The sequence below is a fragment of the Nelumbo nucifera genome, chromosome 1, assembly GCF_055504915.1.
Source record: "Nelumbo nucifera cultivar China Antique chromosome 1, China Antique-T2T, whole genome shotgun sequence".
NCBI classification, from domain to species: domain Eukaryota; kingdom Viridiplantae; phylum Streptophyta; class Magnoliopsida; order Proteales; family Nelumbonaceae; genus Nelumbo; species Nelumbo nucifera.
Window position 1 is genome coordinate 165,661,065 of NC_142649.1, and position 132,028 is coordinate 165,793,092.

Here is a 132,028-nt window from a genome sequence, read left to right on the forward strand (position 1 = left end):
AATACCTGCCATTAACTAGCTGTTAATCAGTCGTTAAGTGAAATTTGAAAAAGACACAAATGCCCTTCAAGTGTTATTTAATTTTCTTTATCAACCATCTAAACATTGTCAAAAATTAATAATCCCAAATCTTTGTTTTTTCCGTTCAAGAAAGTTGGGGTCATGTTTGAGTGGGCATTCTGGTGACCCAACTTTCTTGAATAGAAGGCAAGGCTTTGAAACCGTTAATAATTTGCCAATGTTTTGATGGTTGATAAAGAAAATTAGATGACATTCTAAAGACATTTTTGTTTTTTTCAAATGCCACTTGATGATCGATTAACAACTAGTTATTATTGTCATGTTTTGAAAGTTAGATATTGAATTGTTGCATTTTAAAATTAAGGGACAAAAAGTGACACTAGGCCCAAAATACACTAATAGGGATGGTCGAGAGATATTTTCTCGATAATCAATTTGAGAATATCGTTCTTCCGTGAGCCTATACAGGTGAGCCCCGCTTCTTTTCTGTCTTAGATTTCCTTCTCTTTCATTCCTTTTTGTTTATTTTTTCGTTCTTTTTTACGTTCGCTTGTTATAGAGAAACCATTTTACTTGAACTTATGCAATGTTTTACTGGCAAATACAACTCTGTTCTCTGTAAAAGAAAAAGAAGGGGGAAATCTGTTATAAACGCCTTGAACTTTCACCCTATAGCGTAGCTATCGAGTCTTTTGGGGGTTTGAAGAGCTGGAGTGGATAATCCGGGAGAGTCAACTCAGGCCCATTTGGATGCATCGGTTGAGCTCCCTTTATTTTTAGTAATCTTGTAGGGTTTTGGGGCGGATATTTTAGAAAAATTGTTGCGGATACATATGCAAGAATGTTTGGGAAGTTCCAGCTGTTGAATACCAGCTGTTTTCACACTCTGGGTTCCACAAGGTCTACTACCAATTTTGGAGTTCCAGTAGAGCCATTCGATAGAGTTAAACCTGTTAAGAAGCGGAGAGAACCGACATTGCTTGTAGGTCGAAATGTAGTTCACAAGGAAACCAGTATAATTTATAGAAAAGACCAGAATGATAGAAGAGATGATGCACTTAGTCCCAGTCCAGGGCATAGCAGTTCTGTAGACAAAAATAGAGGGAAGAGTAAGAATAATGGGGTACCTGAAAGGAAGAACGATGGTGCGGTTAAATTCAGTTCTGGGTGGAGGAATTCTTCAGTTGGGAAGATGGAGACAAAGCCTTCAGCAAAATGGACTTCTTATGGAGGACGCATCCCGGCAATCTTGCAAGCACTGGAAGCAGTTGACAATCTGGATGAGGCTTTGAAGCCGTGGGAGGACAGCCTCAACAACAAAGAGAGAAGCATAATTCTCAAGGAGCAGTCAAGTTGGGAAAGAGCTCTTGAAATCTTTGAATGGCTCAAGAGGAAGGGTTGCTATGAACTGAATGTGATTCACTACAATATCATGCTCCGGATTCTTGGAAAAGCACAGAGATGGAACCACTTGGAGAGCCTCTGGGGTGAGATGGAGGACAAACGAATAATGCCCACAAATTCTACTTATGGTACCTTAATTGATGTTTATGCTAAAGGTGGCCTTAGGGAAGAGGCTCTTCTTTGGCTGGAACGGATGAAGCAGCAAGGTATGGAACCTGATGAGGTAACAATGGGTATTGTCGTTCACACTTACAAGAAGGGAGGGGAATTTGAAAAGGCTGAACAATTCTTTAAGGAGTGGTCATCAGGTAAATTGGGTAAGAATGGAGGAAGAGTTACTTCTACCATAAATGGTACTTCTCACCCTCACATGCCTTTCAGTTCATACACATATAATACCTTGATTGACACATATGGGAAGGCTGGCCAACTTCAGGAAGCATCAGAAACATTCGCTCAGATGCTGAAAGAAGGGATTCTCCCCAACACCGTAACTTTTAATACAATGATTCACATTTATGGGAACAATGGACAACTGCAAGAGGTGGCTTCCTTGATGCAAAAGATGGAAGAACTTCGGTGCCTGCCTGATACGAGAACATATAACATCCTTATTTCTCTCTATGCAAAAAATGATGACATTAACACGGCAGTCAGCTATTTTACAAAGATGAAGGAGGCTTTCCTTGAACCAGACTTTGTGAGTTACCGCACCCTCCTATATGCATTCTCAATAAGGCATATGGTTGGAGAAGCTGAAGCTCTTGTCTCAGAGATGGACAAGCAGGGTCTTGATATAGATGAGTTTACTCAATCATCTCTAACTAGAATGTACATAGAGGCTGGGATGCTCAACAAGTCTTGGTCTTGGTTTGAGAGGTTTCATTTCACAGGGAAGATGAGTTCTGAGTGCTATTCTGCCCACATTGATGCCTATGGAGAGAGGGGCTACATTTTGGAAGCTGAAAATGTTTTTCTATGTTGCCAAAATGAGAAGAAATTAACTACTCTTGAGTTCAATGTGATGATCAAGGCTTATGGGATAAGCAAGCAATATGATAAAGCATGCCATCTCTTTGATAGTATGGAGAATCATGGTGTTTTACCTGACAAATGCAGTTATAATTGTTTAATACAAATCTTATCCAGTGCTGATCTTCCACACATAGCAAAACCTTATGTCAGGAAGATGCAAGAGAAGGGATTAGTAAGTGTCTGTGTTCCATACTGTGCAATAATTTCAAGCTTTGTCAAGATTGGTCAGTTGGAAATGGCAGAGGGACTATTTAAAGAGATGCTTGCCTTTGGTATTCAACCTGATATTGTTGTTTTTGGTATCCTGATAAATGCCTTTGCTGATGCTGGATGTGTTAAAGAAGCCATGAGATATGTCAATGCAATGAGAAGTGCTGGCTTCCCTGGCAATCCCATTATCTATAATTCCATGATTAAGCTCTATTCCAAGGTTGGATATTTGCAAGAAGCGGAGGAAACATACAAGCTACTTCAATCATTTGAGGCAGGTCCTGAGTCTCCTGATGTGTACCCATCAAATTGTATGATCTATCTCTACAGTGAACGTTTGATGGTTAAACAGGCTGAAGAAATATTTGAAGACTTGAAGCAGAGAGGAGTTGCAAATGAGTTCTCATTTGCAATGATTTTGTGTATGTACAAAAGACTAGGAAGATTTGAGGAAGCAATTCAGATTGCACGCAAGATGCAACATCTAGGACTGCTAACCAATGTTTTGAGTTATAACCATATAATTGGTTTATTTGCATCAGTTGGAAGATTGAAGGAAGCAGTAGAAACTTTTCAGGAGATGATGAAATCAGGCATCCAGCCTGATGATTATACCTTCAAATTACTCGGTAGTGTTTTGGTCAAATGTGGGGTGTCAAAGGGAGCTATTAGTAAGCTGGAAGAGACAAGGGTGACGGATGGCCACCATGGTTTGCGTGCATGGATGACAACTCTCTACTCTATGGTACTGATAGATGAAGGAAGCAATAGAAACTTTTCAAAAGATGATTAAATGAGGCTGATTCTACTTTCAATTTACTTGGTCATGTTTTGGTCAAATGTGGGGTGTCAAAGGAAACTCGTAGTAATCTTGAAAGACCAGGGTGAAGGATGGACAGAATGGTTTGCATGCATGGATGTTTACTCGCTGCTCTATGGTACTGATGGATGACAATGTCTGCAGGTCATGCAGTGAAACTAAATGTGCTCTGAATTCCCTTTCTGAGGAATTGTTTTGATATGGTGTTGGTTAAATAGAGCTCAGACAGTAGTCTCATGGATGAAGTTTTGGTTAACTGATTGAACTTTTAACTGCCTATTCCAGACTGCAAGTTTCTAATAGGTTGCAGAGAGGCTCAGTATTATGGCAGACTATGTAAACTTCATTCTGGTCTGTCCATAAGAGAAAGGTACTTGTATTTTGTAATTCCCTTTGCGTGGGAAGTGTATATAGTATAAATAATTTAACTATGTCTAAACGTATTGATTTTCTCTAGTTAATTGTCAATAGCATTATTTCTCTACCAATAAAAAAGCATTTACTTTGCTAATTTTGTTACATTTCATGGGTAATGGATGTTCATGGCATTGATAGAACATATGATGAGGATTTATGGCACATGGATACAACTACATAATTAGCATACCTTTCTGACATTATCTTGCCGGACACAGCACCTGCCACTGTATAAATGTATTAAATTACCTGTATCTGTGTTAACATCCTTATCCATATTTGGGTAACTTAGATGAGAATGGTGGGTGCTGTAAACTAGAGAGCTAGGTTGGTGCAACCCAATTTGAGACAGCTGTTATTTAATGTTTTTTCAATTATGCTTGTGAATTAATATATTAATAGAGATATGATGGAACATGCATATGTATGAAGCAACCTCAATATGCTACCCAAATAGAGAGACTGCTATACTGCTTGTTGTAAGCATAATATTGATACAAGGTTGATGGGGCTTGATATTTAGTGGGTCCTGACCTCCTATATATCTTTTTTTTTTTTCTTGATAGATAAAAAAACAACATCAAGCTCCCCCAAGAAACAGCAAAAATCTGTTTACAACTGAGCCCAGAACAGGTTTTCCCTATTAACCCCTTGCTTAGCTAAAAAGTCTGACAAACCATTGGTTGATCTCCTTTGAAATCTCAATGCCATGTTACAAGTAAGCCATTTAAATCTATTTATTTATTTATTGATCAGAAAAGAAGAATTTTATTAATCATTAAGTGAACAGGTTACAGTATTACAGAGAAATACAGAAATACAGTCATTGCCCAACATAGTGTTACAATAAATCCCATAAAAGCTGCTGCCTGTAGAATGCCTTTTTGGCTAATGAGTTGGCGATCCTGTTGGCAGTCGTCCTGATCCATGTAAAAGAGGCATTGAGTTCCCTTGCTAGGCTTTCAATCTCCCTTAGGGAACGCCTGTAAATCCAAGGAGCATTACTCCTGGTGTTAGTCCAAGATATCACCAGTTTTGAATCTTCTTTGACCTCAAAAGTTTTTCAATCTGCTTGCTTAGCAAGTTTTAGACCCTGTAGCAAATGCTAACAGCTCAGCCTTTGGTGAGTCACCTATCCCTAAAGGTCCTGAGTACATTAATTTGATGGGAGCTCTAGAGGTAATCTGGGTCCTGGGGAGTATTCAGAGATGGAAATGGCAGAATCGTGGCTATGTTTTCAGGGCCAATAAGAGTGGGGGACTCATTGAGAGTGGAGATGATGGCTCTGCTTCAAGGTGTAAGATATGCCAAACAATTGGGGTTACGCCAAATTGAGATAGAGGGAGACTCTAAATTGTTAATTGATTGGCTGCAATCAGGCAAGTTGGGAGCCTGGATTTATAGGCACATCCCATAAGGGAAATCCTCAATATAACAAGGAAGATTGGTGCTTGCTTCAAATGGACAAGGAGATCAACTAATGGTTTAACTGATGCATTGGCTAAACAAGGGACTGTGAGGGAGAGTATGTTCTGGGCTGTTTTGTAATCAAGATTACTTGGGGCCCAACACCCTTTTTAGGGGTTGACAGCTGTACTCAAAATTGTATTAATGAAGTTACTGTTTCCAATAACAAAAATGGTCCTGAATACATTGCCAACACTTCGATTGAGGAATCTCTAAACATACCACCAATGCCAGCCAATCCCGGGTTTCCTATAGAGTTCCCATCAAAGTTCAGCTTGATTTTATTAAAAGCTCCATTCCATCACATTTCTTTCTTTCTTCTTTCTTTCTTCCTAGAAGAGTGTGCCACTTCATTCCACACCCTTATTATATCAGTCATTGAGAAACTTTGGAAGAGATCAAGTGTTTTTACCCAATGTGCAACTCTTATCTTTATAATTTCCACGATTTCTTCCTTCGACCTGTACTTCTCATTGAAGATCCTTGCATTTCTTTCCTCCCATACAGTCCACACCATCGCTGCCCTAACTGATTTCCACATAAACCTTTTTATTTCCTCCCTATAATTCCAAATTACTACCTCTGGTTGTTGTAATCATCCTATTACCACCTTGGAATCACCTTCAATAACCAGTTTGGCAAAGCTTAATTGTCTTGCTAAATGTACCCCTTGAAGGACAGCAAGGATTTTGGCTCTTAAAGAGTCCTCCACACCTGCAGGGCCCAAAAAAAGTGCCATAATAGTACCCTTTTCGTTTATGAAAACCCCCATATACCTGAAGGGCCTGAATTTCCTTGGCTGCTCCCATCGAAGTTTGGTTTAATAAAATCATTTTCAGGTGGTAACCAATGGGAAGAAGCCTTCTCCCTCTTTGAAGAGATTTTTTGCCACCAAAAACCAATTCCTCCAAATATCATCAAAGGAAAATTGTGAGATGTTCAAGGTTTTTACCCAATGAATCACCCTTGTTAGTATGCAAACTGTCACCTCTTCTTCACTTCTCTCTTTCTCAAGGAAGATTCTAGTGTTTCTTTCTTCCTAAATAGTCCAAACCAAAGATGCCCTTGCACATTTCCAAAGAATTCTGCCCCTTCTCTTTGACTACTTGAATGTGGAAGGATCAAATAACCTGTGTATCTCCAAGGCAAAGTCCACCTACACCCAAATAAAGGGAATAACCTTTCCCAAATATCTGCCATAAATGAACTGGAGATTAATAAGTGATAACAACTCTCCCCATTGGCTTTATAGAGGAAACACCAGTTTGGAGATAAACAAAGAAGGGGCCTTCTCTTTTGTAGATTGTCCTAAGTATTGATCTTCCCATAAAACACTTCCCAACACAGAGCCCCGACTTTAGGGGGGATAAGTTTACACCAAATTTCTTTGGTATGAAAAGTCTGAAGGGATGGAGAGGAAGATAAAGAAGAGAAGAAAGAAGCACAAGTAAAGGATTCAGAGGGGTGAGGAGACTAAATATGCCTATCAGACCTGCAAGGGTCCAGCCACACATTATCAAGGACTTGAACAAGACTAGCCAAAGAGTCATCCTCACATTCTGAAGCTCCTTCTAGACCTCCTATTGTCAAAATTCATATGATAGATGATGAAATCCATCACCCGTGGAAGGCATTAAAAGGCATATCTTAGCTATAGTGATCTCGTGGATTCTTAAGAGTAAACTCTTTGTGGGATTCAGATATGGTGATCTTGACAAAAATCCTTTTGAGATCTTGAACTCTTCTCCTTTTGTGCCTCATCCCATTCATACCCATCCCCACAGGCCATCTACAGCCTATATCTATATCTTACAATTTGATGGTAGTTTGAGAACTTCAACTGAGGTCCAAGCAGGAACTTGGGGGGGGGGGGGGGTATTCTAAATGCTAATGGAAATCTGATGTGGGCTTTTAGTTGACCTGTAGCTACAAGAGATGCCTCAGAAGCTGAAATAAAAGCCCTCCTTGCAGGCCTCAGAATAGCTTAGACCTTGCAGGTTCTTGGTCACTAGCTCACCTCCTTGAATTAAGAGAGCTTATCTCTTTTCTTGGCTGCAGCTTCAGATGGATTCTAGAGAGCTTAATCAAATAGCAGACTCATTAGCTAAATCAGGTGTAGAGAGGAATTTTTTGTATGGGCTTTTTCACTTTTTTTTTTTCTTGCAAAGCCCTACCTCTTGTACATCCTCTCATGTTCATCTCTCTTTTTGGTTTAATGAAATAGTTACTTTTTTCTCAAAAAAAAAAGAAAAAAAAAAGATGATGAAGCATTATAGATTTAGGGTTGATGGGACCTGATATTTAGCAACAACCTTCTATATTGAAACCTGGATGAAAGATGAGGAGATAGAATCTAAATATGAGGCTTTACAGAAATGGCTGGTGGTACTATCTTGAGGCTTTGAAATTGCTCTTTAATACACCTTTTCCAGGGCCACCCTTTAGGTGTCCTAATGTTACATTTTCCAGATAATCTAAATGCAACCTCAGTTGAATTTTACCCATTTAATTGGAATATCAGCCGATGCTTTTGATGAGGAGTGAGCATAGTTTTGAAGGCGCCAAGGCAAGCCTTGTTGTCTAGTGGCCTAGGTGGTGGGTTTTTTATAATAGAAAATTATAATTCCCAAGGTAATTCCCTAGGTTTTATAGTAATCAGCAGTAATCTTTGACTAATAATTACCATATTCCTTATGGTAAGTATAAACCTCATAAAAACATATAAAATCAACATATTTAAGAGAAGAAAAAGAAGAAAGAAAAAGAAAATATAGGGACTAGTCCTTGTTTTAATTATTATTACTATTATTAATATAATAGTAATGATAATAATAATTCCTTGGTTACCTTTGTGTGCTGATTGGATAAAATCCTCCAAGTTTTTCTTTATTTATCAGTTCAGGTTTTGAAATCTTTTAGAGTTCAAGATTATATCACTGACTTGTATGTCAATTGAACCCAAACAAATAAGAAAATAATAAAATGTAACTAGTATAAGAATTATAAAAATATTATAAATCCTTAAAATGAATAATTTAGTGTAATAACATCTTTTGTAACAACAACAATTTCAAAAGAATAATAACCTAGAAGGGGGGGGGGGATGTAAAAGCCTTACCCCTTGAGTAGTTACACATAAAACCAGATGATCTCTAAAATAAACAAAAAGGATCCTAACTAAGCTGCAAAAAAGGGATACCAAGACCATCATTCTTCAGCAATCTCTGAGTTGTAAATTAAGTTGTTAGAAGAACCGCTACCCATCTTGGAAAGATTGTCTGTGACTTGATTTACTTCTCTGTAAATACGTACAATGTGCAAGTCCATAACCGCATGGTAGTTCTCCATGAGATCCATCCAATACCAAAGTTGCCAAGGAGTTCTACAATGTTTCATCAATATATCATGAAGAGTTTTTGAATCAGTCTCGATTAACAATTTTGTTATACCCATTGTTCGAGCCAATTCAACAGTTTCTATCAAAGCTGCAGCCTCTGCTTACAGATTAGTATTTGTTCCATACCAACTATTGCATGCAACCACAAACCTGTTACCACCGTCTCAGATTATTCCCCCTCCACTGGGACCAGGGTTTTCTCTTGAGGAGCCATCAACGTTAAGTTTATAGAAGTTCACTGGAACAGGCAGAAGATGTATCACTTTCAGCTTGGAACTTTTCAGAGGTGGTACTCTATTACCCAATCTCAATAAAGCTTGCCTCTGTACAGAGATAAAAAAAGATGTCTCCTTACTCAAACCAGCTATCTCCTGAATCCATCTTTCTATTCTCCAAATCACCTGTTGGGAACAATTAAAACCTCCTTCCATCCTTCTTTGACACTGTTCTTTCCAAATCTCCCATGGAATAAAACAGGCTAAAGCCTTCACTGTTCTAGCCCATTGATTTTGAGCATTCTCAGCTCCCAATATCCATCTATTTAAAACCACGTAAATGGGTTCATGATGATAGAAATCTATTCTCAACAACAAACTGAAGTAAGACCAGATTTTCTTTGCCAAGCAACTATGTACAAATAAGTGGTCCATCTCTTCAATTTGAGGTTCTTTACGGAAGCAACGTTTCGACACCAGGGGAATTTCAATTGACTGATAATCTGAATCAAACCCAACTTTAGCTCTCAACAACTGCCAGATGAAGAAACTAATTTTCGTGGGTGTCAACTGATTCCAAATAGCCTTCCCCCACACTACCTCCTCATGGCGATGTCTGACCCAATTCCAAGCTGATTTGGTAGTGAACAGTCCATTACTATTAGCTGTCCATATCACTTTATCTTGTCGGTTGGATAACCGAATCTTTGAGCTTTTAATCAACCTTACAATTTCTTCATTCAACCTGAGATTTTGTAATTGCCATTCTTCATTGTCATCTTAAACATCCTGGACTTTGAGCTTGTTAGAGTCGATAATACAAGGGTATTTTGGTCATTTGTCTATCCAGTTGAGAGTGAATAGTCTGTTTTGTTTAAGTTTAAGTTATGTGGCCCATACTTAATGAGGGACAATACATCTTTTGTAATTCAACTTATATACAATATAAATACAAGTGGGTCGGCTAGGAGAGAGTAACTTTTCTTCTCTAGACTGAACCCTTTCTTCTTCTTCTTCTTACCTAGAACTAATCTAGGGCTAATTGATCTATTCACATGGTATTAGAGCAAATATAACAAGTTCAGATCTGCTCGTTTTCTTTCAGATTTGCCCAGTTTTTTTATCGCCAGTTTCTATAGGGTTTCGCAGATTTCTCAAGAATACCTTGGAGATTAAGTGAAAGGCTGCAAAGGAGTGATTGTTTTTCTCTTTAGGAGGCCTTCATGCCTCTGTTTGTGGTGCGGTGGCTGTTTGTGGTGATTGGCAGGAAGCTCACTATTTGATGGTACAAAGAGCAGGTTCGGGTGGTGCAGTGTTCAGTCGAGTACAGGTTAGTTCTGTAGTGTGCAGTACAGGTGTTCGGTTTAATGACTGATTGATTACAGCTCTAGTGTTAAGTGTGTGATGTGTATTTGAAGAGGTCGGTGGTGCTGAAAGTGGGGGATAACAAAGTGAGTTAGGGTTTTGTGGTGTGTTATACAAGTGAGTGAAGAAAAAAAAATCAGATATGGGAGATAGTAGTGAACACAAATCTAGTGTTATGGTTCCCCCTGATTACCTAAATGTTCAGATGACCTCTATCAAATTAAATGGTGAGAACTATGTTATGGCTAAATCTGTAGAAGTGTTTTTGAGAGCCAAGAAAAAGGTGACACATGTGAGAGAGGAGAACCCTTCTTCTGATTCTCTAGGGTTTAGTGATTGGGAACAGGAGGATGCTTAGATTATGACCTGGCTGTGGAATATCATGGAATCTAAAAATAGTGTAAATTTTATGTTCCTTGATACTGCTAAGGAAATCTGGGACCATGCGAAGAAACTCTATTCTGGCCAAGATAATACCACTAGAGTGTATCAACTTTACCAAGAGTACTTTAAGCTGAAACAAAATAATAAAAACCTAGAAGAATATTATGCAAGCATGAGGAGCCTTCGTAATGAGCTTAATGTGTACCATCCTTTGACTCTGGATGTTCAAGTTCAGCAACAACAACGAGAGCATCTTGATGTGGCAAGGTTTCTAGTGGGTTTAAAAGCTGAATATGAACCTATTTGAGCACAAATATTGGGTGGTTTTGCTCTCCCTTCTCTTGAGGAAGTGTTTGCCCTTCGGAGGATTTCTATTGATCCTATAGAGTCCTCCTCACTCTCGGACAGATCTGGTTTTGTGGTGACAAGAGGTAGAGGTCGTGGAAATAGAGGTGGTGGAGGTGGTCGTGGATTTCCAGGGAACCGGGGTGGCCCTATGTTTAACCGTACTGGTGGCCATAGTGGAGGTCGAGAGTTAGGAGGAGGTCGTGGCAGAGGAAGAAGTACTGAACCCAGGAAGTGCACATACTGTGGATTAGGACATAATATTAGTTACTGTTATGATTTACATGGTCCACCCAACAGTTGGGCTAGGACGGCTAGGAGAGAGTAACTTTTCTTCTCTAGACCAAACCCTTTCTTCTTCTTCTTCTTCTTCTTACCTAGAACTAATCTTGGGCTAATCGATCTAGTCACAGAGCTGAATATCAATCCCCTCCATGCTAGATACCATGTCAATTAAGGGGCCTGAGTTCAACCACTTATCCAACCAGAAATTAACAGAGCCGGTGCCTATACGCCATTGTGAACCCTTCACCAAATCCTCAATGAGGAAACAATTAATTCTCCAAGTTCATGTTGCCCACAAGGGACACGAGGAAATGTAGAAGTGTTGGTGTTTCAAGTACTTGCCTTTAAAGAATGAAGCCCATAGAAAATTCTGCTATAAGCCTCTCCACAATGCTTTTATCTGAAGGGAGTAGTGAATATCTGCTAGTTTAGGGAGCTGTAGACCCCCTTCCTAAAATGGGCCTGAAAGTTTCTGCCATATTACCCAAACATGCTGCTTGTTTTGTTTCCCATCCGACCAAAGAAACTCTGAGAAAATCTTCTCTATGTGCCTGAGAACTCCCGTTGGTGCCGTCAATACATGGATAGGAATGCTAGAGAGCACATGTCAGATGAGAACTAGTTTCCCTCCGGCTGAAAGAAATTTGCTCTTCCACCCTGCCAGTTTAGCATTTTTCTTTGAAATTAGCTCCTCAAAATGAATGGATTTAATTCTCCCCTTGGTGATTGGAACTCCCAAGTATGTAAAGGGGAGTTTCTTGTAGGTGAACCGATAGCTCTTTCAATTATCTGAATTTTAGCTGGTGAGGCTTTCGCTGATGTGAAGAAGCAACTTTTTCTTTTGTTGATAAGTTGTCCAGAGCATTTTTCATACCTTTGTAACACCTCCATTATTTTCTCCAAGGCCTGTTTTGTGTCTCTAGTAAACACTATGGTGTCATCCACATACAAATAGTGGGTGATTAAAGGACATCCTCTAGAAGAAACATAGCCATTCTCTGCCATTTCGTTCCCACATCTCAGTGGAACTCAACTCAAAACTTCCTCTGCTAATATGGAGAGATACGGGGAGGGGGGTCTCCTTTCCGCACCCTTCTAGTAGATCTAAAGAACCTTGGTCATAGCACCGTTTTAGATTATCGAGAACCAGCAGTTATGGGCTGTTTTCATTATGAGGTCTACCTATCTTGTATTGAAACCAAATCTGAGAAGAACTTGCTGAAGAAATGACCAGTTTAACCGATCATAAGCCTTTGCAATGTCAAGTTTGATAACCACATTTCCCCCATGAACTTTCCTGTCAGTATCAGTCTTAAGCTCCTGAACTACAGAGATATTATGTACAATATTTCTCCCTTTAATAAAAGAACCCTATTCCAAAGAAACCAACTTATCCAGAATATTTGAAAGCCAATTAGTGCAAATTTTGGCAATTATTTTATAACAGAAATTGCCAAGACTAATGAGATTAAAATCTGAAAATTTTTTAGGATTTAAGCATTTGGGAATTAAAGAAACAAAGGAGGCAGTATAGCTTACCAGCAGGTTTCCCTCTTCGAAGAAGAAATGAATTGCATCAGCATTAATAATATTCCAACAAGCTCTGTAGAAATGACTTATAAAGCCATATGGGCCTGGTGAACTTTCTTTGTCTAATGACCACACAGCTACTTGAATTTCTTTAGGGGTCGGTTCTGCTTCTAGCATTCTATTATCTTCATTTGTCACCAAGCTAGGAATTACTGAGAGAAGATCTTCATCTGTAACTACCGGTTCCTCAAACAAAACATTTTTAAAATAATCCTCCACCTGTCTTTTCAGCATGTATTCCTCTGCGATTCAGTCACCATTCTGAATTTTAATACGGCTGATTCTATTCCGAAACATTTGCATTTTGACTGTGGCATGAAAAAACTTTGTGTTTCTATCCCCTTCAGCTAACCACTCCCAAGACTTCTGTCTCCAAAAATTTTCTTCCATCTTCAATAGCTCATGCAATTTTTTTCTTCTTCCTGCCAATACATCTTTAGTGTTTGGATTATTAAGTTGCAAATGTTGAAATTCAGCCTCCTGGACTAAGTCCTCTCCTTCTTTCACTCTTTGATGGATATTTCCAAATACCTCCATATTCCATTGTTTAAGGGAAGCTCATAGTTTATGGATCTTCCGAAAAAGTCATCAGAGGATCGGCTGCCACCGGTTCCTTCCAAACAGTGTACTTGGATGGATATTCTTGAAGCCAAGCACCATTGACAAGGATGCGGTCAAGCTGCGCCCACACACAGTCCAGACCATCCCGATTGTTACACTAAGTATATTTGTTTCCGGTGTATCCAACAGACCCATCTCATTAATTAGGTCCGCAAAGTCATTCATAACACCCAGGTTTGGATCCCTGCCTCCTATCTTTTCATCCAGAGAGGTAATAGTGTTGAAGTCACTTGCTAACAACCAAGGTTCATTCAAGTATCACTCCACATTTGCAATCCTTTCCCATAGAGGTCTGCAATCCTGCCTACCACACTTTGCATAAATAATAATAGACAACAGAAAAGGATTTATACCAGACATTCTCACTCTGGACAGTCAACATTTTATTAAAATTATCAACACAATCAACAGAAAAATTATCATGCCAGAATAACCAAATTTTGTTGGATTCATTATTCATCCAATTGTGCAAATGTATCCTTCTACCAATTATATCAGCATTACTATCTTCAGTCATGGACTCAACAATTTCTACTAAACCAACAAGATGAAGTTGAATAATTTTCTTCAAACGACGGATTGAGGGTGGGTTATTCATCCTTCTAATATTCCAAAAAATACCATTATGAGGAATCAGTTAAGATTTTCTTACCAAGGTCGACTTGTGACCTAGTGAAGGGCCTCTTACCATCAATTGGATAAATTTTCCGACTTCTCTTCCTTTTTCTAGTGGCCTGTGTCCAAAATTCCCATCGGATTGCATGTCATCATCTGAGAGACTCAAGAAGCTCCTACCTGTTCTTTAGTATGTGTAGTATCAAAAGTTTTCTTTTCTAGTCTTCTATCCAGCAGAGTCTTGGATTGCTTCAGCTCTTCCACTGTAGCTAACCATTCTGGTTTCCAAGAGGAATCAACAATCTTTTTCGCATGCCAATGACCCATATTGTCTACACTTGGGGCTAAAGAGTACGCCAATCTCCTAGGGATTGGTATGGGAATCTCGGTCTCCATCCTTTCTGGTTGGATTTCCTCTATTTCTTGGTCGTGTTTTGAATGAGTTTCTTCGGGCGGTAGAGAGACTGGGCCGAATGGGCCCTAGTATCTTTTCTTGTAGTATGTTATTTATTTATTTGTTAGCTAATGGGCCTATCTTTATGGGCCTGCTATTTCTTTTTTGTTAGTTCTCTTTATGTTACTGCCTAGCTGGCCACCCACTTAAAGGCATACTTGTAGTTTACCTAAGAATGAAGTTTAAGAAAAGGATTAGAGAAGGGAGGGAAGAGATATTCGAACTCTTCTTCTTCTTCCTCTTCTTTTCTCCATCTTCTTCCTTTGTGCTGCTGTTCTCTATTTTTCTTTCTTCTTCCTTTCTAAATTTTACCAAGTTAGTTTATATCAGTTTTACAGGACTGATTTACATCTTGGTATCAGAGCAGGTTTCTTCTTCCTTCTTTTTTTTTTCTTTTTTTCCCATACACCCTTCGATTAAGAGTGTATGGAGAGATAGGTTCTATATAGTTCAGAGGACATTTTTCCTAGTTGGTAGAGGGTTTGGAGAGTTGTATTCTGGCTGGAAACTGCCACGAAGTGATGCTGTACTGTTTTTGCCCAAAACCCTAGCTGATTAGAGATATTCGAAGTTATAGATAAAAGTGAAGCATTGGGTGTGGCGCTTTGTGCCTGGGGGGTTCTTTTTGACTTCTAAAAGAGGGCGGTTCAGTTTTGGAGGAGATTGGGAAGCTCTGGTAGGAGCGACTGCATCTTCTCTCTTTCTCCCTAACAACCGAACACAGTGAAACCCTAGTTTTCAAGCATCTGGGTACTTGTTTGACTTCAAGTAAGTTTATAAAGATCATATTTCTGGTTTTTTGATTTTCGTTTGATTAATGGAGCAATACGGAAGTGAGTTCAAGCAGGTGCCTATTTTCGGGCTTGGCTCGATAGATTCTGTTTTGACTGGTGTGACCACAATTAAGCTAGATGAAACCAGTTATCTTGCTTGGGCATAGTCTATAAGGATTTATGTTTGTAGTAGAGGAAAATTAGGGTGTCTCACAGGCACTAAGGTGAAACCTGAAGAGACAGACTCTGAATTTGAGAAATGGATGCAAGAGAACTATACAGTCATTGGATGATTGGTCAACTCTATGTAGCATCATATCAGTCAACACTATCTCTGGATGTCCTCGGCCAAGGAGATCTGGGACAGTATTACTGAAACCTATTCACAGAAGTTGAATGTGGCTAGAGTCTACAAGCCGAAAAGTGATGTGAAGAACTTAAGACGGGGAGAAGAGTGTGGCAATCTACTATTTTATGCTGAAATCCCTATGGTAGAAAATTGTTGTTATGGAAACAGTTGTATGGGAGAGTACGGAGGATGTAGAAACTTTTAGGAAGTTGGTGGAACGAAACAGGGTCTTTGAGTTTCTTACAGGACTCAACCTTGAGTTTGATATCATTAGGCAGAATATTTTGGCCAAAGATGAGGTTTCTCTTGCCTAGGTATATGCTATGGTAAGCAGTGAGGAGAGTAGGCGACAAGTTTAGTTACAAAGTCCACTTACGGAACACTTTGCACATGCTGGAATAAAGCCGAAGGGTCCAATTGAGAAGGAGTAGGTATGTGAATATTGCAAGAAACTGAGGCATACTAAGGACGCTTGCTGGAAGCTTCATCCTGATCTTCTACCTGGCGGTTTAAGAATAACAACAATTTTAAGAAGACCAGTCAGACAGGAAAGCCTAAGTCAGCTAATGTTGCCATAGTATCTGAAGGAGGAAGTAAGGAGAGTGAAGAAAAGTCAACCATGGAACAGCTGGCAGCAATGAAGGCATATTTTGAAAAGTATGGAAGGTTGTTAAATCACTTGGAAGCTACTGTCTCTACATCTCACTCTTCAGGCAACACATCATCATCATCAGCATTTGCTTACTCAGGTATTTGTGCTTCTGCAAACCATGCTTCAGTTTCAGGTAATCATAAAATCCCTTGGATCATTGATTTTGGTGCATCAGACCATATGACTAGCTTGTCTAATCTTTTTTGTTCATACCACCTCCTCTCTGGTAGAGAGAAAATCTCCCTTGCTGATGGGTCTCTTGCTCCCATTGCTGATGGTAGAGAGAAGTTGTTATTATCTTTGCATGACTCGGCCGGACATTTCCTATGCAGTGAGTGTTATTAGTCAATTTATGTATTCTCCTAGAGATACTCATTTAGCTGCTGCAGAAAGAGTTCTGTGTTATTTGAAAGTGTTAGACAGTCTTTGTATGCCCTTAGCTTCAATCGGAATGATGTACTTTTGACGTTTATTGTAAATAAATAAAGTGCATATTTGATTCATGTTCTTGTGGTTTGTTTCTGCGTTATACCCTTAAACTAGACACTTAATGAGACTCGTGTTAGTTTAGAATGTTCACAGCCGGTGGGTCGGTCTGGGGAGACCTATCCTGATAAGGTTGACACTGATGTGCCACCAAGTCGGTTGGGGTGGCCGGTCTCAGCCGCCAGGGTGAGACCCAAGGCACATGCAGTGTAGGATTAATTGAATCTTTGAACCGGACCAGATTTCCAGTGTTGCCCTGGACCTTGGAGATTAATGGGCAAAACTGGAAAGTTACACCCGACCCCTAGACTCGATTATGATACTGCACTAGGTGTCGGATTGGGCTGTCTTTGATGTACCAATCAATCCTTAGCGGGGGTCAAAACTTGGGTATGTTGGGACAATCTGAGAATTCATCTGAGTGGGTGATCATAGTGACAGGATCAGCCCCTTTTTCGGACGAAGGTAATGATCGGGGATGCACTCTCTCTGATGGAAACCAAGACTGCCGGCAGCCGATTTCAATCGTTGAGATTTGTTTTGCAAAATATATTTTATATGAGATATAAAAGTATATATGTTACGGTTTCTAAAATGTTTGCAAAAGGTTTTAATTCCCAGGATCCATATAAGCAGAGAGTGCAACACTGTTCCTTGCAGCCGAGGGAGAGGTCCTCTCTTGTCGGGCAGTGTTTGATCATTATGGGCTGAGAGGTTAAGTGTAAGGCCATTGAGGGTAATGCCTAATGGGCTAATCTTGCATCTACCCACAGTCCCTGGGTTTTTATAAGGTGGCTTGGCCCAGAGACCACTTAATGTAAGTGTTGAGCCCAATAGAAGCCCATGTGATGGGTTTCAGGGGGTGCACTGTCCACAACAGTGTATTCGGCCAGGCCTTGTAACAAAGGCTGGGCCGAACCCATGTGGCTGATGTGTAGATCAATGCTTGGGTTCCACGCCATACAAAGAAGCCCAACTGGGCAGTAGTTTGGAAGCAGTTTTGAGTACATAGACTTATTGGGCCTGAAGCCCATTTCGAACTGGCCTAATTTGATTAGTTAAATAGATGGGGCGGATCTGGGATTAAATCAGCAGATAGGATAGAGTCCTACCCTATCCACTCAGAGAGATCAGATCTGAATTCAGATCTGGAAACCTCCTGATAAGATCAGGAGAAGGCTGATCTAATTTGCAGATAAGATAAGGTTCTTATCCTTATCACTTAAAGAGAGTCCAAATTCAGATAATGATCTGAATTGGGAAACTCCTGATAAGATCAGGAGCTGATCTCTTTAAGCCTATAAAAGCAGGAGGGGGCGAACCATCCAAACCATCCCAGAAGTTCCAGAGATACTAGATCTCGAATTACAGTGAGAAGAATACACAGTGTGACTGCACCTTCTCCCTATAATCCCTTCCTGCCGCCACCATACTGCCAGTTCGTTCTCCAACATTGTAGGAGTAGTCAAGATTGGATCTTGATATCAATCTTTGCTGAATGGCTGATAGGAAGTTGTGCTCATTGCCTCCATTAGATTCTTGCTGAAGAATTCGGTTCGTGGGACGGACCCTGCTGATTCTGCTCCTCCATCCACTGTGTCATCTTCAGTGGGAGCAGTTTTTGGTGATCTTCTTTGGGCGTGAACACCTCCATTGAGAGATACTATTTCTCTGTATCAGGTATATCCCTCTCCCACTGTTTCGTTTCAAATCTGGTTCGGTTTATGGTTCAGGATTGATCCTTGAAAAATATGATTTTTCTAAAATAGGGAATACGATTCCCAGTTGAAGGGAGAGAAATTTTTGAAATTCGCCCACCCTATTCCGCACCTTTTGGGCGTCCATGTGATTTATCTCTCATCCCTTCAGAAAGGTACTCCGGGGAAAGGCATTCTATTTGCCAAACATGGACACATGAAGCTGGAAGCATACATTGATGCTGATTGGGCAAGATATATTGATGATAGGAGATCCACCTCGGGTTATTGTGCTTTGGTGGCAGGGAACATTGTTTCATGGAGGAATAAGAAACAATCAGTGGTTGCCAGATCCTCTGCTGAAGTAGAATACATGGCAATGGCACATGGTGTGTCAGAATTACTGTGGCTACAATCACTTTTAGAAGAATTGGGGGTTGACTATGAGAAGCCAATGATGCTCTATTGTGACAACTAAGCAGCTATCAATATTGCACATAATCCTGTTCAACATGACAGAACTAAACACATTGAGGTTGATAGACATTTTATACGGGAAAGAGTTTCCTCAGGAGAAGTTTGCTTGCCATTCATCACCTCAGAAGAACAGTTGGCTGATATTTTGGCCAAGGGAGTTCCAAGAGGGAAGATGACACACTATATATGCAAGTTGGGCATGATTGGCATCTATGCTCAGTTTGAGGGGGAGTGTAGAGAGACTGGGCCGAATGGGCCCTACTATCTTTTCTTGTAGTATGTTATTTATTTATTTGTTAACTAATGGGTCTATCTTTATGGGCCTGTTATTTCTTTTTTGTTAGTTCTCTTTATGTTGCTGCCTATCTGGTCGCCCACTTAAGGGCATACTTGCCTAATAACCCCCGTGGGTTGATACACCTGAGTAAACCTAGCCAGTTTAGAAGGTCGTTTGGGCATTTCTTTCTCAACTCGCTTTGGAGCTTCATTCTGCACAGGACTCAATTCCTTCGAAGTTTTCTTCATTTTTTTTTTCTTTTGAAAAAGGTAAAGTATTGTATTGCAAAAGGAAACCGGATACACCAGCCCACGCTTGTAAGTTGAGTATTTTTTTTATCAATAACACTTTCATTAATTCATCATAAGGAAAGTTACAAAAGGAAGACAAACACACTTATCTTTCAAGTACAACAAAGGACCTCAAGAAAAGGAAAAATAATAGAAAAGACACTAAAGTTACAACTTAGCCCAAAATATTGAATCCCTTTTTGCCCCTTGTTTGGCTAAACCAGCAGCTAGAGAATTGGCTGATCTTTTAACCCATCACATCTTAACTTCCATCTCCCGCACCATCCACTTAAATTCCCTTCTCTCATTGCTGTAATTCCATTAGCCATTGTTGTCTTTATTCAGCCACCCTATCACCACCTCCGAGTCCCCTTCAATTAGGAGCTTCCTGATGTTCATCTCCTTGGCCTTTTGGACTCCTTCCATAACTGCAAAGATCTCAGCTCTAAGGGACTCACCCACTCCAATTGGGCCTGAGAACATGGCAAAAATGACCCCATTCTCATCCCTAAAAACACCCCTAATCCTTGACTGTCCCGGATTCCCCTTGCTACTCCCATCAAAGTTTAGTTTCATGAATCCAGCAGGTGGAGGGGTCCAAGACACACTCATTACTGACTTGGTATGTGTGCAATTTGCTATTTCACCCCACTTCTTCAATATGTCATTCACTGTGTAATCTGTGAATAACTCCAAAGATTTCAGCCACTGTACAACCCTAATATGTATGATAGCCCTCAGTTCTGCCACTCCTCTCTCAGCTTCTGAGAATATCCTGGAATTTATTTCTTTCCATAGTGTCCAGCATACTGTAGCCCTCGGTCCTCTCCACATAGTCCTTCCCCAAGTGGGGTCTAAGGAAACGTTATCAAGAAGTGCAATAAGGTTCGAAATACTGTTGAAGTCTGAGTCCCTCAAGGCCCTTCTTAAACCCAAGTTCTACCCAATCCCAGAAATGGAAGAGGACGGGGTGATGAATGATGAAATTGTTAGACAATTATGCCCTTAGCTCTAATCAGATTGATGTATCTTTTCACATTTATTGTAAATGAATAAACTACATAATTGGTTCATGTCATTGTGGTGTGTTTCTGTGTAATACCTTTAAACTGGACACTTATGAGACTCGTGTTAGTTTAGAATTTTCACAGCCGTTGGATAGATCTGGGGAGATTTATCATGCCAAGGCTGACACTGATGTGCCGCCAATTTGGTTGGGGTGGTTTGTCTCAACTGCTAGGGTGAGACCTGAGGTACATGCAATGTGGGTTTTCTTGAAACCCTAAACTGGACCAAATTCCAGTATAGCCCTAGACCTTGGAGATAAATGGGCAAAACTGGAATGTTAAATCTGACCCCTAAACTCGATTATGGTACTGCACTAGGTGTCGGATTGGGTTGTCTTAGATATGCCAATCAGTGAGATCCTTAGAGGGGGCCAAAACCTGGGTATGTTGGGACAGTTCGAGAATTCACCTGAGTGGGTGATCATAGTGACAGGATCAACTCATTTGTCAGACAAAGTGAATGATTGAGGAATGCACTATCTCTGATGGAAACCTAAACTGCCGGCGGTTGATTTCAAACGTTGAAATTTGGTTTTGCAAAATATATTTATATACATATATATATTATGGTTTCGAAATGTTTGCAAAAGGTTTTGATTCCTGGGATCCATGTGACTAGAGAGTGCAGCACTGTACCTTGCAGCCGAGGGAGAGGTCCTTTCTTGTCGGGTAGTGTTTGATCATTATGGGCTAAGAGGTTAAGTGTAAGACCATTGAGGGTAATTCCTAATGGACTAATCTTGCATCTGCCCACATTTCTTGGGTTTTCATAAAGTGGCTGGATCCAAGAACAATTTAGTGTAAATGTTGGGCGCATTAAGAGCCCATGGTGATGGACTCAGGGGTTCACTGTCTCCTATTAGTGAATTTGGCCAGGCCTTGTAACAAAGGCTGGGCTGAACCCATGTAGCTGATGTGTAGATCAATGTTAGGGTCCCACGCTATACAAAGAGAGCCAATTGGGCAGCAGGTTAAAGAGTAAGTGAGCACATAAGCTTAATGGGCCTAAGGCCCATTTCGAACTAGGCTTAAGTTAATTAAAAAGGGAGGCGAATTCAGTTTCAAACTGATTAGGATTAGCTAAAGGATAAGATAAGTCTTATCCATTTAAGAATCCAGATCCAAATATAAGATTTGGATTAGGAAACTCTCTCCTAAATAGATTAGGAGGCTGATCTAGAGAAGGCTATAAATAGGGGGTGAATTCTTCAAATTAAACACACAACAATAAACTGCAGAATTCTTCCCAGTTATTGTCGCCCCTACCTAGTTCGATCTCCACTTGTGGATCTGATCAAGAAGTGTTCTTGATATTGTTTCTTGGTAGAAGAAACAATCTAAAGTCGTGCTCACCAGCCCTTACCCAATTCTTGCTGAAGAACTATCCTGCTAATCCTGCTTCACTACACACTGTGTCATCTTCAGTGGAGGCGGGTTTTGGTCTTCTCTTTGGGCGTGAACACCTGCGTTGGGAGTTACTGCTATTTCGTATCAGGTATATCCCTCACTTCTCCGGATTGGAGTGAAAGAAATTTTTGAAATTTTGCCCAACCTTCCTGCAAGGTTCGACCATCCATATGATGGATCTCCCATCCCTTTAGAGGTATTAGAGCCAGGTTCAAGTCTTGAACCAAATTAGATCAGATCTGAAAATGCGCAAATGAGCATAAGGCGTTCTACCTGATTTGCGCAGTTAGCGTTTTTTCTGGGAATAGGTTCCCAGTTTTGGGCGAGTGATCTGAAAATTAAATCTTTATTAATCTGATATATATTTAGAACTGTTCTATTTATATTTCTTGGATTCTGGGCTGTTTATATGGTGGAGATCGAAATCTTTTATTGGCACAATGAATCTGCGCAACTGTTGTATTCTATTCATTCTTGGTCTGTAAATATTTTTTTTTTTATTTTTTAAAATTTTTAGACGGAATGTATCGGATTTGATTATGATGTAATTTAATAGAAAAATTAGGTTTTTTCTATTTTATTTCATTGAAGAAGAAGCTGGTTCGCGTGGAGGAGAAGACTTGCACAGATAAGAAATCTACGATCTGCGATTTGCAGAAATCGAATCTTCAAGCTGCGATTGACTTTTTTCTTGCAGGTTTGGATCCACACGAACAACCCACTGATGTGTTTATTTGCTAATTTTGATTGTCATTTATCAACCATATCTAATTTTCAGATCATTTTCTTGAATTGAATCTTGAGTTAAACACCAAACCCTAGACCCATTCGAACCAGATTGGACCAAACTGGTTGGATTGAATCTATGGTTCGATGGGGGTGTTAGACAGTTTTGTATGCCCTTAGCTTCAATCAGAATGATGTACTTTATGAGTTTATTGTAAATGAATAAAAGTACATATTTGATTCTTGTTCCCTTGGTATGTTTCTGTGTAATACCCTTAAACTGGACACTTAATGAGACTCGTATTAGTTTAAATGTTTACAGCCAGTGGGTCGGTCTGGGGAGACCTATCCTGATAAGGCTGACACTGTTGTGCCACCAAGTCGGTTGGGGTGGCCTGTCTCAGCTGCCAGGGTGAGACCCTAGGTGCATACAGTGTAGGCTTAATTGAATCTTTGAACTTGACCAGATTTCCAGTACTGCCCTAGACCTTGGAGATTGATGGGAAAAACTGGAAAGTTACACCCGACCCTTAGACTCGATTATGATACTGCACTAGGTGTCGGATTGGACTGTCTTTGATGTACCAATCAGTGAGATCCTTAGCGGGGGTCAAAACCTGGGTATGTTGGGACAGTCTGAGAATTCATCTGAGTGGGTGATCATAGTGACAGGATCAGCCCCTTTGTCCGACAAAGGTAGTGATCGGGGATGCACTCTCACTGATGGAAACCAAGACTGCCGGTAGCCGATTTCAATTGTTGAGATTTGTTTTGCAAAGTATATTTTATATGAGATATAAAAGTATATATATTATGGTTTCTAAAAGGTTTGCAAAAATGTTTTAATTCCCGGGATCCATATAAGTAGAGAGTGCAACACTGTTCCTTGCAGCCGAGGGAGAGGTCTTCTCTTGTCGGGCAGTGTATGATCATTATGGGCCGAGAGGTTAAGTGTAAGAGCACTGAGGATAATATCTGATGGGTTAATCTTGCATCTGCCCACAGTCCCTGGGTGTTACAAGGTGGCTTGGCCCAGGGACCACTTAGGGTAAGTGTTGGACCCATAGAGCCCATTTGATGGGTTTCAGGGGGTGCACTGTCCATAACAGTGTATTCGGCCAGGCCTTGTAACAAAGGCTGGGCCGAACCCATGTGGCTGATGTGTAGATCAATGCTTGGGTCCCACGCCATACAAGGAAGCCCAACTGGGCAGCAGTTAGGAAGGTTAAGTGAGCATATAAGCTTAATGGGCCTAAAGCCCATTTCGAATTGGGCTATTTAATTAGTTAAATATGGGGTGAATTCTGAGATGGATTAGCAGATTGGATAGGGTCTTGACCCTATCCACTCAGAGAGTCCAGATCTGAATGTGATTCAGATCTAGAGACTTCCTAATGAGATTAGGAGAAAGCTAATCTAATCTGCAGATAAGATAGGGGTTAATCCTTGTCACCTAAAGAGATGTTTTGATCCAAATAAGATTTGGATCAGCAACTCCTAATTGGATTAGGAGCTGATCCTTTGGGGTTAAAACAAATAAGGAGGGGGCGGCAGCTTTTAGAATAGACATACTCACATTCTCTTGAGTGCTGAAATACACAGAAGAAAGAATTAAGCAACCCTGCAGAATTCTTTCTTGCCGCCTCCTTGTTCTTGTCGCCCTGTTTGCCAGTTCGATCTCTAGTGGTGGGAGAAGTTAAGATTCGATCTTGACATCAATTCTTTGAGAAAGAATAGATAGGAAGTTGTGCTCACGTGCCATCCTGCTGTTTCTTGCGAATGACAGAATTGTAGGAGAAGAATACTGCTGATTCTGCTCCATCCTGCACTGCGCCATCTTCAGTGGGAGCAGTCTTTGGATCCTTCCTTGTGTGTGAACTTTCATTGGGAGATATTACTTATCCGTATCAGGTATAATCTTCTCCTACTACTTTTGGTTCAGATTTGGTTCAGTTTATGGTTCAAGATTGATCATTGAAAATATGTTTTTCTAAAGAGGGAATGCGATTCCTAGTTGAAAGGGAGAGAAAAATTTTTGAAATTCGCCCCTTTATTCCGCAAGATTTGGGCGTCCATACGATGGATCTCTCATCCCTTCAGGGGGCTGTTCTCAACCCTAATATTCCACATATGGGCCGAGGGTTTGATGGCTAATTGCAAGATGCAATTCGGCCCACCTCTATAAAACCCTATTTTAATTTGTTAAAACTACTTTAGCCCAATTCGGCATCTTGGCAATAAATCTGATTGAAATATGAGGAAGTAGAGAAGAGAAGGGAAGAAGAGAGAAAGGGAGAAGAAAGAAAGGAAGAAGAAAAGGTTTGGAGCAATAGAACAGTGCTTGCGGCGCCAGCTTCTATTATATTTAGGGCGGCAGAAATAAGAAGGGAAAAGACCCTTGTGCCCCTGCTATAAGTGAGTACAATAACAAAAATAAAAGAAAATAAAAAACGCTTTAACTAGCCAAACAGAACCTAACACAAATAACTAAATTATTTTAACACTCCCCCTCAAGTTGGAGTATAGATGTCAATCATGCCCAACTTGTCACACAAATCATTGTGCTGCACATGATGAAGACCTTTGGTGAAGATATCTGCAAGTTGTTCTTCTGAGCTGACATATCGAGTACACAATTCTCCATTTACAAGTTTCTCTCTAATAAAATGCTTGTCCACTTCAATGTGTTTCGTTCTATCATGCAGGATTGGATTAGCAACAATATTGATGACAACTTTATTATCACAGTAGAGTGACATAGGATTGCTTACTGCAAAACCCAGTTCACCTAACAGATTTCTTATCCACATGATTTCAGCAACCCCATGAGACATCGCTCTATATTCTGCTTCAGCACTAGATCTAGCCACCACACTTTGTTTTTTACTTATCCATGTGACCAGGTTTCCTCCTACAAAGGCACAATACCCACTGGTAGACTTTCGGTCATCAACTGCTCCTGCCCAATCAACATCAGTATATACTTCCTGAAGGGATGGGATATCCATCACATGGACGCCCAAGTCTTATAGAATGGATAGCGAATTTCAAAAATTTCTCCCATCTTTGCAGGGAATCAAATTCCCTATATTTAGAAAAACATGTTTTTCAAAGATCAATCTTGAATCAAGAACCAAACTAGATCTGAACCAAAAGGAGTAGGAGGGAGGATGTACCTGATACGGAGAAACAATATCTCCCAATGGAGGTGTTCACGCCCAAGGAAGGATCCACAATCTGCTCCCACTGAAGATGGCGTAGTGCAGGATGAAGCAGAATCAGCAATGTTCTTCCAAAAGAACTTGACCCTTCGCAAGAATCAACTGAATGGCTTGTGAGTACAGCTCCAACCAATCTTTTCCCAAAAGATTGGAATCAAGATCAGATCTTTATTTCTCCCAAGAACTGGAGATCGAACTGAAGGTGATGGCGGCGGCAGGAAGGAGGCGGCAAGAGAGAATTCGCAGGGTGCAGAAATCTCTCTTCTTGTGATTTTCAGCTCTGAAGAGAATTGAACATCAATCACTAATAGTTGCCGCCCCTTTCTCCTTTCATAATCTTAAAGGGATCAGCTCCTAATCCCATAAGTGATAAGGGATAACCCTTATCTTATCTGCAGATCAGATCAGCCATCTCCTAATGTAATTAGGAGGCTTCCAAATCTAAATCTCATTTAGATCTTGGACTCTCTAAGTGGATAGGGTCTAGGCCCAATCCTATCAGCTGATCCATATCAGAATTCACCCCTTTTAATTGACTGATCAAATCAGCCCAGTTCGAAATGGGCTTAAGGCCCATTTAAGGTTATGTACTCACTTAGCCTTCCAAACTGCTGCCCAGTTGGGCTTCCTTGTATGGCGTGGGACCCAAACATTGATCTACACATCAGCCACATGGGTTCAGCCCAGCCTTTGTTACAAGGCCTGGCCGAATACATTGTTATGGACAGTGCACCCCCTGAAACCCATCTTATGGGCTCTATGGGCCCAAGAGTTACCCTAAGTGGTCCTTGGGCCAAACCACCTTGTAACACCCAGGGACTATGGGTAGATGCAAGATTAGCCCATCAAGTATTATCCTCAATGGTCTTACACTTAACCTCTCAACCCATAATGATCAAACACTGCCCGACAAGGGAGGACCTCTCCCTCAACTGCAAGGAACAGTGTTGCACTCTCCGCTTACATGGATCCCGGGAATTAAAACCTTTTGCAAATCATTTCGAAACCATGACATATATATATATATATATCTTTATATAAATATATTTTGCAAAACAAAATCTCAACAATTGAAATCGGCTGCCGGCAGTCTTGGTTTCCATCAGAGAGAGTGCATCCCCGATCATTACCTTTGTCCGACAAAGGGGTTGATCCTGTCACTATGATCACCCACTCAGATGAATTCTCGGACTGTCCCAACATACCCAGGTTTTGACCCCCACTAAGGATCTCACTGATTGGTACATCAAAGACAGCCCAATCCGACACTTAGTGTAGTATCATAAACGAGTCTAGGAGTTAGGTGTAATTTTCCAGTTTTGCCCATCTATCTCCAAGGTCCAGGGCAATACTGGAAATCTGGTCCGGTTCAAAGGTTCTATTAATCCTATACTGCATGTGCTTCGGGTCTCACCCTGGTAGCTGAGACAAGCCACCCCAACAGTTGGCCGCACACCAGTGTCAGCCTTGGCAGGATAAATCTCCCCAGACTTACCCAATGGCTGTGAACATTCTAAACTAACACAAGTCTCATTAAGTGTCCAGTTTAAGGGTATTAAACAGAAACACACCACAGGAACATGAATCAAATGTGTACTTTATTCATTTACAATAAATTCATAATGTACATAATTCTGATTGAAGCTAAGGGCATACAACTGCCTAACACTTCCACCTTTAAGTGACCATGTTTCTGGAACAACAAACCAGCTCCGGGAAACTTCTTGAGGCATCTAAGGATCCTCTCTGCAGATTCAAAGTGAGTTGTCCTAGGATTGTGCATGAACTGACTAAGGACACCCACTACATAAGCAATATCAGGCCTGGTCATAGACAAATACAAGAGTCTCCCTACGAGTCTCTTGAACTTCTTCACATCTTTCAAAAACTCTCCTTGACTGTCTCCCAGCTGATGATTAGATTCAATTGGTGAGTCAATTGGTTTTACCCCCAACTTGCCTGTATCTTCTAGTAAGTCTAGTACATATTTCCGTTGGGAAATAAAGATGCCCTTGTGAGAGCGGGCAACTTCAATTCCAAGGAAATAATGTAAGGGGCCTAGATCTTTCACCTCCAATTGAGTGGCTAAGAATTTTTTTAGTCTTCGTATTTCAGCCTCCCAATCTCCTGTGATCACTATGTCATCCACATACACAATTAGAGCTGCAATTTTCCCTTCACCTCTTTTCACAAATAGAGTGTGATCTGACTGGCATTGTTTGTGTTAGAATGTTAGAATGAAGTATCTTTGTATGAGTGTTCGGCTGATAAGAGTCTTATTAGCCTATACTTAAGTTAAATCATCCTGTAACTGGGCCTGGGTTAATGGGCCTAAGCCTGTTTAATGTTTTAAGTTAACTGGGTGTCCCATCACTAATCAGGGGCATTCTAGTAAACTCTTGTACCATTGTACTTCATTCTAATATAAATCATTGCTGGTCGACTGAACAGTACAGTTTGACATTTCCAGCATACCAGTGGTTTTCTTCTTCACTTCTCTACTTTGAATACAGCATTCAGGACACATGGTATCAGAGCTGATTCGAACCTAGGGTTTCAGCCGGCACACCAGCTTCTACTCTCTCTTCTTTTGCTGCTGTTTTCTCATTTCTTCTTCTCCTCTGGGTTGCTGAAAAAAACAGGGTTGTAAGAGAACAAGGTAGATTCGAACCTAGGGTTTCCCTTGGTTGTAGGGCTCATGGGAGGTAAGGCCCAGAAGTGGATGTCCTACTAGCTTCTTCTTCAGCAAGATAGTAGCTATTTGGCTACTAAGTGAGGTCTGTATAGGACAGACCTAGTTGAGGACTGATTTCTGCAGTCCTAGCCCTAGCCGAAAGGGGGAGAGCTTCCCTACAACAGCAGCTTCGAAGCCCCAGCAAAACCAGCACATCAAAGTGGTAAACAGCTCCAAGTTCAGGTTGGTTATCAGTCCGAAACCCTCACCACTGCTGTACCCGAGCTCCTTCAGCTTAAGTGAAGTTACCTAGGGGGCTGTCAGCTCTAGTTTGCCCAGCATTGAACTCTTTGACCAGTTAAGACTGAAGTCAGCATGTCTTCACTATCCGGAGAAGTTTCCTCCAGGGATATCAGACCTGCCGCAAGGTCACCCAACCTGGAAAACCCTAATCTGCACAGTTTGCAAATCACTAACGTATTGTTGGATGAATATAACTTCAGAGAGTGGTCTGTCTCAGCAAGGCTGTTCATTACCTCTCGTGAACTCACTGGCTATTTGGATGGAGACAAGAAAGAACCAGATGTTGGCAGTCCTGAATACACTGTGTGGCGCAAGGAAAATGCCACAGTCATGTCTTGGTTGCTGGCCTCCATGACTCCTCGGGTGGCCATAACTGTTCATCATTTCCCTACAGCTGCTAAGATTTGGGAGAAAGTATCCAAGACATACGGCCAAAAAAAGAACAATGTTAGAATCTACAGGCTGAACCAGGACATTGCAGCCCTAAGGCAAGGAGACATGTCCGTAGCAACATACTTTGCAACACTGGAAGGCCTCTGGGAAGAGCTTGACCATCACTTGATTTTGGACTGGGAAAATGCCAGGGATAAGGAGAGACATGACAAGCAGATTGAGGAGAGTAGGGCCTTCAAGTTTCTGGCTGGACTAGACCCAGTATATGAAGGTATAAGGTCACAGATTCTAGGGAGAGATGAATTACCCGAGATCCACCATGTCTACTACCTGGTGAGGAATGAAGAAGTAAGGAGAAAGGAGATGCAAGTTGACTCCCAGACACAATCAACAGAACTATCTGGAGAACATTCAGCCCTAGTCTCCACTAAGGGAAATAGACTTCCAGACAGGAAGTTCCTCAAGTGTACTCATTGTGGTGGTGAGAAACACACAAAGGAAAAATGTTGGGTCTTGTATCCTCATCTGAAGCCAGCTGCTTTGAAAAAGGACAAAAGACAACATAGGGGGCATACAGCAAGTGGGAGTCTTGCCACCAACAACAGTAGTGACAAGTCACAGAATACTCCAACTGTGTCCTCTTCCATCACAGGGTAGGCCACCGACTCCTCTGGACCAAGTACCTTGGGCTTCTCAGCTAGTGAGGTAGAGATTCTCAACCGGGCATTAGCCGGTCTGAAGAATAACCCTTAAGCTTCCACCTCTCTTGCCAAATCAGGTACAGTCTCTGCCTTCAGTGCAACTAGTTCCATTGATTCCTCCTCATGGGTGATTGATTCCGGAGCAACTGACCATATGACACATATGTCCTCTTTATTCTCTTCATACCATTTGTTGTCTGGGCAGGATAAGTTGAGAGTGGCTGATGGGTCTCTCTCCACCATCTCTGGAAAGGGGGTGGTTGACCTAAGCAAGGGCCTCTCTCTTAAATCTGTCCTACATGTTCCTACTCTTACCTCAAATCTTTTGTCTGTTTGAAAACTTACAAAAAATTTGAACCGCAGTATAACCTTTTTTCCTTCTCATTGTGTCTTTCAGGACAGATTGACGAGGAGAACGATTGGGAGTGGTCGTGAGTATGGGGGCCTCTACTATTTTGATGCAGGCATCAGCTTAGCCTTACAAGCTTTTGCTACTACTAGTCCAGAAAGTGTGGAGTCATAGCTAGGCTGCACCTGTGGCATGCTAGGCTAGGTCATGTGTCTTTTTCTTCTTTAGCAATGTTGTTACCCGAATTGTTTAAGGGAATTCCAAGTCAGAATCTAATTTGTGATGTGTGTCAGATGTCAAAACAATGTAGAAGTGTGTATCCAACTTCTAGTAATGAAATTCGAGCTCTTTTTGATTTAGTGCATTCTGATGTTTGGGGTCCTTCACCCATTGTCTCCATTGATGGCTTCCGTTACTTTATCAGTTTTATTGATCATTGTTTTCGGTGTACATGGATTTATCTGTTAAAAGGACGAGATGAAGTGCCATGGATAATGTTATGGGCCCGCAAATAGCATCTCGTCACGAGTCGGTCCACGGGGGAAACCCTCTGTTTTCTCTTGTTCCTCCCTGCTCTTGATGAACCTATCTAGGTGCCCTAATGGTGATTTGTTCAAGAGATCACCTAACTCTCCTTTATTCTCTTTCTTGACTGAATATTCGATATCCTCATTCAGTAATGGTGTCTCCTTAAATAGGAGATTACAAGAGTCCTAATCTTAGGGAGTCTCCATGTTGAATAGGGAGACTTCCAATTCTATCTTGCTAAGGATAAGATAAGCTAATCCTAATCTGATAATAAGATAAACTAATCCTAATATGATAACAAGATAAACTAATCCTAATCTGATAACAAGATAAACTAATCCTAATCTGATAACTTACTAACAAGATAAGATAAGAGCAATAGAATAAGATAAGAACAAGCAAGATGATCTAATCTAATCTGGCGGTGGGTCAGGTTCCTGTTGCTGTCGGCGGCGATGGTACGTCTTTCCGAGGAATGCGTCCATAACAGATAACTATGGCCTTTTGCAAGATGATTGAAACACAATTTGACAAGAAGATTAAGCAATTCCGGTCAGACAATGCGGCTGAATACTTTGAAAGATCTGTTGAGCAGGAGACCAAGAAGAAGAAGAAAAGAAGAAGAAAGAAGAAGAAGGAGAAGAAGAAGAGCAAGAGGCAACTAAGTTAAGGCCTCAACAAAACTTAGCTTCAGTCGAGTGAAGCATTATATTCATACTATTCTGGCCGTACATAACAATATGTCTATAGAATTACAAAAATACCCCTGTGGGTACTAAGCCTTTGTACAGTACATATAATACACTTGTTAACACTCCCCCTCATGTTGGGGCATAGATATCAATCATGCCCAACTTGTCACAGAGATCTTGATGTCTGGAATGGTTTAGCCCTTTTGTAAATAAGTCTGCTAGTTGGTCTTCAGAGCTGATGTATGGAGTGCATACTTCGCCTGTGATGATTTTCTCTCTGATAAAATGCTTGTCAACTTCAATGTGCTTTGTTCTATCATGTAGTATCGGGTTGGCAGTGATACTGATAGTTGCCTTGTTGTCACAGAGTAGAGTTATGGGTTTTCCAACTCTCCCAATAGATTCTTTATCCACATACCTTCGGCTACTCCGTGTGCCGTTGCACGGTACTCAGCTTCAGCACTGGATCTAGCTACCACGGTTTGCTTCTTACTCCTCCAAGTAACAAGGTTCCCTCCTACAAAGGTGTAGTAACCACTAGTAGACCTTCTGTCACTTTGAGATCCAGCCCAATCCGCATCTGTGTAAATTTCAACCCTCAAATGTCCATGTTTCTGGAATAATAAACCAGCACCCGGGAACTTCTTAAGATACCGTAGTACTCTCTCCGCTGCTTCAAGATGGGTGGACCTAGGTGCATGCATGAACTGACTGAGGACACCAACAACATATGCTATGTCTGGACGAGTCATAAAGAGATACAACAATCTCCCTACAAGCCTCTGAAATTGCTTCACATCCTTAAGTGGTTCACCTTGACTGTCACTTAACTTATGGTTGGGATCAATGGGAGAGTCAGTTGGTTTAACCCCAATCTTTCCAGTGTCCTTAAGCAAATCTAGGACATATTTCCTTTGAGAGATGAAGATACCCCTTTTTGATCGGGCAACCTCAATCCCAAGGAAGTATTTGGCGGGACCTAGATCTTTCACCTCGAACTGAGTGGCAAGGAAGCCCTTCGAACTTTGAATTTCATCATTCTAGTCACCAGTAACAATTATGTCATCCACGTATACTATTAGGGCAGCCATTTTACCTTCTACTCTTTTTACAAACAGTGTGTGATCTGACTGACATTGCTTGTATCCCCTCTTCTGGACTGCAGTATGAAATCTGCTGAACCAAGCCCTTGGTGATTGCTTCAGCCCATATAAAGACTTCTCCAACTTGCACACCTTTTGTTCACTTCCTTGAGCCAAAAAACCGGGGGGTTGAACCATATAAACTTCCTCTTCAAGGTCACCATTCAAGAAGGCATTCTTGATGTTGAGCTAATTTAGATCCCAATTCAGATTGGCAGCAAGAGATAAAATGACTCTAATAGAGTTCATTTTGGCAACAGGTGCAAAGGTTTCTGCATAATCAACCTCATATACTTGAGTGAAACCCTTTGCCACTAAACGAGCTTTATACCTCTCCACGGTTCCATCAACCCCATGCTTAACAGTGAACACTCATTTACATCCAACTGGATCCTTTCCCTTAGGGAGATCAACAAGTTCCCATGTGCCATTCTTATGAAGAGCATCAATTTCTTCCTTCATGGCCTTCATCCATTCTGGTACTGAGAGAGCTTCTGCCACATTCTTGGGAATAGGGATACTGTTAATGGAGGTAAGAAAAGCACGAAATGAAGGTGAGATGTTCTCATAGGAAACAAAGTTGGAAATGGGGTGTTTGGTGGTGCACGACCTAACACCTTTCCTGTGGGCAATGGGAAGGTCAAGATCATTAGCAACAGGGAGGTTGGGAGTCAAGTTACCTGAGTGAGTATGATCTTCCCCCAAGGAATCTGATGGCATTTGAGGTACGACTTATGGATTCTCCTCAGCTCTTGAACCTGATTGGCCTTTACGACGACGAGAAAAAACATGGAAAGGTGGAGGATCAGAAGGAGGAAGGGGAGAAGGAGAAGGAGTAGGAAGAGGAGGAAGTTGAACCAGTTTCTCCTCATACCTACACTCCCCCTGAGGAGAAACAGGAAAGAAGGGCTCATCCTCAAAGAAGGTAACATCCATGGAGACATAGAATTTCCGTGAAACATGATCAAAGCAACGATACCCTTTCTGAGAGAATGAGTAGCCAAGAAATATGCACGGGATAGCACGAGAGTCCAATTTTCCCCGGGTGGGGGATAGGTTTTGGACAAAACACCGACAACCAAAAACACGAGGAGGAATAGAAAGAAGAGGGGCCTTAGGAAAGAGAAGCTGATGTGGAGCTTTATACTCTAACCAACGAGAGGGCATTCGGTTAATGAGGTATGTAGAACAAAGGATGACCTCAAGCCAAAAACGTTTGGGAACATTCATGTGGAGTAGTAAACCTCGTGCCATTTCAAGAAGGTGACGGTTCTTCCGTTCAGCCACACCATTTTGTTGTGGCGTGCGGGCACAAGAGCTCTGGTGAAGTGAGCCATGTGAAGCGAAGAACTCCGTGAGGTCACTATGAAAAAATTCTTTTGCATTGTCTGATTGAAATATTTGAATTTCGGTATGAAATTGGGTGAAGACCATCCGCTGAAAATCTTGGATAATTTTTGGTACTTCCGCACGGGTTCGCATTGGATATACCCAAGTGTATCTGGAATAATCGTCAATCTAGGTAATGAAGTACTTGTAGCCACTCTCAGAAGGTAAAGTAACAGGGCCCCACACATCAGAATGCACAATGTGAAAAGGAAACTCAGATTTACTATTTCTTTGAGGAAATTGAATTCTACAATGCTTGCTTAATTGACACGTTTGACAAGAAAAATTAGAAACAGACGCAGACTTACACAGATTTGGGAAAACAACTTTCAAGGACTCAAAAAACAAGTGACCCAAACGACAATGCCATAAATACATTTTACTCTTTCTGAACTGACTAACAGACTCTATAACAAGAAGGCCAGCCGTATTCTCCAGCATATAGAGTCCATCAACCATACGACCCCTACCAATCGTCCTCCCCGAGGCCAGATCCTGAATCACACAATAGGAAGGAAAAAAAGTCACGGAACAGTTTAAGGAATTTGTAACACTACTGACTGAAAACAAATTCATAGGAAATTTTGGAACATGAAGAACATTAGAAAGATTAAGGCCAAGGGGAAGAGAGAGAGTTCCTTGACCAGCTATGGGAGAGTATGATCCATCAGCTAGTCTCACTTTATCTCTTCCAGAAAGAGGGTGATAAGTTTGAAAGAAAGAGGACATACCAGTCATGTGTTTTGACGCTCCAGAATCAATGATCCATGGAGAGTCAAGGTCGTGAGAAGCAACATGGAAAGTTGTGGCAGGATTACCTGATGTGGATGCAAAAGAGGTGGTGGGAGGAGCATCCATCTGGTGAATTGTTCTACCATAAAGCTCCAAATGGTCACGGAAGGAGTTTACAATATCCTCCCTTGGGTCGGATCCAGAGTAGTTATGTTGGCCATGTGGTGGTTGAGGCACAGTGGAGGTGGAGGGCTGATTCTCCCGAGTAACCATATGGGCCATGTGGTGTTTCTTGGTACCTTGCTGCCCGGGTCTTCTAATAACATCTGAGCCTTACTTCTTACGTAAATCCTGAGCCCACTTCGGTTTCCCATGGTGATCCCAACAAGTATCTTTGGTGTGCCGGGGCTTCTGACTATTAGTGCACCACAATTTTTCCTCATCTTCTGCTTTCTTCTAGAGATCCCCTCTCTTGGAAGAAGGTCCACCACTAGTAGAGGAACCCCCCTTTGCCGCTAACACAATTGCATCCCCTTCGGTGCTGTTCATCAAGTTCCTTCTGCTCTCTTCAGACTGGACAAGAGCATAGACCTCCTGAATTGAAGGAAGATCCTTAGAACTTAGAATTTGTACCCTGATGGGTTCATAGGTAGGATTGAGACCATGTAAAAAGGCAAACACCCTTTGCTGTGAGACAAGTTTCTTATACAATTTTGCATCTTCCTCACACTTCCACTAAATATTCTGGTAATGGTCCAACTCCTTCCAAACAGTTGTCAAGTCAGAGTAATAAACTGATAAATTCCTCTCCCCCTGTTTACAAATAGATGAAGCTGCTTGCAGTTGATAAATCTTGGCATAGTGTCGAAGTTCAGAATATGTGGACTTTGCCTGATCCCAGATCTCATTTGCAGTTTCAGTCCACATGAAGTTCTTCCTTATTTGCGGTTGCATGGAGATCAAAAGCCATGACATAACCATACTGTTCTCCTGATCCCATCTATCATGTTCTGCATTTCCAGAAGGTGGTTCTTTGATTCTTCCATTTATGTAGCCTATTTTTCCCCTTGCAGTTATGTATAGCTTGATCCCCCTTGACCACTCTAGGTAGTTTAACCCGTCAAGAGGAACAACAGCCATAGGGAAGGATAGGTCATTGTTCCCACTCATTCCATTCAGCATTGTGGAGATTCCGGATGTAGCTGAATCTTCACTACTCATGATTCTAAGTTTAGAAGTACACAAAACCAAAGCACGGTCTTACAGAGCTGCAACAGTCCACAACTAGACACTTGCTGATTTTCGGGTTCACAGAGAACAAAGCACAAACACTGCAGCTGCAGTACTAGGGTTTATGACCTACACTGTGTAGGAGTCCACAGAATAATATACGAACTGCACATGCAGTGTAACCAGGTCTGAATGACCTACAGTTTCGCAACTTGATCAGCTTCTCAGCCCCCAAAAAAAAAACACAGTAGGAACAGTAATACGAGTGATGATTCACCACACCTAATCGGCTGATATCCACGTTCCAGGGCAGCCGAACAGTCACTCAAGTTCTAGGGTTCATCAACAGCCCCTTAGAGAGCTGACTAGGGCAACATACAATCGGAGGAAGGGGAATAGTCCCTACTCAGATTTTGGGGCATAAACAGTCGTGCAAGAAGAGAACCATAAACAAAAAACAAATCAGTTCAATACCTAGGTCACCCGAACTGTGAATAGGCAATATAGTCATGGACTCGAACTTCCCTTCAGGTTAGAGCTTTCCTTCGAACATCTGGGATGGTTTTCTACAGTCCTCTTAGCCGAAGCAACCCCAGTTACCAGTTACCAGCAAAAATACATGTAGCCGAACCCTTTTTTTGCGCTAGGAAGTTGAACAGTCAGCTTACTTTTAGCAGAGCCCTACTCGGCAGTGGAGACTGACCGCAGCACTAGAAAAGCTTCCTCTTCCTTGTCTTCAAGCATCAGGACTATAGCTCCTACACAGCAGTGGAGAGAGACCTCAGCTAGTTGTTTTCTAGGCCTGGATAGTCCTGCTCTGATACCATGATGAGCAGGAGACCAAGAAGAAGAAAGAAGAAGAAAGAAGAAGGAGAAGAAGAAGAACAAGAGGCAACTAAGTTAAAGCCTCAACAAAACTTAGCTTTAGTCGAGTGAAGCATTATATTTATACTATTCCGGCCGTACATAACAATATGTCTATGGAATTACAAAAATACCCCTGCGGGTACTAAGCCTGTGTACAGTACATATAATACACCTGTTAACAAGATCTTTGAACTCATTCATGTAAGATGCAGGCATATTACACCAATCTTCTTGTGCTAACACCCCTTAGCAAAATGGGGTTGCTGAGCGCAAGAACAGGCCTTGGAGACAGCTCGAGCTCTACTCTTCCAGCACAAAGTGCCCAAGCAATATTGGTCTCAAGCTATACTCATTGCACCATACCTGATAAATCGGATGCCATCTAAGGTATTGGGTATGAAGACCCCTTTCTCTGTTTTGTGTCGCACTCTTCCCGAATTTCCTCTCCCCCCACGGGATTTTGGCTGTACATGCTTCATACATGTGAAGGATCCAAGGAAAACCAAACTGGATCCCAAGGCTACAAAGGGAATATTTCTGGGGTACTCTCCTACACAAAAGGGGTACAAGTGTTATGATCCTGTCACCAAGAGAAAGTATGTCACTAGAGATGTTTTTATTCCCCTTTCATCACCTTCCACTATTCCTAGCTGTGACATTTCGGGTCAATCTAGTGAGACTCCCACTGTGCCAGTTACATCCCTTGATACAATAGATGCTCCTGAAGGCTCCCGCAAGCAAGAGAAAGAGATACTTACATACAACAGAAGAAAGAAGGGCCCTCAATCTCATGATTACAACCAATTGAACTCAGATCAATCTGTCTCTGCAATCCAAGGTAATTCTGACCCTCACACTTCAGATTTCGATCTTCCTATTGCTCTCCGTAAGCCTGTTCGTTCTTGTACTACCCGGCATCCCATAGATGATTTTGTTTCTTACTCACACTTATCTCCTGCCTATCACTCCTTTGTGTCTGCTCTTTCCTCTGTTCGTGTCCCTTCCACATACTCAGAGGCAGCATCTGATCCAAGGTGGAAAGAAGCCATGAATGAAGAGATGAAAGCCCTAATGAAAGCAAGAACGTGGGAGTTGGTTGACCTGCCAGAGGGGAAAGGCACTGTTGGGTGCAAGTGGGTATTCACAGTAAAGCACAGGGAAGATGGGTCAATCAAAAGGTATAAGGCTAGACTTTGGCAAAGGGATTTACACAAAAGGAAGGAGTTGACTACGAAGAAACCTTTGCCCCAGTAGCAAAGCTCAACACAATCTGGGTCCTACTATCACTAGCAGCAAATTTATCTTGGGAACTTCATCAGCTAGATGTGAAGAATGCCTTCCTAAATGGTGATCTTCGTGAAGAGGTATTCATGGAACCCCCACCAGGCTATGATGTTGGAAAGAAAGTATATAAACTAAGGAAAGCATTATATGGTTTGAAGCAGTCTCCCCGGGCATGGTTCGAGAGACTTTGTATGGCTATGAAGAAAGTGGAGTACACTCAAAGTAGTGCAGATCACACATTGTTTACAAGGAGACGGGATGACAAACTTACAGCACTCATTGTTTATGTGGATGACATGGTGATCACCGGAAATGACTTGGAAGAGATGAAGAGGCTGAAAGAGTTCTTAGCTTCTGAATTTGAGATCAAAGATCTAGGAAATCTGAGATATTTTCTTGGGATTGAAGTTGCTAGATCAAGAAAAGTGTGATAGAACAAGAATTAGAAGAAATTGATGTCTTTCTATTGAGAAAGTAGTACATATATATACAACCTTGTAGATACTAAAAAGGAAGAAAATCATACAGCCTTGCAGATACAAAAAAGGAAGAAATCATACAGCCTTGCAGATACAAAAAAGGAAGAAAATCATACAACCTTGTAGATACTAAATAGGAAGAAAATCAAAGAAAGAATAATTCCTATAATCAAGCTATTCCTAATTGGGTTAATACTACATATTTACAGCCTATAATTTCGTAACACTCCCCCTCAAGATGGAGCATAGATGTCAATCATGCCCAGCTTGTTACAAATATAAGAAATCCGAGCTCCATTAAGAGCTTTTGTAAAGATATCTCCTAACTGCTCTCCAGTCTTTACATATGCTGTAGAGATCAAGTTTTGTTAATTTTTCTCACGAACGAAATGACAGTCTATCTTGATATGTTTAGTTCGTTCATGAAAAACTGGATTCGAAGCAATATGAATCGCAGCTTGATTATCGCACCATAGCTTCGCTGGAACTAAGACTTTAAGACCGACCTCAGTTAAGAGTTGAGAAACCCACATAACCTCACACGAAGCTTGTGCCATTGCTCTATACTCAGATTCTGCACTAGATCGCGACACCACATTTTGCTTCTTACTCTTCCACGAAACCAGATTACCACCAACGAAAACACAATAGCCAGTAGTGGACCTTCGATCAATCTTGGAACTTGCCCAGTCCGCATCAGAAAAACACTCAATGTTACTGTGACCATGATTCCGATACAGTATCCCCCGTCCAGGATCTCCTTTCAAGTAACACAAGATTTGTTCTAAGGTTGCCCAATGATGCTCTGTAGGAGAGGACATAAATTGACTTACAATACTAACTGAGTAAGCAATGTCTGGACGAGTCACTGTGAGATAGTTCAACTTTCCAACTAATCTTCTATATCATTCAGGATCATCAAAAGCATCTCCATCCTTTGTGAGTTGCTGGTTAGGAAGCATTGGAGTACTGCATGGTTTGACTCCCAGTTTCCCAGTTTCTGTTAACAGGTCCAAAACATACTTCCTCTGAGACAGGAAAATGCCTCTCTTACTCCTTGCCACCTCAATCCCTGTAGAGAAGATGGGCCGAATGGCCCATAGGTTGTTTATTCTTTCTTGTTATTTATGTTTCTTTTCTGTAATGGGCCTTATTCTGGGCCCATCCTGTCTATATTAAGTTCTTTGTAAATTCTTGCCCACCTAAGGGCCTCCTTGTAATTATTCAAATATATTTTAATAAAAGAATGTTAGGGTGCTGAGAGAGAGTAGGTTCGAAATTCTCATTCTCAGACCCTCATTGCTGAACTCTCAAGCTCTCCTCTCTTCAGTTTTCTTCATGGTATCAGAGCATATCTAAACCTGAATATCATAGGGCTGGAAGCTTAGTCACATACTGCCTGATTCTTGGAGGTCAGTGGACGAGCCCAAGACTAGAATCTCTTGGGGAAGGGGTTCGGTGGCCAGGAAGAATCAGAGAAAAAAAAAAGGGGGAAGGAGAAGGGGAACAGCTCGGTTATGTTTTTGAAGCTCGACTGTGTTTGGACTGTTGAAGCTCGAACTGTAAGTTGTGCTCAATTTTCTGCTCTGAAGTTCGACTGTGTTTGGACTATTGAAGCTCGATTGTGTTTGGACTGATTGTTCTATTTTTGAAGCTCGACTGTGTTTGGACTGTTGAAGCTCGAACTGTAAGTTGTGGTCAGTTTCTGGTTGTTCTGTATTATCTTCGATTGTGTTTGGACTGTTGAAGTGTCCGAAAACCCTAGCTGTTTTGTACTACCTTTGACTGCATTAAATCTGGTTTAACCCAGAAATTTCTGGGCTGTTTTTTCTCTTCTTCTTGGACTGTTAAAACCTGCCGAAACATCCTTGTAACAAGGCTGTGTATTGTTACTCATATTTTGGCTGTTTTAAGGGGCTGTACGAACTGTTTTTTGGGGTCTTTTCTCTTCCTTGACAGTGGGGCTGTCTCTATTGCCCACACTGTGTTTGTGAAAAGGCCTGTTCAGCAATACCGATTGGTATTTACTCTTCTTGGCTGAGTGCACAATTTTGAAAAGGTACTTCGGTTGATTGCACAGTGCCTAGGAGTTTCTGATTACTTCTTGAAGGCTGAACTCAGTATATTGTCTTCTTGTGGTCGGCTGAACTCTGTTTAGAGTGTTTACATGATGTACTCCTCAGAGTTTGAAAACAAAAGTGGTGCCGAATATGGACTGGTTCAGGGAACTCCAAATGATTCCTTATTGACTGTGACCACAGTTAAACTAGATGGAACTAATTATCTGGCATGGTCACAATCAGTAAAGATTCATGTTTGTAGTAGAGGAAAGTGGGGATTCATTTCCGGGAGTAAGAAGGCTCCCCCAGAAGATGATCCATCCTACGAGAAGTGGATGCAAGAAAATTACACCGTCATTGGGTGGCTTGTGAACTCAATGCAGTCGCAAATCAGCCAACACTACCTATGGATGAATTCAGCAAAAGAAATTTGGGACAGTGTTGCGGAAACCTATTCACAAAAACTCAATGTGGCCCAGGCATATAAATCGAGAAGTGATGTAAAGAATTTAAGACAAGGGGAGAAACCTCTTGCTGTATATTTCTCAACCCTAAAGTCCTTATGGCAAGAGATTGACCTAATAGAAGTTGTACCTTGGGACACCACCAATGATGCAAAGACCTACAGAAAATTGGTTGAAAGGAACAGGGTATTTGAGTTCTTAACTGGACTAAACCCAGAATATGATATCACAAAACAGAATATTCTTTCCAAGTAGTGTGTCTCTTTGTCACAAGCTTATGCATTGGTGAGTAGTGAAGAGAGCAGAAGGTCTGTTCAGGTTCAAGGGGCTGATATGAATGATCACTTTGCCAATATGGGGATTAAACCCAAAGGGAATGCTGGAACTTCTGGTGGCATAGGAAAGAAAGAAGTTATATGTGAGTACTGCAAGAAGTCAAAGCACACCAAAGATAAGTGCTGGAAATTACATCCTAATCTTGTTCCCAGTCGGTTTCAGAAAAAGTATGATAGTAAAAGATCAGGAAGTGCAAATGTAGCTGCCGGGCTAGATAGTGAAGAAATGTCTGCTTCTGCACAGTTGGCAGCTATGAGAGCAGAATATGAAAAGTTTGGGAAGATGATCAGTCAGCTGAGTGATGTGACCTCTTCTTCCAACCCTTCAGGCAATTCTTCTGCTGCTTCAGCATTTGCTCATTCAGGTATAAGGGCTTCTGCCAATCATGCTACCACTTCAGGTAATCTCAAGATCCCTTGGATTATTGACTCAGGTGCTTCTGACCATATGACTAATCTTTCTACCCTATTTGTTTCATATGACTTGCTCCCTGGACGTGATAAAATCACTTTAGCTGATGGTTCACTTGCCCCTATCTCTGGTAAGGGAACCATCAAGGCCACGGATTCCTTGTTCCTACCTTCTGCCCTTCATGTACCTAAACTAAATACAAATTTGTTGTCTATAAGCAGTTTAACCAAATCACTAAACTGTTGTGTAACCTTCTTTCCTTCCTACTGTGTTTTTCAGGATCTGGAGTCTCAGAAGGTGATTGGGAGTGGCCATGAGGCGAACGGAATATACATGCTTGATACCCCGGAACAATGCACTGATCATCTTGGGAATGCTGCTCTTGGATCTGTTTCTTCAGAGTCTGTTAGTCGGATTATATTGTATCATCATCGTTTTGGTCATCTGTCTTTTTCTGCCTTGAGTCATCTTTTCCCTGAACTGTTTAAGGGAATTAGTTTGTCTAGTCTTCATTGTGAGTCTTGTGAATTGTCAAAGCATTGTAGAAACAATTATCCTTTGAGTAATAAAAGATCTTTTCCTTTTAATATTGTGCACTCTGATGTGTGGGAGCCTTACCACTTACCTTCCATGGGTGGCTATAAATATTTTATCCTGTTTATTGATGATTTTTCTTGGTTCACTTGGATATTCCTGATGAAATCTCGTGATGAAGTTCCAAGACTTGTAAGACAATTCCATAAATTTGTTTTAACCCAATTTGATACCAGGATTAAAATCTTCAGATCTGACAATGCAAAAGAATAGTTTGAGAAAAACCTATCCTGCTATCTCTCTGACATGGGGGTTATTCATCAAAGCTCATGTGCTAGGACCCCAGAACAGAATGGGGTTGCTGAGAGGAAAAATAGGCATATTGTTGAAGTTGCAAGAAGTATCTTATTTGCCTCACATGTTCCTACCAGGTTTTGGGGTGATGCTGTTCTTATTGCTACCTATCTTATAAACCGTATGCCATCTAGGGTTTTGGGGTTTAAGTCTCCCTTCAATCTTCTTCATCCAGACAAGGACCTTTTTCTTGTTCCTATTCGTGTCTTTGGCTGCACCTGTTATGTACATGTCCCAAGTGTCCAAAGGCATAAATTTGAACCCAAAGCTCAAAAGTGTATCTTCCTTGGTTATTCCCCCACACAGAAGGGTTATTATTGTTTTGATCCAAAGTCTGGCAATCGGTATGTCTCAATGGATGTCACCTTTGATGAGCTTTCCCCCTTTTATGGTTCCTCTCCAGAAGGACATTGTCCATAGGGGGAGGATTTGTCACAGGTGTTTGCTCTTCTTCTTCCTGTCCCTGTTGAGTCTCTTGATGTGTCTGCTTTTCCTTCAAATGCATCAAGGGTGGATCAGTCGTTCCTTTCCCCTTGTCCCAGTACTCTACCTCCTCGTCCTATCCTCAATCCCAAGGTGTATCAAAGGCAAAGATCCAGAAATGTGCAGGTTGTTTCTCCTACAACACATGGGCCTCATACACTTCCAGTCACAGAAGAGACAACAGGTACTGTTTTAGCATCTTTGGATTCATCCTTCCCTGACCTTGATATCCCCATTGTTGTTAGGAAAGGAAAACGGAAGTGCACTGCACACTGCATTTCCAAGCACCTTTCTTACAGTTTGCTTTCACCTCCATACTTTGCCTATCTCTCTTCTGTTGCTTCACATCCTATTCCCAGGTCTGTGTCAGAAGCTCTTAAGATTCTAGAGTGGAGAGATGCTATGAGATCTGAAATCGATGCCTTATACAAGAATGACACATGGGAAGTGGTGGATTTTCCTGAAGGGAAGGATCCAGCCGGTTGCAAGTGGGTCTTTACTATCAAATACCAAGCTGATGGCACTATTGAAAGGTACAAGGCCAGACTGGTTGCAAAAGGCTATACACAGGCATATGGGATTGATTATTTAGAGACCTTTGCACCTGTTGCCAAGATGACATCTATGAGGGTTCTTCTATCTTTAGCTGCTCACTTTGACTGGCCCCTTTATCAATTGGATGTGAAGAATGCATTTCTGAATGGTGAATTACATGAGGAGGTTTATATGTCTCTTCCTCCAGGGATGTATGGAACTGATATGAAAGGGAAGGTATGCAGGCTGAAGAAATCTCTTTATGGACTAAAACAGTTCCCTAGAGCATGGTTTGAGAGATTTAGAACAACACTTGTTAACTTTGGTTATGTGCAGACACTGTCCGATCATACTCTTTTTGTGAAGAGGAGTGGACCTCTGGCAGTATACCTCATTGTGTATGTAGATGATATTGTAGTGACTGGTAATGATGTTTTAGGAATTCATGATCTAAAATCTTTTCTCCATACAGAGTTTGAGATTAAAGATTTGGGGGACTTGAGATACTTTCTTGGTATAGAAGTGGCTCGATCCAAGGATGGGATTCTTATCTCCCAAAGGAAGTATGTTCTTGACTTGCTCTCCGAGACTTGAAAGATGGGTGCTAGACCAGTTGCTACTCCTATTGATATGAGTCATAAACTCTCAGCCTCAGAAGGGACATTGTTAGAAGACAAAGGAATCTTTCAGAGACTTCTTGGGAAACTTTTGTATCTATGCATGACTCGGCCAGATATTGCATATGCAGTCAGTTGCATTAGCCAATTCATGCATGCTCCCCGAGACACTGGGCCGGAAACATTGATGACAGAAGATCTACTTCTAGGTATTGCAGCTTGGTGGCTGGTAATGTTGTTTCTTGGAGAAGCAAGAAACAATCGGTTGTTGCTCAGTCTTCAGCTGAAGCAGAATACAGGGCCATGGCACATGGAGTTTCTGAATTATTATGGCTAAAATCATTGATGGAAGAACTTGGGGTTGAATATGACAAGCCAATGATGTTGTACTGTGATAATCAGGCTGCCATCAACATTGCTCACAACCCAGTGCAACATGATAGAACCAAGCATATTGAAGTTGATCGACACTTCATTAGGGAAAGGATTTCTTCGGGTGAAGTGTCTTCCTTTCATCACATTTGAAGGACAGTTGGCAGATTTTCTCACCAAAGGCATTCCCAAGGCAAAATTTCAGCATGATACCAGCAAGCTTGGCATGATTGACATCTATGCTCAGCTTGAGGGGGAGTGTAGAGAAGATGGGCCGAATGGCCCATAGATTGTTTATTCTTTCTTGTTATTTATGTTTCTTTTCTGTAATGGGCCTTATTCTGGGCCCATCCTGTCTATATTAAGTTCTTTGTAAATTCTTGCCCACCTAAGGGCCTCCTTGTAATTATTCAAATATATCTTAATAAAAGAATGTTAGGGTGCTGAGAGAGAGTAGGTTCGAAACTCTCATTCTCAGACCCTCATTGCTGAACTCTCAAGCTCTCCTCTCTTCAGTTTTCTTCAATCCCCAAGAAGTATTTTAGGTGCCCCAAATCTTTAGTATTGAACTGGCTCTGCAAGAAGGATTTCAAGGATGAGATTCCCTTCGTGTCACTCCCAGTGATAACAATATCGTCTACCTATACAACAAGTAGAATGATGCCAAATGTGGACTGCTTATAGAAAGCAGTATGGTCAGATTTGCACTTCCTCATCCCAAACCTCTCTACTGCCTGACTGAATTTTCCAAACCAAGCTCGAGGACTCTGTTTTAGTCCATACAGCGATTTTTGAAGACGACAAACTTTCCCAGACTCTCCCTGAGCAACAAACCCAGGTGGTTGGTCCATATAAACTTCCTCCTGAAGAACTCCATGCAGGAAAGCATTTTTAATATCAAGTTGGTAAAGTAGCCATTCATATGTAGCTGGCAGAGAAATAAATAATCGAACTGAAGTCAATTTTTCCACAAGGGAGAAAGTATCAGAATAGTCCACTCCATATGTCTGTGCATAGCCTTTGGCCACCAGGCGAGTCTTTAGGCGAGCCACTGATCCATCAGAATTAAATTTGACTGCAAAGACCCACTTGCATCCAACCGCTTTCTTACCAGCAGGTAAATCGACCAGATCCCAAGTACCATTCTTAGTCAAGGCATTCATTTCCTCAAGCATGGCATCACGCCACCCAGGATGGGATAAAGCCTGGTGAACAGTTTTGGGAATCCCTACAGAATCAAGAGAGGCAACAAACGAACAAGAAGTAGAGGACAAACGATCATAGGTAACATAAGAGGAAATTGGATAAGTACATTGACGTTTACCTTTCCGAAGAGCAATAGGTAGATCAATATCACTGGGCATTGGACCTGATGACGAAGAAGAGACCGGTGCCGGACTTGTCACAGGAGGATTAGGTCGTCGAGAATAGACTTGAGTAATAGGTAGTTTTGGTTGAGAAGGTGGTGGTGGGGGTATTGGAACAACACTAGCGTCTGGACCGGTGACATGATACACTAGTAGATCATCATCCTCTTGTGGACACACAGGTGTAGATGGAGCAGTAAAGAAAGGAAGATGTTCATGGAATGTAACATCAGCTGACACAAGATACCCTGTTCAAGAGAGTAGAAAAACACTTGTACCCTTTTTGGAGATGAGAGTATCCCAGGAAGACACATTTTAATGACTTGGGGTCCAATTTGGAAACCTGCGGACGAACATCACGAACAAAACAAGAACATCCAAAGATACGAGGTTCAACAGGAAACACAGATTTATTAGGAAACAAAATCTTATATGGGATCTGATCATTTAGAACAGTGGAAGGCATGCGATTAATCAAAAAACACGCTGTAGAAACAACATCAGCCCAAAACTGTTTAGGAACATGTGTTTGAAATAAAAGAGCCCTGGCAGTTTCAAGAAGATGTCTATTTTTTCTCTTAGCCACTCCATTTTGAGATGGAGTATCAACACAAGATGATTGATGGAGAATTCCATTCTGAGTCATGTAAGTCTGGAAGGAATCAGAGAAATATTCTTTGGCATTATCACTTCGCAATGTTTGTACAGACACATCAAACTGGGTTTTTATTTCAGCACAAAAGGTTTTAAAATGTGAAAGCAACTCAGAACGAGATTTCATTAAATAAAGCCAAGTCATACGAGAAAAATCATCCACAAAGGTAACAAAATATCGAAATCCAGTCTTAGACATAATAAGACAAGGTCCCCAAACATCTGAATGTACTAACTCAAAAGCATGACTAGCCCTTTTATTAACTCGAGAAACAAACGATAGACGATGATGTTTTGCAAACTGACAAGACTCACAATCTAAAGAAGATACATCATGAAACTGAGGAGATAACTTCTTTAACAAAGGTAAAGATGGATGCCCCAACTGAAAATGAGCTTCAAAAGGAGATAAAGTACTGGAACAGGCAATGGTCTGAGGTTCCTGGGTATCCAAAATGTACAGACCTCCTGATTCTCGTCCTTTACCAATAATCCTCTTCGTCATAAGATCCTGAAACAGACAATGATTAGGAAAGAATGAGATACAACAGTTAAGAGTATGAGTGAGTTTGCTAACAGATACCAAATTAAAAGAAAATTTCGGTAAACTCAATACAGATGATAAAGAAAGTGTTGGTGTGGGATTGATAGTGCCAGAACCAAGGACAGAAGAATTAGAACCAACTGCTAAGGTGACTGAAGAAGGAAAAGTGTGTGATTGGAAAGTGAAAAAGAGACTAGGATTACCTGTCATATGATCTGTTGCACCAGAATCAATGACCCACTGAGAGGAAGAAGAAAGAAGACATGTATTGGTTTTACCTGACTTAGCAAGGGCAGTGATGGACTGAGAGGAGTTCTTTAATGCCTCTTGATACTGGGTAAATTTCGCATACTCATCTGCAGAAATCGTAATGGTCTGATTTGACGATGGATGAGGATTATCACTTGTAGTTACAACATGAGCTGACTGAGACCCAGAAGACTTTTGGTTTTTCTTTAGCAATTTCTGGCAAGTCCTTTTAGTGTGTCCTGGTTCATGACAGTAGTAGCAAACTACTCCCCCTGTGGCCTGAGTTCCAGCATTCCAACCACTATTACTGCCACCTCTGCTACTATTCTGAGAACGAAACCGGCCAGTTGATCCACTATTCTGACTGACAAGTGCACTAGGTTGTTGTACAGGTGAGGTATGGGAACCAGTATCTGTACGAAGGACCCTAGTAAAGACCTCTTTTAAAGAGGTAATCTCAGGATTAGACAAAATCTGTGACTTAGCACCATCAAATTGAGGATTAAGGCCAGCTAGAAAACTCATAATAGCCATCTGTTCACATTGAGTCTGCTGAACTTTGATATCAGTACTGAAGGGTAACAAGGCGTTCAATTCTTCATAAGTGCGCTTGAAATTCATGAAATAGGTCTGAAGAGACTGATCCTGTTGTTCAGCCCGATAAAATGTCTTGCAAACATCAAAAATATGGGAAATATTTTCTTTACCAGAGAACAGAAAAGCCAAATATTCCATTAGTTCTTTTACAAACTCACAGTGAGACATGACCGACGTACTTATTCTCAATAGAATTGCAGATTTGCAAAAACAATTGAGCGTCAATCCTTAGCCATTCAGTGCGAGTCTCATCAGTAGGAGGGTCCTTAGTCAGATGGTTGTCCTTAGAGATACTCCGTAAATACAAATGAACAGTCTTACTCCAGTCTAAGTAATTAGTTCCGTTTAGTTTTTGTTCAGTGATCTTAGACAGAATGGGGATAACACTAGGCATAGCCAAGTTCTTTTGTTCAACCGCCATCATAAACACAGGAAAATAAACTTTTAACAACCAGCAAAGCTATTAAAACAGAATTGGCAGCAGATGCGACACCCAATAGGCAGAAACCACAACTGGCAGCACGGAAATATCAACTGTATAAAAAGAACAGAGAAGAAAGACTTTCCTGATGGGCAAACAAACACCACAGGAGTAACACCGAGGCTGCTGTGCTACTCTCCGACTTGTTGCAGACTTGAAAGCCCTCTCCCGATCGAAGTGAAGAAGAGATGGGTGAAGGTGGGTTGGCCGATCTGGGATTCCGCTTCCACTGGTAGGGGCGGTGAGATGCAGATGTCACTCGGAATGGGTGACCTAGAGATCGCAGCTGCTGCTCACTTAGGCAACGTAAGGAATTCAAAGCTGCTCACTTGGGCAGTAGAGGGAAGAAAACCGGAAATTAGTTTCAGACTGGAATTGGTGTCTCCAGCTCTGATACCATGTGATAGAACAAGAATTAGAAGAAATTGATGTCTTTCTATTGAGAAAGTAGTACATATATATACAACCTTGTAGATACAAAAAAAGGAAGAAAATCATACAACCTTGCAGATACAAAAAAGGAAGAAAATCATACAGCCTTGTAGATACTAAATAGGAAGAAAATCAAAGAAAGAATAATTCCTATAATCAAGCTATTCCTAATTGGGCTAATACTACATATTTACAACTTATAATTTCGTAACAAGAAGGAATCTACATATGTTAGCAAAAATATGTGTTAGATCTCCTATAGGAAACAGGCATGATGGGATGCAGGCCAACAGACACTCCAATAGAACCAAACCACGGACTACAAGAATCAATGGGTGAGGAATATTGTGATAAAGAGAGGTACCAAAAATTGGTAGGAAAGCTGATATACTTATCCCTTACTCGGCCAGACATTGCTTATGCAGTGCATGTTGTCAATCAATTCATGCACTCGCCGAAGACCCCTCATATGAGAGCAGTGGAAAGAATTCTCAGGTACTTAAAGACTTGCCCAGGGAAAGGAATCCTATTCAGGAAAAACAACAAACTTGAAATTGAAGCATACACTGATGTAGATTGGGTAGGTTCTATTGGAGACAGGAAATCAACCTTAGGTTATTGTACATTCTTAGGAGGGAACCTGGTCACATGGCGTAGTAAGAAGCAGAATGTGGTGGCTAGATCAAGTGCAGAAGCAGAATACCGAGCTATGGCACACGGGGTTGCTGAACTCTTATGGCTCAGAACTCTTCTTAACGAGCTTGGTATTAAGGCTGAGGGCCCTCTCAGGCTGTATTGTGATAATAAAGCAGTTATCAACATAGCCAACAATCCCGTGCATCATGACCGGACAAAGCATATTGAAATTGATCGACACTTTGTCAGAGAGAGAATTGTTTCAGGAGAACTCTGTGTACCCTATACACCATCTGAGATGCAAATTGCAGATGTATTGACTAAAGGACTGATAGCAACAAAGTTCAGAGACCTACTTGGCAAGCTAAACGTGATTGATATCCATGCTTAGCTTGAGGGGGAGTGTTAGAATGTTAGAATGAAGTCTCTTTGTATGAGTGTTCAGCTGATAAGAGTCTTATTAGCCCATACTTAAGTTAAATCATCCTGTAACTGGGCCTGGGTTAATGGGCCTAAGCATGTTTAATGTTTTAAGTTAACTGGGTGTCCCATCACTAATCAGGGGCATTCCAGTAAACTCTTGTACCATTGTACTTCATTCTAATATAAATCATTGCTGGTCGACTGAACAGTACAGTTCGACATTTCCAGCATACCAGTGGTTTTCTTCTTCACTTATCTACTTTGAATACAACATTCAGCACACAGTTTGAACCCCATTTGTTGAACTACTAAGTGGAACTTACTAAACCAAGCCCGAGGTGATTGTTTCAACCCATTTAAAGATTTTTTTTAACCTACAGACCTTTGGTTCACTACCTTTGGTTCAGGGGGTGCACTGTCCATAACAGTGTATTCGGCCAGGCCTTGTAACAAAGGCTGGGCCGAACCCATGTGGCTGATGTGTAGATCAATGTTTGGGTCCCACGCCATACAAGGAAGCTCAACTGGGCAGCAGTTTGGAAGGCTAAGTGGGCACATAACCTTAATGAGCCTAAAGCCCATTTCGAACTGGGCTGATTTGATCAGTTAAATAAGGGGCGAATTCTGGGATTGGATTAGTAGATAAGATAGGGTCTTAACCCTATCCACTCAGAGAGTCCAGATCTGAATCACATTCAGATCTGGAAACCTCCTAATGAGATTAGAAGAAGACTGATCTATTCTGCAGATAAGATAAGGGTTTTCCCTTGTCACTTTAAAGGGAAGTCTGATTTGGATCAGCAACTCCTAATGGGATTAGGAGCTGATCCCTTTAGTAAAGATATATTCACATCATCTTCAGAGCTGAAATCACAGAAGGAAGAATTAAGCAACCCTGCCAAATTCTTTCTTGCCGCCTCCTTCCTGTTGCCGTCTCACCTGCCAGTTCGATCTCATCTTCAGTGGGAGAAATCAAGATTCGATCTTGACATCAGTTCCTTGTGAAGGGACTGATAGAATGCCGTGCTCACATGCCATCCTGCTATTTCTTGCGAAGGCTTAGGTTCTTGGAGAGAACACTGCTGATTCTGCTCCATCCTACACTGCGCCATCTTCAATGGGAGCAGTCTTTGGATCCTTTTTTGGGCGTGAACACTTTCGTTGGGAGATATTATTTCTCCGTATCAGGTATAATCCTCTCCTACTGCTTTTCAGATCTGGTTCGATTCATGGTTCAAGATTGATCATTGAAAAATATGATTTTTCTAAAATTAGGGAATGCGATTCCTAATTGAGGTGAGAGATATTTTTTGAAATTCGCCCACCTTATTCCGCAAGATTTGGGTGTCCATACGATGGATCTCTCATCCCTTCATGAACACCCACTCGCAATCCACTGGTTCCTTCCCTTCAGGAAGATCCACCAACTCCTAAGTGCCATTTTTGTGTAATGCATCAATCTTTTCCTTCATTGCATCTGTCCATTCAGGTTTAGATAAAACTTCTGCCACATTATTAGGAACGGGGACACTGTCCACAGAAGAGAGGAATGCATGAAATGAAGGTAAAATGTGATCATAGGACACAAAATTAGAGATAGGATGATTAGTGGTACAAGATCTAACACCCTTTCTCTTAGCAATAGGAACATCAAGATCATTGATGACTGGGGAATCAACATTGAGAGGAACAGGCATATCAATAGAAGCAAGTGTACCTGGTTGATGAGACGGATCTGCCTCTGGCGAATCCGATGATGCTGGTTGCATAGTGTCAGGTTCCACGGCTCTTGAACTCTACTGGCTTTTATGGCGACGATGAAAGACCCAGAATGGAGGAGGATCGAGTAAATGAGGTAGTTGAGTTTTAGCCGCCTGTTTCTCCTCAGCCCTACTCTCCCCTTGAGGATAAACCAAGAAGAAAGGTTGATTCTCAAAGAAGGATACATCAATGGAGACATAGTACTTGCGGGAGGTAGGATCATAGCAACGATACCCCTTTTGAGATAAAGGGTAACCAAGGAAAATACAAGGAATAGCCTGAGGATCAAGCTTACCTCGAGTAGGGGACAAGTTATGGACAAAGCAACGACACCCAAAAACACGCATCGGAATGGTGGACAACGGAGTTGTAGGAAACAAAAGCTGATGTGGGGTTTTATACTCTAGTAACCGAGATGGCATACGGTTGATGATATATGGAGCACACAAAACTGCATCCATCCAAAAACGTTTTGGCATAGTCATGAATTAATAAGCCACGAGCTACTTCGAGAAGGTGACGGTTCTTTCGTTCAACAACACCATTTTGTTGGGTTGTCCTGGCACAAGAGCTTCGTTGAAGTGACCCACTTAAAGCAAAAAACTCCGTGAGATCACTATGGAAGTATTCCTTCGCGTTGTCCAACTGGAAGATATGGATTTCAGTTTGGAACTGAGTGAACACCATGCATTGAAAGTCTTTCACAATTTTTGGCACTTCATCTCTAGATCGCATAGGGTAAACCCAAGTGTATCTAGAGTGATCATCAATCAAGGTGATGAAGTACTTATATCCAGCCTCAGTGGGTAGAGTAACAGAGCCCCAAACATCAGAATAAACAATATGAAATGGAAATTCAGATCTTTTATTTCTCAAAGGTAAAGAACTTCTACAATGTTTACTCAATTGACATGTTTGACACTGTAATTGACTCACTGACAAGGATTCAAACAACTTTGGGAACATAACTTTTAATGACTCAAAAGAAAGATGACCAAGACGACTATGCCATAAATAGGTTTGACTCTCACTGGACAAACTCATGGACTCTGTAGCCACAAGACCAGCTTTATTCTCCAACACATAGAGACCATCCACCATGCTTCCTCTACCAATCGTCTTCCCTGAGGCCAAATCTTGAAACACACATGAAGACGGAAAAAAAGTGACTGAACAATTCAAGGAGTGAGTTATACTACTAATGGACAGAAAATTCATAGGTAATTTCGGAACATGCAATACATTAGAAAGGGTAAGGCCGAGTGGGAGAGGTATGGTACCTTGGCCAGCTATGGTAGAGAAAGAACCATCAGCTAGTCTCACCTTATCTCTCCCAGAGAGAAGGTTATATGTCTAAAATAAATTTGACTTACCGGTCAGGTGGTTTGAGGCTCTGGAGTCAATAACCCAAGGAGAATCAGTGGTATGAGATGACACATGGAAGGCAGTGGCAGCGTTAGTTGATGTAGACGCGAAAGAGGTAGAGGGAGTAGGACTAGAATCCATCTGGCCGAGAGTCCTACCATACAATTCCAAATGGTCACGAAAGGAGTTGATAATTTCTTCCTTAGGGTCAGAATTGGGATGCCTCTCCTGAGTTACCAATGGACTAGTCTGTGGAGACGCCATATTAGCTGAGTTATACTTTTTCTGATTCTGCTGACTTGGCTTCTTGCCCTGATCAGGTGTCGACTTCTTACCCAAATCCTGTGCCCATTTAGGTTTTCCATGGAGATCCCAACATGTATCTCTATTGTGTCTTGTCTTCTGGCAGTGAGTGCACCAAAGTTTACTCTTATCATCTGTTCTCTTCTGAGAGTCACCTTTCTTAAAAGCACCTCCGACATTTGTATCTGAATTTCCCTGGACAGCTAAGGCAACTGACTCCCCCTCTACACAATTCATCACACTTCTTCTACTCTCTTCTGACTGCACTAAGGCATACACCTCCTGAACTAATGGCAAGTCTTTACTACCCAAGATCTGCACCCTGATGGACTCATATGAAGGATTCGGCCCTAGGAGGAAGGCAAAGACCCGTTGCTGAGATACAAGTGACTTATACGCCTTGGCATCTTCATCACACTTCCAATTCACATTCTTGTAGTGATCAAGTTCTTTCCATATCGATGTCAAATCAGAATAGTACATCGAGAACTCCTCTCCCCCTGCTTTCAAGTAGAGGATTCAGGTTGCAGTTGGTATATCTTGGCGTAGTGTCTCTGCTCTGAATAGGCGGACTTTGCTTGTTCCCATATCTCACAAGCAGTTTCAGCCCACATAAAAGTCTTCCTTACCTGTGGCAGCATGGAAACCAAGAGCCATGACATCACCATACTATTCTCTTGGTTCCACCTATCATATTCAGCACTTTCGTCTTCGGTTCCTTCACTCTCCCATTGATGTATCATATTTTCTCCTAGTGATGTTGAGTTTTATTCCCCTAGACCACTCAAGGTAGTTTAGACCATTAAAGGGAATAACAGCCATGGGGAAATTCATATCCATTCCCCCACTCACTCCATTGTGGCTCCCTAAAATCTCTGAAGTAGCAGAATTCTCAGACGACATGGTAAACACAAGGTTTTTCGATCTAAACTTTCAACTTAGGATCCCTCCTTATATCGACAAAAGCTCCACACACAACAATTCAATTCTGGGCTTAATCTGAGCACAAAAAACAGCACCAATTTCCAAAGAAGAACTATGACGAGACTGATTTTCAGATCTGCATGAAGAACAGTTCCAACCTACTGATTTTCCAGTAAGTTCCACCACAATATTAATCAATAAGAGAGATCCTAACACACATGAAATCAGACTAACGAGTAGAGAAAACAGGTCGTCTATGACCTAACCTTTTCATAGGTACAGGATCACACGATCCAACAAATAAAAAATATAACCCTCACAAAAGTCTGCCAACATTCAATGGTTTGGATTCATTTGTTCTCCACTTGGTACACGACCAAGGAAAGAAATAAAAGAAGAAAGAAAACTTTAGGGTTGTACCAGTTGCAGATCTGATTTGATCAACCCAGATTCAGTCCTTTGTTTCGCCCAGATTCAGCAACTTGAAGAGAAAAAACTTGGTCGCCCAGATTCAACAGCCTTGCTCTGATACCATCTTGGCAATAAATCCGATTGAAATATGAGGAAGTAGAAAAGAGAAGGGAAGAAGAGAGAAAGGGAGAAGAAAGAAAGGAAGAAGAAAAGGTTTAGAGCAATAGAACAGTGTTGGTGGCACCAGCTTCTATTATATTATATAGGGCGGCAGAAATAAGAAGGGAAAAGACCCTTGTGCCCCTGCTGTAAGTGAGTACAATAACAGAAATAACAAAAAAAAAAAAAAACGCTTTAACTAGCCAAATAGACCCTAACACAAATAACTAAATTATTTCAACACAACATAAATGCTATATGGGCCGAACTGCTTTGTGCAGTTCATCCCATATATCTAATATTATGGGCTTTAAGTGGGCTGAAAAGGTTTTAAATTTTAATTATGGATTTCATGCATGTGATGTGCTACGTACATGGGCCATAATTACTTGGTCCATGTTAATTCGATAGTGGCTCTTTCGAACACCATGGCTGAATGCACATCGTTGCCATGGTGCCCTTAAGATCATTGGATGATCTCCCTTCTAGTGGGGCCCGTTTTAGTTTCTCCCCAAGGTGATCACCCTGGAACCCTAGCCGTTTTGGGCCCACTTTGAATTTGGTTTTATGAAAGTCAGTGGGAGCCACTTTGGTTTGACCTAAATCAGATCTAGGGAGTTATCCTTTTTGTTCCCTCCAGTAAATATAAGTGCATGTGATAGGGAATTTCATATGACGAATTCTCTAAAGGCCTTCCATCATTAGTATGAAGATTGGCTGTATTGGTGGGTAGAGATGCACCATAAAATTGGGCTATCCATCTGCTAATGCAGTCGGCTGAATTGCTTCATAAGATGATAGGGGCGTCATAAACCGATGTGGGAGGGGCCTATCCTAAAATGGAAGACTCTCTCACGGAACCTTGGCGTAAACGAACATGATGGGTGAGCACTTACTAGACAGAAAGGTTTAACCTAAAATGGCTATGAACCTTGTCTGACAGAGGCTAAAGGGAAAGCTCATAATATGAGTGGATGAGATCCTTCACAGAAGGTGGTGGGGTTTTGTAGCTGAAATAGTTGGCTCCATGCACCCCATGTGGTTTCCCACTTTTCCAGAGGCACAACTGTCTCCGTCACTGAGATTGGAGGGAATCTTAGAGATGCCCAAAATGGAAATGGAACATAGATTAAAAGCCCTTTCTATGTGATGACATGAATCGGTTTATGTTGTGGACTTATAAATCTGCTTTGCCTTTACCAGAAATGGCAAACGGAAACTTCACCAAGTTGTTGAATGATAATAAACCCAAGGGCCCTAATTATGCTGACTGGTTCCGAAACCTTATGCTGGTTCTAACGTCCGAGAAATTGGACAAAATTGCTAGGAACCCTGCTCCGGATCGTCCGGGTGACAGGGCTTTTGAGGCCCGAAAAAGAGAGTATCAAGAATGGGAAGAGAAAAATTCTCTTGCCCGGTGTTATATTATAGCCTCTTTAGACAATCCGATATAACGACAATTCGATAAGATCGAAGTGTGCTAGGATATATTGGATAGTCTGAAGACTATGTACGAAGAGCAGAATCGTTCTACTCAACAAAAGGTCTTAAAATTGTTTATGACCGCACAGATGACCGAGAACCAACAGGTTCATGACCAATGTCACAAGATGATGGGTTATATCAATGAACTAGTGGCTCTCGGGTCAGGGCTAGATTATGACACCAAAATTGATATTGTTCTCAACTCCTTGCCTTCGTCCTTCAATTAGTTTATCATGAATTACAACATGAATAAGCTAAAAAGAAGGCTCAGAAGAAGGGTATCAAAACCAAAAAGCAGAAGAAAGACAAGGCATCAGATGCCTGTCACTTTTGCAAACAGACCGGCCACCGGAAGAGGAATTGTCCTCATTACCTGGAGACTAAGAAACATGGTATGCTCGATTCTTTCATCATAGAGACCGATCTGTTGGTCACTTTTGCTTCCTGGTGTATGGACTCCGGGGCTTTGACTCATGCGTGTAACTCATTGCAGGGGTTCAAGATAAGCAGAAGACTGACTGATGGATAAATGACACTTACTTAGGGACTTCTGCCACTATTGCAGCTACGACCATAGGCACTATAGAATTAGTTTTCAGAGAAGGGATTATTGTACTGAAAGATTGTCTTTTCGTACCTAATTTCAGAAGAAATTTAATTTGTCTCAAAATTGTCCATGGGTGGTTATTCTATTTTGTTTAGTAATATGATTACTATTAAACAAAATAACAAATTCCTAGCATACGGGGAACTTGAGAATGGTCTCTATGTTCTCTGTCCCTCTCTGGAAACCAACATTACTAAAATTACGTATGAAATAAACCCCAAGAAAAGAATCCGTGATACAGTTAGTCCCACGTGCCTGTGGCATTACCGACTTGGCCACATCGACAAAGATCGTATCACAAGGTTGGTGAAGGGTGGTCCTTTGGATTTTCTAACTGTAGAAGATCTTCCAACCTGTGAACCTTGCCTTTAGAGTAAGATGACGAAACGACCATTTACCAGTAAGTCTGAAAGATCTACATGCACACTTGACCTAATACATACTGATGTATGTGGTCCTTGAAGGGATGAGAGATCCATCGTATGGACGCCCAAAAATTGCGGAATAAGGGGGGCGAATTTCAAAAATTTTTCTCTCCATTCAACTGGGAATCGCATTCCCTATTTTAGAAAATCATATTTTCAAGGATCATTCTTGAACCATAAACTGAACCAGATCTGAATCAAAAGGAGTAGGAGAGGATTATACCTGATACAGAGAAATAGTATCTCCCAACGAAGGTGTTCATGCCCAAGGAAGGATCCAAAGACTGCTCCCACTGAAGATGGCGTAGTGCAGAATGGAGCAGAATCAGCCGTGTTCTTCTCCAAGAACTCTATCCTTCGCAAGAATTAGCAGGATGGCACGTGAGCACAGCTTCCTATCAATTCTTTCTCAAAGAACTGATGTCAAGATCGAATCTTGACTTCTCCCACAACTGGAGATCGAACTGGCCAACAGGGCGGCAAGAACAGGGAGGCGGCAAGAGAGTATTCGCAGGGTGCAAAATTCTCTCTTCTTGTGATTTCAGCACTGAAGAAAATCTGATTGTGTGTCTCCTCAAGGCTGTCGCCCCCTCCTTTTGTTAACCTAAAAGATCAGCTCCTAATCCAATTAGGAGCTGCTTATCCAAATCGTATTTGGATAAGACCCCTTTTAGGTGATAGGGATAAACCCTTATCTTATCTGCAGATTAGATTAGCTTTCTCCTAATCTCATTAGGAGGTTTCTAGATCTGAATCACATTCAGATCTGGACTCTATGAGTGGATAGGGTCAAGACCCTATCCTATCTGCTAATCCATCTCAGAATTCGCCCCATTATTAACTAATAAAATAGCCCAGTTCGAAATGGGCTTTAGGCCCATTAAACTTATGTGCTCACTTAACCTTCCTAACTGCTGCCCAGTTGGGCTTCCTTGTATGGCGTGGGACCCAAGCATTGATCTACACATCAGCCACATGGGTTTGGCCTAGCCTTTGTTACAAGGCCTGGCCGAATACACTGTTATGGACAGTGCACCCCCTGAAACCCATCAAATGGGCTCTATGGGCCCAACACTTACCCTAAGTGGTCCCTGGGCCAAGCCACCTTGTAACACCCAGGGACTGTGGGCAGATGCAAGATTAGCCCATCAGGTATTATCCTCAATGGTCTTACACTTAACCTCTCTGCCCATAATGATCATACACTGCCCGACAAGAGAGGACCTCTCCCTCGGCTGCAAGGAACAGTGTTGCACTCTCTACTTATATGGATCCCGGGAATTAAAACCTTCTTGCAAACATTTTAGAAACCATAATATATATACTTTTATATCTCATAAAATATACTTTGCAAAACAAATCTCAACGGTTGAAATCGGCTGCCGGCAGTCTTGGTTTTCATCAGTGAGAGTGCACCCCCGATCATTACCTTTGTCCGACAAAGGGGCTGATCCTGTCACTATGATCAACCACTCAGATGAATTCTCGGACTGTCCCAACAAACCCAGATTTTGACCCCCACTAAGGATCTCACTGAATGGTACATCAAAGACAACCCAATCCGACACCTAGTGCAGTATCATAATCGAGTCTAGGGGTCGGGTGTAACTTTCCAGTTTTGCCCATCAATCTCCAAGGTCCAGGGCAATACTGGAAATCTGGTTCAGTTCATAGATTCAATTAATCCTACACTGTATGTGCCTAGGGTCTCACCCTGGCAGCTGAGACAGGCTACCCTAACTGACTTGGTGGCACCACAGTGTCAGCCTTGTCAGGATAGGTCTCCCCAGACCGACCCACTGGCTTTGAACATTTTAAACTAACACGAGTCTCAATAAGTGTCCAGTTTAAGGGTATTACACAGAAACATACCAAGGGAACATGAATCAAATATGCACTTTTATTCACTTACAATAAACTCATAAAGTACATCATTCTGATTGAAGCTAAGGGCATACAAAACTGTCTAACAGTCCCCCGAGTGTTAGGACACGCAATCAACACGTTTATTTCATAACCTTTACTGATGATTATTCTCGGTATGGTTACATGTACCTAATGAGACATAAGTCTGAATCATTTGAAAAGTTCAAGGAGTTCAGACAAGAAGTCAAGAAACAGTTAGGGAGAGAAATTAAAGCCCTTCGATCAGATCGAGGTGGTGAGCATCTCTAACGAATTCAGTGACTACTTAAAAGACAATGGGATAGTATCACAATTAGCCCCTCCCGCTACACCACAGTTAAATGGTGTGTCGGAGAGGAGGAACCGGACCCTATTGGATATGGTCTGCTCACTTTTCATCCACTCAGAATTACCTACATCCTTTTGGGGATACACATTGGAGACTGCGATTTACGTGTTGAACCGGGTTCCAATCAAATCCGTTCCGAAGACTCCCTATGAGCTTTGGATCGATAAGAAACCAAGTGTGAGACACTTGAAGATTTGGGGTTGTCCTGCACACGTTAAAAGAACAAGTGCAGACAAATTGGAATCTAAGACCAGTTGTTGCCTATTTGTAGGTTACCCAAAATGCTTTGTAGGTTACCTATTCTATGATCCGAAAGAATAAAAGGTGTTTTGCAATCGAAATGCTTGTTTCTTAGAAGAAGATTACATCTTGAAGAATCTTCAGCAAGAAGTTGTTCATGATGAGGAGAGCTAGGAGTAGTGGGAGATGTCCCACAAGCTCCAAATACTCAACATAGAAGGTCTACCTGGGTATCCAGGCCTCTAGTTCGTTACGGCTATGACCAAGAAAGTTACTTGGTGGAAGCCATGACAAGTGAGGAGGATCCCACAACTTATGTAGAAGCTATGTTGGACATAGATTCCCTAAAGTGGGTAGATGCCATGAAAGCCGAGATGGACTCAATGGAGACCAACAAGGTCTGGACTCTTGTAGACCCACCCCCTGGGGTGAAAGCAATTGGTTGCAAGTGGATTTACAAGAGGAAGAAGGGCCCAAATGGTAAAATTGAGACCTATAAATCTCGTCTTCTAGTGAAAGGGTACACTCAGAAAGAGGGAATCGACTATGAGGAGACCTTTTCGCCGGTGGCTATGCTGAAGTTTATTAGGATCTTGCTAGCTGTAACAGTATAGCATAACTACGAGATTTGGCAAATGGATGTCAAAACCGCGTTCCTGAATGGAGATCTTACTAAAGGTATCTATATATAGCAACTGCAAGGATTCATTGCTGTAGGTCAGGATCACATGGTATGCAAACTTAACTGATCCATATATGGACTGAAGCAGGCTTCTAGGAGTTGGAACATCCGGTTTTACTCTACCGTCAAATAGTTTGACTTTGAGCAGAATCCGGATGAGCCCTTTGTTTACAGGAAGACCAGTGGGAATATGGTTATGTTCTTGGTTCTGTATGTAGATGACATTCTACTCATTGGGAATGATGTAGGAATGTTAGCTACGGTGAAAGTGTGGCTTTCACAGCAATTCTCCATGAAAGATCTTGGAGAAGGCACCTATATCTTGGGACTTTGATTCTATAGAGATAGATCAAAGAGCATAATAGGATTATCCCAATCTACTTACGTTGACAAAATAGTCAAGAGATACAGTATGGAGAACTCCAAGAAAGGAAATGTTCCTTTTAGGCACGGAGTCACTCTCTCCAAGGGTATGTCTCCCAAGATTCCTGAGGAGATTGAGGGCATGAAGGAGATTCCCTATGCCTCAGTCGTAGGAAGCATCATGTATGCCATGCTGTGCACTCGTCCTGACATTACTCAGGCAGTGAGTGTGGTAAGTAGATACCAGTCTAACCCAGGATAGGAACACTGGACAGCTGTGAAAAACATACTAAAATACCATCGAAGGACAAAAGGGGTTTTGTCTGGTATCCAATGGTAGTTCACTACAAACCGTCGGGTATACCGATACCGATTACCAGTCAGATCCAGATGGTAGAATGTCTACATCTGGTTACATCTTCACGATGGGGTCCTGTATAGTAAGAATAACAGTCCACAACCCAAGCCAAGCACATTGCCGTAAGTGAGGCTACCTAATGGATGAAGTTGTTCATTCTAGAATTTGGAATTCAGCACATCACCCATTCTATTGTTGTTTGACAACACTGGATCTACGGGAGATTGATGTTAAAAGGTAGCATCAGTGGGGAATGTGGCAGACCCATTGACTAAGCCAATTACATAGAAAGTTTTGAGAAACACGTGAAAAATATGAAACTCCAGCTTATACCCGATTGGACCTAAGTGCAAGTGGGAGCTGTTAGACAGTTATGCCCTTAGCTCCAATCAGATTGATGTATCTTTTGACATTTATTGTAAATGAATAAAGTACATAATTGATTCATGTCATTGTGGTGTGTTTCTGTGTAAAACCCTTAAACTGGACACTTATGAAACTCGTGTTAGTGTAGAATCTTCACAGTCGTTGGATAGATCTGGGGAGATTTATCCTGCCAAGGCTGACACTGATGTGCCGCCAAGTTGGTTGGGGTGGCTTGTCTCAGCTGCCAGGCGGAGATTTTAAACACCGATAGGAAATAGATGGGTAAGCTAGCAAGCGTGGCCTTAATCAGTGTAATTCTCCCACCAATAGAGAGGTAATTCTATTCTTTCTCCAAGAGACCAGTCTCTTTACAACCTTTCCACCACCGGGTTCCAAAAACTCTCTCATAGGGTTATCACCTAATGGCAACCCTAAGTAATTCAATGGCCACCCTGAAAGTTCACACCCCAGCAGTTCTGCACTCTCCCTGATCTCTCCCTCCTCCATATTCACCCCCCACTACACAGCTTTTTCCAAAGTTCACTTTCAAGTTGGACATTTGCTCAAAATGTTGTATCACCATCTTCAAGTTCCTAATAAAGCTCACATTACCACCTTCACAAAATAGAATCGTGTCATTAGCAAACTGTAAGTGAGTAAGGGGGGTTTCCGCCCTCCCAACTCTCCAACCTCAAATGAGACCCCTAGAGTCTGCTCTGTGAATCAGTTTCCCCAAGACATCTGCAATTAGTGTGAAAAAAAAAAGGAGAGAGGGGGTCTCCTTGTCTTGTACCCCTACTGGCTGGAAAGAAATCTACCACTGTCCCATTTACTAACTTGTACTGGATCACACTTCAATAAATATCAGTTAGTTGATTTCCATGTCACAATGCATTAATATACTTCTCTAGCTATAATTTTTTCTAATAAAATTTTGGTAAACTTTGATGTGTTGTGTCCTGTCATGCTATACTAGATTATGTGCAACATTACTTGCCGCCTTATTATCAGTTTATCACAATAAATAATCATTGGATCATCAAACCATACTCCTAACTCACCTAAAAGAATTTTTTTAGCAATAACAACTTAAAATTCAAGGTGCCACAACTTAAAATGGAATGTTGCTATGGTTCTGTTGGAAGCATTTAATCCAGGTGCCACAGCTTAAATGGAATGTTGCTATGGTTCTGTTTGAAGCATTTAAGCAGTGCTAAATATATTTTTACCATTCTGGATTGCTATCAATTTTGTCCTTACACCTTATCTGTTGGATAGGGTAGCCATCCCTTTCTTTAGATTTTATATTATAAGGTGAAAAGATGTCATTACCCCATATCATAGTATCAACATATAACATTATATCTTTGATGCTATATAGTATCAACCAAAGCTTTATCCCAACTATATAGGGTCAGCTACATTGTATTTATATATATTGCAATTTTCTGTTGTTGAGTTCCGGCTGACTTAGGTCTCAGCTGAGATCAGTATGTATTCTCATCGTTCTTTTGATAAAATTTGAAGAAGTGAGATTCAATTAGAGCTGAGCTGTTATGGCTATCTACAGGTAAGGTATTGGTGGAGTGTGTAGGATTATGTGCAGATGTTATGGCTATCTACTTGGGACCCATTTGCCAAGGAGATTCAATTAGAGATGAGCTGATAGCAGTCATTCTGGGGATGAGATTGGGAAGAACCCTGAACTACATTGTAGTGAATTGGATTCAAGGGTCATTATCAGTGGACTCACAATCAATAGTCAAGGAATATGGCAGTATAGACACATTTTGATGGAAGTGAGAAGCCTACTAGCTATGCATCCTTCTGATATGTCCCAGAAATTTGACACGCAGTTCACAGACTCACAACAGAATCCAAACCACTAGTACTTCAACAGGGAACTGATATTCATTCAGAAGAAAAGAGGATCACTTACAGTAGGTCGGTTCTTCGAGAGACCGCCGGCTCTCCCAAGCACTCTCAGAATTCTGTACTCAGCAAAAGTCTGCCTTCTCCATCCCCCAAAACCCCTTCTTATACACATCTTACAGCATAACTTGCCTCCCATAATAAATGCCCAGCTGGACGAAATATAAATGCCCCACTCTTCTTATTCCCAACTAACGAGCTATAAATGCTAAATGCCCTATACTCTTCCTATTCTCAATTGACAAGCTATAAGTGCCACAAAAACTCTCCTTATTCCCTCCAGCCATAAATTCCCCCATGTTCAATTATTTCCCCCCCTTGGCCGCCAGTTGACCTTTCCCCTTCTTGGTGTATGTAAAATTAATTGGGGGCCTATCATTACCCGCTGCCCAAAGTCTAACCTTGTCCTCAAGGTTGAAATGAGGAAACTGGTCGCGAAGTAAGTCAAAAGGCTCCCACAAATCTTCAAAATCAGGCAGGTCCTGCCAATGGATAAGCACTTCTGAATCAGTAACTCCAGGCATAGTGGATGGACGCACCCCCCAAACGGCCGCAGGTTCCACCAGCATTTCCATATCAGCTGACAGAGTGGAAGGAATCACGGGAGAAGAGATATGATTGCTAATTGCCTTCTTGAGTTGCGAGACATGAAAAACAGGGTGAATCCTTGCCTCTAGAGGAAGTTGAAGTTTATAAGCGACAACACCAATTCTTTCTACAATAGCAAATGGTCCATAAAATCGAGGGGCAAGCTTTTCATTGGCTCGGCGAGCTAGAGACTGCTGGCAATAAGGTCGCACTCGTACATACACCGAATCCCCAACCTCAAAATTAACATCACGGCGGTTCACATCAGCCGTCTTTCATCTTTTGTTGTGCCCGGTGTAGATGAGCACGCAGCTCCCTGAGTATAGCATCTCGCTGAAGGAGAACAGCTTCAACATCAGCATTAGCCATAGAGCCAAGCTCATAGCGGATTAATGGAGGAGGATCACGCCCATAAACCACCTTGAAAGGTGTCATGCCAGCAGCAGTGTGAAAAGAGGTATTATAGTTGTATTTTGCCCACGATATCCAAGAAGACCAGCAGGAGGGGGAATCAGCCGCAAAGCACCTCAAATAAGTCTCCAAACAGCAATTAACCACCTCCGACTGTCCATCTGTCTGAGGATGGTAAGCTGAACTACGATGCAATTCTGAACCCTGCAGGGTAAAAAGCTCGCACCAGAAGAAGCTCATAAAGACCTTATCACGATCAGATACAATCGACCGGGGAATGCCATGTAAACGGGCTATGTTGTGCAGGAAGGCCTGAGCAACCGTGAGAGCTGAGAAGGGATGATTGAGAGGGATAAAATGGGCATACTTGGAGAGACGATCGACCACAACCATAATTGTATCAAACCCCTTTGATTTAGGAAGAGCCTCAATAAAGTCCATAGCAATATCTTCCCAGATCTGTTCAGGTACGGGTAAAGGTTGTAAAAGACCAGCAGGGGACATGGCTTCATATTTACTATGTTGACACACATCGCAGGCCTGCACAAACTCCTGGATAGAACGCTTTATCCCCCGCCAGTAAAATTCAGCTACTATGCGCCTATATGTCCGGTGGATACCCGCGTGTCCTCCCACAACTCCCGAATGAAACTCCTTAAGTAAGAGGGTGATAAATGGGGAAGAAGCTGGCAGAACCAATTTACCATGATAACGTAGGTGTTCTCCAACTAAAGAATAGGCGGGATAGGCAGCCGGATCCTGCTGTATGGTATGCTTGATGTTGGCCAGAAAAGGATCATCATCAACTTGCTCCTTAAGGTCATCAAAATCAAGAAAAATAGGTACTGTAAGTGAGTTTAAGTGCATTTCGACAAGAACTCTGGATAGGGCGTCAGCCACGGTATTATCGGCACCCGGTTTGTATTGAATCTCGAAGTCATAATTCATAAGCTTAAGAAGCCACTTATGATGCTCACCTTCGACAATCCGCTGCTCCAACAGATACTTGAGACTCCGCTGGTTGGTCCGAACAATAAAGCTTCTTCCAAGAAGATAGGGGCGCCATTTTTTAATAGCAAAGACAATGGCCATTAATTCCCTCTCGTAGTCAGATTTTGACTGTGCCGACAGGCTAAGCTTGTGGCTATAAAAAACTATAGGCCGATTATTCTGCATTAATACCACCCCGAGACCTACCCCGGATGCATCTGTCTCGATCAAGAAGGGCTAGGAAAAATCTGGAAGGGCCAAAACCGGTGCGGTCGTCATAGCCCGTTTCAACTCCTGAAATGCATTCTCAGCCTCTGCATTCCATGAGAAAGCATCCTTTTTAAGCTACTGCGTCAATGGCCATGCTATTTTACTATAGTTACGCACAAAACGACGATAATAGCCTGTAAGTCCCAAAAAACCGCGAAGAGCTTTAAGTGAAGATGGTTGAGGCCAGTCAACCATGGCCTAGATTTTAGAAGGATCGACAGAAACACTAGCCACGCTAATAATATGACCCAAGTACTCAATGCTAGGCTGAGTAAAGATACATTTCTTTGAGTTGGCAAAGAGACGGTGGGCGCGCAACACAGAGAAGACCTGTCGGAGGTGATCCAAATGGGCAGCTTCGGAAGCATTGTAAACCAGAATATCATCAAAAAATACCAACACAAAGCGACGGAGGAAATCATGGAATACAGTATTCATTAATGACTGGAAGGTCGAGGGCGCATTGGTGAGACCGAAGGGCATGACAAGGAATTCGTAATGGTCCTCATGGGTGCAAAATGCAGTCTTGGGAATGTCCTCACTGTGGACCCAAATCTGGTGGTAGCCCGATTTAAGATCAATTTTGCTGAAAATAGAAGCACCATGGAGCTCATCGAGAAGTTCTTCGATGACCGGAATGGGGAACTTATTCGGAACCGTAGCATGGTTAAGGGCAATGTAATCCACATAAAAACGCCAACTTCCGTCTTTCTTTTTGACTAAAAGGACCGGGCTCGAGTAGGGGCTTGTACTTGGCTGAATAATACCCGCAACCAGCATCTTAGAGACAAGATGTTCAATCTCATCTTTCTGGAATTGAGGATATCTGTAAGGACGAACAGAGATAGGGGAAGTGCCTTCCTGTAAGACAATAGCATGTTCCGTAGCCCGTGCAGGGGGTAAGCCTGTAGGCATGTCAAAAATATCTTTGAACTCATCTAGTAAGGCGGAGATTGGCGGGGATGTAGGCAAGACAGAGTTCAGTGGAGGATCCACTATCTGCAATTGTTTTAATTCTAACAAAACCCCTTGTCCCTCATGTTGTAAGTTGCGCATCATGGCATGCAAAGATACCTGAGAGGAACAAAGAGAAGGGTCGCCCTGCAACTTTACCCGGACACCTCCCAAATTGAGCTTCATAGACATGTTGCCCCAATTCATCACTGAGTCCCCGAGGGATGCTAACCAAGGAAAACCAAGAATGACATCCGTAGAACCCAACTTTAAGGGAAAGAAATCAGCAATGACATCCAATTCGGGTAAGTTGAGGCAAACCTGACGGCAGACTCCAGAAGTTCTCACCTCATCACCATTTCCCATCTGAACTCCAAATTCGTGTGTAGGGGTGCGGGGTAATTTCAATTCTTCCACTAAAGTTGTGGAGATAAAGTTGTGGGATGCACCCGAGTCTACCAATATGACCACCTCACGTGACAAAATGCGTCCACTCACCTTAAGGGAATTTGCCGCACACAACCCAACAAGAGATGAGACACAAAGTGCGGCTGATTCTGGAGCCGGAGCAATTTCAATGTCCCCGGAAGTGCAGTCCCAATTAGACGCATCAGAATCAAGTTCCTCCACGTCATCTTGAACCCATAAAACCTGAAGTGATTTCTGAGCACAACGATGTCCCGGGCTGTATTTCTCGTCGCAACGGAAGCATAGACCCTTCGCTCGTTTCTGCTGCATCTCTTTGTCGGTCATCTTTTTGAAAGCAGGAGGTGGGGCCTTAATTATAGGGCTGATGCAGGAGGAGGGATTGTGGCTCGTGTAGGTCGGGTCACAGCAGAAGTAGTCACTTGCGAAACCCGTGAGTTAAAGTGGGTTCTAGAGAGGGACGTTGCGGGCCCACGAGAATATGAACTGGATTGATAGGCCCATAAGGCCCGACTCTTTTCCTCAATTTTCTGGGCTGCAACCATTTTTCTAATCAGCCCAACGGGTTCCATCTGTCGGAGTTCGGCCTGGATATCTGGGCGCAACCCATTCACGAAGGCTGCTTCAAGGACTGATTCTGGTAGGTCACGTAAGGGGGCAGAAAGCACCTCGATATGGCGACGATATTCCTTGACAGTAGTGGATTGACGTAATGATAGAAGCTGCTCCTGCAAGTTTCCCTCCTGAGTTGATCAGAAACATTCAAGGAGGAGTTCCTTGAATTCTGCCCAGCTATGAAAGGGTCGCCAACCATCCTCCCAATAATACCACGCCAGTGCATCACCCTCTAAACAGACCACTGCCGCCCGCAGACGTTCCGCCGGAAGCAAGCCATTAATCTCAAAATAGCGCTCCACGCGAAAAAGCCAGCCGTCTGGATTTTCCCCATAAAAAATAGGCAGCTCCAACTTCCGAGGAAGTGAATCAGAAGTATGTTCCGGGACTGTCATTGAAGGGGACGTCGGGAAAGCTACACCCTTCCCTTTGTCAGCCGCACGACTTGATGTGGATACAGGGGGAACATTGTCAGTTGTAGACAAAGGAGCTGACAAGGACTGTTGCTGCAGCAACAGATCAAAACGCCCAAGTCTTGAATGCCTCCTTCCAGGGATGTGATCTTCGACAGTCACGCTGTTATCTCAACACGCAAGCCATCCACTTCAGAATGCAAAGAAGTTGAGCGTTCTTCGAAACCCTCCACCTGTGATGCCACTTCCTTAGCTGTCACCATGGCCGAGGAAAGACGTGCTCTGATACCACTGATATGTCCCAGAAAATTGACACGCAGTTCACAGACTCACAGCAGAATCCAAACCTCTAGTACTTCAACAGGGAACTGATATTCATTCAGAAGAAAAGATGATCACTTACAGTAGGTTGGTTCTTTGAGAGACCGCCGGCTCTCCCAAGCACTCTCAGAATTCTGTACTCAGCAAAAGTCTGCCTTCTCCATCCCCCAAAGCCCCTTCTTATACACATCTTACAGCATAACTTGCCTTCCATAATAAATGCCCAGCTGGTCGAAATATAAATGCCCCACTCTTATTCCCAACTAACAAGCTATAAATGCTAAATGCCCTATACTCTTCCTATTCTCAACTGACAAGCTATAAGTGCCACAAAAACTCTCCTTATTCCCTCCAGCCATAAATTCCCCCATGTTCAATTATTTCCCCCCCTTGGCTGCCAGCTGACCTTTCCCCTTCCTGGTGTATGTAAAATTAATTGGGGGCCTATCACCTTCACTTGGGTGCAGAGCAAGGTTCTAAATCGATACACTACAATGTGCCAGAAGGGGTGTATCGATACTTTGAACCTCACACTTTAGGTTTTTTTTAGGTTTTTTTTTTTTTAAAAAAATTTGAGGGGGGTTATGTTACTTAATTGTTTAAAAAGATTTTCTTAAAATGCCTTAAAAAAGTTGTATTGTTCACCAAAAGATATGATAAAAATACGCCTGATACGGGGCATATTGTATTGAAATGTTGAACCTTGGTGCAGAGAATGGCAAACTGTATGACGGATGATTTACCAAGGCAAGGGGTGAGAAAAAATCAGATGTACTGGAAGTGGTCAATTCAGATAGTAGGATTACACAAGTGTAAAATTGGAATTACTAGTTTAGGAAGCCTTGCTGGCATAAGCATTGCCCTTGTTGTACTTAAATCCATTTTTTCATATATTAATAAAATTGTGCAGTTAATTGAAAAAATGAAACACTGATCTTATGTTCTACATTGTCAACTTGCTAAAATGTTTGTTATTTTTCTAGTCTTGCTCTTTAAGTTTTACAGTCAACAACATTAGCAACTGCCTTAAACAACAAAAACAGTCATCTATGGCTTTTCACTACTTAATACTAGGAGCTTCTATTCTTATTACAGAAGCTTCTCTAAATTCCGAACGGTTAATAAGCAATGCCAATTTTCTACTATGCTTATCACCGGTATCTAAGTTCTACTCCTTTTTTTTATCAATGAATAGTAAGATTTATTAAATCATAGCCAAAGAGAGTACAATTTAGGGAGAGGCACAAGATGCTACCTCCTCTTTAAGGAGGGGAGATAGAGGATACCATCAACCCTTTAGTTAATAAACAGAACAAAGGACAAAGAAAATTATAGAGAAACCCAATACAAAGAAACCCGAGTAGCCCCACCCCTTGTTTAGCAAGATAATCAATCAAGGCATTAGCCAATCTACCCACCCACTGAAACCTAACTGTCATATTACTCGAAAGCCATTTAACCTTTTTTAAAATATCCTTAAAGCCCCAAGTGACAGTACCCAAATCAGCCAACTATCCTACTACCACCTTGGAATCTCCTTGAATTATCAAGTTCTGCACTCCAAGTTGATAAGCAATCTGTATCCCCTGTACCACAGGTAGGAGTTCAGCCCTCACAGAGTCTCTTATTCCCACCGGTCCCGAAAAAGAGCAAGAATGTTGTTGTTCTCATTTCTCAGTACACCACCAATACCAGACGGTCTTGGATTGCCCCGACTACTCCCATCAAAATTCAGCTTAACAAAACCCTCCATAGGCGGAGTCCAAGTTACTTGAGTTCTGGGCTTCTTAGAAGAAGTGGAGGAAATTGCAGACCAATTCCTCCTTGTATCATCGAAGGAGTAATTTTCAAAGAGCTTTAAGGATTTCAGCTACAGAATAGCCCTTGTCAAAATAATCCTTGACTTCAAGAATGGTTATTTCCTTCTCCTGAAAAATTCTGGCATTTCTCTCTTTCCAAATAGTCCATAGGAGAGCTGCTCTTATACACTTTAACATAATTCTCCCTCTTCTCGTGGCCCACACAAAGATAGATAGAGAAAACAACAAATTTACCTCATTTTGCGCTTTGCACAAAGTACACCAGCTAGGGGATAAACACAAGAAAGGTCTTTTCTTCTGCAAGTTATCCATCATGTTGATTTTACCATAGTAAACTTCCCAACAAAAGACAACTAATTTTGGGGGAATAGGACTAGACCAGACTTCTTTAACTGGGAATGCCTAAGGAGAAGAACTAGAGCAAAGGGATTTAAAGAAAGAGGCACATGTAAATGACCCTTTTGGAGTCAAAGTCCAAATTCTCCTATCAGAATTGAGTGGGTCCAAGCAAACAGAATCAAGTAACAATAAGAGCTCAGAAACTGATAAGGATTCCTCATCCATCAACCCTCTACGGAAGCCAAGGTCCCAATTTGTAAACAAAGGGGTATACAAGGACAAAAGAAAGGTAGACACGGGCTCTTTTTATAAAGGGAAATAAAGAAGAGAGAGAGAGGGGAACATGCCCTTGAGAGGCAAATTTCCCACCCACGTGTCTTCCCAGAAAAGAACATGAGTCCTAGAGCAAGCATCATACCTTACAAAGTGGAGGAACTAGGAGAGGATGCCATGAATTTCCTTCCAAGGTGTTGCAAGAGTTTCCCATCTAAATACCCATCCCAACCATTTTCGGAACAGCCACGGATACTTGCCACCACCGCATGCCGCAACCTCTCCCTCTCTAAGGGCCATCTCTACAACTACTTCCCTAGAAGAGCTTCATTCTTATGAGCAAGATTCCCTAAACCTAGTCCTCCTTCCTTACTTTGACTAACTACCTTCCACCTAATCAAATGATCATTCTTCTCCCCACAAGAAATCCCTCATCATCTTCTCTATCTTCTTAGCTTCCCTGGTAGGAATCTCAAAGACAGATAGAAAGTAAACCGGCAAATTAGCAAGTTCTACTGCTTAGTTAATATGATATTTTCCTTGTATTGTATTCTTTTTTTATTGTTTTTGTTGAGAATGTAAGGGCATTTATGTCCTTTCGTCCTTTTTTGTATTTATGCGCCTATTCAAGGGCCCATTTGTAATTTTCTCAAAAATGTTAGAAAGCTCTTCGGGAGTGAATAGTAACATACCTGATTTCTTCGACTAGCTACTCTTCTTCCTCTTTTCTTCTTCTTCTTCTCCTCCTCTTCTTCTTCTCGAATCTCAAGTACTTTAACTTGGTATCAGAGCATCGAAAGATCAAGGAGAGCATCCGTCGTTGGTCGTGACTAACAGACGAACCTGCTGACGTCAGCACACCGCCAGTTGACGTCAGCAGTCCGTACAGTCGGCGGCATTCATTTGCGGTTTTGACACCCCTTGATGTGCCTCATTTTTAGAGGAATTTTGATATACATTTCATGGAGGTTTGAAGCTATTTTACATTTTTCTTGGATTTTTTAGATGAAATTGGCGAAAATTATATATTTGAAGTTTAGCGTTTGCATGCTCGCATGGTGGGCTGGTTGCTATTAAACCTACTTGCGTTTGAAGCGTGGTGATTTTCTGAGATTATAGGAAGCAACCTCAGATTTTTTAGAGCCCTAAAGTTATTTTTGGGAATTTTTTTCTTCCCCTATTTTGTCGCTAGCACCTTCTTTTCTTCTGTTTATTGTTGTAGCCCGTGTTTAACCTTCAAGGAAAGGTGTTTGGGTGTTCAACTAGTGTTGGAAGATTGTGGTGTTGGTGAGAATTGTTTTTAGAGGGGTGGTGATCAATGGATTCACACAAGGATGTGTATGTACCTACCTATGTCCTCCTGGGAAGTAATGACGGTGCTGGAGGGCAAATTACTACTGTAAAACTTGATGGAACAAATTTTCTTGAATGGTCTCAATCAGTTAAGCTCACAATTGGAAGAAGAGGTAAGCTCGGGTTTATTACCGGCAAGGAAGCTAAGCCGAAGCCTAAAGATCCAAATTATTCCAAATGGGTGCAGGATAATTTGCTGGTTATGTCATGGCTAGTATGCTCTATGCAGCCTCACATTGCCCGCAACTATTTGTTCCTTCCAACAACTAAGGACATTTGGGATAGGTTAACTTCAACTTATTCTCAAGCGAAGAACACGGCTAGAATCTATCAGTTGTAGAGAGAAGCATGTAATATGTGACGGGGGGAGAAATCGGTGGCCATGTATTTCTCTTCCTTACAATCAGTTTGGGAAGAAATGGACCATTTAGAAGCTTTGGAGTGGAAGGATCCTATTGATGCTGAACAGTACCGGAAGTGCAAAGAAAAACCGAGTCTTTAATTTTCTTGCTGGACTAAATGCCGATTATGATTTCACCAGGCAACACATCCTTAGTGCTGATATTTTGTCACTCTCCACAGCATATTCTTTGGTACAGAATGAAGAGAGTAGGAGGATTGCCATGATGCAAGTTCCTGTCAGTGAGCACACAGCTCTTGTGTCTACAAAACCCAAACAGAGTTCTGGTAAACCTAAAGATGTAGTTTGTGAATTTTGCAAGAACCCAAGGCACACCAAGGATAGGTGTTGGAAACTAAAGCCCCACCTAAAGCTTGAGAAGTTTAAAACCGGAAAGAAGGTAAATACTCATGTTGCTACAACTAGTCATGATTCTCAGACTCACATGCTTGAGGGAAGTTTTTCTGCTCAGGCATCTACTCATGACACTTCTGATGTAATGGAAAAATTGAGAGGCATCTTGCTCCATCTTGTAAAGAGTGGGTTGCCTACATCTGTTGGTTCACATACACCTTCCAGTGCCTTTGCAAAATTAGGTACTGCACTTGCGTGTCATGCTTCATCGTCTGGCTCTTGGATAATTGACACAGGAGCCAGTGATCATATGACTAGTATGCCTTCCTACTTTACCACGTATAAAATTTTTTCAGGGAAAGGTAAGATTACTGTTGCTGATGGATCTCAGATCCCGATCTCGGGTTTGAGCGAAGTTAAACTTACCAACAACCTTTCTCTGAAATCAGTTCTCCATGTCCCACAACTACATAGAAATCTTTTATTTGTTAGTTCTCTTACAAAGTCTCATAATTGTTCTATAACATTCTTTCCATCTTATTGTGTCTTCCAGGATCTGAGTATGGGGAAGACGATTGGCAGTGGACATGAAGCCGATGGAGTTTATCTTCTTGATTAGTCTCCAAAGTTTGGGTTAATGTGTCAGTCTGAGTCCTGTCATGATGAAAAACTAAGTCAATTGAAATTGTGGCATCACCGTCTTGGGCATGTGTCTTTTGGTTCATTGAAGTTTTTGTTTCCTAGTCTGTTTGAGTCCTTGTCTAGTTCTGGTCTACAATGTAAAGTTTGTCAACTATCAAAGCAATGTAGAACCACATATTTTGCAAGTAAAAAGAGAAGTAATGTTGCTTTCCATTTAATACATACTGATGTTTGGGGACCTTATTCTATTCCATGTATGGGTGGTTATAAATATTTTATTCTCTTTGTTGATGACTACTCGCAATATACCTAGATGTATTTGGTGAAGAGCCGAGATGAAGCTCCTTCAATTATAAAAGGCTTTTTTAATATGGTGGAGATATAATTTGAAAAGAAGATTAAGATTATTAGATCTGACAATGCCAAGGAATACTTTGAGAAGCACTTACAAACTTTCCTTGAAGAGAGAGGAGCAATTCACCAAAGTTCATGTCCTTATACCCCCCAACAAAATGGGGTATCAGAGAGGAAAAACAGACATGTGGCTGAAGTTGCACGGGGATTGTTATTCCAGACGCATGTCCTAACTCAGTTTTGGGGGGATGTTGTACAAATAGCTATATATCTTATTTAACAGACTTCCTTCGTGGACCCTTCATCTCTAGTCTCCTCATCAGCTCCTTTTTCCCGATGAGGATACCTTCCATCTTCCTCTTAAGGTCTTTGGGTGCGTTTGTTTCGTCCATGACATGAGTCCTTCCAGGTTGAAATTTGATCCAAAGTCTATTAAGTGTGTCTTCTTGGGATATTCTTCAGTCCAAAAAGGGTACTATTGTTATGACCCTCACTCTGGAAAAAGGTATGTATCCAAAGATGTTACACTCTTTGAGTCTACTCCCTTCTTTTCCTCTTCTCGTCATTCTCTTCAAGGGGAGAATGCTAGTGAAGATCGGACTCCTTTTTGTATGTCGATTCCTGCTCCAGCTGTAACTGGTATAGTCGATCCTTCTCCTTCTCCTCTTCCTCGTGGTGGTAGTAATACTCCTCCTATGCCTCCTCTTCCTCGGTCTTGGCACCAGTGGTTCGTTAGACGAAAAAAGAGGATGACTCCAGAGATTGAATGTCCATTACACTCTGACTTCCCGGACTCAGGTAATCTGGATTTTGAACCTCTTCTTGTTTCTGATACTTGCGGTGAACCTGTTACTGAGCCTCCTAGTATGGTTTCTGACCTTAACCTTCCTATTGCGGTTCGTAAAGCAAAAAGGACATGTGCTAAATATCCTATCTCAAATTATGTCTCTTATAATACCTTATCTCCCTCTTATTATGCCTATATCTCTTCCATTGCTTCTGTTTTTTATCCCTCACAATGTTACTGAGGCAGTGCAGTTCCCTCATTGGAAGGATGCTATGAACTAGGAAATGGAGGCACTTGAGAAAAATCAGACATGGGAAATTGTTTCTCTTCCAGTGGGCAAAGTTCCTGTTGGCTGTAAGTGGGTTTACATAGTGAAGCATAAAGCTGATGGCTCAGTTGAAAGGTATAAAGCTCGACTCGAGTTATCATATCTCTTGCTGCCCATTATTCTTGGCCCTTGTATCAGATGGATGTTAAGAGTGCATTCCTTAATGGCGACCTTCAGGAAGAAGTTTACATGGAACTTCCTCTTGGAGTCAACATCCCTGGGAGTGAAGGAAAGGTTTTTCGTTTGAAGAAATCCCTTTATGGCCTTAAACAGTCCCCTAGAGTTTGGTTTGACAGATTCAGAAAAAGCTATCTTAAAAATTGGCTTTTCTCAATCTCAAGCTGACCATACCTTGTTTATCAGGAGAGCGAATGGAAAAGTGACTATGTTGATAGTATATGTTAATGACATTGTTATTACAGGGGACGATATCTCTGGAATTGCTGAACTAAAGTCATTTCTTGCTACTAAATTTGAAATTAAAGATCTTGGAAATCTTCGGTATTTCCTAGGGATTGAGGTTGCAAGGTCAATGAGGGGCATTTATATTTCTCAAAGGCAATATGTCCTTGATCTGCTTCACGAAGTAGGGAAATTGGATTGTAAACCATATGAAACTCCAATTGATCCCAATCATAAGTTGGGAGTTGATGATGGAGATGTTCTTCCTAACAAAGTTGTGTATCAAAGACTTGTCGGTCGCCTTCTCTACTTGTGTTTGACTAGACCAGATATATCATATGTTGTGAGTGTGTTTAGCCAATATAAGCACAAGCCTAGATCATCTCATATGCAAGTAGTGAATAGAATACTAGCCTATTTAAAAGGATGTCCAGGAAAAGGGATGTTGTATTCTAATCATGGGCATCTCAAGGTAGAGGCTTATTCTGATGCTGATTGGGCAGGTTCTATTGATGATAGGCGGTCTACTTCTGGCTATTGTACATTGGTGGGTGGTAATGTTGTATCTTGGAGAAGTAAGAAACAATCAGTTGTGGTTCGATCTAATGCGGAGGCAGAGTATAGAGCTATGGCTCATGGAGTTTCCGAATTGTTATGGCTGAAGAACTTGTTGACAGAAATGGGAGTGTAGATTGATACTCCAATGATATTATATTGTGATAATCAAGCAGCCATAAACATAGCCCACAATCCTGTTCAACATGACCGTACAAAGAATATAGAGGTTGATCGGCATTTCATTAGAGAAAGAGTTGCCAGTGGAGAGATTTGTTTACCTTTTGTGAGGTCTGAAGATCAATTGGCTGATTGTCTTACTAAAGGTGTCTCCAAATCAAAGCTTGACAACAATTTGAACAAGCTGGGCATGACAAATATCTATGCTCAGCTTGAGGGGGAGTGTTGAGAATGTAAGGGCATTTATGTCCTTTCGTCCTTTTTTTGTATTTGGGTGCCTATTCAAGGGCCCATTTGTAATTTTCTTAAAAATGTTAAGAAAGCTCTTCAGTAGTGAACAGTAGCATACCTGATTTCTTCGACAAACTCCTCTTCTTCCTCTTTTCTTCTTCTTCTCAAATCTCAAGTACTTTTAACTGTTTCCTTTCTGATTTCGCAGGCCCCATAACCTATTCAACAAGTGAAAATAAAACTATTATGAGATTGGGAGAAACACAGGGGAGATAGCCATATCCACTGTGGCATATTTAATTCAGGTGTTTTGAGAAGCCTTAATACATATCTGATTGTGTAACACTGTCCTCTACTTTCTTTTCCTAGTACTTCTTTCCAATCTATGTGCGAGTCCCTCTCTGTTTTCTTATATGGATTCTTGACAACCTATTTTACTATTTATTTTTTATTGTTTAGATATGTCCTTTCTTCCTTTATGTTTACTGTGTATTTCAGAGATTTTTCACTTTGGTCACCAGCTTTGTGTGTGGTTGAAAAAGATAGAAGAAAGGTGGAAGAAGGAAAAAGAATCACTAGTTCCCTTTGGATGCACATGATTGCATATCTAGTTGATTTGAGAAGTAAAAGGAAAGGGGTACTTGCTTTACATCTTTTTTCCTTTCCCTTCCATTGAAAAATCCTAGGCTTCACCTTTATGATGTACTGGAATCGCCGGCCAATTTCATAAAACAGAAAGGAAGAACAAGTAAATGAGGTATGAAAAAGAAAGAAAGAGACTGCAATTACAAGTATGTGCAGTATTTCTTCAAAAGTTCCTTGTAAATTATGTTTTGCAGCTATAAGCTGTGCATATTTTCCCCCTTCATCTGAATCATTTTGACTGTAGGGGTTCTCCAATACCTTTTAATTAATAATATTATGATATTATCTTGATTGTTTTTGCTGATTATAAAGAAAAGAAATGAATAAAGAGTGATGAAATTTATGTAAATTGGATGATTCTTGCCATCCATTAATTGCATTATTTAATTTGATCCACTGTGGCCTAAGGCCCATTATTTGAACGAAATGTTTTAGAAGGTGTTTGAGGCTTTTAGGGAAAATGCCTTGAGGTTCATGCTTGACAGGGCACATTTCTCAAACCTTGAGGTACCTTGTGATTGTGTGTGTGAATGCATATCTATGTGCAATGATATGTGCTTCTATCTATGCTTCAACATATTTAACACCATTTACTTATCCAAAAAATAAAAAACATATTTATTACCACTCGAGGCATTATTTTAACATTTAAGTTCAACTCAACTCACCATAATCCCAATTATTTGGGGTTAGCTACATAAGTACATATACTGTCCTTCCATTGCACCTTATCAAGAGCCATGTTTTCTGTCAAACTGATAATCCTTTGATCAAATTATTTACACCTAGAGCTTTTTCATTGTTCAGTTGTTTCTGTAAGAATGCTGTTACTTTGTCGAAAGCTTCTGATATTCTTGTAGTACTTTTTTATCTGATAATTTATTCATTTATATGCCCTTCTTATATGAAAATATACTCCTTTATGCACATGTTTACCTTCTCATCATTTTAGTTTCATGTTTCTCTTAGAAAAGAAGGAACTGATGAGGCTTATACCTCAGAACACCTAAAGGTGCTGGCTCCTGATGTCTCCACACTTCTAAATATTGGTTTACATACACATACAGAAGGATGATAACATTATAGTAAAAAAAAGGGAAAAAAATGAAAGCTAATTGTTTCATGGGCTAGTGGTTGCAGTCAGACTCTGTGGACTCTTAGACATGCCTTTAGGGAAGTGGAAAGTACTGCTAGGGACATAAGTGCTGAATTTAAATGGGTGAGAAGGACTGCAAATGGAATAGCGGATTACCTTGCTAAGTAAGGACCAAGGAGTTATGAGCTAGCATCTGTTCTGGGCTGCTATGTAATACTGAATGTAGTACTTTAGGCAGGCAATCTTTCTTTGTTGCATTAACTATAGTTTTCAATCTTATAATAAAATTTCCCTTTGCTGATAAAAAAAAGAAACAAAAAAAGAAAGGGAAAATCAATATATGTCCTTTGAAAATCCCATTTATTGAAAGCATAGCTTGCTGATTCCCAAGTTGACTCCACTCCTAAGCATGGGGGGCCAAGTCATGGCAGTGACTCCTTTTGCATATGATTCTCTGAGCCAAGGATAAAAACTCCATCAACTCTTTTGACTTTTGGTTGGGTTACATGACTCCTGGCCAAGTCCATTTTCATTGATTCTTACCCATAACCTATTTCACTATTTATATATATTATTTTAAAATGCAAATCTGTTGATAAGAACAGTTCACTAATTAGGCCATATGAAGGCTCCCTGGATCATCACCACCACCACCATCACCATCATTATCGTCATCATCTAAGCCTTATCCCAACTATATAGGGTCAGCTACATGAATCCTGTTTCACCATTTCATTCTGTTTAATGCCATATCCATTGTTAAATTATAACCACTTGAATCATTTTTTACTATTTTGACCCATGTCCTTTTTGGCCTGCCCCTAGCCCTTCTAGCCCCTTCAACTTGCAACAAATCACTTTTTTTTTTTTTTTTCCGGAAAAGTACGGACAGGCCTAATAGGGATTTCTGATTCCCACTGCAAAGCTATAAACATTCAGAAGGTCCAAAAGCCACACTCTATGCACCCATACCCGCCTGTGAATTGGTATCAATTCCGAGCTGGCACCTACCCCAAGTGTACTTTGAGCCTACAAATTCGGACTCTGGGGTTATCGGTCATTCTCCCTGTTTTTTTTTTTTTTTTTTTTGCAGGTGCTGTTGATTGTCTTCTATGCACACGACAACCCCATCTTACTTTCTTTCATTTTATCACCTATTGGAGCTACTCTTGGGTTTCTTTGAATGACTCCATTTCTGATCCTATCCTTTATAGTTCCTTCAAATGAATGCTCCCTAGATGAGCCACAAACAAATAGTGTGTCCAATCTGGATTGTCCAAATCAAGGTTCAAAATATCGATACACTCAATACGCCAGTATGGGCGTATCGGGCGAATCGATACTGTTTTTTTTTTTTTCTGAAACCGGTTCAGGGGGGCCGGTTTAGGTCTCCACCCCCTGTACCAGTCAGACCCCCGATACACCCACTATAGGGGCATTGGAGGGGTTCCGGAACGATACGTATCGGCCGGTATGGGTCGATACGTGTCGATACTTTGAACCATGGTCCAAATAGAGGATCATTTGTATTGACCACCTGTTGATATTGCCTACTGCACTATCATATACCATACCTTGTATTGGAGCTTTACCCTTCTAGTATAAACCATCTAGAATTATAAATTATAATGTATGATTACAAGAATGTCAAAGCACAACAAATACAAAATTTATTGTCACGTAAGAATAATTCATGAAATTCTAAATTGCAACATGACTTACCAAGTCAACTCCATGACTCTTGAGTTGACTCCTATCTCAACCTTGTTGAGATGAGCCAAAAACACAAGTTTGTGGACTAGTTGAAAGCATATTAGTATATCATATACTTGAATGATTTTTGGTAGGGTTGATCCACAACAGGGCTGTTGAATGGATGGTAGCTGCAAATAAAGGCCATTAGCCAATGTTGGTCCCAGCTATATGGGGGTCTTGGGAGGGGTGGACTGGATACAGACCTAACCTTTTTTTCACAAAGTGTCATCTCTCAGATCCAAACCCACGTTCTCTTGATTTCCAGCCCAAGATTTTACCATTAGATTAAGTAATTATTTTCTTACATTTTTGTGTTTATCCATGTGTATTTGTTCAGAATCTGTTTTACTGCATGAACCCATGATTTCACATTACTAGGTTTCTGAACTAGTGATTATTCTTTTGAATACACAAGGTAAATGCTATAAGACTGAGAATCCAAGATATCTGACAAATCAGTAAAGTTTCACATATAATCCAAGTATCCAACTACCATAGAAGATAGGCTGCTTTGATTAAAAAAATGACAGGCCACTTCTCAAACATGTATAATGTGTATACAGAATGGTTAATTTGCACCCTCTGTTTTGCTTCTAACTTTTTTTTTCTGTCATTCAGTGTAATGTTTGCCCGTTTCTTCTTCTGAACGACAACAAAAATAATGGTAATCAAGGAAACTGAGATTGCCAGGGTAATGTCATGATTGATGATATATAGGGCAAACAGTAATTTGTTTCTTACTATCCACAGTTATATGAAATACTTTGAAATGGTGATTCTCACCTAAACCTGGATTAGACCTTGAAATGGTAATTCTCCCCAGTGACTTGAGTAAATATTTTGAACTGTACATCTAACTTATAGTTTACTTGAGCTGACATTTCAAATGGTTGACCCATATCCCTAAATTTTTCTCTTTCTATTTTTTGTTAATGTAAACGGTAGGAAAGAAGATTATTTATATTATAAATTGTTCCAGAAACAATTTCAGAAAATAAAGAAAAAAATGTTCCACAACAATAAGAAATTAGTCAGAAAAAAATTCAATTCCTAGAAAATCTTTTGAAAAGCTGATCTGGATTCCATAGTCTATATGTAATATGCCTGCATTTACTGAGGTTACGATCATTTGTGTCCCAGTAATCATGCATCGTTGTATGAGCCTAGTTGACATGGTCTGCATATGGCTCAAGAGAAGGCCTTTGAATGTAGAGCTGCAACTAGGGTTCTCATTAAGGCTTATCAGATGGATGATGAGGCGTTGATTGTACCTCTTGCTTATTTGTTCAAATTACTGATTCAATGTGTTCTATTCCATGATAAAACCATGCAATCACCGTTCAAAATTCTTGACCTACTCCAAAGTCTAGTGGCTACCTGTGGGTTGTGAGAATTTTTGTTGGTAAAACCTAACCTCTGTCAAAGTCCTGCAGTTTTGAATAGTTTCTACTGCTTAAAAATTTCCTATGTTGAGCAGAGACCTGAGAACATAAATGAATTTAGGAGATTTATTGGGGTATGTAACATCGAAATTCATGGTTTGCTGGATTGCAGGAATCACAAGCTTTTGATATTGACTACAGCGTTCATACTGAAGGTCAATATGCATTTACTTTCATGCAACAATCATGTTTGGGTCCTCAATATTTTAGTTTTACCTTATCTATACATGCTCTTTCATCCTCTTGCTAAGTTGGTATGACTGAATATTTTTTGTACAGCTCTGCATGGCTAAGCTAATTGTGTGGATGAACTTTGGAGTGCCTGGATCTTCTTGTTATCTCCGATGCTGGAGGTCTCAACAGCATTTTTTTGTAGCATGAAGATGTTGGCTTTGTTCTTTTTTAGTTGTTATTCTTGCATCCTTGAAGACTTAGGTGAATCTTTTTTATTATTTATTTATTTTTGGGTGGGGGGTTGGGGGGGGTCTGAAATGAAGGTGATGGACGTGTATGTTCCTTGCTCAAGTGAAAACATTTTAGGTCGTAATTCTTGTTTTTTTTAATGAGTACGGTGGTAATTCTAGTTATGCATGGCGTGTGATAAAATTCTATGAAAATTCAGAATATTGGGCAAAATTTTCAATTAAGTTTAATTATTTTATTAATTGTCAGTAATTCTATCATAAAATGCACTTATACTATTTTTAATAACATTTCAAAACTTTAGGCAAAACAAATGACTGAAATTCGAAAGTTTCTGTTGAAATAAATCCACCCAAATGTTTAATATAAGCCTTGTGTAAGACCAAAATTTCTCAAAAGTTTCAACTTTCACTGACATTTAAAATCGTGCTTAGGCTAGATATATGTAAGTGAGGCAGTCAAGGCACTGATGATGGTTCGAGGATCCACACCAATGAAACCCTAACTTGGTCCAAGACAATCCAGGCAGATTACCATAACAATTATGATGTATGCTTCTCCAGGAACGGCCTTAGATATTATTCAGACGGTCATAACTTATCACTGGGCATGCATTTCTCAAACTATACCTGCATCTGTCCTGCCATGGACCTGTTCCAGCCAGCCTTTTTTTAAGTTGGGGTACCATGGCAACCCGACTTATAAACGGTTTGGATCTAAGTGACTATTTCTGCAGCCCTATCCAAATTCAACCCGATTCTGATTGACCCACGAGGCCACGACTCATACTCAACCAACGAAATACTCTTTGCTTGCTTGGATTCATTTTTTCACCTAGATGGCATTAGTAAAGCGGAGCATCAACAACTGAACTAATAGCATGTTCTAGTTGGAAGAACCAAAAATAGATCCCAAAAAAGTGACAACTGAGAAATGAAAACAAACAAACAAACTCTCTTGTTCAACTATAATACAGACGAAAACACATATTTACAAAGATCAATAAAGCCATCACAGAAGAAATCCGGTTGCTAATAGTAGGAGATTGAAATTAATTATTCACCTAAGCTAAGACTAACATGCTCAAGTATGTACAACTTTGCCAAACACCCACTTTTTTCACCAAAGGCCAACCTCAAAATCGTTGCAGAAAAACCACCAAACCTATGCAAATTACTTGTTCTTCAGAGCTCAGAGACACCATCGTCGTGCCAGGCCAAAGCTATGTCTTGGAGCTCAGCTTTCATGTCTCTCCACTGGGCTTCCTCAACTTTTGCCCCCTCCCCACTAATGTCTTTCATTTCTACCAAAAACAATGAATCGGTCACTTCCAGCACTTCAACTAACATCACCAACCTTCCCTTCCCCAACCCCACAACTCCACACTTACTTTTCTGAACCACGTACCCCAAATTCTTCCCAATTTCCGTCACCCTCTCCACGATATTCTCTGCCGACGATGCCATCGACGTGAATCTTTTCGTGCTCTTTCTTCCTGCTTCGAAGAGCCCAGACAAATCTAAACCCGACGACAGCGAGATTATATCAAAAGCATTCATCACGGTGCGAACATTCATATTAGTCGTATTAAATTTAGCGTCTTTCGGCAACGCCAAAAGATCTAAATCAAAAGGATTGATGTGCCCATCTGATGGATCGCGAAGCGATTTTTTGAACCAAGCAACCTCCATGAGTGCTGGAATACTGAGCCGAGTCTCTGGATTCGGATCAAGGAGACGGCTTATTATCCACCGAATTGGCTTGGAGAACCACGAAGGGAACTGGTACTCCCTATGGTGGATCTTACGGTACATGACGGCCAGATTGGCGTCATCAAATGGCATGAACCCAGCAAGGAACACGAAGAGAATCACCCCACAAGACCAAGCGTCGGCCTTGGCCCCGTCGTAAGCCTTACGACCAAGCACCTCGGGCGCGGTGTAGGCAGGCGTGCCGCAAGCCGTGTGAAGAAGCCCATCTTTTAGTTGTTCCGGGAGAGCAGAAAGGCCGAAGTCAGAGACCTTGAGGTTCCCTTTGTGGTCTAGTAGGAGATTTTGAGGCTTTACGTCACGATGGGCTATGCCATGGCTGTGGCAGAAGTGGAGAGCCGAGACGAGCTGTTGGAAGTAGTGGCGCGCCACGGGTTCGGTCAGGCGACCTCGCCGGTAGATCTTGGTGAGAAGTTCGCCACCTCTAGCGTACTCCATCACTAGGTAGATCTTGGACTTGGTTGCCATGACTTCGTGAATTTGAATTATGTTCGAATGTCGCAGGCGACGCATTGCCGAAACTTCATGGATGATGCGGGGTTCCATTGCAGTGTTGGCTACTTGGGTTTTCTGAATAACCTTGATGGCCACATCTGTGTTGTCAGCGAGACGCCGAGCGTGGTAGACTTTTGCAAAACTGCCGCGGCCAAGGAGGCGGCCGAGCTTGTACTTGTCAAGCAGTACCTCCCCTGTGGTGCCGGCAGTGGGGGTGGTTGATCTCGGGGTGCTGGGCTCGAGCTCTCCTCCTTGTTCCATGGCTCTTGGTTTCGGTTGAGCTGAGGGCGGCATTGACGCGGCCCAGAATCAGAGCAACCAAACCAGACTGCACTTCACTGCACGAGCCGCCCCTCTTCAGTCTCCCCTTCTTCTCTTCTTCTGGGGTGGAGCCGTGGAGGGGGGAGTCTTAAATCTCTCTCTATAAAAAGGAGGGATATTCGTGTGGGGTTTTGATTACGTGTAGATATAGCATGAGGTTGCTCTGGCATTATTGTCAGATAGGGATCTAGTTAACATCTCTGATGGTCACTTGATCCCAATCAAGAGGTTAAAACTTGAAGCTGTTTTCCTTGTGGATGGGGGCCATTTTTCTGAATCAATTCTGTTCTGTCCTTTTCCGCTCGTTTGTTGAATCTGTCTTTATTCGATCTTTCCTTCTTGGAAACCGTAACCACGAAGCCGCCATATATTTTGTACAAGTCACGATAAATTGCTTATATGTCCTTGGAATTTTATGATATTACAAATTTTGGTCCAGAGAGTTGACTGGTTTAACTGACAGTGGACAATTGTCGATATGGAGGCAGTCAGCCACTGCCAGCATCAGCATGCGTCTCACCTCTCCCAACCTAGACCGGATCTGTTCCTTATATATAGAGCGCCTCACACGCACATCTTATTATATATTGAGAACATCTTTCGTATTTATAAATTATTTTTCACGAAACACCTCCCAAAGAATTTAAAATGTTTTAAATGGTGGAATGTAGCTGTAAAGTTGGTGCGAGACGCTCGATGAAGAGCAGATCTCAATTCCTCCCAAAAATAGAAACTTATTTTAGGACTGTTTTATATTACAAATTTCATCTGAAGGGTCTGATTGGATACGATATTGCAAGATAGGACAAAATGTTTTGAATAATTTGGAGGAATAGTTTTGTAATTTAATACATTTCACCATCTACGCGAATAAGTTACTAGGTTGATAATGGGCGTAAAAACCTAGGCGATTCAGTTAAGTTGTCTTGTTTGTGAACGTTTGTTTTGTGTTGACGGCCTGCGTTGTGCCACGTGTTACTTGGAAGACTCGGTATCTCATTGACTGGGCCCTACTACTAGAAAACGAGGCGAAGTTGCTAGTTTTGTGCCACTTTCGTTTTGAAGTTGACGGCCAACATTGAGCCACGTGTCACTCAGAAGACTCGGTATCTATTTGACCTGGCCCCTACTAGAAATGAAGCAAGCCACGCGTGCTTCAGCCTCGAAAAAAAACATCAACCATCACCCTCCACTACATGACTAACGCCAACCTTCACACTAGAATAGCACCCTCCCCAATCCCTGGACGGGTGATGGACCCCTCAACTCTTCTATAATTCAACTCTCTTCCTTCTCTCCAAACTCCAAAATGTTGAATGAAATGAATTTGCACTTTGGTTCAGTTTTTGCATTTGACATCCTATAAAAATAAAATTTTGAGTTTCTATGTTGAAAGTGATATTAAATTTGTCTTTTTCTTTTTTTAAAAAAAAATATTTGTTTTTAAAATTGAAGCAAAATTCAGATTCAAACTTGGTCAATATAAAAGTGTGTGTTCCCAATGTAAAGAAGGTTCAACAATAATGCTGGAAATACATGATACCTGGAAAACTTATAACCAATCAATCGGCGCCATAAAAGTGGTAACAAATTAGGTGGGTTTTTATCATCGAAGTCATTTCAATATCATATCTTTCCGACATCATAGATTTTTTTTTCAAGTAAAAAAGCTAGATTATTCTAGTTTTGGAATTGGTGTTTATATTCATCACAACCAAGCCTTTGGTAAAAATACAAGATTAAACCAAGTTTGCAATTTCATTAACCATACATATTTGTATTCACATTGAACATATGAATTATGAATCCAATTATAATGCATAAATTGTAAAATAAAACAAAAATTAATCAATCAAGTTAAATACATTACATGTTTAATTATTTACATTTTCATTAATTCATATTTTTTAATATTTTTTAATAATCGCATGAAACACCTCAACAACATTAAAAATGTAAAAATTTAATATTTCACTTTAATCACTGGTTCACTTATTTACTTAATGGTGGTATAATAAATTTTGCTCTGCACATATTTCTACCCTGGTCGGATATATGCACAGATTGTGTAGTGGGCAAATATAAAAATATGCCATTCCATTACTAGACGATCGTCTGTGTAATGATGATATTTTCCCGTCATCTCAAGCATGCTGCTCCACGTGGGACCACAAATGAACGATTAAGAGATACTGATAGCGAAATGAACCAATTACAAGATAGCATTAGATTTCCATGGAATTATTGACAAGGTACATTAAATTATTATCATTGGTCCAATCGAGCCAGTGTAGTGGTTTGATGTGGCGTGTGGGCCATTGCAACGCAAGCTCAGAAGAGAAGAAAGACCTAAAAAATATTAATTTTAAAACTGATTTAACATTTAAACTCCATGTCTTGTCTCATTTAAATCATATTTAAATGTATCGACAAATATATTGATATTTTAATCCTTGAATATAAGAACTTAGAGGCTTAAAACAATGAAAAGAGGTTGGAGCTCAAAATATAATAAGTGATTATCAATAAACAAACTGTTATGGCTGGTCGTGTATTGGTTGCACTCTTAAAACTATTGAGCAATGATTATAGTATATATTAAATAAGTGTGGTAGGTAGTAGATTGTAATTTCTTATTTTCTTGAAACCCCAAAAGTTTACTTGAGGTTGTAATTGTATATTGGCCTTCGTCTTTTAGGTTGTAAAGATTATGGTGGTATATATATTTAGTAAGGGCACTAAGCTAAATATCTTTGACTGGGCCATGAACCACTACTGATCAACTTTTGGATTTCCGTATCTTTATTTCTCTTTTCGTAAGCAATAGTAAGAGGTTGCAACTTGCAACCATCTTTACTTGCAATATAATTATACAATTAAGAATAGGTGGATATCTTAAACCAAAAGCAAGAGTAAGGCAACCTAACAATGGCTGAAGTTAGAGGTCACAACTGAAATTGCGAGACATAATGAAAATATGACTCATCAGTTCTTGTTGTTTATTTGTTTTTCCTTTTTTGAGAAGGGCTCAAACAAGTTGACTCTGGCCACCCTCCAATGAGCTTAGCCTAGGTTGCATTTGGCAAAAAAGGTGGCCATGTTTTGATTAGTCCCATGTGGTCATGTTAATCCAAACTCAACATGAAAAGTTGGGTTGGGTTGAATTCAAGTTTGAGTTAGGGTTAGGGTAGAAAAGTATTTACTTTCGATTGAATTGAATTCAAGTTTGAGTTAGGGTTAGAGTAGAAAAATATTAACCAGATTTAATTTTGGGTTGAATTCGATTGGGTTAGGATTGAGAGCTTGACAAACCTAACTTCATATTTGTATGTATGTATGTCTATGTATAATGACAACAATTTTTAATTTGAAGACTAACGTTGTTTTTTTTAAAACACGATGCCAATAAAACATGTTTTAACCCTCTACTAATATGATCTTTACACCGTGCATTTCATACATGGCAGGTTTCATGAGATCAAGTTGATAGAGGGTTGGAAGTTGGAACGTGTTTTATTAGCAGAAAATCTCAACTCCCATTATTCTGCCATTTTATATATAATAATACTAAAACTGAACCAATAATCAAAACCCTTAGTCTAGCCGAACCCAACCAGAAAATTTCAGATTGGGTTAAGGTTGACTTTAACTCAATATGCACCCTTACTACTCCTATGTCATGCCTTAGGTTAACTACATTTTTTTTCTTTTTGTTTTTCTTTTGGGTGGTTGTGTGTCTGTTGGTGATGCAACATTAGACCCCATGGGTACCAGGTGCTAGTTATATGCTAAACCCTAGCTAGTAGGTTAGTGACAAGATACATATAGGACCCACTCGCACTTAACAAGGAAAGCCTGCCTAGGTTAACTGGATGGTATAGCTAAAATAAATTCAACTTACAATAGTTTGTCCAAATTGTGAATAAACAGCAATCTAACACTTGGTCGTATGTGATGATTTATTCACAGGTTACCTAGCTTGTTCAATCATCTTCTTCAACGCTATTCAAAGGGTAAACTGATAAACTATGCTTAATGCAAGTTTAAGTTAGGTTGGCACCTTCCTAAATGAGCGGCTAGTCTTTTTTATTATAAATCAATAAATTAAGAGTTCCCAAATCCAACAACATACGATCACTAAAGTTGAATATTTTATACCTATGAAAAGGCATTTCTTATTTCTTATTTGATTATTAACATGAATTAAATCTTATTTGATGATAAACATGAAATCATGTTTGCACCCTTTACCAAAATCTACTCATTGACATGGCTATTATGTTCACCCTATAACTGTGTCTAGGGATGCTTAGGCGCGGGTCTATTTTTTAAACTGAACTGGTATTACTGGATTTTAGAAAATCGGTAATTGAAACCAAACTGAAGTTTATTGGTTAATCGGTTGATTGAATTGGTTAATTATCAATTTGGTTCGTCACTTTTTTGGTTTTTTATATTTATAATATATTATAAAAATATATAAATATATAATAAAAATGAAAAAAATATATAAAATGTTATATTTTAAATAATAAATTATATATTATATATTATAAATATATATGTATATTTATATATAATACATATTTATTAATTTATAATAAATAGAAAATAAAAATATATATATATATAATATACATAAAATATATAGAAATATATGTATATTGGTCGGTTCGATTAACCACCAGTTTTTTATATTGATTAACCAAAACCGAACCAGTACCTTCAGTTTTTTGAAAATACTGAACTGACTGATTCGGTTAACCAGATTTTGGGTTCGGTTTCAGTTCGGTTTTGGTCTGTTTTTCAGTTCTTCTTGCTCACCTCTAACTATGTCACATAAGAATTAGAAATTAAATTTCATGCATTTTTTTTTTTTGTGAATGTTTCACTTGTAAATAGATTCTAAGGCAACCTATATTAATTTTCTTTTTTCAGACATAACTTTAAGTGCTTTTTTTTTTGGGGGGGGGGGGGGAATAACATTAAGTGCATCACCCTTTTGTTTTCTAAGGTTCCAAAGAAATTAAATGCTTTTTCAAATTAAGAGCATGCCTAATGCTTATTAATAACAACAACATTAGAAAGTTAGTCTATGTTGGCAAATACATGATAAGAATTTAAACCGAGAATTCACTTGTCGTTGAAATTAACCTGAGTTTGAATAGGCTTTAGGATTTGAGTTTTTAAAACCCCAAATCACAAAGCTCCAATTTGAGGTTTTGTGTCTTGACTTTACCTAATGCTTAAAACATTAATCTTTGTCACTTTTTTGTTTAATTACCACAACCCGAAGGTCAAAAGCAGAAGATTATCCAAACATAGACTTAGTAAAAGCTTTTATAATAATTAGTAATCTATCATAAATCAAAATTTCTTCAACCACATTAATTATGTTAGGGTTTTTTTTATAATTTTCGTTAAATTTTTGATAATTTTTCTTAATGTACTCCAATTTATGACAATAATGACATTTAATATTTTTTTTTCTTAGATTTGGATTACGACTCAGAATTTTCATAATCTTTAAAATTCTTATTTTTGTCTATTCGACCTCAAGCCATAAAATCTTCAATTCGTTTTATCTGTCATTAACAACAACAGTGTTTCATTTGATTTGAATGAAAGGTATTACTGAAAGATAAGAAAAAGTAGTGACAGGATGCTTATCCAATGAAGTGGCGACAAAACAATTAAAACTTTGTTTGTCATTATTAATTAAAATCAATTCTTGAAGCTTGGATCTGCTACCTTTGAAGACACGACTCACATGTATTCACAGGATACTACAGTCAGTTACTCACACATTCGGAGAGTTGGGATCTCCTCCCAACAAAAACTGTTCACCAACACTTCCAATATGACATGTGTCTGTGACGTTGGTACAAGAAGTACTCTGTCAGGAGCATATCCCAATTCAAGACTGAGAACCACTCACCATATATGATATGTGCAGACTTAAATCAAGCTGAAACGTGTTGGAATGGTTTTTTGTTGGGAGGAGATCTGTACTCACATTAGTAATATGTAGATCCAACTTCAATTCTAGGGCATAAATAAGACTTTGTGCCATATCCATATATTTAATAGGTTTGGATATGGTTTTGGGTGTAAGACCTCCTTATATCAATACAAGCTTTAAAATATTGATACACTCTGATATACTGGAAGGGGTGTATTGGTATTTTCTAAACCTTACTCTTTTTCTTTTATTTTTTTTTTCAAAATTTTAAAAAGGGTGAAAATAATGTTATTAATTTAACATTAATTAAAATAAAAACTTTTAAAATAACGTATCAATGACTTGCCGACATGATACATATCAACTAATACCAATTGATACATTGCAAAATTTTAATAACACGTTTCAAATCTTTATACTTTGAAAGCCATCAGAGCACAATATGCATCCTTTGCAGGACAGTAGAACGCTAGAACTTCTATTCTATGGTTTGAAAAACATACTATATTGTGGTCCAGTGATTTGAAAGAAGCCCTAACTACTTGCTCCTACTTTTTTTGTTTTTCTCTTTTATATTCGCCATTACTACTATGCAACCAAAATGCCACTATTAATTATACACAGTCCATATCGGAAAACACTCCATGTGTTTTTTGGCGTAAACATCCTGGCCATCTTTCAACATGAGTACTGTATTTCGAGCTATGAAAAGACAGCATTAGAATATTCTTATCTACAGTACCATTTGTGGGTATTCTGATTTCTGAGGTACGCGCTTTTAATGCAATAAGAGACCACATCCAATGAATCTTTTGCTTTGCTCAGATTTAGGCAGTTTAAGACGAGGACAGTTAGGGTTTTTTTAGTAGGTGTTTGGCATGGTGCCGGAAATATTACACTGTTTTTTGAAAAAAAAAAATAGTAATGGATATGTGGAGTTGTAAGCACTATTTTTTTCTGTTTTTTTGTTTGGAATCGGTATTGTTATATAGGAATAGCATTGGTTTTGTTTGGTATCAATGCTGGCAATAACGTTTCCAATATTGATCTTATTATACAACATCCAAGATGATGTCACATTGATGCCATGTCATTACATTGTTGGCAACACTGCACCTTTTTCCCATAAAACATCAAATTTGACATTGCTTCAGACCACACTTTCCCGATTTCCAAGACGTGGTCTGGAGCAACATTTTTTCTGAGAAAACGGTACCAAATAAGAGGACGTTGCTTCCAGCACCGTTTGTAGATGGAAATGGGTTTATAGTATAATTGGACTAAGATACTAATATAATTGTCCAATTGAATGTTTCAGTATTAAAATAAGGGTGTCAATCTGGCTGTTTGGTTCAAGATGATGAGTCAGATCATATCTGATGACTATCTGTGAAGGCATGATATTCGTTACTGGAGGAATAGGAAAGAAAATATAAGGCCCCGTTGCATCTTTTTGTGTGGGTTGTCAGATGTTTAGAAGCCTGGAAGCCCTGTTTGGTGTCTTTCTAGTCACCAAAAGATGGCGTCTCAAAAAGATGTGTGAAATCCATTTTAGGCTATTTTCAAGAAACTCCAAATGAAATTTTTTGACTTTTTTCATCGTATCTTTGCACGGGAAGATGCACCTTAACAAAATAGTCTTTAAGCTGTTAAGATCTTAATATAAAATCTCGCATCATTTTTTGACTGTCAGATTTATAAGAAGATCTTTCAAAAAAAATATACCAAACAGTACCTAAATAACTTGAATTATTGGTGTAGAATCACTTTGGTCAATAGAAAGACATAGATTAGTATATGCATATTTATTCTTATTCTACTGGTAAGAAACCACTTTCCTGAATACATATCAAGTTGCGAAAGAGATTGTAGTGTAGGTGGCCAGTTGGGATGGACAAATTTAAAATCAAACCCGGCCGTATATTGTGGTTTGTGTAAGCCAATGGCCCATCTATCCCTGATACACTAACCCCACCAGCTGGTATATAGCATCTCGCCCCTATGGCCTGTGGGAGCCACACCGCATTACCAAAAAAAAAATCAGTTTTCTTGTCCATTCAAGAATGCCAAACTTTGTATCTCTATCAGAAAAAAATAAAAAGAAAACATGCACCAATCTAATCTTTTGATGGCTCATACGTTGACACAAATTTACATACTTCTCTGCACCATCTTTTCCATCGATGATGATCCATCAGCTCTAAAAAGAAGCTCTTGATATTTATTCCTACTTGTTTACTATTTCCACAAGAAAGAAAGGAATGACTTAACCAATAAAGAGCTAAAAAACAAATAACGAGAATTGACAGAATGCTAATTATTGATGGATCAAATATGGTCTCTCTATAAACCAATTGCACAATGGCTATAACTAGGTTCTAGACTTCAAGCTAGCTAGTTGTAGTTGTATATATTTCACTAGTATATTATTAATTAATAGAGTGGCATTTGGCCTTTGTTCTTGTGATCATATGGTGATATATTTATTTTACAACCAAGGGAAGCATCCTTGGATTTGAAATTAGTCTTCAACCACTAGCAAAAGAGTTGTAGACTTCCTTCTTAATAATACGAGGCATGCATAATAAAAATATAATACAAGAGCAGGGGTTACCTAGGAGAGACTAGGAGATACAACTTGCCACATCCGCATTTAGATTTAGAGGGCGTTTGTTGATTCTCGTTTAATTATGATAAGAAGAGAGAGAAAATTAATGCAATACCTGTGCAGTGAGCATGATTTTTAAAATCGGACTGGATCAGATGGTTGGACTAGAAAAACCGGGAATTGGTTAGGTGATCGGTTCCATTTTTTCCCAAAACTGGATATTTACAAAAAAAAAAAAAAAAACATTGATTTGATCAGTAAACCATTGACCTGGGTGGATGAACCATTTGAACCGTTCAATGGTTTTAACCATTTTTAATTTTTTTTTAGTCAAAACAAGCCAATCGTTCGACCCAAGAACTGGACCCTGACCGGTTCACTCTCCGGGTCAGTTTTAAAACCTTGGCAGGAGTTCACGTCTACTGTGCCCCTAATGCCATCACTCCCTTGCGACTCTTCAATACAATACGAACACACCAGACATCAGATCAACTGATTTTTTTTTTATTTTTTTTATTTCAAACGCTGGTATATTGTATTCAATAGATGTTGCATGTGACCACCGTAACAGGAGATGTTTTCTCCTTTGATTTGTGGTCAGATTCGGACTTGGAATTGGAATTGAGGTCCGTTTGGTTTGGAATTGGAATTGAAATCGAAATGATCCATCTGTTTGGTTCAGATAAAATTAATGTAAATGAGAATTAAAATCAGCAGAAAAAAGAAAATAAGAAATATTAATTCAACATGTTTAAGGTTGTGTTTGGTATATTGTTATTCCTATTTAAAAATGTTTTCAGTCGATCAGTACAAATTGACATACAACTATTATTTAAGGCTAAACAGAATTGAAACAGACACGCCTTAAAAATGTATGTACTGGAGGCTGTTCATAAAAAACATTGAATTGATGTTTCTTGTTTCATCTAACTGATGAAGTGATTCTTACATCTGATGGTGACAATAAATTTCTCTCACCAATTTATATTCATCAATCCAAAACCTTTCAGGTAATATAAATGATACAAACCTACAAATGATGTTTTAACAGATGTTTCAGTCAATAGGTGGTGATAATGAAGCTCAGGAATTAGATTGGTGCAAGACTGTTCACTGAGTTTCAGTTTGTATTATGCGTTGGAGTTTTAATGGATTTCACAATGAGAAAAACAACGATAGATCAACATCTTATTGGATATTGCCAATATATTGTTCTTTAATGTGTTCCACAAGCTGTGGAAGGCCCAATCAGGATACGAAACGAAAGGGTGTAATGTGAAAGGCACCCACGAGGCCTTGACCCATGATCCAGCAGTTTGGAGGATATATATCCTGTAATACAGGCCCACGTAATTGATAAGTTTCAAGGAAGAGTGGCCAAAAAATCGATAGTTACAGCCAATTCATCCCTCACCACGAGACAATTTAGGTCATGGCAACTTGCTCACTGGTTGTCACTTTGTTAGTGGTTGAAGTTGGGTTCATATTCATAATAAGTATTTTGTTATTTCTGTTGGATTTCAATCTTATTAGAGATTAAATTTAATGGATTTGATTGATCAATTACATGAGAAATTACACCTATACATTTATTTTGGAAAATAACTTTTCTCTTACAAAAGTTAATTTTGAACTTGTCCCACATTGGAAAATTACAAGTTTTGTTTTGAGTTTTTTAATAGAAGCTGATTTATGCTACTTAGAAATTTAATACGCAGAGAACAAAAAGATAAAGAAATACAGCAATGAATGAATAAGTGATCAGTCGTTTAAGGACTTGCCTAATGCAACTGATAATACCATGAATGCCACCCCCTGGACCTAGAGGAGAGTAAGGATTTCTTGCACCTGGTTTTGTGTGTGCAAGAGTGCACTCCCAATCAAATTGGGACAGTTAGAATTTGGATAGCACCACTCCAACTCAAATATGCGAGCCATTTAAAAGGCCCATTTGCCTCTATTAGTTTTTATAATGAAGGAAAAATCAGAACTCCAAATAGAGAGATATACTCTACATATCTCATGAAACATGGGATGAAGAAAATAGAAAAGTTTATTGTCAATGGGCACAAATCTATCACTCCATGAATGCCGATCTTCCACAGATGAAGACATTGCTATTGAAAACTATCAAGGGATTAGTGAAGCATATGAAATCTTGACTGATGAGTATTGAAAAACGAAAACAAAGAAAACTGTTGCAAACCAAACCAGCTCTAACCTGGTGCCGATGCATTAATAAACGATTGCAGACCAAATAAGGGTGGAAGTCATTTGCAAGAAATTGTTTCAGGTGCCCATCGTTTCTTATTCACTCGAGTACTCTGCTTTTTTCAAAACACTTGCAACCCATTATGAACTGGATTCGGTAATGACTCCCTTTTAAAGTCAAATTTATAAAATGCCAACTTTATTTTCTAATGATGGTATTGAGAAAAAAATCATAAACACAAAGACAATGGAGACTTCACAAATTAGGAAGCATGTTACAGAGTAATTAACGCCTACTAATTTTGCTTTTGAAGTTATCTCAACTTGAAGATTTCTGAATCTTTACCTCAATCAATTGGATAGAGTATACACTATAAAGTCATCAAAACAACAAGATTTGCCGGCTTGTTGCTTCAGTTCTCATTTGCAGAATAAGAAGCACAGAACATTGACTTGGAGAAAGCAAGTTTACCATGGAGGAGCTATGCTAGCACTTCAGTATAAACAATTCAACACCAGAATTTTGTCCCCTGCAATTGTTTGTTAATGGCATCTTCTCCATGGAAGGGCTTGGTCTGAACAGTTTTCTCTATATTTTTTACTGTCTGTCAAGCTGGGCAGTCAAAGTATTTATTTTTATTTTTTCTTTTAAATTTTTAATTTGAAAAATTTGAGATATTAAAAAAATGCAAACGATCCCATTAAATAACTCGCACATGTGATGTAGGATACCATGCGAAATCTGACATATTTCAATGTAATTCGGAGTGCACCACAGCACACACATAACCAAGTAGAGGAAATCCGGACTCAGAGCTAGAGGGAACCTGGGTGATCCATATCCTCCTCTCATCCTCTTATCCTACATCAGGTTTCATTTCTTGTAACATTAATTGAATATAAAAATCCACCATATATTCCACGTCCCAACTCCCAACCATTCGGATTCCTCTGAATGCTGGGCTTCGCAGCACGTCTCCATTGCATGCCTCAAAACATTCAGCAACCAAAGGGTTCCTAGTAAGAAAAGAGCAGTTTGAAGATAAATATGGAAATTAAAGAAGAATGTTCAGATAAGTAAATACTTGGGTCAGCATTGGTAACTTCTCCAGTAGACACTGATGTGTTTTATTGGTTTCCATAGTACAGTTTCAAATACATCCTGGATCATAGTTTAAATGAAGTTTGCCTCAACCTTATTAGTAGAACATGTAGCCATAGATTGGTGAAGGAACATTCACATTAAATGTTTTGACATAATTTGAAAAGATATTTCCATATCAGATAATTCCTGGGGTGAAATTAGGAATACTTGTAACATGCCCTTAATTAAAAAGAGTATCCAATCCACAATTGCAGGTGCAGATATCCTGGGTGAAGTCTGCTTCAAGCCAACAAGCCTAATTGGGCCTCTTGGGAGCTCATACTGAATGGTAGCTTCCTTTAGGTGGGGAATGGGGAAAACATCAATGTCTGACAAGATCCCGGGATCAAGGAGCAACTGTACCATAAACCTGAGGGGTGCCCTATAGGCTGTAGCTATACAGCAGGTAAGTGAGGTCATTGAGTCGAGCAACAGAACATGGAAGGTTGATACCATTAGACAATATTGGTTTCCAACTGGGATAGGAAACAGAATTCCATCTTTCTCCCTTCTTCGAGTCATGAGTCACGACAATAGACTGTGTTGGATTCATAATAAAGTCGGAATCCTATCCACGAAATCAATCTATCATTTGGCAAAAGCTATATATATTTAAAACGGAATTCAAACTGGATAGTTTTCCATGATCGCGTTGTTGTTAGGAAGAACCTTAGACCCAGAAATGTGGTTGAGAGTGACCTATGCCTCATGTGCTGTGGCCTCTGAATCAATCAGCCATTGCTTGTTTCAATGCCACTAGGTGCGTGCTGTTTGGTTTGCCTCTCCCTTAGGCTTGTTATTATGGTTATTATGGAAGAGTTGAAATGAGTATGTTTTCAATGAGGGGTTGAAATGAGTCAGTCTGAATCTCCTTCCACGAGAACCTTACCCACAACACACTATCCCCGTGAATTGGGAACATCTCCCCCTGTATAATATTATGCAGAGGATGAGATGTTCTCCATGTATAACTGCAATTAACATGAGCAGGAAATCCGAACTCGAAATGAATATGGTTATTATGAAAGGGCTTGCTATTTTCACCCATCTGTTATTATTGATAGTGCTTCCAGCCTTCCAGGTTGGCTTCGAAGATGCAGGTTGGGCCCAAGTCCAATCTTTTCTGACTCTATCCAGGCCCAATTCAACTAGGAGGTGTCATCAATAACTACTAGGGCTGCTACTTGGGCGGCGGCCCTAACTCGTGTTCGACTCAACCAATCTGAGTTTTTTGCTTGGGTTGCGCTTGCATTTTCAGGCTATAAGCTACGTCTTACCTAAATTTGGGTTGGACTTAGGTTCAGGCCTCCAATAGCCCATATCTAATCCTAGCTTAGCGTAACCCATCTTGGGTCTGACCTAATTCAAGCTTAGCTGAATAAGTATTTGCACACATACGTTATATTTATTTAAAACCATCTTGTTTTACACCTATATATGTGTATTTGTAAAATGAAATTTATACATGTCTAATCAACTTTACTCCGTGACCTGACCCAACACGGGCTCAAGCTCAAATTGAGTTATGTCGGGTTAAACTTGAGTTGGGTCAAGCTCGGACCCAAGGTTTGCACTGTTAGGGTTGGATATGAGTTGACCTTCAACCCAACCCAATTCACTCCAGTTGCACCCCTATTGATAACTTTATTATTAGACTTACATCACACTTGGGTTGATCCCGCCACCAAGCTTTGCACCCATGTTGATAGTATCAATAGCGAAAATTTTACCTGAAATGACAAATCCATCTTTGGAATTGAGTCTATGCATGGGTTGATTCAATTCAGTTTTACTTATCTGTGGTAACTAAACCGACATTGTCGGGTTAATTATTAGGCCAACCGAAACTGACTGATAATAACATAAAACCGATTTTATATTCTTTTTGCATTTGGATCGGTTTCATTGGTTAATCTAGCAAAATAAAGAGAGACGCTAAGGAGGGAGGGAGGATGTTGGTACTTGCTAGTACAGACATTATGCAGGGCTAAGAGAGAGATTTGACATTTTTAATGATAAAAGAAAATAGAAAAGTAAGAAATGGTAAAAGTCAATGATTTCTCAATCACATATCAACATATTCTTGGAAATATCGGTTCTTTCAATTCGATTTACATTTTACAGGGACATAAACCACATTCAAACCAATTCATCAGGTTTTAATATTTATCAAACTGGAACCAACCAACTTCATTTTAAAACTGACAATTTCGAGTTGAATCGGTTCGATTTAATTGGTTTGATCGGCTTATTCTATTTTATGAACAACCCTATTCTGCATTTCCTCTGTCGTTCAGAACTTTTTGTTTCCTCATTCGCATTCCAACTCCTACCATGGACGCATCTCCTTCACCACTTTCCAGATTTTCCACTCTACATTGGCGCTATGGCCTATGATCGTAAAAAATGGGTATGATTTCGAGGGACTGAGTGTATGTGATAAGAAATTGTGATCATCTCAAGGGTAAGAAATAAAAATCTTTGGTGTGACCTTGAACGGCAACTATAGGCCAAAGATTAATGAGGAACGTTCCTTACAGGGAATTGGAATTTTTTAATAAATTACAAAAACCCCTTGTATTATGGTGTTTGTGATAAATACCCCCTTGTACTTGTTTTTGCAATAAAGACTCCCTGAGTTTTTACCTTGTTATATAAAATCCCCTCAGATTCTCATTTGGCTGTTTAAGCCTTTTTTTAAATTCCAAAATTTCCCTTTTCTTATTTATTCTCATGATGTTACCCTTTCACTTGCACTTTAATAATTCAACAATTCCTAAATATATTGGTTTTCACATGGTTAAAATAGCTGGTGTGGCATATGTGTACATAGGTTCTTCTCCAGCGACAGCGCTAAGAATACCTTATTCTCAGATGATGGCATAAAAGATGCAAATGTTTTTTACAACTTCCAGTGAACAACGATGTACAAATTCATGTCAAATGGTTCTCCGATGGTATGTTTGTATAGATTAGAAAGGGTGCACGTGCTTTACATATGGCAATTTTTTATGATGATGATAGTAAATAATATGTTTCTAAAATTTTATACATTTTTTTTATATTTCTATGTATATAAAAATTACTTATTTGTTATACTTATTTTTGGTTTATATGATAAATACTGATATTAGAGATGTGTCCAAATGTTTTCTACAAATCATTTTGTATTTTTTATACTTTTGTGTGTTTTTATATTTTTTAATTTTTATTATTTAATTATGACGTTAAGGGTTAAAGTTAAAATTCTTGACTCACCACCAAATAGTAAAATAGGTCCCTTTTCGGTTGGTTTTAAATTTGTATTTTAATTATTTCCATCAACAATAAAATCAATTATTCTTTGTCACACTTATTTTTCTTTAACATGGTTAATTAATATAAAAAAATATGCCCAAATGTTTTTCACACAATTTATATATTTTTGTGTTTTTATCTTATTTTAATTTTTATTATTTAATTATGACACATTTGACCTAAAAGAGTGACTTGTTGATCTGCACCAAATAGGAAAACAATTTCACTTGTGGGTTAGCTTTAAATTTTGTATTTTGTTTCCATTATTAAAAATAATTTTGTTTATCATGTTTAATTTTTAATATGATTAATATAAAATAGTAGAGATGTATCCAAATGTTTTCTACAAAGTTTCTATATTTTTCATATTCTTTATATTTTTTAGTTTTTATTTAATTATAAGATCATAAATCAAGGGTTGACACATATGACCTGAAAGGTTAAACTATTGACCTACCACCCAAGAAACTATTTCATTTTTGGGGTCAGTTTAAAATTTTATATTCTATATCCAACATCAATAAAAATAACCATCGTTTATCACACTTATTTTTTATTAATGTAATTATTTTAAATAGAATATGAATTAATAAAATTTAGTTTAATAATTAATAAGTTTCTCATAGCAAAATTAATTTTATATGGTTACTATTTTTTATTAATTTTATTTATAAAATTAATTCTATTATAACTTAATTATATATAATATTAGTAATTTAATTGGATTTTCAATTAATACAAATTACTATAAATTATTATTATTATTATTATTATTATTATTATTCACAAATTTGAGTTCATTTTTACGACTTAAATGGGTTAAAGTTTTATTAGTAGTGACAATTAATAATTATGCTACCTAATTAAGTTAGTTAGGATTGCTTAACCACATAAATAAGTTACCCAATTAAATAGGTAACTTACAGCACGAGCTTGTTAAAAAATTCACTTACAACTATTGTATAACATATGGATTAATTGGCATGAAACTAATGGATCCATATGTAGTACAAATCTAAACTCAAAAAGGACCAATATCTAGGGGTGCAACTTGAGCGAGCCCTGTCTGAATTTGGATCGACCCAACCCACAAATTTACACGTGTTGGGCTTGGATTTTTGGTCCTTAGGTTGATTGTGAGACTAAATTTTTGGGCATTCTTAATTTAATGGTTTGGCATAGGCATAGCCCTTTATCCCAGCTCGAGCTCAAGCGAACTATATACATACATATATACATACATATGCACATATAGATACACTATTTGCATGGACACACACACACACACACAACAAACCCAATCCTAGTGGCTTAAGTTCAAGCCCAACCCAACTGCATCAAATTTTAGGATGAGATAGGCTCGGCTTGGACAAATTTGACTTCACCTTGAGCTTGGGCCTTAAGTCCAATTCTAAGGGTTGGGCCTTGGTTGAGCTTAAATATTGTTATTTTAGTAACCGTGAAATTATTTTACCTAATTAAGTAAATAAATGTGGTAATTATTTTAATTACCTTGATACTTTACTTAATAGTTCAGTAATTTACTTAACAAAATAATGGTAAATTCACTAATTTAATAGTATTTTACTCTCAAACCATTGTTACTTTAATTACTAATATTTTACTTAAATAATTCATTAAATTACTTTTTTCAAATAGTTTGGTAACTAATTAAGTAACATAAATTTACATAAATTATGATATTTTTCAATAATAATTACCATAATTATTAATTATATGTATACTTAACAATTTAAGTAATTGTCAATAATAATTAAATTATAGTTACTATTATTTTAATTACTATAAAATAATTTTGCAGTAATTTATAGCAATTAAAATAACAATAATTATAATTTAAATAATTCATTAAATATGATAATTTGTTGTTAATAATTCATATGCATCCATAGCAAGTTGAGCGAGTTAGGCCTAATTTAAGTTTAACCATATCCAACCTTAAGAATTGGGTCTAAAGGCTTGAGCCTAAGCCCTATCTATCCAATCTATGCCTAATCACACTAAAATTTGATGCACTTGTGTTGGGCTTGGGCTAGGGGCTGGGCTCATGTTGCTAAATGAGCCTATACTATAATTTGGCATAAATGTATGTGTTTATGTATGCATATACATATGTATATATGCAAATATGTCTATATTTGTATATAGTTGAGTTGGGCTCAACTGCTCAAGCTACCTAAGGCCTAGGTTCAAACCCAACCCAAAAAATAGAAAAGGCCTAACTTTTGGGCCCACCCAACCCAAGGACCGGAAATCCAAGCCTAGCTTGTCTTAAACCACCATTTAAGTCAATCCAGACTCGAGCTGGGTTTGCCTAAGTAGACTCCTATGAACCGTTCCACTACTTAGGTGGAAAATAGTTTTCTTTATGACTTGGTTTAACTTTCTATTCTATTTCCATCATTAAGAAAAATAACTTTATTTACACACTTTTTTTACATGATAAATACATATTTTTTTGAGAAATATTTTTTTTACAAGTTAGTTTAACTTTCTATTCTATGCTTTTATCCTTTTTAAAAGTTTTATTTTACCCATTTGACCTAAAAGGTCAAAAGGTCAAACCATATATCCACCACTTGAATAGGAAAAATTGTGTTTGTTTTTGGGTGATTTTTAAATTTTGTATTTCATTCCGATCATTAGTAAATTAATTCTTCTTATTTATCATACTTATTTTTGAATATGATAAATATATAATATTAGAAATGTGCTATTCACTTTTTTGTTTTTAATCTTTTTATTATTTAACTATGACACCATGTGTTGACCCATTTAATAGGATGATTTAATTACTTGCCATTTGAACTAAATGATGGTTTCATTTTCACTAATTAGTATAATTTATTAATGAGAAATCAAAATATAGAATGAGAGTTAAAAAGGGATGCCATGAAGTCCAATTGCATTGGATTGGAACTACTTTTCAATAGCCCCTTTGTTTCAATTAATAGAGTAAATTGAAAAAGGGATGCCATGTTTCATTGAAATTTCTAAAAAAAAAATAAATGTTATAATAATATATAATCTTTGAGATTTAGATTTGGTTCCTTTAATTATTATTTCATGTAATATATTTATAATTAATTTTCTTGTTTGTAAATTTTGTTCCCTTTAAATGGGAGGAAAATTTATATTTACAAATTGTATACGTGAAGGTGAGGGTAGGTTTCTTTTTTATTGGGTGGATGAGGTAACATCTATCCACATAAATGACTTTTATAGTTCAACAATGACTACTATAATATTAAATGTCTTAATTATGGTGTTATGTCAAAGTACATATTTGTCCCCAAGAAATTCAGTGATAAAGTGGTAATTTATGTCCAATGAAAATTCTAGAAAATTACAATATTAAATGTCTTAATTATGATGTTTTGTTAAATATACATATGTCCCCAAGAAGTTCAGTGACTAAGGGGTAACTTATGTCCAATGAAAATTTCAGAAAATTACAATATTAAATGTTTTTGTTAAAGTACACATTTGTTCCCAAGAGATTCAGTGATTAAAGTATAATTTATGTTCAATAAAAATTCCATAAAATCAGACCATATTCGCACTTTTTTAAATAGTATAGATTTAGATTAGGGAGAATGGATTTGCCCATTCTCATACCCTTGAAGCCTTGAATTATAAATAGGGCATTTTAATAATTTAGTGTCTTTCATCAGCTGACTTAACGGTTAGGGGTCTTTGTCCCGATGACCGATCTAAGAGTTCAGGGGGGTTTCATTGACAATGACCCCATGTTAGAGGGGCCTCTGTAATTTACTCATTTATTTTGAACTAGAAAAATAATCTCGCACGTATATGGTTCTGCACACGTGAAATCCTGACTTCTGATCGGTTGCAACAAAGCAAACGACGTTTTGTACGACAATCGGGACTCATAAGGATTGAGGAAGTGCTTTTATCTGCTTTTCTTCAAGGGATTTCACGGCACTCACCTTCTTACACACCACCACCACGTTGAGGAAAGTGCTTTATCTGCTTTCCTTCTTAGGATTTCTCTGGCGCTATGGTTGGTTGGTTACTGCTTGAGGAAGAGTCTGAGCTCTGGTACACGCACCGTCTACGCGGCAAATTGAGAAGGTTGCCTATGGGTAGAACGTAGAAGATTCCAATCTAACGGTTCCAATCAAAAGGTGCTTTGCGGCACTTCTTTCCGTCCTTGGCGTGGGAATCAGGTGCAGAAACGGTAGCAGCCAGCACCCACGCGGCCAGGCGGCCCAGGCCAGGTATCCATCTCTCTCTCTCTCTCTCTGCCTGCCTGTCTTTCTCTCTCATGGATGCCATTTATTTTAGTTGATTTATTACTTCAATGGACAAAACCCTATACATTTTCTTTTTCTGGACGATTTGTGCCTTACCGAGGTTATGGGGCTTCCATGGCCATGGGGGCGTGGGTTGGTTCGGTTATGGTTTGTGCTTCCAGTTCCAGTTCGTCAATGACAAGTCCAAGGTCTTTAAATGTGCTCCCAATACAAGGGTGGTTTTGATTTGGTCGCCCTTTTTTCTACTTTTATTGTTATGAATCTTATGATCATGCATCTTCAGATATGATCATTTATTCCTCTCATGGACGAAACCCTAAGTCCCTAATCTTCGTTTCGGTTAATCGCTCCCTCTTCTGGTTATGGGGCTCCATTGATGTTTGTTTGTGCTTCAGTTGCTACATTTGTTAGTTTTGACTTGAAAAATATTCGGATGTCTTAGGTTATGCTTATGAGTTTGATTTCTAAACACTAAACTGCATTTTAAGACTCGAAAGCAACTGTGCCTCATGTATCTTCTCATCCTTGCTCACTAGAACTGTAACTAGAACTAGAACAATGCCTCCACAGTCCGTGTTCACAGCTAATCTGACCTGTGGGTCTGTCAATGACCTGTTTAACCGTAATTGGTGTCAGTAGGATGCATGGGTCATTGGACCATCATGGTCCAATACATTGAGTTTCTGGGTTATATTGTTGCGATCAAATGGGATTTTAGCTACCTGTAGGTGGTAATGAACCTAGTACCTTTGATGTGGGGAGTTCACAAAGATATCAATGAAGTACGGCTATAACCATATCATGTCTCCACCTACCTAGTATAGAATCATTGGAGAAGGTTCATAGGAAAGCTTAATTCTGCATGATTGAAATGGGTATTCAACACTGTGGTCATTCATTCATTATTTTCAAAGAAGTCCATCTAAAACTTTTTTGTTTAATAGATTTTAGCTCTCGAATGAAAAAAAAAAATGATAACATAAAGTAGAGACTCAAAATACACCATCAGCAATGTCACTAATGCTGGTGTGCAAACTGTAAAATATAATTCTTAAGGATCAAATGCTTCTTGTTTTTTAAGAGTATTCTGAAGTGTCTATCTCAACTTTGAACTGACTAAAACATCTTCTTGGTTATTAACAAATTCTGACAATACAATTCAATTGGGAGAAATATGGTGTGAAATCAGAGAAATGGAGAACCAAGACCTAGACAATTCATGAACAAAGAAACTTATACTTTGGCTGAACTCAACTTTCTTTCTTTCTTTTATAAATTGAACCCTCTTTTCGATCTCTTTATTGCAACTAATATGTTTCTCTGGTAGGTTTTGCTTACTTACCTGTATTTGTTAAATATTGTTATCGTTTATTATAATTATTAAATTATCATGATGATGATGCTTAAGTGCTTAGCTTGGCTAACTTTGTTTGTTATTGGGGTTCGACTATGATTCCGGAAAGACATGATATCTGAAAATTTTGTGACCAATCAACCGGTATCATAAACGTGTTAACCAATCAGGTGGAATTTATCAAAATTAACAGATGGGTTTTGATTGGTCAAAATTCTTCTGATACCATGCCTTTCCGGTGTCATAGATTTTCCCTTATTATTGACAAAATTCAACCTTTGGACTTTAATGCTGGTTATTTCACAACATGTGTTTGTTATTGTCAAATTATTTTCTTTGAATCTCTTATTGACCTGACTCAGATTTTGTTTTGTGTATCTATTTGTTTCTCAATTATAGCCTGCACTTTAAGCAAAAACGTGATCCTCTATTAATAGATACTACTTAGACTTTCATCCCATTATGTACTGCTTATAAATGAGTAATTCTGTCTGTATTAGTAGCTATTTAAACCTCAATTTTTTGTTAGGCTTGTAGCATGTTATTTGCTGTTTGGGTGCAGCTACGCTCTGCCTACTTTTCTATGGTAGAGAGGGAATGGAGGAAGGTGGCTACTAAGGTGGCATTTGGTAACATTGTAATGGAACATTTCTAGTATTCCAGAAAGAAAAGGCAACAATTTTTTGCTCCTGGGGACACCAGAAATTCTAGTGGAGCATTACCAAATGTAGCTTAATTCTTTCTACTGAATTGTTGTGGTGCCGTGGTAACATGGATAATTCTGAGACAGGTTGTTTCAAATACGGTTTCATAGCAATTTGACTTGTGAACTATGACATGTTCTACACTTAAATTCATTTTGCATTCATCACATTAAATGACTTAATATATGTGTGTAGATGTCAACTCGTCGAACCAGACTTCCATCCTTTGATAATGCTTTGACTAGCCCTGCAAATTGGACAGTTGAGCTAGAGAACATGTATATTGACATAATGGTGGAGCATGTCAAAAGGGGAGACAGGAACACAACTACTTTCTCAAAACCAGCATGGAAGCAGATTCGTCAGAAGTTTTATTTCCGGACAGGAAATAAATATGACCTAAAGCAGTTTAAAAACAAGTTCAACCAGTTGAGAACACGTTATAGGGTTTTTAAGAAGCTACTAACCTTACCCCCTGGCTTCCATTGGGATCCAGTTCTGAGGACTCCTACAGCTCCCGATGATGTGTGGGATAACTACATAAAGGTGAATTTCATATTGTCACCTAGTCTGTTCTTTTCCTTCTTTCTCTTTTCAGACAAATAGAAATTGATGCTATATTGTATTTAACTTGTAGGATAACCCTGATGCAAAGAGATTTCGTAAAGCTGGCTGTCCAGAGTATGATAAGTTAGGGATCATATATGGTGATTCAAGTAAATTAGAGTATATTGCAGACAAAAATAATCAAGATCTTATATTGGCAGATACTGACCTAGAACAACAACGTGAAGGTGATCTTCACTCTGATACACCACCCTCTGCTCAATTTGAGGCAAATTTGACTCCCAATCTGTCCGAGGATGTTGAAGGTGATCTGGATGATGACATCCATCAAAGGTCAAATATGCATTCTCATTCTCGTCGGGGAAAGAGGGAGAAAATAAACACTGAGATGTCTGATGCCATTAAATTCATGGCCCAAGCATATAACCGAAGGATAGATACACTCGTTGAACATGCTGAGAAGTACTCAATTGGAAAGTGCATCAAGATTCTTGAAAACATGGAAGGATTGCCCATGAGAACCTACCTGAAGGCAACAAAGATGTTCCAGGAACAAGGGTGGAGGGAGACTTTTATTGAGATGTCTGAAGACCGCAGAAAGGGTTGGTTGGAAGCTGTAATGTCTGGAGAAATATGATTTTTCTTGCTTAATGGCATTGTAGCATTTCACATTTGTGTTTTGTGATTTATTGTGGGATACACATGATATCGCTTTTCGGGTATAATGTGCTACAGATGGATTTTGTGTTATTACATCCCTTTTATATTAGAATGTTGTGTATTTTTTCAGTGACATGTTTTGGTGATGCCATTTCTGTTTTTTTTTTTTTTTTTTTGATATTTTTTCGTATGTGTATTTTTCAGTGTTGTTGTAATGATGTATTGTGTTTTATGGTTGTTATTTGCCCAATTAATTGCCCATTATTGTTCTGGATGGAATAACTGATTGAAACAAGTAAATTGGTTGACTCCATGCATGAACTCAAACAATGAACAAGTTGTTGAAACTGTCAGATCAGTCCAACAATGGAAAAGCAGGTTCAAAAATAGAAGAAAATAAACAAACGGCAATCAATTTGATAATTACAGAAAGTACTCGGCATTATAAGGGTATCCTGACTTTGGCCTATTGTGTACTAGGAACCGTTGTGGATAACCTAGACAGATTCTTAAGACTAAACTGGAACTCAAGAATATGAACAGGTGAGAGTAAATCTGGTTGACATGGACCTTACAAGTCGTGGACATTCTTTGTGTTAGTTTGCATCTTTATCTATATTTTACCAAGTGGATCCTTGGCTTGATGGCATCAGACCCAGTACAGGGGATTATCAAACCTGTTCTATAATGAGATAAAAAATTCTGGCCTTATTTTGTTTATTTTGTGTTTTTGTTTCAGATCTATATGTAGGATTAGAAGCATGGTATGTTCTTTGGCTTGCTTTTTCAGAACGGAAGGCGAGAGGAGAAACTTTTTGATAGGTAGTCCTATAAAACATGCTTTCAAGCCAAAAAAAAGTACTTTACAAAATGCAAAGAAGCATAAGATTTTGCTAATCTCACTGCAAAAGCACTTTTCTTCCTCTTTCTTCCTCATAACCAACGCTTATTTGAGACTGACTTGATCTTTGTCAAGTTTTTCTTTGCATGTTTATCTAGATTCATCGAAGACATGCTCCTTGCCATATGACCAAAATAAACTGCTCCTGACTATAACATCAAGAAACATTGTTGGACTGGTGTAGATGAGTATCGAGAAGTGATACAAGAGGCCTGTGATCAGTTTGTTCTTTCGTATCACCCCTTTTGGATTGAGAACTCTAAGAAACGAGCTCGATTGGTCTAAAACAGGTAGTGTGGTTTGTGTAAGTTGAATGGTGAGACTGCATTCCACCTTCTAATATCATGTCCTTTTGTTAGTTTTATTTGGAATTTGTTTGCTTCTCTTTTAATTTTGTTGTAGGTGGTCTTCTCCTGATAGATTGGATGGTTTGTTTAGTCCTAATGGAATTAGTTGCACTAAAAGGAGGGGTAGAATCCTGTGGAGATGTATTAGAGCAGCACTACTTTGGATTATTTGGGAGGAAAAAAATGCAAGAATATTTGAAGAAAAAGAAAAAAGTAAGTGTTGGTTGAAACAATAACTTTGAGAGTGGCACATTGGGCAAAAAGTTTGAAATTGTTTTCAAATTTTAAGGTCAAAGAATTTTTCAAGGTTTGGGGTGTTATTGCGCTTTTTCATCTACAAGACAATTTCTTGAGGCGTGGTCTCCCACAATAGATGGTTAGAAGAAGCTGAACTTTGATGGGAGTTGTGTGGGTAATCCAAGCCCCTCAAGCATTGGGGGGGTTGGGGGGGGGGGGGGGCACAATTTCTTGTGGCAATGTCAAAGTTTCTGGTTGTAGTATATGGGATTGAGAAGGCTAAAGAGTTGGGTATTAATAGACTGATTGATCATTGAGGGAGATCTGAAACTGTTATAAATTGATTGCAGAAGGGGAAGGGGCGACATGGAAGTTGAGGAATGAATTCAAGAGATTTAAATGGCTGTCAAGGGACATGCCAATTCATGTGAGATGGGTGAGGAGATATGCCAACAACTTGGCAAATAGCTTAGCTAAGCAATGGGTACAAAGAACACATCTGTTTTTGGGCTCAATTGTAATTTTGATTTGGGTCAATTTTCTAAAGCTGGTTTCCCCCGCAACTTCTTGTTGTATTCATGATATTTTTTCTAATTAATGAAATATTTTGTGGTGTTGGTAAAAAAAAAGCAGGTAGTGTGGTGATTTTTCTACTTTGGTTCTTGGTAGTTACGGGGGGTTAGACTCATTTGTGTGGAGTGCAGCAACTAGATCTGTTGGGGCTTACTGAAGTTATTCCTTATGGCTACTGAGGATTGTGTAATATATCGAACCACATATAATCAGGGTGGATTTGGAAGGAGCCATGGTACCATGAATTTTCCCATGACCATTACTCCCCTGAATGGTTTAAATTACTTGGCATGGTTCAAAGAGATGAGATTGTATATCACCACTAGAGATAAGGCTAGATATATCAATGGGAAAGTAAAATAACCCAAATTAGAAACAACAAAACATAGTAAGTGCGGTCAGGAAAGCAATTTTATCATGGCATGGCTTCTAACATCAATATTGTCTTTTGCGAACAACTTTATGTGGGAAAACACAACTGGGAAAATATGGGAACAAGCAAAGTAACCATACTTTGAACAAAGACATTATGTTAGGATTTACTAGTTGCAGGTTGAATCTTCTACATGCAAATAAGGAGAAAGAAGTTCGTTTGTGTATTACTCTACTCAAACTTTTGTTTGGAAGGAATTAGATCACTAACAGAGCATTGAGTGGGAAAGTAACAAGGATGCCAAGGTCTATAAGCAGTTGGTTTCTTAGCAATGTGTGTTTGCTTTCTTGTTAGGCTTGAACCCATTTATGAACCTATTAGAGTATAGATTTTGGGTAGCAAAGGCCTTCCCTTAGTCCAAAAGGGGTATGCCTTAGTTGAGTTCGAAGAGAGTAGGAGGTTGGCAATATGAATGCTTCTAAGGGGGAGCTAGTTGCCTTAGTAGCAAAGGAAGGAACAAGTTTTGTAAAGAAAAGTGATGGGTAAAAGAGAGTGGATTATAATAATAAATTGTGGTGCACAAGTTTTGTAAAGACCTTCCCTTAGTCAAAGAGGCATATGCCTTAGTCTAGTTTGAGGAGAGTAGGAGGTTTGCAATGAATGTTTTTAAGGGAGAGCTAGTTTCCTTAGCAGCAAAAGTGGATGATAATGATAAACTGTGGTGCACACATTATTAGAAGTCTAGACACATCAGTGAGATTTAATTAGGAAACCAAAATGGGCACAAGATTTGGGGAAGAAATCAAGACAATAGCAAAAATAGGAAACCTACTTAGAAGAGGTATACTTCAATAAACTTGGCATCCCAGGAGTCCTAATATAGTGGTTTAAGTGTTAGTTCATCTTAGAACCATCCCATTAATACTAATCTCAAGGAAGACACCATCAACTGCTTCCATTATCACCTAGAGTAGTATGGTAGGGCACTTCTCAAACATTCAAAACCTACTCCTTTGACTTCATTTACGTGTACATCAGGCAACACAACCTTTACTTTTCATGAGTCCTCACTTGCCCCGAAATCTCTATAGATCATTAATTCTAGTGCCTTGAGCCATATGACCAATAAGTAAAATTCGTGTCGGTCTTATAATTTACTTTTTAGTAGAGATAAAGTAGATTAGCTGATGGATTCTTCTCCACCATAGTCGATCAAGGAATAATATCTATTCCATTTGGTTTTTCCCTTTCTAATGTACTTTATGTTCCAAAGTCACCTATTAATCTATTATCCATTAGTAGCATTACCCATTTGTTAAATTGTTTAGTAACCTTTCTCCTTGACTCGTTTGTTTTAGGATTTAATTTTCAAGAAAACGATTACTAGAGGAAACATGGTGGATGGTCTCCTACATGATAAAGAATAAAACTGGTCTTGCAGCCTCAGGGTCTTTGAGTCAGCCCAATAAGAATCAAAGTGTTTTGTGGGATAATCACCTAGGTTATATGTCCAATGAATTCTTGAAATATTTGTTTCCACAGTTGTTTCAAGTTTATGTTTGTAAATGAGTCAATGTCAAGTGTGCCAATTAAACAAGCATTGTAGAACCATATTTCGTTTAAGAAATAAAAGTTCTAATTTTCCTTTTCATATTGTGCACTCGGATATTAGGAGTTGTTACTATTCTATTTGAGATTGACTATAAATACTTTACTACTTTCATTGGCAACTTTTCTAAATATACCCGACTTTATCCTATGTATTCACGGGAAGAAGTACAAAAAATTGTATGAGATTTTCAATGCATGATATTCACACAGTTTCACACTAAGGTCCACATTTTCTAATCAAACAACATAAATGAGTACTTCCATGGTGACTCGAGTTCTTTGCTTATTGTAACTCTTTGTTATAGAGCTCATGTGAAAGGACCTCTTAGCAAAATGGTGTTGTGAAAAGAAAAAAAAAAGCGTTATCTTCTTAAAGTAGCTTATGGTATTGTTTTTGCATATGAATGTACCAAAGCACTTTTGGATTGATGTTGTTAGTTGTTGCTTATGATATTAACCGCTTACCATCTCGGTTACTAAAACTCAAGACCCCACGTCAACTTCTCTTCGTTAAAGCTTTGTTGTTCCCAATACCCATGTGTGTCTTGGGTTATCAATGCTTTGCTCATGACCTAATTCTTACTCGTTGTAAGCTTGACCTTAAAGCCATCATTTGCATCTTCCTATGTTATTCTCTAAATCTTTGTCTCAAAAGGCTATTATTGTTTTGATTCAATGTCCAAGTAATACTTCACCTCCATGAATGTTCCTTTAAGAGTGAGTCCTTTGTTCTTGTTTCTTCTTAGGGGGAGAGTAAGGCTGAGGAAAAACAAGTTTTTTTGCCTCCTCTTCCTAATCCTCCATTATGTATCATCCTTCGACGTAATAGGGGCCATGGCCAGCTGAATTCAAAGGTCGTGGAACAACCTGATGCTATGCTACTGACACTTATGATTTGGACCTTCTTATTGCAAAAAGGAAAGGTATCAAATCGTGTACTACTAATTATCCCATGGCTCAATATTATTTGTTCAATGAGAATATTTTAACATCTTTTTCGTGCTTTTTTAGCCATTAATAGTGTCCTTCTCCTTAAGAGTGTTGTAGAGGCTTTATTAGTTCCTCAATGGATAGATGGAATGAGAAAAGAGATTACATAAAAATGATACATGGGAGTTAGTTGATCGTTTTGAAGGAAAGGAACTAGTGAAATGTAAATGGGTGCTCTTTATGAAGCACATGACCGATGGTATAGTGGAACGACACCTGGCCTGTCTTGTAGAAAAGGGGTTCACACAAGTGTATAGAATGGACTATGCAAAAACATTTTCTTAGTTGAAAAGATGAATTCTATTAGGGTTCTTCTTTCTTTGGCAATTAATATAGATGGGGACCTCCACCAGCTGGATATTAAGAATGCCTTCGTGAATGGTGATTTGGAGGAAGAGGTATGCGTGGTTCAATCACCTAGTTTTTCTGCTAAGGGCAATAATCAGAAAGTGTATAGATTGAAAAAGTCTTTGTATAGCTTAAAGTATCCATCAAGAGCCCAATTTAACATATTTCACATGGTAGTACAATAAATGGGATTCAACTAGTGTCAATCCGACCACACACTCTTTGTAAAGGAGCAAGGGAAAATAACTGCCTTGATAGTCTATGTAGATGACATAATTCTTACTAGTGATTGGATTTTAGAGATATAAAAATTGAAAAAGTTCTTAACTAGACAATTTGAAGTAAAGGATCTGGGTCCCTTACGTTACTTCATTGGAATTAAAGTTATTCTCTCTCAACAGGGGATATTTATTTCAAAAAGAAGTACATCCTAGATCTCTTTTCGGTAAGTACAAGTGCACTTACCCAGGGGATTTCAAAAAGGAAGTACAAGTCATGAGATAGACACAAGTTTTTCCTGGGAAACACTTACTCGGGTAAGTGCATTTACCCATGTTCTTTTATTTCTCATGTAAATAAGGCAATGACCATTTTAGCCAAAAAATTCTATTATTAAAAATGACATTTTTGTTCCATTCAAGTGTTGGCAACTTTCCCCTAGGTGGGAAAGTTATTTATCCACCTAGGAGATGGGTATCACTTACCCGGGTAAGTGATACCCAAGAAGATAAACTTTCCCTAGTCCCCACATAAATCTGAAAAAAGAACATAGGATTCTTGGCCAATGGGAACCAAAATCACATTGACCAACTCTCCCTCCTCTCAAAATTCAAAAAAAGAACACCCCCTCAATGTAAAGTTGGGGATTGTAGTGGGGAGTTAATAAAGGATGTTGAGCAATACTAGAGACTTGTGGGAAGACTTCTAAAGAAATTTGTAGGAACTAATCTATTCTTCAAAAGGCATGGGCATATGAAAGTTGAAGTTTATATTGATGTTGACTGGGCCAATTCAATAGATGACAGGAAGTCCATAAGTGGCTATTGTACTTTTATGAAAGCAAATCTAGTTATTTAGAGAAGTAAGAAGTAAAGTGTAGAGGCTAGGTCTAATGCGAAGGCATAGTACATGGCCATGTCTCATAAAGTTGTAGAGGTTTTATGGATTAAGTACATGTTAGATGAATTGAGGTTAGCGGTTGAAAGTCCTATGCCACACTGTTGTGATAACAAAGCCACCATCAGCATTGCAGTCAATCCAATCATTCATGAAATGACAAAACACATTAAGGTTGCACTTCATCAAGAAAAAATTGGAGAAGGGGGAAGTGTGCATTCCATATGTCATCTCTAGAGATCAACTTGGAGGCATTCTTACAAAAGGAGCTTCATCACTTGTGGCATAATGAGTTTTGTGACAAGTTGGGGATGATAGATGATAGTTTGCGATCTGGTTCTCCCTGTTGGAGGACAACTTGAACACTAGGTTGACAAGGTTGGCTGGCCGAGCTACTAAATCGCATGTACCTTCTCTGATTAATGGGATGCCTTTATATAGGCGTAGGTTGTTGTGAGCTTCATGTAGTGTGTCCAAGATCACTGGCCTGCTTTGTTTGGAGGTGGTTTCCCACTCGGAAATGGCTTCTGCGTAAAGTGGTAGAGTTTATTCGGTTGCCTCCGAAGTGGGTAGGACAAGAGTTAGCTCCATTGATGAGGCAACATGATCCCAAAAGGATTCAGAGATGATAGCCCACACATAGAGGAGGTTGGCCACCACGTCATGCAGATCGACAACCAAGTCTCAGTCAGGTCAGCGGAAGGAGGTTGCCTCTTACGCCGACCTGGCCTTGCCAAGATGTCCGTAGGTCAGCCCTGCCAAGGTGGTGCCGAGATAGCTAAGGCAGGCGAGGTGCGCTCGGAGTGTTTCTGAAGTTATTGCTTACATGACACTGAGGTTTCATGAGACAATTCTGGGGTGCCATGTGTCACGATGTCATGATGTTACGATGCCATGTCTCATCTTCTCCTCTTTCTTCTATCTTCTTCTTGATTTATTCTATGACAAGAAAGCAATAAAGGATAATAGACAGGGCAAGGGAGCAAAGACAAGAAGAAACTCTAGCATAACTACAAAGGCAATGATAAGGATGTTGAAGACCAAGAAAGCAATAAAGGACAACAGAAGGGGTAGGGGGAGTAGAGACAAAAAGGAAATCTAGCCTAACTACAAAAGAAGAACAAGGTGCATGGAAGATTGTAGACTTAAATAGGAAATGGGAAGTGGGAGATAAGAATATACCTGAGGTAAATTGAGGATTGAATCTTTGCAAATAAGGTGAGGCTACTAAATCAATCTTGTTTAGTGTTGCTCATAATCTTTAGATTTTTTAAAACCTGTCAATAGTAATTGATTGTGGTTATATACCTTATGAGGTGGAGGAAACCACAAACTTATAGGAGACATTGAGGAGGGTGTGCATTTGTTAACAAGACTAAAGAGCACATAAGAGCAATATTCACGAGTATAGGGATGGGGTTGTTTTCTAAATGAGTTATTATAAGATAAAAGTGGAGTTTGGAAGGATCCACTTGGTATCCAAAAGAATAAAGAAAATGAACGAAACATGAAATAAAAGTAATTAGGAAACTGAAAATTTCTTTCATAAGAAACAAAGAGCATAAATCATTGATGCATTAGAAAGAGAAGTAGATAATAAGTTGAAATTCATGCTTGTAATGGACCAATAAAACACAATTCTTGTGTAATAGGCTATAACTCAAAATAAGCTTAGTAAGTAGCAAGAGAAAAGCAAGGTTGGAGTTTTGAAAGGAAATATGGTGAAAATGACTGAAATAGGAAAGAAGAAACTTCTTCCTCAATCAAAGGCCCAAGAGAAAAATGGTAGGAGAACATAAAAGCAAATGACAATTGTGGGATTAAATGAAAAGAGAGTGAACAAAGATGTTAATAACAAATAAAAACAATTGGTGACACATAAGGTGGAAAAGATGACTACCATAGCAAGAGACATTGACTTGTAGTTTGACATGGGTGATGAGGAGACAAAGAAACATGAAAAAATCATGATCATAAAGGCAATGGGAGATGGAATTATGGTGGAGAATATCCTAAATAAAGCACAAAGTGCTTGGAAATTGAAGAACAAACTGATTATTATGGAGTTGGGCAATGGATTCCACTTGCTGGGTTCTGATGGATAGGAATGAGGGCCCAACTGCTAATGACTTTTTGGTGATAAGACTACCTAGAAAGAATTGAGCAGAGATCAAGCTTGATACACAAACTACGCAAAAGACAAAGGAAACTTTGAAAGAGTAAGCATCCAGGTTAGTTTGAAAACCTTTTGATTCTAGTATGCTTGAATGGGAAGAGAATTTACACAAATTTCTCTATATGAAAACATTTACAATTTATGCATTTTGTGTGAATGTCCAAGGCATATACGTATTGAATGCAAACATTGAGAATAAAAAAAAAAACAAGGTTTGGCCATGGAGTAAAATGATAGGCAGCCGCCTTAATGGGGAAGATTGGAAGATTGAATGCAAGTAAGAATTAGGGCAACAATGATGAGCCAAAGAGTGGTTGGATGGGAGCTTATAGAAATCAAAACATGGGAAAGGGTTAGATGGAAGAAGTAAATTTTAACATAACAAGTAATGGGAAGAACTAAGGGCCAAAAATTGAAAGAGAAATGCAAGAAAAGTGGAAACTCATGAATAAGGGGCTCATGATTACTAGAATCATGAGATTTGATCCAAAGTGTTACAGACTGTATAATTAAAATAGGAAGATGTTACAGATTGTATAATTAAAATAGGAAGTAAATACTAGGGAGATATGATGTTACAGACTGTATAACTAAAATAGGAAGTAAATAATAGGGAGATATGATTTACCTTGATTGTAGGACAGATTTGTAGGAATTTGATTAGTCTTCTTTCCTAACATAGAATTTGTAACTTGTATATATACATACGAGATTGATGAATAATACAACAAATTCTTCTTCTTCCTCTGTTTACACTTATTTTACATGTATTAGAGCATCTAGTCTCTGCCTGCCCTTTTGTTTTAAGTAAACAGTAGGTAGAGGAAAATTTCTGGGTGTTTCGGGTCACCTCCTTGGAGCAGTCAGAGCATCTAGTCTCTGCAAAGTCCGGCAGTCAGCAGCCCTGCGCGTGTGTCTCACGCACTGCCTGAAGATTCAGCCACAGTCACACGCGCCGGCACGTGGAGGCACATCTGTCGCCGAAAAATTTTTTTCGATCGTTGTTTTTTGGCTCGCCTCGTCCTGTATAGCACATATTTGTGCTTTGTTACGTGCATATCCATTCCGGTGTTTTCAATAGGTGTGTTCTGTTGATTTTCGGTGTTCAAAATATTCTGTTTATTTGAATTTTGAGATTATGGCAGACAAGAAATCAGTAGTTATGTCGGATGTTATTCCAGTGATGTCAAAAATAACTGAGCATAAGCTTAATGGCTCTAATTATCTGGATTGGAGTAAAACTGTTCAACTATATTTGTTGAGTATTGCTATGGATAACCATTTGACTGATGACCCTCCTAATGATGACTCGAGAAAGTCTTGGTTGAGGGAGGATGCCCGTTTGTTCTTGCAGATACGCAACTCCATTGAAAGTGAGGTGGTTGGTTTAGTCACTCACTGTGGATTTGTTATGGAATTAATGAACTATCTAGAGTTCTTGTACTCCGGAAAGGGGAATATTTCCCGCATTTATGATGTGTGCAAAGCCTTTTATAGGGCAGACAAAGGCGATAGATCTCTTACAAGCTATTTCATGGATTTCAAGAAAACATATGGAGAACTTAATATGTTGCTTCCGTTTAGTACTGATGTGACTGTTCAACAAGCTCAATGAGAAAAGATGGCTATTATGAGTTTTTTAGTTGGCCTACCTTCTGAATTTGAGATTGCTACTTTCCAATTCAGAGATCTCTTCTCTACAAGATGCTTTCAGTAGGGTCCTTCGTACAGAATGTTCTCCACTTGTTCAACCTAGTAGTGCCCTTGTCAGCCGCAATAATACATCTGAATCAGGGAGACAACAATACAGAAGTGGTAGTGGTAGGTCAAGTAACTATGACAGGAATACTAATACTCATGGACAGAAGTTAGGAGAGATAGTGTGTCATTACTGTCATAAGCCAGGACATATGAAGCGGGATTGCAGGAAGTTGCAGAATAAGAAAACTCAGTCAGCCCATATTGCATCCACCACGGATACTTCTGAGAAGTCTATTATGATATCTGCAGATGAATATGCCAAATTTGCTCAGTACCAAGAATCATTGAAACCTCAATCTACTCTTGTTACTGCCATCGTCGAGTCAGGTAAACCCAATACATGTCTTGTTTCCTCCTCTTCAAAATGGGTCATTAATTCTGGAGCTACAGATCATATGACAGGTAATTCAAGTCTGTTTTCTACCTTTCAGTCACATAAATCTACATCTCCTGTTACTTTAGCAGATGGGTCAACATCTTGTGTTATTGGGTCTAGCACAATTAGTCCAACACCATCACTTCCTTTGTCATATGTTCTTAGTTTACCTCAGTTATCATTTAATTTAATTTCTGTTAGCAAACTCACTCGTACCCTTAATTGTTGTGTCTCATTTTTTCCTGATTATTGTTTATTTCAGGATCTTACGACGAAGAAGATTATTGGTAAGGGACATGAGTCTGGAGGTCTCTACATCCTTGATACACAAGTTCCAAGATCCATAGCCTGTTCTGGAGTTGTAACCCCTTTTGAAGCACATTGTCGGTTGGGCCACCCCTCTCTCCATGTGTTAAAGAAAATTTGTCCTCAATTTCAAAATTTGTCGTCATTAAATTGTGAATCTTGTCAGTTTGCTAAACACCATCGTCTTAGTTCGAGTCCTAGAGTCAATAAACGAGCTAATGCTCCTTTTGAATTAGTCCATTCAAATGTTTGGGGTCCGTGTCCAGTTGAATCCAAAGCTGGGTTTAAGTATTTTGTTACTTTTGTTGATGATTACTCTCGTATGACATGGTTATATTTAATGAAAAATCGTTATAAGGTGTTTTCTTAATTTTCTGCTTTCTGTGCTGAAGTTAAAACTCAATTTAATGTTTCTGTACAAATATTGAGAAGTGATAATGCTAAGGAGTACTTGTCAGAATCCTTTCAAACTTACATGCTTCAGCATGGCATTCTTCATCAAACTTCTTGTGTAGATACACCATCTCAAAATGGGGTTGTTGAACGGAAAAATAGACACATTCTTGAAACTGCAAGATCTTTGTTATTTCAAATGAAGGTTCCTAAACCTTTCTGGGCTGATGCAGTTTCCACAGCATGTTTTTTGATTAACCGTATGTCTTCATCTGTCCTTCAGGGTAAGACTCCTTATCATGTTCTGTTTCCAAATAAAACATTGTTTCCTATTGAGCCTAGGGTATTTGGGTGTACATGCTTTGTTCGGGATGTTCGTCCTTAGGTTACCAAACTAGATCCAAAATCTTTGAAGTGTGTTTTTCTTGGGTATTCTCGTGTTCAAAAAGGGTATAGATGTTATTGTTCTACTCTTCACAGATATCTTGTGTCAGGTGATGTTAATTTCCTAGAAGATACACCTTTCTTTCCATCTACTCATTCAAGTCAAGGGGAGGATGATGATTTGTTAATCTATACTGTCACATCATCTGGTTCACATCCTATTGAATCTGCTCCTGCCAGGCCTAAGCCACCTACAGTACAGGTTTATTCTCGGCGACCAACCCCTCCGGATCCATGTCCTGCACCAGCTCCTTCGTCGGCAGATCCAGTCTCAACTGATCCTGTTCCTTCGTCATCAGAACCAGTTTCTAATGATGATCTTCCTATTGCTCTTCGTAAAGGTAAGCGTAAGTGTATTTATCCAGTATCTTCATTTGTGTCTTATAATCATTTGCCATCCTCTTCTTGTTCTTTTATTGCATCTCTTGATTCTATCTCTGTTCCTAAGACTGTTAAAGAAACCCTTTCTCACCCTGGATGGCGTAATGCTATGATTGAGGAGATGAATGCTTTAGAGGACAATGGTACTTGGACCTTGGTAAATTTACCTGCAAATAAGAAGGCTATTGGGTGTAAATGGGTGTTTACAGTTAAAGTCAATCCTGATGGGTCCATTACCCGATTGAAAGCCCGTCTTGTTGCTAAAGGATATGCTCAGACTTATGGAGTGGATTATTCTGATACCTTTTCTCCTGTTGCTAAACTTACTCTCTGTCAGGTTGTTTATTTCTATGGCAGCTACTTAAAAATTGGCCCCTTCATCAGTTAGACATTAAGAATGCTTTTCTTCATGGGGATCTTCAAGAAGAAGTTTATATGGAGCAACCGCCTGGCTTTGTTGCTCAGGGGGAGTATGGGAAAGTTTGCTATCTTCATAAGTCTCTGTACGGGTTGAAGCAGAGTTCTCGCGCTTGGTTTGGAAAGTTTAGTCAGGCAATCAAGAATTTTGGTATGAAGAAAAGTAAGTCTGATCATTCTGTTTTCTTCAAGCACTCTGCTGCTGGCATCATTTTGTTAGTTGTGTATGTGGATGATATTGTCATTACAGGGAATGATACTACAGGGATTTCATCCCTTAAATCCTTTCTCCACACTCAGTTTCATACCAAAGATTTGGGAATGTTGAAATACTTCTTGGGTGTTGAGGTAACAAGAAGCAAGAAGGGAATATTCTTATCTCAAAGGAAATATGTACTTGACTTGTTGTCTGAGACGGGAAAGTTGGGAGCTAAGCCATGTAGCACTCCAATGATTCCTAACTTGCAGCTCACAAAAGATGGTGAATTATTTGAAGATCTTGAGAGATATAGAAGATTGGTTGGAAAGTTGAATTATCTTACTGTAACTTGTCTAGATATTGTGTATTCAGTTAGTGTGGTGAGTTAGTACATGTCCTCTTCAACAGTTAATCACTAGACAGCTGTAGAACAAATTTTGTGCTACTTAAAAGAAGCACCTGGGCGAGGAATTTTGTATGGCAATCATGGTCATACTAGAATTGAATGTTTTTTAGATGCTGACTGGGCAGGATCCAAGGAAGATCGAAGGTCTACTTCAGACTATTGTGTATTTGTTGGAGGGAATCTAATTTCATGGAAAAGCAAGAAGCAGAATGTTGTCTCACGTTCGAGTGCAGAATCGGAATATAGAGCTATGGCCAAGTCTGCGTGTGAAATAATGTGGATATATCAGCTTCTGACTGAAGTAGGTCTTAAAACTTCAGTACCAGCCAAGTTGTGGTGTGATAACCAAGCTGCTCTTCACATTGCATATAATCATGTTTTTCATGAACGAACTAAGCATATCGAGATTGATTGCCATTTCGTTCGTGAAAAGATTCAGCAAGGTTTGATTTCCACAGGTTATGTGAAAACAGGAGAACAACTGGGAGATATCTTCACGAAGGCTCTTAATGGGGTTAGGGTTGATTATCTTTGTAGCAAGCTGGGCATGATTAATATCTATGCTCCAGCTTGAGGGGGAGTGTTACAGACTGTATAATTAAAATAGGAAGATGTTATAGACTGTATAATTAAAATAGGAAGTAAATACTAGGGAGATATGATGTTACAAACTATATAACTAAAATAGGAAGTAAATACTAGGGAGATATGATTTACCTTGATTGTAGGACAGATTTATAGGAATTTGATTAGTCTTCTTTCCTAACATAGAATTTGTAACTTGTATATATACATACGAGATTGATGAATAATACAACAAATTCTTCTTCTTCCTCTGTTTATTCTTATTTTACACAAAGAATGAAAGGGGAAAATAATTTAGATAGAGATTCCAATCAAGAAGCATGGAGGATAACCTATTGGGTGAAGAACAAGAAAATAATGAGGAAAGGAGAAACAGGCCATGATTGAAAGGTATAATTGGAACATGAGATGATGAATGACAAAAGATGAGCTGTAATGTAAGATGAGCATGGAAAGTGGTCTCAAACATGTGCTAATAAGCACTCCAAAGCTTGTTGTGTAGATCAATTGCATGTTATTAAGGCTCTATTTGGAAATAGTACAAATACAAATATGTATAGCAAAATACATGTAAAATAATACAAAATACAAAGCTTTACACTCTACATATTTGTATTTGTACACTTTCCAAACTGAGCTTAAGGTTGTATTTGGAAGTGGTGTAAAACTCTAACAATGGAGTTAAACACCAATGATTTAAAATCTATGAACTGTTGTGCTTTGAAAAACTAAGCGGAGCTTTACAAAACTCCACTTCATCCATCCAAAGTTGAGTTATACACCAATCTTCCTTTACACTACAAAAAAATGCCAACAAAAACAAATCAGTGATAGACTTTTACATTGATACTGATTTACATCACAAATAAACGCAGCCCAAAGAATGTAGTTCCAGACAATGCATGACATTAGAATGCAAGTAACAATTGCATTCATAAATGTAACATGAAGTTATTAGGTCAAGATATCAACAATCCATATGTCTAGAGAGGAGAGCCAATGTGTATTCAATGGACTGGATGATGCTTCAATTCCATTTGATTAAATTGGATTTGGATGTCCAATAAACCAATTGAATTGGGTTCTGTTCAAACCAAATGCTATTGTTACACATTGGATTGATTTGGATTAATATTAGGGGTTTTTATAATTCGGTCTCTTGGATTAATCCAATGACACCTTTTATTATTGTGATGGGATGTGTGAAAAAATCTAAGAATGTCCAAGTTGGCACTTTGCTGCGCTCAGGTTATTTTGATAAGACAATTTCTTGCGCTCTGCTTATTTTGAGCAGTCACTTTGTTGCATTTTCCTTTTTTTTGAATTTTTATTTTTCATAAAAATATACAATTAAACTATAATTAAAATCAGTACATTAGCCAGCCATATAAGCACCGTTTTCAAGCGCCAACGCTCTCTTTTTCCATCTTAATGACTTAGTATGTGTTTGGAACCGTTTATGTTTATCCAGTGGGCGTTTATCAGAAAAACGTTTATTTGATAAAGGCCCACTTTAAACATTTTTTATTTTGTTGTTTGATTAAATTTAATATGGGCATTTCAAGAAACACCCCTTTATACTTCAGCAATAATAAACGTTTTTCCATTTCATGATGTTTGGTGGGACGTTTCAAGAAACAGCCATATGGATGTGTCAGTGTGACACTTTCATTGTGGTGTATAGGATACATTAGTCAATTCAACGGTCCAAATTACATATACTTCAATTTGAAGATCGATTTTCAGATCCAACGGTTAATACATGATATAATCCACATCCAACAGTAAATATATGACACTTTCAATTTGACTCTCTCTCTCTCTCCCTTTAACTATAACACATACATATTATTTTGTTAACTTTGGGCAAACCCAATTTTCCACCTAATCTGTATAAAATTAAATTATATAAGTTAATGATCATTAGTAGAGGAAATGGAATGAATGTTACACAGATTTAGAATTTGGCACTTAGCCCAAACTGGTTCATAATCACCCCCCCTCCAATGATCAAAAAGGTCCTACACCAAACTGGTTTTTGGGAGATTTGTTCTTTTAATAAACAGCATTGCCCCTTATTTTGAGTGCTCTAAAAGAAGTTTATAACATCATACATTCAGCAAACCTTTCTTGCAAGAAATTGCCAAACTGCAAAGTGGCTGACTTATACTTGACCTCTCCTACAGAACTTGAGCTGATTTCATGGCCCCTATTTATAACCAGTATATCCGGGAATCAACGGTCAAGATCAACACGATCTGACGGCTCCTAGGAAAACCGGTTGCATGCCTCCCGAGGTTGAAATCGATTTAGCATGTATTTTGACATCCGCGCGTACTGGGTATGCGATCTGGGTCACTTCTTGGTTGAGCCGAATAGTCAAACAGGTCCGACCAATGACTCCCCCTCCACATCACCTAGACTTCGTGCCAAATTCACCTAAGCTCGTCATGAACTCCCCGCACCGGGTCAGGACCCCTGCCACGAGGAGTGGGGGGCAATTGATGAGGGGTAATTTGGCACGACCTAGTAAATAAAGGTCACATGGACGCGATCTTCTTGTAGGATGACAACTCAGCAAGGGGAGCCTGGTTAGTAGTATGCGGAGTTCGGACGTTTAGCCAACTCGACATAAAGTCACCTTGGCATAAAACCACATCGGCACCAAATAGAGTTCGGGGCCCAGGAACTGAAGTGTCACATAATCAATTCTAGTAGCTTCCCAGTAGACTCCGAATATTACGTGATCACACTGCATAACAACAAGCCTTATCTTCTTCCCGCTCGAATCGAGTGGCGAGAATAAGGTTCATTGATTGATACGTTACTCCCCAACTAAAGCGGAAACTGATCTCGTCCATTTAGGTTGTAGATCTCGGAACTGTTTCGGGAAACCCATGATAACTCAGCTATATAAAGGCATCAATCTCTCCATGGTTCAGGTACGCACGTGATTACTTGCATCCAAGCTCTCTAGCACTCAAATTCTAGCTCACAACCATAACAGAATACTGACTTAAGCATCGGAGTGACCACCCCGGGTCATCCTCTCTGGGTCCTCTGACACTATTTCCTTGCAGGTCTCTTGAAAGAGCTACCCAGCTCGGCACCCAAGTAGCCTCCTAATTTAATTCAGTCAGTTCGACATCCAAGCCTTTATCCAACAGAAATACTCCAGCTCGACCTCTAAGTCATCAGACACCAGGAAGTAGTTAGAACAATAGGGTGCTGCCAAAAAGCCCTTCATCAATTGGCGCCGCCTATGGGAAACAATCGAAAGGTCATTCCAATTTTTTACAGTCTCAAACTCAATCTCAACCTCAATGGTACCATTCAGCCACAACGGTAGGGTAACATGAACATCACTGGGGGGCAAGAGTAGCAGATAGTCGCTCCCCAAGGACCCTCGGTGACATTCGGCCAGTTCACCATTCCTTTGATCGCATATGGGGTCCCATCACTGTCCGCACCTCACACTACCCAACAGGTGAGTGTCCCGCTCCCCCAGGTGAGCGCCACATTCTCGGAACCTTTCGTGATTCCCCCTGGGATTGGGCACTCCCAATTCAATGACCTCATCCAGAGCGTTCAGACAATGCATATTCAAATGCAGTAGATTCATTAGTTCCAGCAATATTATTTTTATCAACAGTATCAGCAGCAGTTCCCACCACTACAACCAAGCCAGCTAGTGAACAATCAGCGCCAAAACGCCCGCTAGTCTCCTCCCTGCAGGGAGAGAACTTCGCATGAATCGGTCCACCCTTTGGGACAAACCCCGCCCTAGGGTGCTGTAGGTGACCGATGTACTCCCTTTCTTCCCGAAGAGAAAGCTCGAGAAATAGGCCCCAAGCCCGGCCAGCCCGAGAGGTACAACCGGTAGATTTCCCATGTGGAGCATCGACTCGAGATCCAAGGTGCAGGCTCCAAGAGAGACCCCTCGATTCTTTGAGCAGCCAGCACCGAACGCACGACAAAGAGGAAGCGGCGAGGAGAATCTCTGAACCAGCTTGCCCTACTATTTGAAGTAAGATTGAAGTGCCTAACAACACGGAGGCCGGCAGTACGAATGTCACTCCACCGAAAAAGCAGCAGCGACGACGTTGCAAGACTCGCCGTTCATCAGCAAGAAATGATCTAGCAGCAAAGCCCAACCATCCAGCAAATCAAGGTCAGGAAAGAGAGGAGGTGAGTTCGGTGGCCACATGAACAACGTCTGCTCTTTTGATCTGGCCTTCTCCCCTGTCACTCGAGCTCCTACTAGACCCAATGCCGAAAGATTTCAAGGTCCCACCGCTAGACAAGTACGATGGGTCCTTTGATCCTAATGATTACGTGGACGCGTTCCAGTCCCAGATGCACCTCATCGGGGCCGATGAGGCTTGTATGTGTGTGGCTTTCTCCACCACGTTCAAAGGAGTAGCTCGGACCTGGTACAAAAACCTAGCACCAGGTTCCATCAGAAGTTGGGTGCAATTCGCAAATATGTTTACGGCCCACTTCATCACTAGTAAGAAATGCCTGAAGTCACAGAAGAGACTTCTGAATGTGGTGCAGAGGGAGGGAGAGTCAATCCATAGTTATATCAAATGCTTCAATGAGACATGCCTACAGATACTGGACCTTGACCCAGCAGTACATCTCACTGTAGCATGCAAAGGCATCACCCATAAGGAGTTCAAGTGGCATGTCGTAGCCAACAAACCAAAGAACATTACCGAGTTCCTCCAATTGGTAGATCAGTTTATCAGCACTGAAGATGAGATAAACCAGAAAACTGACAACCAGCCAGGAGAAAAGAGGAAGAGGGAGGAAGAAGGGACGAACAACAAGAAAAGAAAAAAAAAACAAGTCCCCGAGCTCGAGGAGCAAATCCTCCTTGCGAAACTACAAGTCGGGTCAGCGTTCCAGGACCCCTCTAGTGGAGAGGATGAATTATACTCCCTTGAATGCGAAGCGATGAGAGATCTTAATGGAAATCAATGATTCCTCTATCGTCTGATGGCCACCCAGACTCCATGGAGACCCAACGACCAGGAACCCGAATGTCTATTGTCACTTTCATCGGGACCATGGTCACAATACAAAAACTGTAGAAACCTCCACGATGAAATTGAAGAGTTGATCCATCGTGGGTACTTGAAAAAGTACATTCTACATGAATAAAAGGAACAAGGGAACCAACAGGGAGATCGGAAAAAAGACGCCCCAGAGAGCAGTAGACAGAACGAGCAGCCACCTCGCCCACTACCAGAAGAGAGACCGATTCGCAGGGTGATTAATATGATCACCGGGGGATCTATTGTAGCGGGGTGCACAATAGCAAATGGGAGAACATCATTCTGAGAACTAAAGCGTGAAGTAGAGAACTCACCCAAGCAACCTCGGATCGAAGAACCGATCTACTTTACCGAGGACGATGCCCGTGGGATCCAGTATCCTCATGACGATGCCCTGGTCGTGAAGATGGTCATCAATGACTTTGGAGTAAGGCGGATTCTGGTGGACTCAGGTAGTTCGACCGATATCCTCTTCAAAGAAACCATTGACAAGTTGCAGTTACAACAGAGCGACCTAACACCAGTAGATGCCCCACTAGTAGGGTTTAGCGGAGAGGAAGTTAGGCCTATAGGTCGTGTCACAGTACCAGTGGAGGTAGGCACGTAGCAAAATATTGTCCGGTTCGAGCACACATTCTTGGTGTCACTATTCCATCCCCATACAACGCGATCATAGGTTGGCCTATTACGCATGTTTTACGTGCAGTAGTGTCGACTTACTATCTCGCGATGAAGTTCCCAACGGATTGCGGAGTGGGAGTAGTACGAGGCGCCCAGCTCGAGTCCCGGAGGTGTTATGTGGTTGCCCTTAAAGGAAAAGCAAAGTTAGTAGAGGACGTCGAACTGGAGTGACCAGCAGACTACAGCGAGGAGCAAGCTGCCCCGATGGAAGAGATGGTCCACATAACGTTGTCCGAGACCGAAGCAACCAAGACTCTCCAAATTGGTGCACTCGTAAGCGAACCGCTCTGAAATCAACCAGTAAGTTTTTTACTCAACAATTTAGATGTTTTTGCCTGATCCGCGACAGAAATGCCTGAAATTGACCCTTGTGTCATAACTCACAAACTGAATGTGGACCCTTTAGTTATGCCAGTCCGACAAAGAAAACGCAACCTCACCCCAGAACGGTGGTGGGTAGTCGATGAGGTCGAGAAGCTCCTCGCTATAGACTTCATCAGGGAGGTCTATTACTCGAGCTGGGTCGCAAACCCAATACTCGTGAAGAAATCCAATGGCAAGTGGTGCATGTGCGTTGACTACACCGACCTGAACAGAACCTACCCAAAGGATTGCTTCCCCTACCCAGAATTGACCGCCTAGTAGATGCAACCTCAAGGCACGAGTTGTTGAGTTTCATGCACGCCTACTCCGACTATAATCATATTAGAATGGACACGGCTGAGCAAGACAAAACTGCTTTTGTAACCGAACTAGGTCTCTACTACTATAAAGTTATGCCCTTTGGTTTGAAAAACGCTGAAGCAACCTTCCAGCGACTTGTAAACAAAATTTTTGAGCCTTTGATTGGCAATAAAGTGGAGAGTTATGTTGACGACATGGTCGTGAAGACCCAATCCTCTGAATCTTTAATTAATGATTTAGACGTTATTTTTCAAATTTTGAGAAAATATAATATGAAATTAAATCCGAATAAGTGTGTCTTCGGAGTCACTTCGGGAAAATTTTTAGGTTACATAGTCAACCAACGTGGTATCGAAGCCAACCCAGAAAAGTAAAGGCAATTGTAGATATGAGACCACCTCAGAAAATAAAAGAAGTCCAGAGGCTGACTGGCCGGGTAATAGCCCTAAGCCCTTTCATGTCTAAGTCGGCAGGTCAATGCCTCCCCTTCTTTAAAGCAATTAAATAGAATGAGACTTTTGAATGGACTGAAGAATGTCAGCTTGCGTTTGACGAGCTCAAAAGGTATCTAAGTACCACCCCAATTTTAACCCGAGCTGAGGAAGGAGATGTTTTGAAGTTGTACCTCTCTGTGAGTGACGAGGTAGTTAGCTCGGTACTAATCAGGGAGGTAGATCGGGTTCAACGGCCCATCTACTATGTACGTAAGGTACTACAGGATGCAAAGACCAAATACCCTGACATCGAGAACCTGGCATACACGCTAGTGGTAGCAGCTCAAAAATTACGCCCATACTTCCAAGCCCATACCATCGTCATCCTTACGGATAGACCTCTGAGGCACATCCTACTTAAGCCCGAGGTATCTAGGAGGTTAACAAAGTGGTCCATTGAGCTAAGCGAGTACGACATTCGGTTCAAGCCACGACCAACAATCAAAGCCCAAGTCTTGGTGAACTTCGTGGCAGAATGCACGTTCAGCGCACTGGCCCCTGAATTGACTGAGCCCGCTCGCACGTTGAAGGCATCAACCAGTGCGGCACCGGTCCCGGTCGTAGCAATACCGACCTAGGACAAGGAGCCATAGATCCTCCATGTCGATGGCTCGTCCAGCTAGCGAGGAAGCGGCACGGGACTGATACTGTACGGCCCGAGCGAGATGAAGCTAGAGTATGCTCTCCGGTTCGGATTCGAGGCATTGAACAACGAGGCGGAGTATGGCACTAATTGTCGGGCTCAACTTAGCAAAGGAAATGGGAACGAAGCATCTCATCATCTATAGTGACTCTTAACTGGTAGTTAACCAAGTCAATGGTGACTACGAAGCTCGTGACTCTACTATGGCAACCTACTTAACCAGAGTTAGAGAGATCCTACTGAGCTTTAGCTCCTGCTTCATTAGACAAGTCCTGAGGTCCGAGAATGACGAGGCCAACACCCTGTCACGACTAGCAAGCATGAGCAACAATACTATGCGAACTGTGTATATAGAGGACCTACCTCGGCCCAACATTCTCAGGGGGGCAAAAGAGGTCACTCCCGTGTTGCAAGCGGAACCGAACTGGATTGACCCGCTTGTTAACTATCTACTCCACGGGACCCTACCAGCAAAACGCAATGCAGCTTGGAGGGTAGAGCGTTAATCAGCCAAGTACATCCTCATAGACGGATGACTGTATAGGAGATCATTCATGCTCCCCTACCTACGTTGCTTGCGACCCACAGAAGTTGAGCTTGTACTTCGCGATATCCATGAAGGTTTATGCGGAGGACGCCTAAGGGGGAAGGCCCTTGCCCAAAAAGCATTAAAGCGTGGCTACTACTGGCCCACAATGAAAGTAGACGCACTCGAATTCGTCAAGAAATGCAATAGATGTCAAAGGACCCGGAGAGGATGACCCGAGGAGGTCGCTCCGATTCTTAAGTCAGTATTCTGTTGTGGTTGCGAGCTAGAATTTGAGTGCTAAAGAACTTGGATGCAAGTAATCGCGTGCGTACCTGGACCATGGAGGGATTGATGCCTTTATATAGTTGAGCTATTGCTGGTTTCTTGAAACAGTTCTGAGATCTGCGGCCTAAACGGACGAGATCCGTTTTAGCTTTAGTCGGGGAGTAACGTATCAATCAATGAACCTTATTGTCACCACCCGATCCAGGCGGGGAGAAGATAATGCTTGCCGTTATGCGGTGTGATCTCGTAATATTCAGAGTCTGCTGGGAAGCTATTGGAATTGATTACGTGTCACTTCGGTTCCTGGGCCCCGAACTCGATTAGGCATCGAGGTGGCTTCATGCTGAGGTGACTTTATGCCGAGGTGGCCAAACGTCTGAACTCCGCATACTGTTGACCAGGCTCCCCTTGTTGAGTTGTCATCCTACAGGCAGATCACGTCCACATAACCTTTATTTACTAGGTCGTGCCAAATTACCTCTCATCAATTGCCCCCCACTCCTCGCGGCAGGGGTCCTAACCCGACGCGGGGAGTTCATGACGAGCTTAGGTGGATTTGGCACGAAATTTAGGTGATGTGGTGGGGGAGTCGTTGGTCGGACCTGTTCGATCGTTCGGCTCAACCAGGAAGTGAACTAGATCGCGTACCCAGTACGCGCGGATGTCAAGCTGATTATAGAATCCGTGGATGTCAAAACACGCGCTAAATTGATTTCAACCTCGAGAGGCGTGCAACCAATTTTCCTAGGAGTCGTCGGATCGTGTTGATCTTGACCGTTGATTCCCGGATATACTGGTTATAAATAGGGGCCAAAGGGCCCATTTTCTTTGCCACAAATCCGCAAGTCCACAATTTTTGAGGTCGCGCTCAAGTATTCCATTTCGGTGTCAGCTATTTCTGGGTCTGAGATCGTCTCTCTTTCTTCGGTTTCCTTTTGGTGAGTCCACCTTCCTCTGCTTTTTTGATTCAGTTGTCCTTCCCTTTAATATGTCTAGCCTTAGCTTAGATAGTCTTCTAGACAGGAGCGGCGAGTCCGCTGGGGCCGAGGTGGGTACCTCGGCTCAGACCGTGGAGCCTCATCCTATCGAAGCAGTCACTTTGGGACAGGATGTGGACCTCATTCCGCCCAAGGCGGACTCACATCGGCAAGAGCGAGAAGCTTCTAGAAAATCAGCTTCTACCTCACACCAAGGTCGGCTACCAGAAAACTTTGGCCCGTCGACAACGATGGTGGACAGGCTCTTAGCCTTAGTAGCTCGGTACAGACTCCCTAGCGACTTTGTGTATAGCATCCCCTTAGGCAACTTTCCTTGGGATCATGATCACAACGAGATCATGGTCTTCAAGGAGCAACTGGTAGTTGGTCTGTGTCTTCCCCTTCATCCTCTTATAATTGAAATCATTAAATTCTTTAACATCACCATAGACCAGCTACACCCGAACTCCATCCATAATATTGTAGGGACCATTTCTCTTTTCCATGATTACAACCGTCCCCTTGACCTCAACATCTTCTCTTCGACCCTTTCCATTAAGAAGAACTCATCTTGTGATCTGCCCGAGCACAGGCGAGCTTACTACTTGTCTCCTTATCCTGAGTACAAACTATTGCATGAGCTTTCTAAAAGGGTCCCGGCCTGGAAGAGGCGCTACTTCGTGGTACGCAGCACCGACGGATGGCCTTTTCCAAGTCACTAGAGGGCAGCCATCTAGGATCCCAGCGTTAGACTAGACCTAAAGACAAGGGAGGAGGTTCAATCTTGGGCGAAGCTTAGCCTAAAGTTCGAAAACTTCGTGATCGAGGAAAAACTCGTGCAAGCCGGCCTAAGTCCTCCTGGTAGGTTGCTACTTGCTGTACTTTTTCCATTTGATTTACTTCGGTATTGTATCTAACTTAGCTCGTTTTTCAGGGGGCAGAAGAGGCCACTCCCGTGTTGCAAG

General features: G+C 40.0%; 5 protein-coding genes across 12 annotated transcripts; 2 read left to right on the plus strand and 3 right to left on the minus strand.

Moving 5' to 3' along the window:
• The first annotated feature begins 289 nt into the window (after nucleotides 1-289).
• LOC104589650 (Tetratricopeptide repeat (TPR)-like superfamily protein) lies at nucleotides 290-82,585 on the plus strand. 4 transcript variants are annotated; one of them, XM_088895097.1, is made up of 4 exons: nucleotides 290-3,860; nucleotides 81,134-81,206; nucleotides 82,070-82,112; nucleotides 82,237-82,585. In XM_088895097.1, the coding sequence occupies exon 1, from the start codon at nucleotides 863-865 to the stop codon at nucleotides 3,461-3,463; it is 2,601 nt and encodes an 866-aa protein (XP_088751223.1). In that variant the 5' UTR covers nucleotides 290-862; the 3' UTR covers nucleotides 3,464-3,860; nucleotides 81,134-81,206; nucleotides 82,070-82,112; nucleotides 82,237-82,585. The 4 variants fall into 4 exon arrangements, with proteins under 4 accessions (XP_088751223.1, XP_088751224.1, XP_088751222.1 ...); XM_088895098.1 differs by having other exon boundaries at nucleotides 81,134-81,179; XM_088895096.1 differs by having other exon boundaries at nucleotides 81,134-82,112.
• Nucleotides 8,936-12,370, minus strand: LOC148804109 (uncharacterized). Its single transcript, XM_088899502.1, has 2 exons — nucleotides 12,240-12,370; nucleotides 8,936-9,731 (listed from the first exon to the last, which is right to left on the minus strand). Exons 1-2 carry the CDS (start codon nucleotides 12,368-12,370, stop codon nucleotides 8,936-8,938), a joined length of 927 nt encoding a protein of 308 aa, XP_088755628.1.
• On the minus strand, nucleotides 12,548-13,189 carry LOC148804110 (uncharacterized). Its single transcript, XM_088899503.1, has 2 exons — nucleotides 12,905-13,189; nucleotides 12,548-12,736 (listed from the first exon to the last, which is right to left on the minus strand). Exons 1-2 carry the CDS (start codon nucleotides 13,187-13,189, stop codon nucleotides 12,548-12,550), a joined length of 474 nt encoding a protein of 157 aa, XP_088755629.1.
• A 729-nt stretch (nucleotides 82,586-83,314) lies between the features above and the next one.
• CIPK7 (CBL-interacting protein kinase 7) lies at nucleotides 83,315-85,061 on the minus strand. Its single transcript, XM_010281016.3, has one exon. It carries the CDS (start codon nucleotides 84,936-84,938, stop codon nucleotides 83,565-83,567), a length of 1,374 nt encoding a protein of 457 aa, XP_010279318.1. The 5' UTR covers nucleotides 84,939-85,061; the 3' UTR covers nucleotides 83,315-83,564.
• A 19,079-nt stretch (nucleotides 85,062-104,140) lies between these two features.
• On the plus strand, nucleotides 104,141-107,921 carry LOC104613271 (L10-interacting MYB domain-containing protein-like). Of its 5 annotated transcripts, none has more exons than XM_088895099.1 (4): nucleotides 104,141-104,449; nucleotides 106,369-106,629; nucleotides 106,739-107,089; nucleotides 107,181-107,921. In XM_088895099.1, the coding sequence occupies exons 3-4, from the start codon at nucleotides 106,739-106,741 to the stop codon at nucleotides 107,745-107,747; spliced, it is 918 nt and encodes a 305-aa protein (XP_088751225.1). In that variant the 5' UTR covers nucleotides 104,141-104,449; nucleotides 106,369-106,629; the 3' UTR covers nucleotides 107,748-107,921. The 5 variants fall into 5 exon arrangements, with proteins under 5 accessions (XP_088751225.1, XP_088751226.1, XP_010279316.1 ...); XM_088895100.1 differs by having other exon boundaries at nucleotides 106,402-106,629; XM_088895101.1 differs by lacking the exon at nucleotides 104,141-104,449 and adding an exon at nucleotides 104,540-104,673 and having other exon boundaries at nucleotides 106,402-106,629.
• Nucleotides 107,922-132,028: the final 24,107 nt, after the last annotated feature.

Coding starts and splice junctions, on each gene's coding strand:
- LOC148804109 (XM_088899502.1), bottom strand. CDS start 12,370: ATGGCAGAGAATGGCTATGTTTCTTCTAGAGGATGTCCTTTAATCACC. Junction 9,732..12,239: donor ATAATGGAGGTGTTACAAAG/GTATGAAAAATG, acceptor ACAAAATCTCAG/GTTGAATGAAGAAATTGTAA.
- LOC148804110 (XM_088899503.1), bottom strand. CDS start 13,189: ATGCTGAAAAGACAGGTGGAGGATTATTTTAAAAATGTTTTGTTTGAG. Junction 12,737..12,904: donor TCGAAGAGGGAAACCTGCTG/GTAAGCTATACT, acceptor TCTTTGGAATAG/GGTTCTTTTATTAAAGGGAG.
- LOC104589650 (XM_088895096.1), top strand. CDS start 863: ATGTTTGGGAAGTTCCAGCTGTTGAATACCAGCTGTTTTCACACTCTG.
- LOC104613271 (XM_010281013.3), top strand. CDS start 104,533: ATGGACAAAACCCTATACATTTTCTTTTTCTGGACGATTTGTGCCTTA. Junction 104,674..106,738: donor TCGTCAATGACAAGTCCAAG/GTCTTTAAATGT, acceptor ATATGTGTGTAG/ATGTCAACTCGTCGAACCAG. Junction 107,090..107,180: donor TGTGGGATAACTACATAAAG/GTGAATTTCATA, acceptor TTTAACTTGTAG/GATAACCCTGATGCAAAGAG.
- CIPK7 (XM_010281016.3), bottom strand. CDS start 84,938: ATGCCGCCCTCAGCTCAACCGAAACCAAGAGCCATGGAACAAGGAGGA.